Here is a 115,008-nt window from a genome sequence, read left to right as displayed (position 1 = left end):
GGTGATCCCTCAGGGAGTCCACTCGCTCTGGACCCCTGGGGCCTCCACCCCCCGAAGGGGATGATGCCACCCTGATCTCTAGACCGGAGTGACTCTCAGCCAGCGTAAAACAGGAGGGTTTACTGAGCGTTGAACCCAGCACAGGAAACTCTCAGGGCCTCAGGCCTTGCCTCCCTCAACACAGCACATCCCAGTCTCCCCTGCACCCAGGGGGGCTCTGCCTGCCCCCTCCCTCCAGCCCAGAGCCCCCCTGCTTCCCAACTGGGCCTCTGATATCACCGGCCCCAAGCCCCCCTCCCCCCATTGTCTTCTCTGCAGGTAAACAGGGTTGTAAACAGGGTTGCCTGGGCCTCCTCTCCTCTCCTCTCCTCCCATTGTCCTCCCACTGGCCAGACCCGGCTGGGCCTCCCGAGCTGGGCCACCAGGTCACCAGCTGGGGTCTCCATTCTCCACGCCAGTGGTTGGGCTCCCAAGTTCGGTCCTGTGTCCCAACAAACTCCCTCTCCCCTCACCTCGTTAAACCCGTAGCACCCAGGGAAACTGAGTCCCACCCCCTCTGCATGCAAACCATAGGAAAAACAAGAAAATCCCCCATAGGAAACAAGGGAAAACAAGAAACTCCCCCACTTCATCACTCCCCCTCCCTGCTGTAAGAAAAGGAGGACTTGTGGCACCTTAGAGACTAACCAATTTATTTGAGCATGAGCTTTCGTGAGCTACAGCTCACTTCATCAGATGTTTACCGTGGAAACTGCAGCAGACTTTATATACACACAGAGATCATGAAACAATACCTCCTCCCACCCCACTGTCCTGCTGGTAATAGCTTATCTAAAGTGATCATCAGGTGGGCCATTTCCAGCACAAATCCAGGTTTTCTCACCCTCCACCCCCCCACACAAATTCACTCTCCTGCTGGTGTGGTCTCTGGCTGTCCCCTGCCCGCAGCTGCAGCCACCTTCTGCCGTGCACCTGTGCAAGCACCTGCCCCCGCCCCTGCTGCCACCCCCAGGGCATCTCGGCCACCTCCGTGAGACACGGAAAATGTCTCCTCCTTGGCGTGGCCCCCAGGCCCCGCATGGAGCCTCGAAGCAGGAGCTGCTGGCTTGGGCCGTGTGCGACGCCCTCACCCCATGTGGAGCCAAACCCCCTGGCCCTCAGCGTCAGCTACAGGGGGCCACCGTGCACATCCCCCCAGTGGGGTCAGGTGCACAGAGCCCTGGGCCGTGGGGCTGGCACTGGCTGCCCTGCAGGTGGGGGGATGGGGCAATGGGCCGGGCCACTCTCAGCCCTGTATGTGGAGTGTCGGCATGGGGCACGGATGGGGTGATGGCTGCTCCCCCCCAGCCTGCTTCTCATGAGGGTGGGGATGGGTTCAGGCTGCCCAGGGACTCGGGCAGGGCTGAACCGTGCCCCAGCAAGAAGGCTCCAGCCCTGCGGGGACCAGGCATGGGGCACTAAGGGAGCGTTCCTGGGGCCGGCAGTCTCCGGCCCCGCTGCAGGAGCAAGCATGGGGAGCGTCTCAGCCAAGCTGGCTCTGCCCTGCTGCTCTCTGGGGACCCAGGCTGGATGTGGCCTTCGGGGTCACAAGGGAGAGGAGTTGGCTGTTCTCAGCTTGCTCCCTGCTGGGGGCTTGGCTGCGTCACCGGACACTGAGCTGTTCTGGCAGTGTGGTGCCTGTGAATGGATACGGGGGGCTCTGTGGGGCGGGAGGCAGTGGCTCCCCGGGGGCTGGGGTGACACTTTCAGGTGACTCGGCTGATGACTCCTGGTCTCTAAGTGGCCCGGGAACCCACCGGCTCGTTCCCGGAGCAGCAGGCGGAGTGCGGCGTCAGTCATGCCCCCCCCCGGGCTGCGCTGCCTGGAGGACCCGAGTGCTCTGCTCACAGGGGAGGGGTCCTGTGCCCACCACTGCACAGGCCTGGCTCCCCTGCTCGGCGGGTGAAGGTGCCAGGCGGAGCAGGAGCTGGGGCGGCCTCGCTGCTGGCCGCGGGTGGTGCAGGGAGGGGCTGGTCAGTTTCTGGCCAGGCAGAGTTGGGCACCCAAGCCCTGGGGCATGGCAGAGGCACCATGTGCCCTGGACAGCAGCACTGACCGATCACCACTCGCCACTCCCGCTCTGCCCATCTCTGCCTGCCTGGGGATTCCTGGCAGGCAGCAGGTGCCCTCGAGCCAGTGCCCAGGTCAGGGGGTCGGCCAGGCCTGCGCTGAGCTCTTCTTCCCAGCCTGGTGCTCTGCCCTGCCCCATCCCCACTGGCGGGGTGGGTTCATTCTGCACCCGCAGCCCCTCCATGGGGCTAGAGAGCATTAGCATCCCCTCCTGCCCTGCCCCCCAGGGTCTCTGTGGGGAGGCTGTCGAGCCCCCAGCCCCTCCCGCCCCATAGCATGTGCAGCACTGCCTGCACGGAAGGGGAGGCCCCTGGGTGCCGAGCTGGGGGCTCCGGCTCCATCAGTGAATGGCTAACACTGTGCGTGGAGCAGGGGAGGGAGCAGGGCAGCTCAGCTTCCTCTGGGGCTGTGTCTCGGGCTGCTCAGCCCCAGGTTGTAGGTCCCCAGGCCATGGTGCTGAGGACATGGCCCTGCTGCGTTAATGCAGGCAGCTGGTTCAGTAACAAGAAGTTGCCATGAAGTGCCAGGGCCGGCCCAGTGGGAGGGGGTAGCTGGACAAAGGGAACTGTTATTATGGGCCCCTATGTGTGCCTCAGTTTCCCCGTGATGTTGCATTGCTATGAGGGAAGGGGGCTAAGTCCCCTCCCGGTCTGGGGTTGGACAGGCTCACTAAGGAACTGGCTGAAACTGACCCAGATCAGCAGAGGCCAGAGAGACAAGGCCCTGGATCAAGGCCCCCAGCGAGGGAGCAAAGGCCTGGGAGGTGTGGGGGGTCCGCGCCGGCTTGTGCAGGAACTGGGAGCTCTCCGCAGGGGCTGGCGAAGGGCAGGGCCTGCAAATGGATGGAGCTCTCGCCAGCTCGGCTTCGGGCGTTGCTCTGGGCTGGCCAGGCTGGGCCGTGCTTTGACCTTCCTTTTCGGGGCTCTTCTCAGGACTCCTGCTCTGTGCCTGCTGCTGGGCGACCCCCGGCTCTGCCCACGCTCCCCGGCTGCAGGGAGAAGGGACGTTCCCTAACTTGCCAGCACTTGACTGCGGGACCGACTTTCCCTTGCCCTCGTGCGGCGGGTCGGTATTTACTGACAGCTGGGCAGGCCCGGCCGGCTCGGGCACTGGGTGGGCGCAGTGCCGTGCAGGGGCAGATGCGGGGTCTCCTGCAGCACCGCGGGATGGGGTGGGGGGCAGGGAGCAGCCCAGCCTGTGCTGAGTGACGCGCCAGCCCGCGTTGCAGCTAATCCCGTCCGCAGGGAGAGTTTCCGCAGCTCTTTTCAGTGCCCGGCGCCCGGGCCACGTCTCGGCGTCTGTTTTGTTCAGGAGTAAACACGCGGCTGCCTCTCCTCTGCTCAAAGGCCCCTTGGTGCAGGGGCGAGGGCCATCAGCCACTCTCCGCTCGCCGCCTGCAAACGGTGCGGCCACACAGCACTTCCCACTCGCTGCGCTTCGCCCGCATGGGGCTCACGGCCGCACAGGGCAGCGCCGCCAGCCCCAGGACTCGCCCTGCCCCATGCTCCCCCAACACCTGTGAGCCTGGGGAGCCTCCTGCACGGAGCCCCCTTGGCTGCATCCCCGGAGGGACAGGCCCTGGCCACCCCCCACCCCGGGGGCCCTCCCCACCCGGTGCCGTTCTAGGCTAAGCAGCCCCTGGAGAGAGAGGCCCTGGACTAAGCGAGCTGCCCCCCTCCAGCGGGCGCTCCAGGGACAGGCCCAGCGAGGTGGGGGCAGAGTCCAGCTGCGGGCTGCAAAGTGCCTTGCGGTGGCTGGTCGGGGGTTCAGGAGATGTTGCCATAACCCCACTGGCCGGCACCGCAGCGCCGCTCCCAAGGCAGGCAGCTCACCCCGGGCCCATTAATGGCAGCGTTCCTGCCTGCCAGAGCCATCGGGCAGCTCTCACTGGACCCTGCTTGGGGTGTCGCACTGCAGGGCGGGCATGGACACTCGCTGGGCTCCTCTCTTGTAACCTGCCGCCGTCCGGGGCGAGGGGTCCCCAGCTCTGGGCGCTGCCCTGGTGGGTGATTCCCGCTGGGCCTGTCTCCCCTGGAGCCCCTGTGCCTCTCACTCCGGGGCTGGGCACTGGACCCCGGGGGGAGTTGGAACGGGGCGACCTCGGCCCCCCAGCCCCGAGCGCTGGGGCCCGGCTGCCCCCTTGTGCTGGGCATGTGCTAGGTGAGCCCCCAGCCCAGCCCCACTCAGCCCAGCAGGGCCCCTGTCCGGCGTGGGGCTGCCCCACGCCCCGTCTCTGGGGAGGAGAGAGAGCCAGTGCAGGGCACCGGCTCACAGGGCATCCAGTGAGATGGCAGCAGAGCTGGCTAGAGAGCCTGGGGTCCTGCTCGCAGGCCTGGGCCTTCCCTGCCCGCCAGAGATGTGTGGCAGTCAGAGGGGCAGGTGCCAGCCCGGCTGCAGTAATGGGCTGTGGCAGCACCGGAGAGCACCGCGGCAGAGAAACCTGCTCGGGCCCCTTGCAGTTGGCAGCTTTCCCCTTCTCTGGACGCATCTCTCTCTTCTTACTGTGTGTTGCACTCCACGCATCCGATGAAGCCCACCAAAGCTTATGCTCTAATCCGTGTGTTAGTCTCTAAGGTGCCACAAGTCCTCCTGTTCGTTTTATGAATACTCAGTTTCGCTGTCCAGGCAAGGTCCGTGTCATCACAAGTGATAAATTCCATAAACAATGGCTCCTGACTGTCTGTAATAGGAGTCAACCCTCTGAGTGCTTTGGGGTGGCAAAGAGCTGCAAAAGTCCATATTTTGCATTTATTGCACTGTGTGTGTCTGGCTGGACATGCATCATCTCTTGGGATATGACTTTTTCCACGGCTGGAACTTGTCACTCTCAGCCTGGGAGTTCTCCCTCCTTGCCTCAGGGGTTTTCTGACAATGACTTTAACTCTCAAGTGTCTGTTTATAGCTTCAAGCTAGTTTCAGGTTTTTCAGGTTGCTCCTGCCTTTTGTTCTGGAGTGTGACTAATGCTGGGTGCTTTGCTAGCTGGATAGCTGGGGCTAGGGTTAAATCTCTCTTCAACTGTAGCTGCTGTGAAAGGTTTTTATCTGTTAACCCAACAACCAACCTGTCTATTTTTGTGTTTTGCATCTCCAAACTCATAGTTTTCAGCCAGTGCAGACAGAGCCCTTATAAAACATTCAACATTCTCCCTGGTTCTTGGATTCTCTGCTGAAAACATGCTTCTTTCATAAACCACATTTCTCTGGGGTATAAAGTAGGCATCAAACATAGCAGGGGCCCTTTCATAGTCCTCTTTGTGACTGTCTTCAGAAAAGTCAAAGGTGCTAAAGATATCCTCTGCCTGCTTCCCCATAGCATCAATTAAGGATGATACCTGTATATCTTCAGTGTCTCTGTGGAGTTTGTTTGCAATGTGAAATCTTGCAAAATCCTGTGAGGGTTGGTCAGTGCTGAAGTTCTCTGGGGCACTGATGACGGGATATTGATGAGACCCTGCAGCCGCTCTTGCTTTGTTCTTTCTGTCTCTGCTCTTAGTTTACTCTGGACTCCATGTCATGTCCTGATCTGGCCTGGTCACAGAGCTGACAGGCACCCGCTGTGTTCGTCACAAGGGCCTTCAATGCTCCCCCAGGTATGGCTGAGGGTGGTTCAAAGAAGGTATTTCTCTCACAGTGCCCCCTAGTGGTGGAGCAGGATGACACAGCTTAGCATTGCATTATGGGGTGTCCCGGGGTTCCCTGTCCTTCCCCACACCACAGACAGGCCCCTGGCCTTGTTCTTCTCCCTGGTTAATTTCACCTGCTAAAAGGAATCAACCTGCTTTCTCCCCTTGATATAAACTAGTCTGAACTGCCAGGGGCAGGGGTGCCAGGAGCACTCGCGCTCAGCTCTCTCTCCCAGGATGTGGGCTGCAGGTGGGACCAGGCAGGAGCGCAGCATGAGGCCCCCTGGGCTGGCAGTGAGCCAGAGGGCCAGAGCGGGCTGCCCAGAGCTGTGGGGAGGATGGGAGCAGGTGCGCGGGTGGGGCTAGGGGCAGGAGGGGAGCCCCCCTCATTACAGGTTCCCCCTGGGGTGAGTATGCTGTGTCCAGAGCTGCACCGTAACCGTGCCAGGGCCTGGGGGGGCACTGTCCTGTTGCTGGCTCCCACACAGCCCGAGGGCCTGTCCCTGGCAGTCACAGAGCCTGTCCCTGCAGACGGAGCCAGGTCCCGGGCAGGGCTGCAAGCTGGGTCTGGTGTCTGACCGAGGGCCCAAAGCATCATGGCATCCTGCCGCCTCTCGAGGTGCCAACCCTGTCCATATAGCATTGTTAGACTGTAATTAGCCAGCAGCAAATCCCAGCCCTGGCACTTCTGAGCTGATTGCGCTTCCCCACGAGGCAGCTCGGGGCTTGTGCCACTGGTAGAACCTGATGCTCGCTGCCACCTAACATCTGCATTGGGACGTGAACCCAGGGCGAACGCCCAGCCGGAGCCCGCCCCGGGTCAGGGGAGCGCCAGGCCCAGGGCGAACGCCCAGCCGGAGCCCGCCCCGGGTCAGGGGAGCGCCAGGCCCAGGGCGAACGCCCAGCCGGAGCCCGCCCCGGGTCAGGGGAGCGCCAGGCCCAGGGCGAACGCCCAGCCGGAGCCCGCCCCGGGTCAGGGGAGCGCCAGGCCCAGGGCGAACGCCCAGCCGGAGCCCGCCCCGGGTCAGGGGAGCGCCAGGCCCAGGGCGAACGCCCAGCCGGAGCCCGCCCCGGGTCAGGGGAGCGCCAGGCCCAGGGCGAACGCCCAGCCGGAGCCCGCCCCGGGTCAGGGGAGCGCCAGGCCCAGGGCGAACGCCCAGCCGGAGCCCGCCCCGGGTCAGGGGAGCGCCAGGCCCAGGGCGAACGCCCAGCCGGAGCCCGCCCCGGGTCAGGGGAGCGCCAGGCCCAGGGCGAACGCCCAGCCGGAGCCCGCCCCGGGTCAGGGGAGCGCCAGGCCCAGGGCGAACGCCCAGCCGGAGCCCGCCCCGGGTCAGGGGAGCGCCAGGCCCAGGGCGAACGCCCAGCCGGAGCCCGCCCCGGGTCAGGGGAGCGCCAGGCCCAGGGCGAACGCCCAGCCGGAGCCCGCCCCGGGTCAGGGGAGCGCCAGGCCCAGGGCGAACGCCCAGCCGGAGCCCGCCCCGGGTCAGGGGAGCGCCAGGCCCAGGGCGAACGCCCAGCCGGAGCCCGCCCCGGGTCAGGGGAGCGCCAGGCCCAGGGCGAACGCCCAGCCGGAGCCCGCCCCGGGTCAGGGGAGCGCCAGGCCCAGGGCGAACGCCCAGCCGGAGCCCGCCCCGGGTCAGGGGAGCGCCAGGCCCAGGGCGAACGCCCAGCCGGAGCCCGCCCCGGGTCAGGGAGCGCCAGGCCCAGGGCGAACGCCCAGCCGGAGCCCGCCCCGGGTCAGGGGAGCGCCAGGCCCAGGGCGAACGCCCAGCCGGAGCCCGCCCCGGGTCAGGGGAGCGCCAGGCCCAGGGCGAACGCCCAGCCGGCTCCCCACACCCCTGGGCCTGGAATCCGGGTGGCAGGAGCATGGGTGTGAATTCTGCAGCACTTGCAGGCTAGGCCCCCCGTAAGTCTGTACCGACCGGGCCACAGCAGGCTGTGGCTGACTAGAACAGTAGCGAGCGGGTTGTGTGTGGCGGTTGCAGGGGGGTGTGTGTGCAGTGGTTGCCCTTGGAGGGGGCCGTGGTTCCATGGGTGGGGGGGGTGCAGCAGTGTGCGGTGGTTTCCCTGGCAGGGTGGCTCAGATCCCAGCCTGTGAGATGGGCGATAAGAGTGGGCTACTGGAGGTACCTGGGGTCTGAACGAGGAGGTCAAACAGAGGGACAGACAGAGCTTGGACAAGGGGTTCCCACAGCTTGGCTGGGCTTTGGGCTGCCTGCCTCCCTCTGGGCTCCCCTAAGGACTCCCTGTGCTGTGCCCGCTGCCTGCCCAACCCCAGCGCTGGGTGAGTGTCGCTGCAAACGCTGGGCGAGGGGCATTGCCCCCGCGGAGGGGACACGTCTCTCCCGGCGGCGTCTGGCTCAGCTGGACTCGCTGGGCAGAGCTCCCGGGGGGAGCCGGGGGGCTGGAGCCCAGAGGAGGCGGTGAGGCCGCGGGGCCCACCCTGGAGGAAGCCTGAGCCCCCTCGGGGGTCTGGCCCACTGCAGAGGTCCTCCAGAGGCGTAGCACCCAGCCTGTGGATCTGTGAGCCCAGGTTGTTTCTGTGAGGGGGTGAAACGGATGCTACAAGCCAGGTTTGTCCCGGGTGCAAGCCTGTTTCTTTACAAGGAATGGACCCAAAGCCATGTGTCCCTGACCACAATAGCAACAAACACCAGCAGGCAGTTTCCATCCTGCCCCTGCAGCCAGCCTGGTGCTCCAGGGAGCTCTGTCTCCCTGCTCCCTCTCAGGGCTGCTTCTCTCTTTGGCGCTGTCTTTCCGCCACTCTCAGGAAATCCTCAGACCTCACAGCTTAGCTCTGATCAGATGTTGCAGGGCAGCCCAGTGCCTTGGGTGGTGGCTTGTGTTATTTTCAGTTACCATGACAGAAAGGGGCATTTAATTGCTCCTTCTATTTGGCCTGCTTGAAGGGTGCTTAGCCCACTCCTTGGATTTAACGAGGTCTGAGATGATCCAAAGACCAAAGACCCACTGGATGGCAGTGGCTAACCTTCCAGCCATGAACCCTTGACCCTAGCTCGAAACCTGCTGCCATCTCCATGTAAGAATTTGCCAGGGAGCGGGAGAGGAACCGCGCTGCATTCGGGCTGTGGGCAGGTTTCGGCCAGGTGTAAGGCTGGGACTGGGGTCGGGGGGCTACAGAAGGGCAGGATGGAACAGCCTCATCCCTGGCGCCTTTGCACGCTGGGTGGCTGCTTGGTGCCCCTGAACTCCTCCCCCGCTGCTCTTCACCTGCACCAGCCTCTCCTTCCCCCGTACCAGCCCTGCGCTCCAGAGACAGGCCTTTGTGCTCAGCTGTAATGAGATTTCTGCTTGGCTGGCTGGAGAGAAAATCCAAGGCAGAAGCTTGAAAAGCCTCAGAGACCTCGCGGCTGGGGCCCCTTCCTGCTCCGGCCATGTGCTCCCAGCCAGCACGTCCGACCGCTGCCATGCCCCTGGCACCTGGAAGACCAGCTCCTGGCCTCTGCAATGCATCTGGCCCCCGCCCTGTGCCTGGCCCCTGCCACGCCCCTGGCACCTGCAATCCCAGCCCTCGCCATGTGCCCAGCCCCTGCCATGCCCCTGCCCCCCCAGCTCCTGCCATGCCCCCAGTCCCTGCCACGCGCCCGGCCCCTGGCCCCCACCATGACCCTGGCACCTGCAAGACCAGCACCCGGCCCCTGCCACGCCCCAGCACCTGCAAGACCAGCCCCCACCACATGTCCAGCCTCCAGCCCCCGCCACACGCCCAGCCCCGGCCATGCACCCCAGGTCCAAAGGGGCCAGCGTGGCGTAGCTGGGCTGGGGGGTTTGGGGCTGACCGTCTCTTCCTCCTGCTCTGCCTTGCTAGTGCCCTGATGCTGTGGGCTGGCGAAGGCCTCTACGTCAGGCCCAAGTCTAGTGGCTGGCACTGCCTGTGTGGATGTGCCAGTCGGTGTCAGCGGGGGCACCCTGTGGTCATTGTCTGGCTGGTGGCAGTGCCCAGGAGCCCCAGAGCCAATAGTGAGAGTCCTGCCCCTCTGGGCTTAGCCCCTGGGCATACCCCCACCCTATGGTGGCAGGAGGACCCAGCCTGCGCCCCTGCCCCCCAGAGGCCAGAGGGGGAGCCCTGCTCTGCATGCCTGGCGCCCGCCCGGCTCTGGGCTCACCGTGTGCGGCGGGGCAGGGAGATGCCGACCTGATGGCAGGCTACCAAGGTCTGTGCTGCAAAGCTTTCTGGGACACAGCCTCGCCATGCAGCATCCAGATGGCTGGGACGTGTCAGCAGGAACGAACGAGAGACGACGCCAACGCACCGTTCGCTGCGCTCGCTCTGGGGCTGGCGTCCCCCCCAGCCCCAGCCAGCGCCCCGGAGCGCACGGGGCCTCCGCTCCTACCAGGCCGCCTCTGGCTCTGGCCCCTGGCTCCTGGCCCGAGAACAGCCTGGCACAGAGCCCGTGTGTGCAGAGGGCAGGGCTGCCAAGCGCCTCCCCCAGCCTGACAGGATTGAATCAACTCCTGCCAATGGCTCATTTCATCCCCTTAGTGGCATTAGCCCGATTTCTGTACTTCTCACTTTCCCAACCTTCCTCTGCCGTGTGCACCTCCCTCAGCTGCATTCCCCAGAGCCCCGGGCAGAGCCAGGGCCTTTCCGATACCCAGCGAGGAGGCCACGGCCAGAGGAGACTCCAGCCCTCTAAGTCACCTCTACTAGGCCGGACAAAGACCCTGCGACACAGCTGGATCTGGGGGGCGGAGGTGAGCATGTGTGTTCCTCCCTGCTCCCTTATACATGAGCTTGGTTCACCCCTGCATGAAGAGGGACCCAGGATTATCCAGCACTTTCTTGCAGCCTAGTTTTGGTTGTCTCAATGCCCAGAAATCCTGCAGCAGGGAGTTCCATGGGTCTGAAGCATTGCCTTTCACTAGTTCTACAGCTCAGCTGGCCAGCCCCCAGGGGCCCTGCTGTTTGTACAGTGGGGCAGTGGGGTAAGGAAGGATGTGTCCCCGGACTCCTGTGCCGTCCCTCCAGCCATGCCCAGCTCTCTCCTTTCCTTCCACGCTTCCAATCTCATGCCGCCAGTGCACCTAGCAGATAACTTCCCACCTGAGCCCCTCCCTGCTGCTGCCTGTCTGTGGGGAGGGGCCACGGGGACGCTCCCACACCCCATCACCACAGCAAACCTTGCCCTGGGTGCAGGCCATTGGAGCCTCTCCCCAGCACAGAGGAGAATTAAATTCAAAATTCCAGCCCGTCTTCCTGGAGCCCCAGGTGCAGCATGGGCCAGGTCTGAGCAGCCAGCCCAGGGTGTGTGGTGGGGTTTTCACCTCCCCTGAAGCGCCTGCCAGCCCCTTGCCAGGGACAGGATGCTGGGCACGGGGGACTCCCAGTCTGAACTGCTGCTGCTGAGGCAGAGGGGACACGGGAGCTGGTGGCCCTCTCTGGAGTGTACGGCTGCTCCCTGGCTCCTGCCTCCGGGGCACAGGCTGCACCAGGGCCCCCGTCCAGCTGACGGTGCTGGGGAGAGCCCAGGCAGCTGGCGAGGGGCTGCAGGGGGCACATGGAGAGGCTGGAGGGGCGAGGGGCTGGGCTGGTTCAGCCAGGCATCTGTGCGAGACGAGGCATCTGTGTGAGATTTGTCCATCGGCGCAGGTCTTCCTCTGCCACACCCTGACGAGCCAGGCCCCACCCTCCTCCCACCTGCCTGCAGCAGGGCTCCTGGCAGCCCCCAGCCCCTCCCGGCCTGCAGTGTGGGCAGAGGCAGCTCAGAGTCGTGCCAGGGCAGCTGTGGTAGCTCCCGTGGCTGGACAGAACCCCACCAAGAGTTGCTAATGCCACAGAGAGAACATGCCCTCCGTGCCCGCCCAGGAGCTCTGAGCGGGTTCCCCTGGCCCCCGGGCCCTGGGAGGAAGAAGCTGAGCTGGATTCCTGCTCCCTCCGGAAGGGTCTAGTCCTGGAGCAGGGGGGCTGCAAATGCGCCAGGCCGAGACCCTCGCGTGTCGGACAAGGATGGGCCCCGTCAAAGAGAGACATCTCAGTCCCCGCTTATTCCTCCTGCCCGGCGCTTCACAGCCTCCCACCTCCCCCTCTGTCCCAATCCGATTTAACTCACACAAAGGCTGCAACATGCCGCTTATCCTGTACTGCAATCGCTCTGGAGAAAGGAATTAACTTTTAATTCCATCTTAATTACTCCAGCAATAATCCACGGGCAGCCCGCCGCGCTCAGCCGCGCTCATGACATCAGCACGGCGGTCACATGATGAACGCCCTTGTCCGATGGCTAGCTGGGTGATCAATCACAAGTGATGATTGTGCCCAGGGTCCTGGGAGAGTGCTGAGCCCCTCGATCAGTGCGCTGGACTGCGCATGCGGTTCCCGCTTTTCCCATTTAGTCCATTGTCGTTTCAGCACAAAGAACTGCGCGAGTGAAACGCCAGTGGCCCTGCAGCGGCCTCTTTGGAGGGCTTGTGGACTGGGGCCAATATGGTGCAGCCCCCGGGATCCAAGCCCTGGCTCCCCATTACACACAGCTCAGCGGGTGCCCCAGGTCCTGACCTACACCGCTTTGCTATCCCAGCCTTGAGCAGACCTTGCCATGCAGCCCAGTGCCTTGGGTGGTGACCCACTATTTCTAGCTCTCGCAGCATAAAGGCGCTTAATTGTTCCTTCCATTCACCCTGACTGAAGGGGGCTCAGCAGTTTTAGCCAGGTCTGTGACTGGCTTGTTGGCAGCCATTAGCCCTTACAGGTTAACAATATTGCACAGAAACACGCCCCCCACCCCCGCCTGGTGCAGACAGAGCCACCTGCAGTGGGGCAAGGCTGGTCACTCATTACTGGGGACGGGGCTCTGAGGCCAGGCCCCTGGCTGGTGGGAATCGGCAGGAGGCACTGTACTTGCCCAGGATCAGGCCCTCCTTTGCCAAAGCAATCTGGCCTTTGACTTTTAATCCCTTCCAGCCTCTCCCTAGAGTGAGCCCCTCCCCCGCCGGCCCAGCTGCTCACGGGGACACTGTCCTGGGGCTGACCTATGTGTGCAGCCCCACGTCGTGTGGGGGAGCCAGTGCCCCTGGTTCAGGTCCCAGCGATCCACCCGCCTGCAGCCCATCAGCATCCCACCGTCCCAGCCAGAGGGCTGCAGCCCAGGGAGGCTGTGCCGAAGTGGGGGGGTTTTCTTGTTATTTTCACTGGTTTGCATGCCGAGGGGTGGGACTCAGTTTCCCTGGGTGTTACTGGTTTAACGAGGTGGTGGGAGAGGGAGGTGGTTGTTACAGAAGGCCAGGGACTGGCCTGGAGAATGGGCTCAGGAGTCCCAGCCGGGTCTGGCCAGTGGGAGGCCAATGGGTGCGGAGAGAGGACCCCGGTAACCTGACCAGCCAGATGGAGGAGAGGCTGAGAGGAGAGGAGTCCAGGTGGCTTGATTACCTGGGACAGAATACAAAGGAGAGAGGCGGGACTGCGGGCTGGTGATATCAGATGCCCAGGTGCATCGGGGTCTGTGCCTGGCATGACAGGGCCCCAATCAGCATTGGGGTCTGGGCGGCGCCCGGCGCGACAGGGCCCCGATCTCGGCCGGGGTCTGGGCGGCGCCCGGCGCGACGGGGCCCCGATCTCGGCCGGGGTCTGGGCGGCGCCCGGCGCGACGGGGCCCCGATCTCGGCCGGGGTCTGGGCGGCGCCCGGCGCGACGGGGCCCCGATCTCGGCCGGGGTCTGGGCGGCGCCCGGCGCGACGGGGCCCCGATCTCGGCCGGGGTCTGGGCGGCGCCCGGCGCGACGGGGCCCCGATCTCGGCCGGGGTCTGGGCGGCGCCCGGCGCGACGGGGCCCCGATCTCGGTTGGGGTCTGGGCGGCGCCCGGCGCGACGGGGCCCCAATCTCGGCCGGGGTCTGGGCGGCGCCCGGCGCGACGGGGCCCCGATCTCGGCTGGGGTCTGGGCGGCGCCCGGCGCGACGGGGCCCCGATCTCGGCCGGGGTCTGGTGCTGCCGGGATACACTAGCTAAACGCTAACACCAGCTGGCAGCGCACAGTGCTTAGCAGGGCTCAGGAGGGATCAGGCAGCTCTCAGTGCCGGGTGGTGAGAACATCCAGGCTGACACAGCGAGAGGATCAGACGAATCCGGGCTGTAAGCCGGGCGCTGCCTCGGGCGGGGAGCCCCACGGGGCAGCATGGCTGCTCCAGGCCTTGGGCCTGCCTCTGCTGGCCCCGTTCGGAGACAGCCCAGGCCTGCCCCTTCTTCCTCTGTCCCTGGTGCGCAGTGCCGGGGGGCAGGCTGGGGTCAGAGGGGGGCTCAGCCACGGTGCTGCATGGCAAGTTCATGGCTAGTGTCACGGTCTTGCTCAGCCCAAGACCTAGGGTCCCCCTGGGCCGGTGGAGTAGAGGGGGCAAAGTGCCCAGGCGAAGAGCCAGCACCGGCCTGTTAAGCCCAGGGAGCAGCCTGGGCACCTGGAAAGGGGCAGGGCTGGCGGCCGGGCGAGGGCCTACAGGGGAGGAACTGAGCCCTGCGCCATGAGGGCCAAAGCCCGGCCTGGGGGCTGCCCTGGGCTGGGGGGCATTCGTGGGTATTGAGGGCCCATGGCTGGTGCTTCTGAGAGGGGCAGGAGCCCCCGCACCATCCTGCCCAGAGGGAATGTTACCCAGGCCCTTCTCCCCACAGCCCATGGGCAGGCCAGGAGCTCAGCCCCCGGCCCCCGCGGTCCCTGCCTCACTGAGCTGTTCTCCAGTTCCTTGCCTCCAGCCCAGGCAGAGCGGCCCCAGCCGGGTGTGCCCAGTGCTGGCGGGAGCCTGGCAGTGCCCGCGGGGCCATGCGCCAGCTGCTGCAGGAGTGGAGCCAGCTCCCCCTCCCCCGCGGCTCCACAGCAAGAGGAAGAGGGAGCGAAATTGAAAGTGATCTCCCCAATCTGTATTAATTAGGCTCTATTAACTCGTCAGCGCGCCGGCCACGCCATGGGCCATTTCCCGGTGAAGGCACCTGCCAGCGTGGGGCTGCAGGGCACAGCGAGCAGGGTGGGCACGATGCTGCACTGGCTGGGGGATGCAACCCTTCAGAATGTGCCCCTGGCCCTGCCCAGGCCTGGCATTGCAGCGTGCAGGGGTTGGCAGCTCTTCCCGCCCCGCCCTGTGGGGCTGGCAGCCCACCACCCCCGGCTCCCCTCTCCCTCCCATCAGGGACATGGAGCTTGGGGCTGGGGGAAAACCTGGGGGCCGTGAGGGTGAGCAGCCAGTAAGCCTGGCACGGAGGTTTGAGGGGCAGGAGCTGCTCCCTAGGGCTGCAGGGTGGGACTGGGCAGAGCCTGGCATGGGGACTGTGTGGGGTACAGAAGCTGCTCTTTTGGCGCTGTGGGATAGTGCTGGTCAGAACCTGGCATGGGGTGTGTAGACCATGGTGCATGAGGGGCCGCTTGGCCCTTTCTGCCCACGTGGGCATTGGCGCTTGGCAGGGGTGGAGAGGGACCTGCCCAGACTGCGGGGCACGGGCCCCCACTCCAGCTGTCTCCGCCCCACCTGGACTAGAGGGTGCCCTGCCAATGGCCCGTGCCTTGAGGGGGGGTGATTCCCCCTTCCCTCCCAGCAACTGCACTTGGAGCCCTTGTGCCCAGGCTGAGCCAGACCCGGGCACCACCCATCCTTGTGGTGCTCTGTTCTCAGGGAGCTGGGGGCCCTTCTGCTCTCCATCCCCTCCCCGCGCCCGAGGGGCCCCAGCCCGGTGCCGCCACGCTGCCTGGCAAATAGCAAACGCTCCCTAGGCGCCAGCTCCATCTGCATCCCTGAGCGCCTGGTGGGGGCTGGGCAGTGCCGCCGAGGGGAGGGGAGAGGGGAAGTAGCACCACAGGGAGTCAGCCAGCCCCCTAGAGAGGAAAGGCCCCATGTCCCCTTCCCTGCCCCCCTGAGCCAGCCTGCAACTGCCTTGGGGCCCGTTCAGAGCCAGTGCACCCTAGGAGGGAAAAGCCCGGTCCCGTCCCCACCCCCTGAGCCTGCCCCCCGTGGTTCTGGTACCGAGGGCGGACTGGCCTTGCTGTGCGGTTCGGCTCAGCAGGAGGAGCTGGACCTGGGGCACGCTGGGGGCAGGGTCCTCGCCGCCCGCGGGCTCTGCGGGCAGGGGCAGGGCGGTGGCCTGGCTCGGAGGGACAGGAAGGTCCTGGGGCCCCGAGGGGGGCAGTGGGGGACGCTGTGCCTGGTACCAGCCCAGTGGCTGGTATGCCTCTCAGAGCGGGGGCTTTGCAGGGGCCAGCAGCATCCCAGCTCCCCCGCCCGGTGCCAGCCAGCGGGTGGGTTCTTGCTGGTATTGGAATCGCAGCAGCAGAAGCTGGGGCTGGAACCTGTCCCTGGAGGAGAGAAAATAACAACAGCGCAGGGAGCAGATGGAGTGTGCAAAGCACCGGCCCCTCGCACCAGCGTCGCTTTGCAGGGCCCTGCCAGCTCCCAGGGCACATGCGTGTGCAGGGCTGAGTGTGCGCAGGGCCATGTGCTCTTTCCATCAGGGCTGGGGCCATGGCAGGGGGCTGGGGCCACCTCCCACCGGGCTCTCTCTGGGCTGGGAGGAAATGGGATGTGGATTCGAAGAGGCTTCACCCCACCCCACCCCCTAGCTTTGCTCATATGAGCCAGGCGTGCCCCCCAAGGGGCGGGGCCCTGAACGGGATGTACGGGCACCAGGACCCAATGGGGAGTGAGCGGTCTGGGGAAGCAGGACCATCCCGCCCCCCCCCCCGGCGCCCCCATTCTCCCACTAGGGCAGCTCCGTGGGCAGGGAGCAGGAAGGGAGGGGGCCCCGGGCCAGGTCCCCCTTTGTCACTAAAGCCAAGCAGGAGGGAAGCAAGCCTGGGGGAGGGGCCCTGAGAGAGTGGGAGCCGAGCAGGCTCACTGGGGCGGCAAGGTCCCCAAAATGCTCCTGCAGATGAGTGAGGGTACGGGTGTGTGCACCTGTGTAACCCGGCACCCATGTGCACTGCTTGTGGGGCCTAGCCATGTGCGTGTACATGTGTGCGGGTGCGCACAGGCGTGCCCACATGTTCACACCCGTGTGTGCACATGCCCCTGTGCTTACGCCTGCCTGCACCCGGACCTGCCAGGCCACCCGCCCCCCAGGTCTGTCCTGGCCTCTCCAGGAATCAAAGATCACGTTGTGTGATGGAACCTCCAGGAATACGGCCAACCCAAACTGGCAGCCTGAGTGTGTGTGTGCGGGCGAGCGGGCGCCTGCTGCCAGCCGTGAGCACGCTCGAGCAGCCTCCTGTCTGTGCCATGTGGGCGCTGGGGAGCTGAGCTTCCCCCGAGCAGCCGGGACGAGTCTCGCGAGCCCCCCCAAACCCTGAACAGCTGGGGCCACACCTGCCAGCCCCCCCAAACAGCTGGGGCCATGCCTGCCAACCCCCTCCCCCAAACCCCGAACAGCTGGGACCACACCTGCTAGCCCCCGAAACCCCGAACAGCTGGGCCCACGCCTGCCAGCCCCTCCCACAACACTTTGATGTGGCTCCATCTCAAAGGCTGCTCTCCTAGAGCCAGGTCCCTCAGCTCCTGCCCACCCCAGGAGCCCCTGCAAGGGGCAGAGGGGCTCAGCGGCCTGTCACCCTGGCATCCCAGCTCCCGAATCCCAGCTGGGCACACATGGCGCGCTGCCCACAGGGACCAGGCAGCCACCCCTGGGCCTGAGGGCCCTGTGCAGGTTTCCTATGCCTGCGCATCCCCGGGGGCTGGCGAGGGGGCACCGCAGGGCCAGGGCAGAGGCGAACTCTGCCGGAGGGGGGACTGGGGAGGGTAGAGCCCCACGGTGCGGGGGGCTCTGGGTCACTTCCCCTGAGGGAAGGTGGGTCCGTTGGGGTTGGGCGACATCTCATGTTTGCTGCCTGGTCTCCAGCCCTTGGCTGGCCCTTTCTATCCAGGCTAGATGCAGAGGGAGTGAGCCGGGGGCCAGGGCCAGGCTGGCTGGGCCAGGCACCCCTGCCCCTTGCTGTGTGGACGCCCAGGCCTGGCTCCCCTGGACACAGGCTCTCGGTGGCTCCTCCGTCAGACTCCTCACCGGTGAGCTCACTGGTGTCTCCACAGCAACCCCGGTGAGCTCATGCACGGCGCTGGTGACTTCAGCAGGAGCAGATGGATCTGAGAGGAGCAAAAACATCCTGTTTTTGTGAAAATGCTGACAAGTAAGGCTGGGAACCCACAGGGGATATGGCGGTGCCAGCCTGGTGGCACTGGGCGCTGCTGCCCACACAGGGACCGGAGACTGAACTGCCCCCCATTCTCAGCGATGCCCTGGCCTCCAATGCAGGGCCAGGGCTTTGCAGCAGGAGTGGCTGTGATCCCGGGGTTCCTGCGGGTGTGGGGCAGTGGGAGGGCGCTGCCCAGGGGTCGCAGCTCCAGTCCAGGATCCAGCGCCCAGCCCCACCACCGCCCGGCACCTCATTTGCTTTCGAGGGCTCGTGGCAGCCGAGACGCCGGCTGGTTCCATGGGTTTTCAATCAGATCCCGATTTTATTCCAATCAGATACAAACAGCCTGCCCGGCTCCCACAGCACCCCAGGACCCGGGCTCTCTGCAGCCGGCGCCGCCCTCGCTCTGCTGCAGGCAGCGTCCCGGTGGCTCCAGCGAGGGCCAGAGGGCAAGGGGGACGTACTGGCCCCCGCCCGCTGCCCCTGCGACGCGGCTGGAGCAGGGCCGGCGCGTCTCTCCACCGGCGCTGGGAAGCACGGGCCCCGCTGCAGGGCAGACGTACCCTGGGGGGAACATGGGAGGTCCCTCTGCAGCTGGGGTTTTCCCCGCTCTCCTGGGAGCTGGGCTGGGCCATGCCGTGGCCTCCCCACCAGACGCCATGTTGCCAGCCCTGGCAGCGTCTCCCTGACAGGTGTTGGGAGCAGAGGTGGGAGCAGGCCTCGCGCTCACGCTCCCTGCCCTGGCTGGGAGCCTGGGCCCAGGCCCCGTCTGGGAGGGGGTCCCGAGGGTGGTGGGCCAGGCTGCCCGGGCTGGGCCTGCTCCGGCTCCTGGGCCTGCCACCAGGATCAGAGCCAGGCCAGCGGCCGAAGGCTGGCGCAGCCGGAGCCCGGGCCCAGCTGTGCATGGAGGGGGCTGCACAGGGCCTGTCTCTGGGGGCTCAGTGGGGCAGCTGCATTGCCCCGGCGGGGGGCCGGGGGGGCCTGGGGAGAGGGAGGGAGGCAGCACCGCAGCTGGCCTCGCCCAGGAGAGCAGAGTTGACTTCTCCCACTTCAGCTCTTCAAGGCAGCAGAGCAGCTCGTTAATTGTTCATCCCCTGGCGCCACTAATGAAATTAACTCTGCCCAGCGCACAGCAGGCTCCGCTGGTCGCACGCCACAGCCCCGCCCCTCCCCCACAGTGCCCTCCCACATGCCCCCTTTCCTACCCCGCAGTGCCCCTCCCCTCCCCCACAGTGCCCTCCCACATGTCCCCCTCCTACCCCGCAGTACCCCCTCCTGCTCCCACTTCACCCACCCCCCCATGCTCCCTCTCCCACCCTGTGCCCCTCCCCTCCCCTCCCCCACAGTGCCCCCACCACGTGCCCCCTCTCCTACCCCGCAGTGCCCCTCCCCTCCCCCACAGTGCCCCCACCACGTGCCCCCTTTCCTACCCCGCAGTGCCCCTCCCCTCCCCCACAGTGGCCCCCCACATGTCCCCCTCCTACCCCGCAGTACCCCCTCCTGCTCCCACTTCACCCACCCCCCCATGCTCCCTCTCCCACCCTGTGCCCCTCCCCTCCCCCACAGTGCCCCCACCACGTGCCCCCTTTCCTACCCCGCAGTGCCCCTCCCCTCCCCCACAGTGCCCCCCCCACGTGCCCCCTCTCCTACCCCGCAGTGCCCCTCCCCTCCCCCACAGTGCCCTCCCCACGTGCCCCCTTTCCTACCCCGCAGTGCCCCTCCCCTCCCCCACAGTGGCACCCCACATGTCCCCCTCCTACCCCGCAGTACCCCCTCCTGCTCCCACTTCACCCACCCCCCCATGCTCCCTCTCCCACCCTGTGCCCCTCCCCTCCCCCACAGTGCCCCCACCACGTGCCCCCTTTCCTACCCCGCAGTGCCCCTCCCCTCCCCCACAGTGCCCCCCCCACGTGCCCCCTCTCCTACCCCGGCAGAGCTGGGGTGCAGGGAGAGGGGCTGGCACAGCACCTGCCGGCCGTTTGCTGGTTCTGGCTGTTTACGGTCTTTGCCTTCCGGAGTGCCACCCACTGCTCCTCTTGCTGGGGACTCTGGGGACCTGCCAGAGGGGCCCAAGTGCTGGGCCGGGAGGGGGCTGAGGCTAGGGAGGGGCCACGCCCAGGTGTGGGGAGCGGAGGGGCCATTCCCCAGCTTCACCCTCGGTGGCTGCGGCTGAACTGCGGGGCGGCGTCCTTGTTCCTGCTGCCCAGGGCCAGTGCAGCGCTGGGTGGGCTCCCCGCCCGCCACCCCTCCTGGGGTTGGGAGACGCTCCTCCCCGTGGGCGATGGCATCCCTGGGGCGGAGCCGCCCACTGGGCCTGCCCATGCCCAGAGCTGAGTGTGAGGGGTGGAGAGGGGAGCCTGGCTGCAACGCTGGCAGCATCGTGGCTGGCAGGTGTCCAAGGAAGTGCCCCCACCTCTTAGAAAGAAACAGCCCCCAATCTTCTCCTGTGTCAGATGCCTGGGGGGTGTCGGCCCGTGACCTGGGACCCCAGCAGAGAATGTACTCCAGCCCAGCGCTGCCCAAGCGTCTGCCCCAGCCATTAGCCATCTCGCAGCTCAGGCTGGAGCTGGCAGCCAGAGGCTCCCCGCAAGCCAATGCCAGGGCGCAGGGGTCCCATCCCAGCCGGCGCTAGCCCTGTGCAAGGCACAGCCGTGGGGAGCCATGCGTGGGGCTGCACCTGCTCCCGGGAGACCAGCCCAGGGCTCCAGCACCCGCCCCAGGGAGCAGCGAGCTGAGATGGTGCCCGCCTGCCTTGGCCTGCACTGTCCCAGTTCTGGTGCGTCCCTTCCCATGCGGGGAGGGGCCCTGCTGCCCCCCATCAGTGACCCGTGCAAGGCAGCGCAGGTCAGCGTGCTCTGGAACACCGGGCCAGGAAATGCGGGTTTCTATGGAAACCCCGACTCGGCCTGGCATCGGTGCTGCCCGACGGCGTGCCCTGCAGCCGGGCGAAGGGGCAGCCTGCGGGGGGCAGGAGAGGGGAGCGCAGGGAGCGGGAGTGCGGTTCCCTTCCCCACAATGGCCCAGTTTCCATGACATTTAAAGTGCAACATGCCGCAGCATTTGCTCTTTAACGCTGCTCCAGCAGGGCAGAGGGAGGCGCCCGCCGGAGGCCGGTTCCCTGCCCAGCTGCCCGGCTCAGGCCTGCTCCACGGGAGAGCTGCAGCAGGGTCCTTCCCTGCCGGGGCTGTGCACGGCTGGGCCCAGGGGGCTGTGCACTCAGCCATCACTGCCCAGTGTGGCCTGGCTGGGGGCCAAGAGGTGTCCCTGGGGGCTCTGAGAGCAGCAGCACCTGCAGCCCAAAGGCCAGAGTCCAGGGAGAGCAGAGCCCCCAGCCAAGGCCTGCAGCCCAGGGGAAGGGTGTACTTGGGTGGGTGGGGGGGTCTGTGTGTGTGTGCAGCCTCAGGGGGGGCTCTACAGGTGGCATGGGGGTCTCTGCACCCATCTGTGAGCACCCCCCGTTGGACCCCATCATTGCCTGTGTCGTTAGCCATGGATAGCAGCACATGGGCGCCCGGTGCGTTTATTATCAGGCTCCCCCCCACCCCCCGGCATGTGTCTGGGGTGCCCAGGCTGCTCCCTGGCATGGGTGATTGGCAGCCTCTGCTCTAGAGAAGCCCAGCCCTGGAGCCGGACCGAGACCCGATGGCCGGGGTCAAGGGGAGGGCCCGGGCGGGCAGCTCCAGCTTCATCGCTCCCAGGCCGGAGAAGTCAGCTCCATGGCCCCAGGCTTCCTCCCTGCCTGGACTGGCTGGGGCACAGAGCCGATCCCAGTGCGACTCCCCACTGCAGGTCTCTGCTGTCCCTCTGAGTCCGACGGCCTGGCCCAGGGGTCTCGGCCCAGGATGGGAGCCAGGTGCTGGAGCTCAGACCTTGCTCTGACATTGACTTGCTCTATGACCCTGGGATCACTTGCCCTTAACTGCCTCAGTTTCCCCACCTTCACAATGGGTGCAATGGGCCTGACAGCCCACCTAGGCAGCCAGGAAGGGGTGTCTGTGAAACGGGAGATGGCTCGTACCTGGTACTGGGAATGAGTGTGGATGGGCCCAGTGCCCTGATCCAGACAGAACCGAGCAGGATGTGGGGTCGGGACGGTTGTCCAGATCTGGGCGGTACCGGGGGGATGGGTGGTTGCCCCGATCCAGGCAGTACTGGGGGGGGGAGATGGGCTGGTTGCCCTGATCTGGTCGATATGGGGGGGCGGATTCCCCGATTTGGGCTGTCCTGGGGTGTCTAGGCCGGTTGCCCCGATTTGGGCCTACCGAGGGGGTCGGTTTCCCCGATCTGGGCGGTACGGGGGGACGGGCCGGTTTCCCGGCCTGGGGGGGGGCTCGCCCCGCACCAGCTGTTGCTCGCTGCGCTCCGCTCCGCGGCGGATCCAGTCCGCGTTTTGCAGCCCTGCCGGGCTCGCCCCCTCCGCAGCGCCGGCACCGGGCTGGGCCAGTCGCTCCCCGGCAGCTGCGGGCTCGGGACCCGCCGCCCGCTCCCCGCGAGCCCGGCCATGGGCTGCCGCGCGCCGCGAGCCCCGCGCCGGCTGGGGCGCTGAGCGGGGCGGGGATGGCCGCGGCCGCTGCGCTCTGGCGGGTCCTGCTGGCCGGATCCCTGCTCGCCGCCCGCCCGCCCGCCGGTGAGTGGGGCCGGGGGGGTCGGGGGGGCCGGGCACGGACCCCACCTGTGCAGCCCCCGCATCGGAGAGCGCAGCCCCCGGCCAGCTCTGCGCCCCCCCCCACCGCGCAGCCCCCGGCCAGCCCTGCGCCCCCCCCCCCACCGCGCAGCTCCGGGCCAGCCCTGCGCCCCCCCCCACCGCGCAGCCCCCGGCCAGCTCTGCGCCCCCCCCCCCACCGCGCAGGCCAGCCCTGCGGCCCCCCCCCCCACCGCGCAGCCCCCGGCCAGCTCTGCGCCCCCCCCCACCGCGCAGCCCCCGGCCAGCCCTGCGCCCCCCCCCACCGCGCAGCCCCCCGGCCAGCCCTGCGCCCCCCCGCCACCGCGCAGCCCCCGGCCAGCCCTGCGCCCCCCCCGCCACCGCGCAGCCCCCGGCCAGCCCTGCGCCCCCCCCGCCACCGCGCAGCCCCCGGCCAGCCCTGCGCCCCCCCCCGCCACCGCGCAGCCCCCGGCCAGCCCTGCGCCCCCCCCCGCCACCGCGCAGCTCCGGGCCAGCCCTGCGCCCCCCCCCGCCACCGCGCAGCCCCCGGCCAGCCCTGCGCCCCCCCCCCCACCGCGCAGCTCCGGGCCAGCCCTGCGCCCCCCCCCCCCACCGCGCAGCTCCGGGCCAGCCCTGCGCCCCCCCCCCCCCACCGCGCAGCTCCGGGCCAGCCCTGCGCCCCCCCCCCCACCGCGCAGCTCCGGGCCAGCCCTGCGCCCCCCCCCCCCCCACCGCGCAGCTCCGGGCCAGCCCTGCGCCCCCCCCCCCCCACCGCGCAGCTCCGGCCCAGCCCTGCGCCCCCCCGCCACCGCGCAGCCCCCGGCCAGCCCTGCGCCCTCCCCCCCGCCACCGCGCAGCCCCCGGCCAGCCCTGCGCCCTCCCCCCCGCGCCGCTCAGCCCCCGGCCAGCTCTGCACGCCCCCTCCCCCCCGCGCCGCTCAGCCCCCGGCCAGCTCTGCGCGCCCCCTCCCCCCCGCGCCGCTCAGCCCCCGGCCAGCTCTGCGCGCCCCCCCCTGCGCCGCGCAGCCCCCGGCCACCTCTGCACCCTCCCCCGTCAGGTCTTTCTCCCGCCCCCCGCCACCCTCCCTGCCAGCTGTGTGCGCCCCCCCCCCCGCGAAGCCCCCCGTCAGCTCTGCGCACCCCCTCCCCTCACTGCAGCCCCCAGCCAGCTCCGCTTGTGCGCCCCCCACAGTCGCCGGCCATCCAGGGGCTCTGGACTCTCCCTGGGGCCGCGCTTTGGCAGTTGCTCCCCTGTTTCTGGTCAGTTGTGGTGCCCGGTTCTGGGTCGGGCACAAGCTGTTCGTGTCCTTAGACGCCGCAGCCTGCAGCTCTGCCCGTGGCTGGCGCAGGGCAACAGGAGCCTGTGCCCTGGGCACCCGGTGCCATGTGCCTGCCCTGCACCCTGCCAGGGCGCCTGTCCGCTGGCACTGGGTCTGTGCAGCAGCGGGGTCTGCGGGGTCGCCCCCCGGGGGCTGGGCTAGGATCCCGGCTGGCGCTGCTGCTGGCATGGGGGTGCAGGGCCCTGGCTGGGGGGGGTGTCCTGCGGGGTCCCACGTCCGGGGGCGCCAGCGGGTAGCTGAACCCAGGGGCTCCTGGCCCCACACCTGAGACTGGCTCTGGCTGGGCACAGAGGAGGGGCACTGATGCTGTTTGACTTGGAGGCTTTGCCCTGGCCCCCACGGCGGGTCCCTCGGCCCCTGAGCCCCGTGGGGTAGGGCAGGCTCAGCTCCTGGGAGGTCGCGGGGCCTGTGGCGCAGCAGTATTAACCCCCGTCTCTGGAGCCCCAGACCCCCATGCAGGGCCCCACACGTCTGAGCCAATGGTGACATTCCCACGGCAGAGCCCTCCAGAGCCCCAGCTCCCCTGGCACATGGCCCAGCCCCTCGCCTGCTCTGCCCCATCGCTGGGCCTGTCCCCTGCCCAGCCAGACCGATGGCACAAGGCCCCCGGCTCGCAGCCTCCTGCGCCGGCAGGACCCAGGGAGCTGAGCCCCATCCAGCCGCCTCCCTGCTCCTCAGCAGCCGTGGCTCACCCAGGCTCCTGGATCGGCTTGGACCCCTGCTATCCCGGCCCTGGGCTCCCCCCACTGCTCCGCTGGTGCCCCTCACTCCCGACCCGCAGCCCCTGCTGTCCCGGCCCTGGGCTCCCCCCACTGCTCCGCTGGTGCCCCTCACTCCCGACCCGCAGTCCCTGCTGTCCCGGCCCTGGGCTCCCCCCACTGCTCTGCTGGTGCCCCTCACTCCCGACCCGCAGCCCCTGCTGTCCCGGCCCTGGCTCCCCCCACTGCTCCGCTGGTGCCCCTCACTCCCGACCCACAGCCCCTGCTATCCCGGCCCATGGCTCCTCCCACTGCTCCGCTGGTGCCCCTCACTCCCAACCCGCAGCCCCTGCTGTCCCGGCCCTGGGCTCCCCCCACTACTCTGCTGGTGCCCCTCACTCCCGACCCGCAGCCCCTGCTGTCCCGGCCCTGGGCTCCCCCCACTGCTCTGCTGGTGCCCCTCACTCCCGACCCGCAGCCCCTGCTGTCCCGGCCCTGGGCTCCCCCCACTGCTCCGCTGGTGCCCCTCACTCCCGACCCGCAGCCCCTGCTATCCCGGTCCTGGCTCCCCCCACTGCTCCGCTGGTGCCCCTCACTCCCGACCCGCAGCCCCTGCTATCCCGGTCCTGGCTCCCCCCACTGCTCCGCTGGTGCCCCTCACTCCCGACCCGCAGCCCCTGCTGTCCCGGCCCTGGGCTCCCCCCACTGCTCCGCTGGTGCCCCTCACTCCCGACCCGCAGCCCCTGCTGTCCCGGCCCTGGGCTCCCCCCACTGCTCCGCTGGTGCCCCTCACTCCCGACCCGCAGCCCCTGCTATCCCGGCCCTGGGCTGTCCACACCCCCGTACATGCACACGCACCCAGAGCTTTGCTGGTAGTCCCCTGGAGTGGGGGTCGTTGGGCCGGGGTCCGTGTCACCGGCGGGTGCCGGGGCGCACCTTGCAGTGCAGAGCCCGGTGTGCGTGGGCAGCAGGATCTGGGCAGGGAAGGGGCCCCGGGCTGGGTCCTGGCAGCCCACACCTGGCAGCTGCAGACAAAGGTCTGAGCTGCCTGTGTCTGGCAGCTGCGCCTTCCTTCCCATTGCGAGCTCCGGGTGGGTCGTGGCCCTGCTGCCTGCGTCCCCGCGCACCCCTTGGGGCAGGTCCCGCAGGCAGGGGCCGTTCTCCCTCTGCCTGTCCACTGGCAGCCAGGCTGGGTGAGGGGACAGGGTTGCGCCAGGACCCCAAGTGGCTGCTGCCCTGTGCCTGGGGGGAAGGGATCTGACCCTGGGCCCTTCTGAACCCTGCAGGTGCCCCATCCTCCCCAGGTCCACCGCTGGGGGGGAGCCTGCCCATGGCAACCCTGACACCTAGAGCGGGTGCTGCAGAGCAGGGCCCTTTCCCTTCTCTCCGGAGCCATGGCCAGGGCGATCCCCGAGTTTCTCTACCGCAGCTGGCCCCAGTGGGGATGCTGGAGCCCCAGGTGCAGGTGGGCATTGCTGGGGCACCCTGGAGCCCAGTGTGGGGTGATGGCAGCAGGGCACCCTGGGGGCATTGGCATCTGGAGCTGGGCAGGGGGCCGGGGAGCTGGGGCTCACACCCAGCGGTGGGGGAGTCTCAAGCGTGGGGCCTCCGAAATCCCCTCACTCATTCTCGGAGGGCGGAGATGGCCCTGGGAATGGAGGTTGCAGATGCCTTTGCTTGGCCTGTTCTGGTTCTGCCCGGGTCTGTGTGGTGAGCGGGTCCCTGGCTGCTCACTCTGCTGGGTGCGACTGACCCGTTCACCTGCCTGGCGCTGAGCTGGAGGCCGCGGCTCCGCTCCGTGCTCCGGCTCTGCAGCCCCTGGCCTAGCGGCCTGCAGCGATGGAGGAGCCGGTGCAGCCAGGAGCCCAGCCCAAGAGCGGTAGCTGGGTGTAAGGATTCCCTTGCTGCTTGGCTGCACTGCAGGTGGACTTGGCACGGGGCGTGCTCGGGTTGAGTTTTCCCCACTCTGGGCGCCCTACCGACATTGATCTAACTTAACACGGTGCACCTGAGCCTGGCACCTGGCACACGGCCCTCCGTTCTCCCAGCCCCTCGGCCAGGGGGAAACTGAGGCACTGACCAGCCTTGCCAAGGCCACCCAGTGAGTCAATGGTGTGACAGAGTGGGGACTGAGTGGGGCGGATTGACCTAGGAATGTCGTCTGGTTTTACTGGGACTGTCTGCATGGGCGATGGGAGATTAGGAAGTGACTTTACTTGAGGAACTATACCTGAGCCTAAAAGAAAAGGAGTACTTGTGGCACCTTAGAGACTAACCAATTTATTTGAGCATGAGCTTTCGTGAGCTACAGCTCACTTCATCAGATGCATACCGTGGAAACTGCAGCAGACTTTAACCTGAGCCAGGAGGGGGGTTGGGGCCAGGTGACACCTTTGCCCAGGAAACTGGACAAAGGCTGGAGGAGGAGCTGAGGGGAGGGGGAGAGAGATGGCTGGAGGGGGTTGTTTTCAGTTTGGGCTGGCTGGTGAAACGCAGGGAACCCCAAGCTTCCTGCCCCCCACAAGGACTTGACTGAGGGGTCCTCATTGTACCCACAAGCTCTGTTTGGGACTGTGTTCCTGTCGTCCAATAAACCTTCCATTTTACTGGCTGGCTGAGAGTCCCGGGGAATCCCAGGAAGAGGGGTGCAGGGCCCGGACTCTCCCACACTCTGTGACAAACGGGAACAGAACCCAGGAGTCCTGGCTCCTAGAGCCCTTCACAGCCCTTCCAGCCAAAGCTCCTTGATGGCACCCACAGGAGGCTGCAGGCTGGCCTAGCTGGCACGGCCCCAGGGCAGGCTTAGCCGAACTGCCAGCCTGGCTCAGGCCTGCCTGCCGACAGCGGGCGGTGCCAGGTGCTTCCGAGGGAATGAGCAGACCAGGCCAATGCGAGTGATCCGTCCCTGGCACCCAGCCCCGGCTGCTGGCGGTCGGGCCACCCGGAGCATGTTCGCCCCTCGGAGCAGGCGCTGATCTCTGCACTGCTGTGGGGCTCTGGGCAGGGCTGGGGCGGGCGGTGACTGGTTACAGGCTTGGAGGGAGGCAGCCCACAGCGAGCTGGGGATCAGGCCTGGAGGTGGGAGTGGAGTCTGGCTCCCCATGGCAGCTCCTGGGTCTGGGGGGGGCCTGTGGGCACTTCCAAGTTGGCTGCTGGGGAAGGGGCCAGGGCTGGGATTAGGATGGGGGAAAAGCAGCAGCCCCCGGCCTCCGCCTGCCCATCCCCAGCGCTCTGCCTGTCTGCCCCGTCCAGGACTCCAGAGCCAGGGCGCTGCCCACTGACCATCCTGCTTCCTGGGCCCTTGTGGCTCCGCAGGCCCGGCCTGCCAGGCACTCGGGTCCCAGCCCCCGGGGCGTTACGCTCCCCTGCTGGGATGCGAGCCAAGCGCTGATGTGCCCCCCCTCCAGCTGCCGGTGCCACCTGAGGGGCTGACGGTAACTTGCAAAGGTGGCCTCTTGCAGGGGGTCTCCAGGCCCCCCCGGGTGTGGTCCTGGGGCAGACACCGCCCTGCAGAAGCTGAGCTGTCCTGGAGGTGCCAGGGGGGCTCAGATCCCAGGAGATCTTTCAGTGACTCTCAGTTCAGGTGCTCTGCGGGGCGCAGGCTGGGCAGGCTCCAGGGCACTGGGGCAGGCAGCGGGCACGGGTGGCTCCCCTGGGCTAGTCTTACGCCGACTTGCAGAGCAGGGCGGGGTGGCCTTGGGGCCGAGCCGGCCCCGTGGCAGGTGATTGCTGCTGCCCAGCAGCGTGGCTCTCGCCAGGCGGGGGAAGGTGCTGCGCCAGTCTGTCGGTGCACGGTAGACACAGGCTGCCCAAGGGCTGTTTGTTCTGGCTCTGTGCCACGTGGAGCTGGCTCTGAATCAAACCTCCCGGAGCCTGACAGGTGCTTGCGGGGGTTTGGGGGGGGTCTGGGCTCTGGTAACTGCCTTAGCCGCTCCCAGGGCCAGGGCTGCTCTGGGCACAGCCACTTCCGCCCCGTGCCCAGTCCGGTGGCTCCTTGGTGCCGCTGTCCGGGGAGCGGGCTTGGTTCTGATCCTGGCTGCTCGGTCTGTCTGACGCCTCCTGTCGCCCCCTTACTCAGCCCCCATCCACTGGGGTCCAGCCAGGCCCTTCGCCCCATATGGGGATCGGTGCCCGCCCCCCCCAGCCACCCAGAGCGGAGCTCTGGGCTCGGCGCTGGGGGCCCCGCAGCTGGGAGGCGAGAGCTCCCCCTGCCCCGCTCCACTGAGCTGCAGATCCAGCGGGGAGCCTTTGAGGTGCTAAGTCCTGTCTCTGTCTGAGCTTCAGTCGCCCCTGGGTCCCTGGCTGCCAGCGGCTGGGCCTGGCGCAGCGGGAGGCGGACGTGGGCTGGTGTCTCCTGCTGGGCTGAGGCATTGGGCCATCCGACGGGCGTGGTGCTGGCTGGGGTCCCTGCCGCTCTCTGCGGGTCCGTCAGAGCCCTGGGGCATGGGATCGGGGGTGTTGCCAAGGGGGCGGTGGGGCAGGAATGCGGGTGAAGGGGAGTGGGTAGTGAGGGGGGAGGGGCCCTGCGCTCTCCCCTCCCCTCTTCTCCCTGAGCCCTGCTGGGCCCTTGCCGAGGATGCTGTTAACAGGTGCCTCCCCCCACCCCGAGGTGGCTGCATTTTGGTGGCAGGGCGCTGGTGCTGCCCGGGTGGCTCCATGGCTCCCTGTGAGTGCAGCTCCTGCAGCCCCGAGGCACGCTGGGAGGGGCCAGCCCCCTGCACTGCCCCATCTGCCCCCTCTGGGTGTCAACAGCAAAGGGGAAGGGGGGGCTCAGTGCGGGTGCTGTCACTCTGCATGGCCCAGCTCGAGTCAGCACAATGGCACATGGCCCCGTCCGCGGCCAGGCCCCCAGCTTATCTGGGGCCCCCGCTGGGGCAGCTGTGCGGGGGAGGGGCAGCTGTGAGGGTGGGGGCAGTTTTGTTTCTTCCTTTTGTCCTTTAAAGTAGAACTCCAGGAAATCCCCCCCAGGGCTTTGGGGGCCTGGCGCCCGCCCCGCCTGGGTGGCGGCAGGCTCCCCTGGTGCCCTTCTCTGGCTGGGTGAGGGGGGAGCGGCCCAGGCGGGCCGCAGCCGGAGAGTGGTGGGCTCTGTGGTGTAGGCGCGAGGGGACGCTCCGAGGTGAGGCAGGGGGGTGAAAGCCCCAGGCTGCACCCTGCCCCCAGCAGTGCCCCAGCGCCGGGCCAGGGGCTCCAGGCTGGCCCCACCGTGCAGGCTCTGTCCAGAGCCGAGATGGGCCCCAGCTCGCCAGGTAACCAGGGTCTGCCCCAGCCCTGGCTAGGCCACAGGCGTGATGTGCCCCCGTGCATTACGCGGGTGCCCGTGCAGCGTGGGGGAGCGTGGCGTGAGCGTGCTGGGCCACTCAGCTCCCAGTGGGGGGCCTGGGGGCTGCACAGCTCCCCGCCCCCACGCGCAGCCGGGGCCAGAGATGTCTCCTGGCTCGGGGCCGCCCAGTCCCCAGGAGCTCAGCCCCCCTGCTCCTGCCTACCCCTTGCAGGTCAGCACTGGGAATGCATCCCCCCCCGCCCCCCGGGCTGCTGTCCCCCAGCACCCTGCAGCCTCCGAGCTGGGCACAGGGGTGTCCCGTGGCAGGGCGCTTCAGAGAGCGGCCCAAGGGCAGGCCCTGCGGCTGAGGGCGGGCAGGCAGTGCCTGGGGACAGTGGGCAGGAGCCACAGACACTGTCTGCCAGGCCCAGGGCTGGGGCTGGCTGTGCCCAGCAGAGTTGGACGCTGAGGGCTGCAGGCTGGGAGGGGGTGGGCCTGGCCCAGGGGCAGGAGCCCCCCCACCCCGTGGCATGAGGGAGTCATCCCCAGCCTGGCGAGCCCCAGCACAGAGGGCCTGAGGGGGTCCCCAGCTGGGCTGCCTGCCTGCCCCACGGGTCTCCTTGCGGCAGCTCCCACCGGCTCCCCTGCCCCAGGGCTCCTCCCCGCTCCACAGCCAAAGGCCCCGGGGCTCAGGGTGACCTTGAGGCTCCTGGCAGGAGTGAAGCCCACACGAGAGCATGATCTTCGCTGTGAGTTACAGGAGCCAGAGAATTCGCTCGGCTTCCCAAAGAGCCACAGCCGAGCGCCAGGCCTGGATCGCAGGGGCTGTGGGTCGGGACTGAGGGGCACCGGCTGTGCGAGGGGGGTGCCCTGCGCTGGGATCGCAGGGGCTGCGGGTCGGGACTGAGGGGCACCGGCTGTGCGAGGGGGGTGCCCTGCGCTGGGATCGCAGGGGCTGCGGGTCGGGACTGAGGGGCACCGGCTGTGCGAGGGGGGTGCCCTGCGCTGGGATCGGGACTGAGGGGCACCGGCTGTGCGAGGTTTCGGTCAGTATTCGTCTCTCTGCTCCCTGATGGGGGGAGGGGTTAGCTGGCTGCTCACCAGGCAGATGAGGGGAGCCCCATGTGGCTGGGCCCAGGGGAGCTTTTGGGGGGGGATACCTGGGGCAGCCGGGGGGGCTGAGCTCTGAGGGGGGGTGCAGCTGGTTGGCACGTGGGGACCGGTGGGGGGCACACAGCGGGGACTCGCTGGCAGGGAAGCCAGTGATGGTAATCAGACTGGGCAGTGTTTGGCAATTAGCAGGTGCAGCCTCCTGCTAATGACCCCGAGTCCATTAACGAGGCCTGGGTGGAGGTGGCTTGTGGGGGTCACAGTGGGGCTGGCAGCGAGTCTCCCGCCCCACAGTGACCATGGTTCAAAGCGTGCTGTGCCAACACTCTGGCCTGGTGCTGCCCGGCCGGGGGGCATGCAGGAGCCCCCCCTGCATTGCTCACGGCTTTGCTAGGAGCTGTTAGCCAAAGCTGCCTGGTGCCCAGAGGGGGAGCCCCCCCGGCTCTCCCCTCAGAGCCCCCGGCTCCAGCTCGGTGCCCCTGGCAAGCCAGTGCCTGAGGAGGGTCCTGCTCTGCCCCTCAATGCCCCCATTGTCGTCGTTTTCAGGTTGTGGGGCCCAGGGCCCCACTGGAGCCGGCCCTGGGAGCACCCGGGCCCAGACGCGCTGGGGGCTCGGGACCGGCCTGACCCACGGGCGCTGCTCCCTGGGCGACCCAGCACGCTCCAGTGGGTGCTGGTCCAGCCCCCTGCGGAGACAGAGCCCTGCCGGCACATGCTAATTGGGTGTAATGGGGAGGCGTTATCAGCTGAAATACTTAATTAGAGCCGCTCCATTGTGATGCAAAACAACCGCGGAGAAATTCACTCATCACAGTCCCTGACTGAATCAGCGCCCAGCTCCTGCGCTGGCTGCTCAGCCCCCTCCCGCCTCGCCCAGCAGGGGGCGCCCAACGACTCCACTTCTGCCGGCCCCAGCAGGGGCGCTGTGGGGAGTGGGGTGGGGAGCCGGACACCGGCTGGGGGTGCTGGCTCTGGGGGTGCTGTGGGAAGCAGGGTGGGGTGCTGGCTCTGGGGGTGCTGTGGGGAGCCGGGGGTGCTGGCTGTGGGGAGCAGGGTGGGGTGCTGGCTCTGGGGGTGCTGTGGGGAGCCGGGGGTGCTGGCTGTGGGGAGCAGGGTGGGGTGCTGGCTCTGGGGGTGCTGTGGGGAGCTGAGGGTGCTGGCTCTGGGGGTGCTGTGGGGAGCGGGGGGTGCTGGCTCTGGGGGTGCTGTGGGGAGCGGGGGGTGTGACGAAGTGGGACAGTTCTTAATGTTTCCTCTGAATATTGTGGGGGTGCCTCAGTTTCCCCTATGCAGTTCTTAAGTCTCTAGGGGGTGGGGTAAGGGTGTATGATCGTTGCAGAGCCCTAGAGGGCAGGTGTGTGCAGGGTTCTGGACACAGAGAATGGCCGACACCCTGTGTGTCCTGCAGACAGGCTGCTCACAGAAAGGAGACTTCCCCAGAGTTCTGACTGGCTTCATGGGGAGCAGTTCCAGAGCATCGCCCAGGGACTCCATGACAACTGGTGGCAGCGGTGGGATGTACTGCACCCCGTGGATGGCGCTTCCTGCAGTAAGTGACTGGGGAGCAGTAAACCAAGGGGGATTGACGAGGACCAGACGTGCTGAAGGCTCAGAGAGGAGCAGTTTCGGGGGGCGGTTAACCCCTGGGAGTGTGTGACGAGAGAGAAGGACTTTTGCAGTAACAGGGTTCCCCTGGGGATTGCAGTGAGCAGTCCAAGGGGCGGAGGAGTCTGCAGCTCGACCCTGGCAAGAGGTGGGGACCTCGAGAAGGGCTGGCACACTAGGGGTTCTCCCTGGAAACCGTGGGGAGCTGAGAGCACACAGGCCTGTGAGTCCACAACAACTTGGGAAGAGCGGAGTGACGGCCTGTCACCGTCTCCTGAAGAAGGACATTGTAACCCTGTGCAAAAAGAGAGGGTTGAGCATTGGAAAGTTCACCAAAGCACAGTTCATCCTGCAGCTGGAGGAGGATGACCGCTCTAAGGAACAGATTCCTGACTCAAATGGGGCTATAGCAGGATCTGGGAGCAGCTGGAGTGGGAGCCAGGCATCGCCAAGACTCCTGTCCCCGACCAGACGGGGGTCTTCACGATCGGGTTCCCCATCCGGGGATTGGAGACGGACGGGATTGGAGCTGAGTCCGAGAGAGCAAGAGGACCGTGGGAGACAGCGAGAGCCCGAGAAAGAGCTGCAGAAGCAGCAGCAGCATGAACTGGCGGTGGGGGAGCGGAGAGGCCTAGGGGACCTCCCAGGGGCGAGTGGGGATAGACCCCGGGGGGCCAGTTCCGCAGGGAACCTCGAGACTAAATTGCTGCCCCTGGTTAAGGAGGGGCGGGGGGATGTGGATGCCACCTCACTGCCTTTGAGCAGGCTGGAGATTTGAACCAGGGGAACCCTGCGGAAAAGCCCCGGTGTCTAGCTCCCTTGCTGGGTCCAAAGACTCCGTCAGCCAGATGGGTGGGGAGGTGGACAGGCTCCCACTCCTGACCCCAACCTCTATGTCTGTGTGGAGTTTTCTGAGGCCAGGCCCCTCGGACCCCCAGTGGGAGGGGAAGGTGATGGTCAATGGGGAGACATTCCTGGGGTGGCGAGATCCTGGGACGGAGAGAACTGTTGTCAGGCCCTGGGTGGTGCAGCCTCAGATGCTGAGGGGCTGTGTGAGCTGGGTGAGGGTCCCAGGGACGAAGCCCCTCGCCCTGCCTATGGCCCAAATCCCTGTGCAGACCCAGGAGGGGTGGGGCTGGCTGGTCGTTGGGGTTCTCCAGGATACCAGCTGCAAGACCCTGTTGTGGGGCGACTGTGTCTCTTTGGGACAGGATCCAGGCCCTGCTCCTGTAACTGCCGAGGGTTTGAATTTGAATCCAGGGAACCAATCGGCGGAGAGGGAAATGGTCAGTGAAAATGCAGATGACCTGGCTGGCAGCAGGGAGGAGCTGCTAGGCTCAGGCTACCTGCCTGCCTGGAACCAGGCCCCTGGGGCTCCCCGCCCCCCTTGCACATCGGAGGGGGGGCTCACGCTGACTCTGATGCAGTGAGGAAAGCAGCGAGCTCGCTGCCTACCCCCACTGGGACAGCAAGGGGAGCGCTGAGCACGGTGGGAGCTGAGACCCCAGCTGAGGGGGGGAGACACAGGCAGGGCAGGGGATCTGTGGGGAGTAGCAAGGTGCTGGGTAAGGAAAGTCTGGATGAGCCTAGGCAGCCTTGTGAGCTGATGGCTGTGTCTAGTCAGCAGAGTGGGAAGGAGAGGAGAGTGGAAGATGAGTGTCCCTGGACCTTACCTGTTAGCTGGGTGGAGAAGTGTGACAGTGAAGGAAACGTTTCAGAGGAACAGCCGTGTTAGTCTGTATTCGCAAAAAGAAAAGGAGTACTTAGTCTCTAAGGTGCCACAAGTACTTCTTTTCTTTTTAGTGAAGGAAACGTGTCTGTGTTTGTCAGGGGTATTGACTTGCCTGTGGAGGGAGCTACCCCGGTCTCCAAGCAGTTGTCTGTGACCAGCCCTGTGTAATGGAACAAGGGGAATGAGATCCCAAGCTGTGTGTCTGGGAAAGGAGAAAGTGTCTCTGGCTCTTCTTTGTCTGTGGAGCAGACAGAAGGGACCTTTCAGCCTGTGATGGTTGAGGGTCGTGCAGTTGTCTCAGAGCTGGTTCTGGATTCAGCTAAAGCCCAGGAAGGGAAGGGTCCTAAGTTTGTGTCTGCTCGGGAGAATGGCCCTGTAACTAGGTCGTATCCAATTAGTGTCTATGTAAAATCCCAGAGACCAGACAATTCTGGTGCTTGTATTTTGCCTGTTGGTCATGTGTGGCTGGGAAAGAGTGCAGCAACTGTGTCTAATCAGGGTGAGATCCTAGCCAGGGCACAAGGAGAGCATGGAGGTGATGTGATTGTGTTACCTACTGAGGGTGTGGAAACCTGCAGCAAGACGGAAAAGATTCCTGAACTTGTGTCAGAGTAACAGCCGTGTTAGTCTGTATTCGCAAAAAGAAAAGGAGGACTTGTGGCACCTTAGAGACTAACCAATTTATTTGAGCATAAGCTTTCGTGAGCTACAGCTCACTTCACTTGTGTGTGGCAAAGGGAAGGAGAATGCTTCTCACCTTTTATCTAGGAAGTCTGTGAGTTTGCCTGAAAGGGGATTGTGTAGGAATCCGCCGGATGGGCCAGAGGTGATTCTGGATGTAAGGGAGACCCGGAAAGGGTCTGTTGTTGCTCAGCAAAGTGTTCCTCTAGAGCAAGCCCTAGGTGAAGAGGGTAAGAGCAGAATTTCCAGACTGCTGCGCTGGGCATCACAAAATGGGGAAGAGATGGCCAGCCCTCTGTGGAGATAGAGGTGGTTAGGGACTATTTAGAAAAGCTGGACGTGCACAAGTCCATGGGGCCGGACGAGTTGCATCCGAGAGTGCTGAAGGAATTGGCGGCTGTGATTGCAGAGCCATTGGCCATTATCTTTGAAAACTCGTGGCGAACCGGGGAAGTCCCGGATGACTGGAAAAAGGCTAATGTAGTGCCAATCTTTAAAAAAGGGAAGAAGAAGGATCCTGGGAACTACAGGCCAGTCAGCCTCACCTCAGTCCCTGGAAAAATCATGGAGCAGGTCCTCAAAGAATCAATCCTGATGCACTTGCATGAGAGGAAAGTGATCAGGAACAGCCAGCATGGATTCACCAAGGGAAGGTCATGCCTGACTAATCTAATCGCCTTTTATGATGAGATTACTGGTTCTGTGGATGAAGGGAAAGCAGTGGATGTATTGTTTCTTGACTTTAGCAAAGCTTTTGACACGGTCTCCCACAGTATTCTTGTCAGCAAGTTAAGGAAGTAAGGGCTGGATGAATGCACTACAAGGTGGGTAGAAAGCTGGCTAGATTGTCGGGCTCAACGGGTAATGATCAATGGCTCCATGTCTAGTTGGCAGCCGGTATCAAGTGGAGTGCCCCAAGGGTCGGTCCTGGGGCCGGTTTTGTTCAATATCTTCATAAATGATCTGGAGGATGGTGTGGATTGCACTCTCAGCAAATTTGCGGATGATACTAAACTGGGAGGAGTGGTAGATACGCTGGAGGGGAGGGATAGAATACAGAAGGACCTAGACAAATTGGAGGATTGGGCCAAAAGAAATCTGATGAGGTTCAATAAGGATAAGTGCAGAGTCCTGCACTTAGGACGGAAGAACCCAATGCACCGCTACAGACTAGGGGCCGAATGGCTAGGCAGCAGTTCTGCAGAAAAGGACCTAGGGGTGACAGTAGACGAGAAGCTGGATATGAGCCAGCAGTGTGCCCTTGTTGCCAAGAAGGCCAATGGCATTTTGGGATGTATAAGTAGGGGCATAGCGAGCAGATCGAGGGACGTGATCGTTCCCCTCTGTTCGACATTGGTGAGGCCTCATCTGGAGTACTGTGTCCAGTTTTGGGCCCCTCACTACAAGAAGGATGTGGATAAATTGGAGAGAGTCCAGCGAAGGGCAACAAAAATGATTAGGGGTCTGGAACACATGACTTATGAGGAGAGGCTGAGGGAGCTGGGATTGTTTAGCCTGCAGAAGAGAAGAATGAGGGGGGATTTGATAGCTGCTTTCAACTACCTGAGAGGTGGTTCCAAAGAGGATGGCTCTAGACTGTTCTCAATGGTAGCAGATGACAGAACGAGGAGTAATGGTCTCAAGCTGCAGTGGGGGAGGTTTAGATTGGATATTAGGAAAAACTTTTTCACTAAGAGGGTGGTGAAACACTGGAATGCGTTACCTAGGGAGGTGGTAGAATCTCCTTCCTTAGAGGTTTTTAAGGTCAGGCTTGACAAAGCCCTGGCTGGGATGATTTAACTGGGAATTGGTCCTGCTTCGAGCAGGGGGTTGGACTAGATGACCTTCAGGGGTCCCTTCCAACCCTGATATTCTATGATTCTGTGAGGGGTGAATTGTTGCATAGAAAAGCCCTCGGGAAAGGAATCCTCATGGAGTCTTTGCAAGCAGTTTACTGCAACTGAAGGGTGTGAAAGTGATTTAATCAAGAAAGTTTCAGTTCCTAACAGCCAGAAATTTTCTGTTGTGAATGGATCCACTGACTTTCCTGTTGAAGGATCCAGTGTGGAGAGCTTTGAGAAGGCCTCAGATGGAGTGAGAGCTGTTAAGAAAGTTAAACAGTCCTCTAACCCAGTGGCTGTGTTTGGCCAGCTTGTTGGGGAGACAAGGTTGTGGAGAAAGGGATGTCTCCATGCTAGTTCTGTAAGTGATCAGTATGTGGCCCAGGTCAAGATGGGGGCTCTTAACCAAGAGAGCCCAAACTGCAACCCTCCAGACTGGAGCGCTGGGAGAAGACCCGATCCCAGTTTGACCCCGGGGGTTTTGGGGTGGCCAAAGGGCAGGGGCCGCATAAACTTTCCCACATGCGGCATGCGAGTGCTATCGACCACCCCTGACCTAAGGGAGGGCGTGAAACTGGAAGGGCCTGGTGTAACTCCTACCAAGGAATGGGAGAGATGCTGGGGCATCCATGGGAACGCTGGTGGCTTCGAACTTCCCCAGGTCACCAGCTAAAGTGACCCTGCTCAGTTCGATCTTGAAGGGGGGAGAGATGTGATGAAGTGGGACTGTTCTTAATGTTTCCTCTGAATACTGTAGGGGTGCCTCAGTTTCCCCTATGCAGTTCTTAAGTCTTTAGGTGGTGGGATAAGGGTGTATGATCACTGCAGAGCCCTAGAGGGCAGGTGTGTGCAGGGGTCTGGACACAGAGAATGGCCGACACCCTGTTTCCTGGCAACTGATGGCCTGGGCCCTTCCCCCCTGCAAGGTGAGAGCTAAAGGGTTGGAGAACAAAGGAACCAGGTGACCTCCTGGCCTGGGAAAGGGGAAAGCCCAGAGGAGGGGGGGCTGGAGGGAGTTTCAGTTTGGGGCTGGCTGGGACATGGAGTGAAGGGCAGACGGGGTTGTCTGGCTCACTGCCCCCCAAAATGGACCCAGATGAGGGGTCCTGTTCTCTGCACCTACAAGCTCTGTGTTAGACCATATCCCTGTCATCTAATAAACCTTCTGTTTTACTGGCTGGCTGAGAGTCCCGTCTGATTGTGGAGTTGGGGGGCAGGACCCTCTGGCTCCCCCAGGACCCCACCTGGGTGGACTCGCTGTGGGAAGCGCAGGGAGGGGCAGAGGAGGCTGAATGCTCCGAGGTCAGGCCCAGGAAGGTGGAGCCGGGTGAGCTGTGTGTCCTGCAGACAGGCTGCGCCCAGAGTCCTGCCTGACTTCGTGGGGAGCAGCTCCAGAGCATCGCCCAGGGACTCCGTGACAGGGGCCGCTGGCTGTGGGGGTGCTGTGGGTAGCAGGGCACTGGTTGGGGGGGTGCAGTAGGGAGCCAGGCAGGGGTGCTGGCTCATGGGGAGCAGGGTGCTGGCTGGGGGGGTGCAGTGGGGAGCGGGGGGCACTGGTTGTGGGGGGCAGGGCAGGGGTGCTGGCTCATGGGGAGTGGGGGCCACTGGCTGGGGGGGTGCTGTGGGGAGCAGGGCAGGGGTGCTGGCTCATGGGGAGCGGGGGTTGCTGGCTCTGGGGGTGCAGTGGGGAGCGGGGGTTGCTGGCTCTGGGGGTGCAGTGGGGAGCGGGGGGCACTGGCTGTGGGGGTGCTGTGGGGAGCGGGGCACTGGCTGGGGAGGTGCAGTGGGGAGCCAGGCAGGGGTGCTGGCTCATGGGGAGCGGGGGTTGCTGGCTCTGGGGGTGCAGTGGGGAGCGGGGGTTGCTGGCTCTGGGGGTGCAGTGGGGAGCGGGGGGCACTGGCTGTGGGGGTGCTGTGGGGAGCGGGGCACTGGCTGGGGAGGTGCAGTGGGGAGCCGGGCAGGGGTGCTGGCTCATGGGGAGCGGGGGTTGCTGGCTCTGGGGGTGCAGTGGGGAGCGGGGGTTGCTGGCTCTCGGTGCAGTGGGGAGTGGGGGGCACTGGCTGTGGGGGTGCTGTGGGGAGCGGGGCACTGGCTGGGGAGGTGCAGTGGGGAGCCGGGCAGGGGTGCTGGCTCATGGGGAGCGGGGGTTGCTGGCTCTGGGGGTGCAGTGGGGAGCGGGGGTTGCTGGCTCTGGGGGCGCAGTGGGGAGCGGGGGGCACTGGCTGTGGGGGTGCTGTGGGGAGCGGGGCACTGGCTGGGGAGGTGCAGTGGGGAGCCGGGCAGGGGTGCTGGCTCATGGGGAGCGGGGGTTGCTGGCTGTGGGGGTGCTGTGGGCAGTGGTGCATGGGCTGTGTGGGGAGTTCAGATGCCCACGTCCCAGCACTGGCAGCCCTGAGTGGTGCCCGTCACAGCCGGGTGCCGGCGGGCTCATGGGTGGAGTGATGTCCGGCCAAGGAGACGCCTGCCGCCAGCCTTCACCAGGGAGCCCCTGGGGTGGGGACCCCGGCATCGGCCTGGCGTCACCGGCATCGGCCTGGCGTCACATCAAGAGCCAAGTGGGCCACTCTCCTGGGCAACTCCCCTGCTCCTCCGGCAAACCCACAGTGGGCTTGGCCGTCCTGGGGCAGCAGCCCAGCTCCTGGCCTGGGTCCTGCTGGCTGGCACGTGGCGGGGGCGCAGGAGCGGTGAGTACCTGCCCATTGCCACATGCCCAGGATTGTTTGTGGGTTCATGGCAGTGCCAGGGTACGGTGCCATGGGGCATGAGAGAGTAGCCAACACTCCTGCCTGGCCCTGGGCTCCCTGCCCCAGACCAAACCCAGCCTCCCTGCTCCAGAGGGGCCCATCCTTACGTGGGTCTGGTATGGCCCCCGTGTTTCCCTGGCCCGGCGCTGCCCCTAGAGCCCAGCCTCTCCCCACGGCTCATGAATCTGGCCTGCGCCCGCTGCCGAGTAGCCCTCTCCTGCACTTACGTAGGGGAGGGAGCAGGGGGCTGGGCGTCAGGACTCCTGGGTTCTGGTTGTGGCTCTGGGAGGGGAGATCTTGTGAGCCTGGACTGTGGTAATGTCCCATCCCCGCTGGGCCGCCTGCTCTGTGATGTGCAGCCCCCTGGAGCGCTGCCCTCCTGCCCTGTGGGGGGGCTCCTGCTCCTGCCAGTGCCCTGCCCCCATTTGCTGCCAGCCCCGGAGCAGCGCAGCCGGGCAGCTTGCAGAGCCGGGGGGGGCAATGCAGTTGGGAAGCTGCCCTGGCACAAGCCCTGTTGGAGCTGGGCCAGCAGGCCAGGGGAGCTCCCTGGCCTTGGCTGGTGCCTGGCCCCCAGCCCTGCCAGCGGCCTGCCTGCCAAGCCCTGGCTCGCCAAGGCCTGCCAGCCCCCTCAAAAGGCCGCCCTTGGCAGCTGCCTGTCTTGGAGCTCGGCCTGGGTGGGATTGGCACTGAGCAGCTCAGCCTGGCATGTCCCTGCCCTCTCGTGTGACACCTGAGTGGCAAACTGGGTGCCAGCCTCCCTGGCATGCTGCGTGCGGGCCGAGTGCCCGCAGCTGGAGCAGAGAGCGGGTCCCGTCGCGGCCTGGCAGACGCTGCCTGAGATGCCGGGGGGGGAGGGGGCTGCCCCATGTGGTTGTTTCCAAGGGGTGCCTCTGATCCGGCTGCGGGCGTCCGTGGGGGGACACGGGGGGCAGCGCGGTGCCCCGCTGCAGGAGGTCACGGCCCGGCCCTCGCCCCCAGCCTGCCCTGTGCCCGGCCGGCTCCAGGCGGCTCCCGGTCGTGGCGCAGGTGCCGGGAGGCGGCAGGAGCGTGTGGCTCCGTGCTCCAGAGGGAGGCGCTGCGGGGCGGGAGGCTCTGGGAAGGAGGCGTCGGGGCGGGGGCTGGGCGGTGCCAGGCCGCAGCACCCCGAGCGGGCCGGACTAGGAGGGCAGGCGGGCGGGGCATGGCCCTGCGGAGACGTGGAGTGGGGGGGAGGGGGCTCCGTGGTACCCGCTTGTTGGGAAGAGGGGAGGTCCGCATGTGCCCACCCGATGGCTTGGCCTTGGCGGGTGGATCCCCTGGCCAGACAGAGTGGAGCAGGGCACTGGGGGTGGGCAGAGGCGCTGGCTGTGGGGGAGCTCCCAGCAGGGCACGGTGGGGGCGCTGGCTGTGGGTGAGGGGATCCTCTGCCCGCGGCGGGCGCTGGGACCCCTCTGGACAGTGTCTGTGCCCGGCGGGTCCCAGCTGGGAGGAGGCAAGGTGTGGGGCACGGTCCTGGCACCAGGCTCCTGAACCTGGAGACAAAGACCCCCGGGGTGTCTGGGGTGGCAGGAGGCCTGTGGCTGGCGCTGGCTGCTCTGTGTTCTCCCTGGGGGCTGGGCATGAGGGGGCAGCCAACCCCCCCCCCGGTAAGGATGGTGCCATCAGCTGCAATTAGGGCTTTGATTACCTGCTGGCGGGGCACGGGCCACATGCTGGTAAAGTGGGACCCGTCGTGCCTTGCGGCGGAGTGCCAGGCGGGCGCTGCCGGATTTATGGGGCTCCAGCTGGCAACTTCATTCACCCGCTGGGAAACCCGCTGCGACTCGAAAGGGTGCCTGGGGAGTATGGGGGGAGGGGTGGCGTGGCCCGGGCGGGAGGGTTGGCACGGCCCCGCCATGTCTGTGGAGAGGTGGCTGCGTGTCCCTCCCAGTGGCCCCATTGCCCTCGGGCTCCCAGCTCTGCATCCCGCCCCCAGCCGGTCTGGAGCTCAGGGAGCCCCTCCTGGGCTTGTCCCTGTGGCTGGGGAGTGAGGCCGGGGGGGGCAGACGGGAGATAGAGCTCAGGGGCTGGAGTCCCAGGCCATGCCCCAGGACAGAGGTGCTGCTCCCCCCAGCTGCCCCCCCACTCCCATTTTGCGCGGCGTCTGGCTGAGTGGTGCCCAGCCCGTGCCCAGGCCTGGGGCAGGCGTGTTGCAGCCAGGCCCTTCATGCTGGGCCCGCGATGGCGTCTGCAGGCTCCCTGCCCGGCACAGCGGTTGGTGGGGCCGGGTGTCGGCTGGGTCACTGGGCCCTGCGGAGCTGAGCTGACTGACCCGGCCAGTCTGGCAGAAAGCGAGAAAAGCCACGTCTCCGAGAGCCGCCCCAGCGCAGGGCCCTGCAGGGCCCCGGGGGACAGGGCACCGGCTCTCGTCTCCGCCGACAGCTGCTGCCGAGCAGGGACCGTGGGAGGTTCCAGGCCCAGGCCCTGCCCGCGTCAGCGCCGCGGAGAGACGGCGCCTGTTCCCTCCGGTGTCCGCGCTCGCACGCGGTGTGTAACTCACGTGCACACGCCACCCGGCACCCACGCTGTGTAACACGCACGTGCCCTGCGTAGGGCGTCTAATGTGCACGTACACACCATCTGTGCAAGCCTGCGTCCATGTTGTGTAATGCACACGCGCTGTATGTGCAACCCGGCACACACACAGGCTGTCTAACACTTGTGCCATCTGTGCAACCCGGCACCCACGCTGTGTAACACGCACGCTGCACTAGCATGCACATACACACTGTCTGTAAAAGCCTACACACACATGCCTGGCCACACACCCGGACACACATGCCTGGACACACACACGGACTGTCTGTATAAGCATAGACACACCCGGACACACATGCCTGGACACACACACGGACACACATGCCTGGACACACACACGGACTGTCTGTATAAGCATAGACGCACCCGGACACACATGCCTGGACACACACACGGACACACATGCCTGGACACACACACGGACTGTCTGTATAAGCATAGACGCACCCGGACACACATGCCTGGACACACACACGGACTGTCTGTATAAGCATAGACGCACCCGGACACACATGCATGGACACACACATGGACTGTCTGTATAAGCATAGACGCACCCGGACACACATGCATGGACACACACACGGACTGTCTGTATAAGCATAGACACACCCGGACACACACCTACAAGCCTGCGTGCAGACGGACCTGCACCCAGACACACACACGCACTGTTTGTACAAGCGTGTATGCACAAGGACACACAGACACACACTCTGTGTAAGGCACACACCCACCCACCCCCTGCTTTGCATGGTGCAGCCCTGCCCCGGAGAGCTGGTCGCCCCATCTAGGCTCCCCCACGGGGCCCGCTGTGCTCCTGGCGCTGACCCCTGGTCTGCCCCCACCCCCTTGCTCCTGCTCCCCGGGCTAGTTTATTTTCTACTGGAAGTGGCCTCGTGAGCCAGGGTGGGGGCTGCCCCCCCCACATAGCCCATCCCCTGTCTGTCTGTCTGTCTGACAACTTGTGCATCTGTCTGCTCTACCCACGTCCTTCCCTGACCCTTCTGCCCACCCCCGTCTCTTTGCTCTCCCTCCCGAGAGCCCAACTGAGCTGCGGGGGACTGGCCCATCCCACACACAGTGACGCCCTTGGCCACGGGTAGGAATGCTGGGGGACCCTGGGGAAGGCTGGGCTGGGGTGCTGCACTCCCTGCCCTGCCTGCAGCCCCCAGGGTTCTCTCTGAGAGGGGGAGCCCTAGGCCCACCGCCTCCCCTTAGTGATCCAACGTTATCTACTGGGGTGGGGCAGCCCTTCTTCCCCCCCCAGGCCTGGATCCCCAGTGTGGTGCTGCGGTGCCAAGGAGCAGCTCCCACCGGTCCCACACTGCGCCTCACCCAGGGCCCGTTCCCCCAGCCCCTCCTGCCTGCTGCCCTGCCGGTGTCTGCCTGTCCCCGGGAGGTTGTTGCAGGGAGCGTGTGTGCGTGAGGACCCCGTCCCGCCGGAGCTCCCAGTGCCTGGCGGCTTGTTCCTCCCCGGGCTTCGGAGATGAGCTGCAGAGCCGGGGAGCCCCGTCCCTGGTGCTCAGCCAGCGCGCCTAGGCCGGAGCCTGGGGCAGCCCCACTTGTCCCTGGAGCCCTGGCGGGTGGGAGCTTGGGGGGCCACGTGGTGCCAGCAGCCAGACTGCAGAGGATACGCACTCGCCGCCTGGCACGGCTGCCTCCAACGAGCCTCCGCTTGGCTCTGGCCATGTGCCCACCTCCAGCTGGCTGGACAGGGGCAGGTCTGGCAGCTCCCAGGGCTCCTTCCCCCCAGCCTCAGCACCATGGACAGTGCCCGGCCCTTGCTGCCATCCTGGGCTGAGTCCTCCCACCCAGAGCTCAGCCCTGGCCCCGGGCACCAGGGGCCAGGCGGAAGCCAGGCGGGGGGGGGGGGGGGGCAGGTGGGAGCAGTGCCCTGGGCAGTTCTGGCACCAGGAGCTTTGTGGGCTCCTGGAAGTGACCTGCCCCCGAGGCATCCCCTTGGCGTTGTGCGTAGCTGCCCCCCCCTTGGGGGTGGGGGGCAGGGGGGGCGCACCGGTCATGGCTCCCATGTCAGCCAGCAGGGGGCCTCCTCCCCCGTCCGTGCTGCCTGCCCCGCTGCCCCACGGAGCAGCCTGGCCATGCGTAACGCTGACCCCCTGCAGCACCAGCCTTTCACCCGCCCCCTTTGCTGCCAGCCCGTCTCCCGCGGGCCCCATTCCCAGGGCCAGGAGGGTCAGTGTGGGGCCAGCCCCACCCAGGGAAATGCTGGAGCCGAGCTCTGGGGCCTGTCTGTGCGGAGGGCCGTGGGGCGCCGGCAGCGATGCTGGCCCTGGCCGTGGCCTGCGGGGGAGGCCGTGGGGGTTGCAGGCAGCGCTGGGCCAGCTCCATGGCAGCTGCTCACCAGGGAGGCGGCCAAGGCCGGCTGAGGACACGCAGCCACGTGCTCCGGCGCTAGCCGCTAGGCAGCCTGGCTGGGAGCACGAGGGACTGACCGATGGGCAGGCGGGGGCCAGCCGGCCCCTGCCACATGCTGCGGGCAGAGGGGCAGGGGCAGGCTGGGCTGGGATCCCCCAGCGTGTGAGCCAGGAGGTGACGCAGGCTGGAGCGAGCTGTAGACACCAGAGCCCGGCACTGGAGAGGGGGTGGCTGGAGCCAGAGCAGGCTGGGGCACGAGCTGGCCCTGTCCTACCGGCCTCAGGCCCTGCTGGGGGCTGAATCTCTCCCCCACGGGGCTGCAGCCCCAGGCCCCTGCCCCACAGTGGGGCCTCTGCCCGGCCCCCACTGCAGGCACAAAGGAGGGTGGAGCAGCAGCTGGCGGGACCAGGCAGGGGAGGGGGCAGCAGCCATGGGCAGGGGGAGCAGGGTCTGGGGTCCCATCCCCCTCCTGCCCTCAGGCTGCCTGGCCCCTGGGAGAGGGAAGTGGGGCTGGGCTGGGCTGGGCCAGGGTGCAGGGTCCTGGGCCCAGCTCCTGGGCTGCGTCTAGGCTGGCGGGTGCCTGTTCCCAGGGCCAAGGGATAATTAGGTTTCTGTGCAGTGAGGAGCACAGGGGACCCCCCCGCCGCCCGGTGAGGCCGCTGGTGCTGTGTGTGGCTGGGCACTCACCGCATGCTGGGGGCAGTGCATGAATGGGAAATGGGGAGGTCTTGCCATCTCCCCCTGGCAAAGGGAGCCAGTGGGTCCAGCCCAGCACCATGGGCCCTGCCTTGTGCTCGTGGGCAGCATTGCCAGCTCAGTGCAGATCTTCAAAGGAGCAGCAGCTCCGGATGGGGGCGGGCACCCCATGCGGGTGGGCATGGAGATGCCCGTTCAGAGGGGAGCCTGTGGGGCAGCAAGGGGGCAGGGCCGGGGGAGTGACTGGGGCAAGTTTGCAAGGGTTAAGGAGGGGGCTGGGAATGGGATATGGTGGGGGGTCTTTTGCTGCACTGGGGAGGGCAGATCCTCATAGACTGGCATGCATTGGTCCCTCCTGCCCCATCTGGCTCCAGCACTCAGTGGGCAGGGAGCTGGGCTCTGCGGGGTACTCTCTTCCTCTCACTTCGTTAAGGCTGGAGCTGCCCTCGTTAGCCCTGGCAGGGGCTGAGAGTGGCTCCCACCCCCCGTTACCCATTTAGCTGCCAGTGCTAGACTGCTCCACCTGCCTGAGCCTGGCATGGAAGAGATCAGCAGCGGGCAGTGCACACGCCAGGCTCTGGAGCCAGCCCCGCCGCCCTCTCCATCCCCACACACCCGCGCGCCTCTCAGCAGGGAACCCGGCTCACATTTATCGCCAAGGTGACATCAAAAGCATCTAGCCTGTTCCCATGGCGACTCAGAGGCAGGTGAGCTGGGAGGAAGAGCCAATCAGAGCTGGGGCCCAACGCCAGGGCGAGCGAGGACCACGTGGGGCAGTGCCCAGCATGGGGCACCCTCCCTGTCACCCCACAGCAGGGGGCAGCGGCTTTCCCTCGCGGGGCCCTTGAGCTTGGCGCTAGCCGCCCGGGTTAGAGCCGCCTCCGCTCTCCGCCCGAATCAGGGCCCCGTCGTGCCAGGCACGGCTGGAGGTTTCTTGTGGTGACTAGAGGGTTGTTGGTAGGGTGGTCGTGGCTGTGGTGGTCCTGGGGGGGCGGGCATATCTGTCCCACCTGGCCGTTAGCTGGCCTGCTGGGAGTACCTTGCCCAGCCCTGCGGGGAGCCTTGTGGCCCTGGCTCTCCCCCCAGCAGAAGATGGTCCCACACGAGGTCCCACCCCCAGCCCCCGTCTGTGGACTGGAGCGAGGGACCCGGAGCGCTGCTGGAGGGCGGTGCAGGATGTTGCAGGGATCTTGCAGCGCCCCTGGGATTTGGGCTTGTTCTGCCACCAGGTGTGTCAGCTCCAGAGACAATCCCAGGCCTCATTAAGTCAGTGGGAGCCCAGCCCCCTCCTGCGGGCTCAGGGAAGGGTGATCAAGCTCCTTTATGTAGTGAGAACAGCTGGGGGAGGGAGCGGAGCCTGCGGGCAGAGGGGTTCCCTGGGTGCCAGGGCAGGGGCCAGGACTGGGCTGCAGCCGGGCGGGGTGAGCTAAGCAGGGGTGAGAGTGCAGCTCTTTGGGCACAGAGCCTGCCGGAGGGGCGGGTGTGGGGATAGCGAGGGGGCGGCTGTTTGGTCCCAGGGAACGGGGTCTGAGTGCCTGTTCCTCGTGGCTACACAGTATCCCCTGGAGCAGGCAGACTCCTTGCACTGACTTGTCCCAATGGGAACAGCCCCGCCAGGCTGCCACTCTTGGCTAAGCACTGGGGCCGAAGGGGGGCCAACGGGGCAGCGTGAGGAGGGTTGTTATTGGAGGGTCTCTTGGGAGTGCTGGGCCGCTGGCACAGCCATTCATCTGTTTCTGGGCAAAGCCCTCTCCAGTGCCAGCCCCACGCGAGCCTGGAACCCCACATGGGGGAGCAGCTCTGGCCTGATGAGGCCAGGTCCTCTGCCAGCTGCACATCCTGAGACTGGCGCCTCCCACACTGGGCGCGTGTCCCACCTGAGTCCGTTCCCCTGGGCAGCAACCAGGTGCCCCCCTGCACCCCCCTGCCTGGGGCTGCTGCCAGGAGCCATGTCTCCAGGGAGCAGCAAGGACAGAGCCTGGGAGATGCCGACAAGCTGGTCTGGGAGCCATGGGGCTCCCCTGACTGGCACTGCCCGCAGGAATGTGTGTGCCTGTGAGCTGTGGGTGGCTGGCTGAGCCCTGTGTGGGTGGGGTCCATGTGCCCAGCACTGCCATCCTGCTGCCCTGCCACTGGTAGCTGAGCCCACCCCGTGACGGCTGCGTGCAGTGTAAGTGCCATGAGAAGGTAGCTGTGGAAGCCCAGCCCCCGTGCTGAGCTAGGGCCAAGGTCCCAGCACCAGCCGGTGAGAGACCCACGTTACTGGGTCCATGACCACCAGAGCCACTGACCGGGCACGTGGGAGCCTCTGCCGCTGGCAATCTGCAAATCCAACCCGGAGGTTTTCTGGCAGGTTGGCTCTGGGAGGGATTTGGGGCAGTTCCTTGGCTTGAGCCCTGGGCTCCCCCCAGCAGCTCCACTGGTCCCCTCAGCCCCCTGCCTGCCCAGCCTGGGTTTCTCCTGAGCTACGTTGGGGGACTGGTCTAAGTGATGTGGCTGGATGTCCAGTGGGGACTTAGAGCAGAGACCGCTAAACTCATGTCACATGTGAGCAAAGCCCCACTCCCTGGAGAACAACTGGCCCGTTAGCCTGGGGAGCCAGGCACAGCCCGGCGGGGCTGAGGTTCTTTTACGGCTGTGCTGACTGAAACCTTTGTGACTGGGTTTGCACCTGGCTGTAACTCGCCAGCTGCTTGGCCCGAGCAGGAGAACGTCTGGGGCTCTGGCTGGGCAGTGCTGGGCGCATGGGTGTGCACACGTGTTTAATGTGTAGTGTGTGCTTTGCAACTGGTGGCTGCAGGGTGCGTGTTTTCTGGTCACTTGACATGCAGTGCGGCCTGCGTGCAGTGTGCGTGTGTGAGACCACACCACCGTGTGTGTGCAGGTGTCCCGGCGTCCCCGGCCGATGCTCGGGAACTGCTCCCCAGGAAGCCAGGCAGGACTCTGGGGCAGTCGCCTTCCTGTGAGCAGCCTGTCTGCAGGACACACAGCTCACCCTGCTTCCACCTTCCTGGGTCTGACCTCGGAGCATTCAGCCTCCTCTGCCCCTCCCTGCGCTTCCCCCAGCGAGTCCACCCAGGTGGGGTCCTGGGGGGGCCAGAGGGTCCTGCCCCCCAACTCCGCAGTCAGACGGGACTCTCAGCCAGCCAGTAAAACAGAAGGTTTATTAGATGACAGGGACATGGTCTAACACAGAGCTTGTAGGTGCAGAGAACAGGACCCCTCAGCTGGGTCCATTTTGGGGGGCAGTGAGCCAGACAACCACGTCTGCCCTTCACTCCATGTCTCCAGCCAGCCCCAAACTGAAACTCTCTCCTACTGCTCCTCCTCTGGGCTTTGTCCCTTTCCTGGGCCAGGAGGTCACCGGGTTCCTTTGTTCTCCAGCCCTTTAGCTCTCACCTTGCAGGGGGGAAGGGCCTAGGCCATTAGTGGCCAGGAAACAGGGTGTCGGCCATTCTCTGTGTCCAGACCCCTGCACACACCTGCCCTCTAGGGCTCTGCAATGATCAGACACCCTTACCCCACCCCCTAGAGTCTTAAGAACTGCCTAGGGGAAACTGAGGCACCCCCACACTATTCAGAGGAAACATCAAGAACAGTCCCACTCCGTCACAGCATGTGTGAGACTGCAGTGCATGTGAGACAGCAGTGTGTGTACGTATGGGTGAAACTGCAGTGTGTGTGCATGTGAGATCATTGTGTGTGCGTGCGTGTGAGATCGTAGAGTGTGTGTGTGTGTGAGAGAGATCACAGTGGGCGTGCGTGTGAGATTGCAGTGGGCGTGCGTGTGTGTGCGTGTAAGCCAGCAGTGTGTGTACATGTGGGTGAAACCGCAGTGGGCGTGCGTGTGAGATCGCAGTGGGCGTGCGTGTGTGTGCGTGTAAGCCAGCAGTGTGTGTACATGTGGGTGAAACCGCAGTGCGTGCGTGCGGCTGAGTCCCCGGCTTCCCAGGCTGCAGCTGGGGGTCGTTAAATCTGTGACTGGGAAATGCCTTTCTCCCCAGAACAGGGGGGTTAATTGAATGAATTGCCGGTGAGGCTGTGGAGTGCTGATGGGGATTACCGCGCGGTAGGGCTGCTGCTTATGTCTCCGTGGAAATTAGCTGCAGCGACTTGCCTGGCCTGGTGGCTGACATGCGTGGGTGGCAGGGCCGGGGCTTGCAGCTGGGAGCGGGGAGCTGCTGGTTCTGCTCCAGCAGCGTCCCCTCCCTGGGGGGCCGGCTGGCGGAGCGGGCAGGGCTGTGGGCAGCAGGCTCAGCGCAGGCCTCCCGTGGCCGGCCGGTCGGGGAGCAGCCTGAGGAGAGCTCTCCTGCAGGGCCAGGTGCCCGGCTCCCCCCACCCGGGCTGCCTCGGCAGAGCCCTTTCCAGAGGGACGCGAGATCCCAGAGCAGGCGCCCCACCAGGCTGGGTGTTCCTGGGGGGCTTGGGGATGTCCCCGGCTGCCCCTGCTGGGCCTGGCTCAGCCCAAACTGGAGCAGGGTCCTTGGGCCACAGGGTGCATCTGGACTTGCCTCTGCCCCCGCTGGGCCGACCCCTTGGGCCGGGCTGCTGTTGGCTCAGTGTGAGGAAGTGGGGTTTATTCATCTTGTTATGTTGCATGTGTCACGAAGTGTGGGGGAGTCCAGGCCCTGCCCCCCTCTTCCTGGGATTCACTGAGACTCTCAGCCAGCCAGTAAAACAGAAGGTTTATTGGACAACAGGAACACAGTCCACAACAGAGCTTGTGGGTACCCCCAGGACCCCTCAGTCAAGTCCTTCTGGGGGAGCAGGGAGCTTAGACCCCAGCCCTGGGGTTCCCTGCGTTCCTCCACCCAGCCCCAAACTGAAACTAAACCCCCCCATCAGGTTCCCTTCTGCAGCCTCTGTTCACATTCCTGGGCAGAGGTGTTACCTCCCCCTCCCCCTCCTGGCTCAGGTGACAGGCTCTCAGGTATCCCATCCCCAGGGCACATTCCCAGGTCAACACTCCCCCCTCCCTGCTGCCTCACATCCTCACCGACTGTTCTTAATGGTTCCTCTGAATCGTGTGGGGGTGCCTCAGTTTCCCCTAGGCAAAAAGAAAAGGAGTACTTGTGGCACCTTAGAGACTAACCAATTTATTTGAGCATGAGCTTTCCTGAGCTACAGCTCACTTCATCAGATGTGAACACAGAGACCATGAAACAATACCTCTTCCCACTCCACTGTCCTGCTGGTAATAGCTTATCTAAAGTGATCATCAAGTTGGGCCATTTCCAGCACAAATCCAGGTTTTCTCACCCTCCACCCCCCCACCACACACAAACTCACTCTCCTGCTGGTAATAGCCCATCCAAAGTGACAACTCTCTTCACAATAAGAAAAGGAGTACTTGTGGCACCTTAGAGACTAACCAATTTATTTGAGCATGAGCTTTCGTGAGCTACAGCTCACTTCATCAGATGTTTACCGTGGAAACTGCAGCAGACATTATATACACACAGAGAATATGAAACAATACCTCCTCCCACCCCACTGTCCTGCTGGTAATAGCTTATCTAAAGTGATCAACAGGTGGGCCATTTCCAGCACAAATCCAGGTTTTCTCACCCTCCACCCCCCCACACAAATTCACTCTCCTGCTGGTGCTAGCCCATCCAAAGTGACAACTCTTTACATAATCAAGTCGGGCTATTTCCTGCATAGATCCAGGTTTTCTCACATCCCCCCCACCCCCATACACACACAAACTCACTCTCCTGCTGGTAATAGCTCATCTAAACTGACCACTCTCCAAGTTTAAATCCAAGTTAAACCAGAACATTGGGGGGGGGGGGGGGGAGGAAAAAACAAGAGGAAACAGGCTACCTTGCATAATGACTTAGCCACTCCCAGTCTCTATTTAAGCCTAAATTAATAGTATCCAATTTGCAAATGAATTCCAATTCAGCAGTTTCTCGCTGGAGTCTGGATTTGAAGTTTTTTTGTTTTAAGATAGCGACCTTCATGTCTGTGACTGCGTGACCAGAGAGATTGAAGTGTTCTCCAACTGGTTTATGAATGTTATAATTCTTGACATCTGATTTGTGTCCATTTATTCTTTTACGTAGAGACTGTCCAGTTTGACCAATGTACATGGCAGAGGGGCATTGCTGGCACATGATGGCATATATCACATTGGTGGATGTGCAGGTGAACGAGCCTCTGATAGTGTGGCTGATGTTATTAGGCCCTGTGATGGTGTCCCCTGAATAGATATGTGGGCACAATTGGCAACGGGCTTTGTTGCAAGGATAAGTTCCTGGGTTAGTGGTTCTGTTGTGTGGTATGTGGTTGTTGGTGAGTATTTGCTTCAGGTTGCGGGGCTGTCTGTAGGCAAGGACTGGCCTGTCTCCCAAGACTTGTGAGAGTGTTGGGTCATCCTTTAGGATAGGTTGTAGATCCTTAATAATGCGTTGGAGGGGTTTTAGTTGGGGGCTGAAGGTGACCGCTAGTGGCGTTCTGTTATTTTCTTTGTTAGGCCTGTCCTGTAGTAGGTAACTTCTGGGAACTCTTCTGGCTCTATCAATCTGTTTCTTTACTTCTGCAGGTGGGTATTGTAGTTGTAAGAATGCTTGACAGAGATCTTGTAGGTGTTTGTCTCTGTCTGAGGGGTTGGAGCAAATGCGGTTGTATCGCAGAGCTTGGCTGTAGACGATGGATCGTGTGGTGTGGTCAGGGTGAAAGCTGGAGGCATGTAGGTAGGAATAGCGGTCAGTAGGTTTCCGGTATAGGGTGGTGTTTATGTGGCCATTGTTTATTAGCACTGTAGTGTCCAGGAAGTGGATCTCTTGTGTGGACTGGACCAGGCTGAGGTTGATGGTGGGATGGAAGTTGTTGAAATCATGGTGGAATTCCTCAATTCTTTTCCATGGGTCCAGATGATGAAGATATCGTCAATATAGCGCAAGCAGAGTAGGGGCTTTAGGGGACGAGAGCTGAGGAAGCGTTGTTCTAAATCAGCCATAAAAATGTTGGCATCCCGTGGGGCCATGCGGGTACCCATAGCAGTGCCGCTGATCTGAAGGTATACATTGTCCCCAAATGTGAAATAGTTATGGGTAAGGACAAAGTCACAAAGTTCAGCCACCAGGTTAGCTGTGACATTATCGGGGATAGTGTTCTTGACGGCTTGTAGTCCATCTTTGTGTGGAATGTTGGTGTAGAGGGCTTCTACATCCATAGTGGCCAGGATGGTGTTATCAGGAAGATCACCGATGGATTGAAGTTTCCTCAGGAAGTCGGTGGTGTCTCGAAGGTAGCTGGGAGTGCTGGTAGCGTAGGGCCTGAGGAGGGAGTCTACATAGCCAGACAATCCTGCTGTCAGGGGGCGCCCAGGATTTCCAGGTTTATGGATCTTGGGTAGTAGATAGAATATCCCAGGTCGGGGTTCCAGGGGTGTGTCTGTGCGGATTTGATCTTGTGCTTTTTCAGGAAGTTTCTTGAGCAAATGCTGTAGTTGCTTTTGGTAACTCTCAGTGGGATCATAGGGTAATGGCTTGTAGAAAGTGGTGCTGGAGAGCTGCCGAGCAGCCTCTTGTTCATATTCCGACCTATTCATGATGACAACAGCACCTCCTTTGTCAGCCTTTTTGATTATGATGTCAGAGTTGTTTCTGAGGCTGTGGATGGCATTGCGTTCCGCATGCCATCCCCTAGGCAGTTCTTAAGTCTCTAGGGGGTGGGATAAGGGGGTATGATCATTGCAGAGCCCTAGAGGGCAGGTGTGTGCAGGGGTCTGGACACAGACAATGGCCGACATCCTGTTTCCTGGCCACTGATGGCCTGGGCCCTTCCCCCCTGCAAGGTGAGAGCTAAAGGGTTGGAGAACAAAGGAATCTGGTGACCTCCTGGCCCGGGAAAGGGACAAAGCCCAGAGGAGGAGGGGCTGGAGGGAGTTTCAGTTTGGGGCTGGCTGGGACATGGAGTGAAGGAAAGACGGGGTTGTCTGGCTCACGCCCCCCCAAAATGGACCCAGCTGAGGGGTCCTGTTCTCTGCACCTACAAGCTCTGTGTTAGACCATGTTCCTGTCATCTAATAAACCTTCTGTTTCACTGGCTGACTGAGAGTCCCGTCTGACTGCGGAGTTGGGGGGCAGGACCCTCTGGCTTCCCCAGGACCCCGCCTGGGCGGACTCGCTGTGGGAAGCGCAGGGAGGGGCAGAGGAGGCTGAATGCTCCGAGGTCAGGCCTGGGAAGGTGGAAGCCGGGTGAGCTGTGTGTCCTGCAGACAGGCTGCGCCCAGAGAGGAGACTCCCCAGAGTCCTGCCTGGCTTCGTGGGGAGCAGTTCCAGAGCATCGCCCGGGGACCCCGTGGCATTCAGGCTTGGCCCAGGGGCCACAGGGGGGGAGTTGAGCGTTCCCACCGTGCACAGCTGTCCCTGGCACTGCCCATGCTGTCCGCCCTCCCGCCTCCCCCCAGCCAGCACAGACTGTTATGAGGCTGGGGGGCTCGGGCAGCATCAGGATCGATAACGGGCCTTGCCCGCCAATGCACCCCGCTCGACGTCGCCCTGTGGCTGGGCCCTGCCACGTGGCTCATGCTGCCCGTTTCCATTCAGCGCCTGGGGTAGCAGGGGGCAGCGCCGCCCACACAGCCCAGCCCAGCCCACCAGCCCCACGAGCAACGTGTCCGAGGGGCAGGGACAGGCCCCTTGCTGCTTCAGAGCCCTCCCCATGGCCTGCCGCCCCATGGGGAGCTGGGGGCAAATGCAGCAAAGGGGCAAAGACAAATATACTGCAGGGAAGCCTCCCCTTCCTGCCCCCTATGTGCATGCCCACTTTGCCCCCTCCCCATCTGTGCACCCCCGTCCTGCCCCCAACCTGTCTCTGTGCCCCCTTCCATGCCCCCACCCCATCTGTGCACCCCTGGCCTGCCCCTGTCTGTGTGCCCCCCTCTATGCTCCCTCCCCATCTGCCTAGGGGAAACTGAGGCACCCCCACATTATTCAGAGGAAACATTAAGAAGAGTCCCACTTCGTCACACCCTGCTGGGCTTTGCGCTGATGAATTAGCCAGGGTGGGGGCAGCTGATGGAGCCAGGTGACCCCCCCACGCCGGCTGGGGCAGCAGGAGGCAGCTACTCAGGACTGTGACCCAGCCCTGGGGGGGCTTGTTCCAGGCTCTGCCCGGAGCCTGCTCCTGGAGGAGTCTGTGAACCCTCCTGTCCTGGCACTGTGCTCTCTGCCTGTCTGTGTGCCCCTTCCATGCCCCCACCCCATCTGTGCACCCCTGTCCTGCCTCCAACCTGTCTGTGTGCCCCTTCCATGCCCCCTCCCCATCTGTGCACCCCTGTCCTGCCCCCAACCTGTCTGTGTGCCCCTTCCATGTCCCCTCCCCATCTGTGCACCCCTGTCCTGCCTCCAACCTGTCTGTGTGCCCCTTCCATGCCCCCTCCCCATCTGTGCACCCCTGTCCTGCCCCCAACCTGTCTGTGTGCCCCTTCCATGCCCCCTCCCCATCTGTGCACCCCCGTCCTTCCCCCAACCTGTCTGTGTGCCCCTTCCATGCCCCCTCCCCATCTGTGCACCCCTGTCCTGCCCCCAACCTGTCTGTGTGCCCCTTCCATGTCCCCTCCCCATCTGTGCACCCCTGTCCTGCCCCCAACCTGTCTGTGTGCCCCCCTCTATGCCCCTCCCCATCTGTGCACCCCTGTCCTGCCCCCAACCTGTCTGTGTGCCCCTTCCATGCCCCCTCCCCATCTGTGCACCCCTGTCCTGCCCCCAACCTGTCTGTGTGCCCTCCTCTATGCCCCCTCCCCATCTGTGCACCCCTGTCCTGCCCCCAACCTGTCTGTGTGCCCCTTCCATGCCCCTTCCCCATCTGTGCATCCCTGTCCTGACCCCCCATTTGTGCATCCCCACCCTGTCCCCAGCCTGTCTGTGCTCCCCCACCCTGTCCCTGCCCCCTCCCCCGGCTCTCTGTGTACCCTCCTGTATCCCAACTCTAGGCCCCCATCATCTGTGTGTGCAGCCCCCAGGCCTCTCTGAGCGACTGTGCGTGATTTGGGAGAACGGGGGCTGGATCCAGGGCCTGTGCAAGGAGGCATCTAATTACTGCCCTGCACTCCATGTAATTGCTGATTAAATCCTAACCAGCCAATTAGCAGCAGCAATTACAGCTCGGAGCCACAATCGCTAGTTTATCATTTGTTAATCAACCGCTTAGGGCAGTTTTAGTAACTCTTTCCGGGGCAGGGGGCTGGCTGGAGGGGAGGCAACCAGATGGGGGGGTCCTGGGTACTGGATCCCCCCCCGGTCACCCATTCTTAGCCCCGTGGTAGAGCCCAGCTCCATCTCTCGGCCCGACTCCCCCATCCCCCCAGGGACCCCCCGGCCCAGGCATTGCTTTCAGGGTGAGGCAGACGGCTTCCCCTCACTAGGGACAGACGGCGCGCTCTGCCCCATAGGCACCTGCCCGTGCTCCGTGCCCAGCCTGCCCCCTGCCCAGGCACCCCCCGGACAGGAGCCCAGAGCCCGGCCCCAGTGCCGGGCCCCAGGCTGGTGGCTGTGTGGGGCACTGTGCTCCCCCGTGCCCTCCGCACCACCCACGCTGGCAATGCTGGCTGGGGCATTTTCTCCGGCACCGGAGGGAAGGGCTCTGTCCCCACGGCACCCGGCTCCCCGCAGGCCTGCCCGCAGCAGGGCTGTTTTTAGGGAGTCTGAGCTAGGGCCTGGCGCTGACAGCCAGCTGGGGCTGAGAACGCCGGGCTGGGCTGGGCCGCGGGACTCCCTTGCAGCCAAGGACCCTGCGGGGTGGCCTGGTGAGTGCAGGGGGGGCTGGGCTGGGCTGTGGGGACAGACAGACGGATGCCCCCCTGGCTGGGGCAGCACCAGACTCCTGTTCCCTGGGGTCAGGCCAAGGGGGAGAGGTAATGTGCTGTGCGGGGGGGTGGGAAGTGTCCAGGTGCAGGCATGGGCTGACTGGGGGTGTCCAGGAACAGATGTTTGCTGCGTGAGGGTCAGGGGAGGGGCCGGGTGCAGGTCTCTTAGCGATGGGCATCCCATGCCCCACTCCAGCCCTGTCACCCAGGGGCTCTCAGACATTCCTGAGCCCCCTCCCTAGGCTGGTGGGGCCAGTTCCCTGCTGGGGTGGGAAGGAGCTGCCCAGTGAAGGAACAGCTCCTCCCTGTGGGCTCCGGGGGGTCCAGCTACGCAGCCCCCATGTTGGGATCCCCGATGCTGCTCCAGGCTCAGCACAGCCCGGCTCCCCCACGGCTCCAGCGCCCAGGCATGGGCATTGACCTCTCCCTGTGGTGGCATGAGCAGGTGCCTGCCCAGCGCTGTGGGTGCCAGAGAAGTGAGTCGCGGACCCTGCAGCTCACACGACGTTAAGTGCAGCCTGGGGGTGACACCGGGTTCAGCGAGTGCCCTGTGTCCCGGCGTCCCCGGCCGATGCTCTGGGACTGCTCCCCAGGAAGCCAGGCAGGACTCTGGGGAAGTCTCCTCTCTGGGAGCAGCCTGTCTGCAGGACACACAGCTCCCCTGGCTCCACCTTCCTGGGTCTGACCTCGGAGCATTCAGCATCCTCTGCCCCTCCATGTGCTTCCCACAGCGAGTCCGCCCAGGCGGGGTCCTGGGGGGGCCAGAGGGTCCTGCCCCCCAACTCTGCAGTCAGACGGGACTCTCAGCCAGCCAGTAAAACAGAAGGTTTATTAGACGACAGGAACATGGTCTAACACAGAGCTTGTAGGTGCAGAGAACGGGACCCCTCAGCTGGGTCCATTTTGGGGGGCAGTGAGCCAGACAACCACGTCTGCCCTTCACTCCATGTCCCAGCCAGCCCCAAACTGAAACTCCCTCCAGCCCCTCCTCCTCTGGGCTTTGTCCCTTTCCCGGGCCAGGAGGTCACCGGATTCCTTTGTTCTCCAACCCTTTAGCTCTCACCTTGCAGGGGGGAAGGGCCCAGGCCATCAGTGGCCAGGAAACAGGGTGTCGGCCATTCTCTGTGTCCAGACTCCTGCACACACCTCACCTGTAGGGCTCTGTAATGATCATACACCCTTATCCCACCTCCTAGATAATTAAGAACTGCCTAGGGGAAACTTGAGGCACCCCCACATTATTCAGAGGAAACATTAAGAAGAGTCCCACTTCGTCACACCCTGCTGGGCTTTGCGCTGATGAATTAGCCAGGGTGGGGGCAGCTGATGGAGCCAGGTGACCCCCCCACGCCGGCTGGGGCAGCAGGAGGCAGCTACTCAGGACTGTGACCCAGCCCTGGGGGGGCTTGTTCCAGGCTCTGCCCAGAGCCTGCTCCTGGAGGAGTCTGTGAACCCCCCTGTCCTGGCACTGTGCTCTCTGCCTGTCACCCGCATCTGCGCTCGGTAACTGCCGGCTTTGCTGTCCTGGGGGGGCGGTCACGTTGTCACCCCGCCTCTCGGCCCCGGGAACCTCGCCGTAGCTGGGCTGCACAGATGAAACTGAGGAAGGGTGGCAGAGCCCGCAGTGGTGACAGGTGTAAAACAGCGAGAACGTGCAGCCTCGCGTCCACACTGAGCTCTGCCAGGCGAAAATCCTGGGCTAAAGCAAACGCCGTGTCCCCAACCAGTGTGGGATAGCAGGGGGCTGCGTGTTGGGATTGAGGGGCACGGCGGAGCTGGGGCAGCAGGTTGGGTTGGATTGGCACTGGCAGAGCTGCATGTGTCTCTGGGCAGGGCAGACGGCGTTCCACGTGAGGGGCTGGCGGAGAGGCCAGCCCCAGCGAGGGAATGTAATGATTGCAAATCAGCATGTGGTTATGGAAACCAGACCCTGCCAAAGTCCCTTCGTGTCTTTGCTCAGGAGATTCCAGGGGCCGTTCCCAGAGGGGGTCCTGTTGACATCAGAGACTGGGTGCCACACGACGTCCTGATTAGAAAACGACAATGAGAGAAAATGAAAGTGGCCACATTAGGTGGCTTAAAGCCTGGCCATGCACTGGGTCTCCAAAAGTAACTGTAACGGGGATTGTCACGGCACAGGGGCATGCTAGTGGGGTCCTGCGGGGTCAGTTCTTGGCCCTGCCCATGGAACGTCTTCATCAATGACCTGGGAGAAGACATAAAATCACCCCTGAAAAAGCTGGCAGTTGGCATCCAACCTAGGGCATGGGAAGTAGTGAAGAGCCCAGGTCAGTGATACAGAGCCCCCAGATCCCTCATGAACGCTGCACGGCACACGGCTGAACGTAACTGTGTACACCAGGGGCCAGGAACGGCGGCCATACATTCCGGGGGGTGGGGGCGGGGCTCTGAAAAAGGTCGGGGGCCATGGTGGAGAATCACCTGAACGTGAGTGCCCAGAGCACTGCTGGGGACAGGATCAAGAGTAGGCGCAGAGAGGTGATTTTCCCTGGTGCGACCGCGGCTGGAATCCGGTGCCCAGTTCTGGTGCCCGCAGTTCAAGAAAGATGTTGGCAAAGCTGGGGGGGTCAGAGATGAGCCCCAGGAATGATGAAAGGGTTAGAAACCCGCCTTAGCATGACAGACTCCAGGGGATTCATCGATCTAGCTTACCAAAGAGAAAGTTGTGGGGTGAGTTGGTCTCAGTCTGTCAGGACCTACATGGGCAACAAATACTCACTAATGGGCCCCTCATCCCACAGGGAAAGGGCTGAGCAGGCCCAGGGGCCAGAAGCTGAAGGCAGATGAGTTCAGACTGGCAGTAGCGGCCCATTTTTAACAGGGAGGGGATTTCCTGAGGTCCTGGTGGATTCTCCATCATTTGAGGAGTTTTTCTAGGAGTGATTCTGGGTTGTCCCTGGCCTGTGACTTCTCCAGTCAGATGGGGTGAGCCCAGGGTCCCTGCTGGCCCTGGACTTGGTGACTCCAAAGGCTGGGTGCTGCCCCAGATGCTCTCCTTGGGGCTACTCTAGGGCGCAGCCTGGCTCCCTGCCCCATCTCCCTGTCCCTGGGGGGCTCTGAGCCTCTCTCCTCTCCTGCCAGGTGCCCAGCAGAGCGCCACAGTGGCCAACCCCATGCCAGGGGCCTCTTCGGACCTGCTGCCCCGCTTCCTGCTGGAACCCCAAGATGTCTACATTGTAAAGAACAAGCCCGTGAGCCTGGCCTGCAGGGCGACGCCCGCCACCCAGATCTACTTCAAGTGCAACGGGGAGTGGGTGCACCAGGGCGAGCACGTCACGCAGCGCAGCACGGATCAGGGCACTGGTAAGGGCAGCACCAGCCAGGCTGGGCTGGGGCCTGGGCATCGGGGCTGGATCAGCAAGGGCAGCGAAACCCCTTCAGCTGGCCATGCCCAGGGCCGGAAGCAGAGAGAGCTGGTGCCCTGCACCCCTTGTGCCCGATCGGAGACCTTGTGAGCTGGCCAGGGCTGGGCTGATCTGATACTGGCTCCAGGCACCCCCAGGTCTGGGGTGAATCTGACACAAGTGAGATGAGTTTGCTGGTCCCTGCGTGACACGTGCCCCCAGTGCAGGGTGGCCAGGCTGTAACATCGGGACATGCCTGCCTCGGTCAGGCTGGAGGAGCAGTGGGGGCCGGGTGAGGGAGATTGGGGGTGGCTGAGCTGGGGTTGGAAGGAGGAGCCCTAAGGGGAGAGGAGTCCCAGGAGTTGCTGTCCCAGAGCCTTGGAGAGGCCCAGGGCAGCAGAGCCGGGGTGTGTGTGCCATGTCGTGAGGAGGCTGGGCTGGGAGTGCGGCATGCGTGGGTGTCTGGGCTCGTCCCATGGCTACATGGGGAAGGCAGCGGGTCAAGCCCATGCTCCAGCTCTGGGCCCGACATGGCCGGACCCTGCGTTCGCTGGCAGAATGAGGCCTGTCCCGTGGCACAGGGAACCTGCCGGCAGCCAGGCCATGCTCCAGCTCCTTGCAGCACTGCGGGGCATCACACCCTAGCGCAGAGCCTGCTGTCGGCTCACTGGCCTGACGCTGCCCAGGCCTGGAGGACGGCACAGCTGGGTGGGCTCTGTCCCCTGCCCCATCACTGCACAGCCTGGGGGGCGCCGTGTCCTGGCATGCAGGGCTGGGCTGGTTTGTGGGGGGTATGAAGCCTGCACTGTGAATGCGTAAGTGCCCAGGAGTGGGAGCCCCCCGGGGCAGTGAGTCAGAGGGTCTCCTTAAATGGCAGCGCTGTGCTTCTCCCCTGTGAACCGGGCCATGCCAGCCTGGCCGGTCCCACTCAGAGCTGCCCGGGGAAAAAGGCCCCGCCCCAGCCATGGCATCTCTCAGTGCCCACGATCCAAGGTGCCATCAGCCCCTGCACAACCGGGGCTGGGCCTGGGAACCGGGAAATCGGCCTTTCCGCACCAAAGTGCCGCGCTGCCCCCTGCTGGCGCTAGGGCGGAGCACGGGGGTCCCTGGAGTGGAAGGGCTGCTCTGTGCAGAGCCGCGCCGTGCACGGCCCACTGGGGCAGGACACAGGCAGCGGCAGGGGGTCCCTGGCCTGCAAACTGCGGGGCTCCCATCTGCCCCCCTCCCGCTCGCTCTTCCAAGTCCGTGGGGGTGGCTACACTGTGCCCACTCCGGGGTGTGGATGGCTTGTTCTGGAGCCCCCTGCTCGGGGGTGTCCTTGTGACGCCCTCCCATGCAGGCTCCTGGGTGGCTGCGCCCAGGCCAGGCTGCACAGAGCAGCTGGGGGAAGCCCTGCTCCACGTTGCACCGTCCTCCTGGGCTTGTCCCTCCTCCCCGCTGGAGGCTCCATCTGCTCCTGCAGCTGCTGGCTCTCCCGGGGCTGAGGGCAGGTGTCTCTGCAGCCTGGCGGGGACAGCAGCTGAGCTAGGCGGGGGGGGGGGGGGGGGGGGGGGGGGGGGGCTGCCACAGCCAGCCTGTGTCAGAGGGAGCGGCTGTGACAATGTGACAGGGGAGGGGGGAGTGTTGACCTGGGAATGTGCCCTGGGGATGGGAGACCTGAGAGCCTGTCACCTGAGCCAGGAGGGAAGGGGGAGGTGACACCTCTGCCCAGGAATGTGAACAGAGGCTACAGGAGAGAGCCTGCTGGGGGGGGTTATTTTCAGTTTGGGGCTGGGTGGAGGAACGCAGGGAACCCCAGGGCTGGGGTCTAAGCTCCCTGCTCCCCCAGAAGGACTTGACTGAGCGGTCCTGGGTGTACCCAGAAGCTCTGTTTTGGACTGTGTTCCTGTTGTCCAATAAACCTTCTGTTTTACTGGCTGGCTGAGAGTCTCAGTGAATCCCAGGAAGAGGGGTGCAGGGCCTGGACTCCCCCACACTCCGTGACAACTGGTGGCAGCGGTGGGATGTACTGCACCCCGTGAACGGCGCTTCCTGCAGTAAGTGACTGGGGAACAGTAAAATGAAGGGGGATTGACGGGGACCAGGCATGCTGAAGATTCAGAGAGAGAGGGTTCCGGGGGTGGTTAACCCCTGGGAGTGTGTGACCAGAGAGAAGGACTTTTGCAGTAACAGGGTCCCCCGGGGGATTGCAGCGAGCGGTCCCAGGGGCGGAGGAGTCTGCAGCTCGACCCTGGCAAAGAGGTGGTGACCTCAAGAAGGACTGGCACACAAGGGGCTTTTCCTGGAAATCGTAGAAAGCTGCCGAGCCTGCGAGTGGCCAGCAGGGAGATGTACGCTAAACGCCTGAAGAGTGACCTGGTGGAGCTGTGCAGGCAGAGGGGGCTGCGCATCGGGAGGTCCACCAAGGAACAGCTGATTGCCCAGCTGGAGGAGAGGGATCGCTTGGATGACCCGATCCCTGTCCCTGAGGGAAGCCGCCCGGCAGACGCAGTGTGGGTCCTGGGGCCTGACCGCGCTGGGAGGGGTCAGACTGCTGCTGAGGACATCCCGAGACCCTTCCTACCTAGGCCTGGGGGAGGGGTTGGGGGAAGCCCAGCGAATACCGAGGGCACCCTGACCCCGGCACCCAGCAGGGGATCCTCCCGGCGGAGCTCCCCATCCCTGGAGCGGAGGCGGCTGGAATGAGAGAGGGAGATGAAAATGAGGGAGCTGGAGGATCATGAAAAACAACGTCAACATGAGGAGAAACAACATCAGCATGAGCGGGAGGAGAAGGAGAGGGAACGTCAGGAGAAGGAGAAACAAAGACAGCATGAACTGGAGCTGGCCAGGCTGAGGAGCAGTGGGGCCCTGGCTGCGCTGAGTGAGGGGGGACCCAAGACTGCAAGGAACTTTGATAAGTGCTTCCTGGCCCAGCGTAAGGAGGGGGAGGACATAGATAGCTTCCTGACGGCCTTTGAGAATGCCTGCGAGATGCACAGGGTTGACCCTGCAGACAGGCTCCAGTTCCTCACCCCCTTACTGGACCCCAAAGCCGTGGAGGTGTACAGCCGAATGACAGGGGCATAGGCAGGGGACTATGAACTGTTCAAACAGGCCCTGCTCCGTGAGTTTGGGCTGACCCCCCGAGATGTACCAGAGAAGGTTCCGGAGTCAGCGTAAAACACCTGAGGTCACCTACCTACAACTGGTCAACGGATGCAGGGGTATGCCCGCAAGTGGACAGCTGGGGCCCGAGCTAAAGAGGACCTGCTTGACCTAATTGTACTGGAGCAACTGTATGAACAGTGCCCTTCCGCCCTGAGACTGTGGTTGGTGGACAAAAAGCTCGAGAACCCCCAGCACGCAGGGCAGCTGGCCGACGAGTTTGTGAACAGTCGGTCAGGGGGTAGCCGGGAGGAGTCCCAAAAGGACAGGCCCCCCCCGATGCAGAGAGAGAGTCACCAGGGGGCCTCCCAGCGGGGAAATAGGGAAAACCTCCTCCAAAGGGGAACGCCTGGCGTCGGGCCCCTCCGACCCGCTCGAGGGGACCAACGTGACCTGAGCTGCTATCACTGTGGCCAGAGAGGCCACGTATGGTCCCAGTGCCCCGGGCTCAGGGACAAACTGAGCAGACCCAACCTAGGGATAGCTCAGTGGTTTGAGCATTGGCCTGCTAAACCCAAGGTTGTGAGTTCAATCCTTGAGGGGGCCATTTAGGGATCTGGGGCAAAAATTGGGGATTGGTCCTGCTTTGAGCAAGAGGTTGGACTAGATGACCTCCTGAGGTCCCTTCCAACCCTGATATTCTATGATCCTATGATCTACCCAGGGTTAACTGGGTAGGGACTCAGCTGGACGAGGGGCAGACGACCCAGGAAAGGGGGGCTACCAGTTTACCACCTGCGCAGGAGGGAAGAGTACCCCAGGCCAGCTCCGCCAGAGGGCTGGAGGCTCTGGACTCAGGGTGCTCGGTTTACAGGGTGGGCGCGGGGTTGTCTCTCTGGAGAAAGTGCCTTGTTCCCCTGGAGGTGGATGGGAGGAAGGTCAATGGATACTGGGATACGGGTGCGGAGGTGACGCTGGCCCGGCCTGAGGTGGTGGCCCCAGATCGGGTGGTGCCCAACACCTACCTGACCCTGACAGGGGTGGGCGGGACCCAATTTAAGGTGCCCGTGGCAAGGGTACACCTGAAATGGGGGGCCAAGGAGGGCCCCAAGGATGTGGGGGTGCACCACCATTTGCCCACTGAAGTTTTGATGGGGGGAGACCTAGAGGACTGGCCAAGCAAGCCCCAGACCGCCCTGGTTGTGACCCGTAGCCAGAGCCGGCGATGGGCATTACGCCCTGACCTTGGGGAGGGTACCACACCGGAGGCTCAGGACCCTACCCTGGTGGGGAGGGAGCGCCGAGGGGCACGGCTCAGAGAGGCGGAGGCCTCAGACCTGGCCACTGAGGGGGAACCGGTCCCCATCCCTTCCCCAGCCGCTGAGTTCCAGGCCGAGTTGAGGAAAGATCCCTCCTTGCGGAAGCTCAGGGACCTGGCCGACCTCAGTGTGGGACGGACCATGAGGAGAGGCTGCCAGGAGAGGTTCCTGTGGGAGAAGGGGTTCCTGTACCGAGAATGGGCTCCCACAAGGGAAGTAGAGTCCTGTGGGATCAGGAGGCAGCTGGTGGTCCCCCAGAAGTATCGCCGCAAGCTCCTGTCCCTGGCCCATGACATCCCCCTCGCAGGGCACCAGGGAATCCGGCGCACCCGGCAGAGGTTGCTACAGAACTTTTACTGGCCCGGGGTCTTTACCACGGTCCGGCAGTATTGCCGATCCTGTGACCCCTGTCAGAGGGTGGGGAAGGCCCGGGACAAGGGGAAAGCGTCTTTGAGACCTTTGCCCATCATAGAGGAGCCTTTCCAGAAGGTGGCCATGGACATCGTGGGGCCTCTCAGCAGGACGACCCGGTCGGGGAAGAAATACATTCTGGTGGTGGTAGATTTTGCCACCCGCTACCCCGAGGCAGTGCCCTTAGCTTCCATTGAAGCAGACACCGTGGCCGATGCGCTCCTGACCATTTTCAGCCGAGTGGGGTTCCCCAAGGAAGTCTTGACAGACCAAGGCTCCAACTTCATGTCGGCCCTGCTCCGGTGCTTGTGGGAGAAATTTGGGGTCCGGCATGACTGGGCCTCAGCTTATCACCCCCAGTCCAATGGGCTGGTGGAGAGGTTTAATGGGACGCGAAAGATGATGCTGAAAACCTTTATGAACCAGCACCCACAGGACTGGGACAAGTACTTGCCTCACCTGCTGTTCGCGTACAGTGAGGTGCCCCAGGAGTCGACTGGATTTTCGCCTTTCGAACTGTTATATGGCAGGAGGGTGAGGGGCCTGCTGGACCTGATGAGAGACGAGTGGGAGGGGGAGGCCTCTCCCGATGGAGAGTCAGTGGTGGAGTATGTCCTGATCTTCCGAGAGAGACTGGCTGAACTCATGGGCCTGGCTAGGGAGAATCTGGCCAGAGCCCAGAGGAAGCAGAAGGCCTGGTATGACCGCACGGCGCAGGCCCGTGCCTACGCCACCGGGGATCAGGTGATGGTTCTCATCCCTGTGAGAAAGAACAAACTACAGGCCGCCTGGGAGGGCCCTTTCAAGGTCGTCAAGCAGCTCAATGAGGTAAACGATGTGGTGGAGCTGTCGAACCGGGCGCACCACCGCCGGGTGTACCATGTGAATATGATGAAGGCATATTATGCCAGGGGGAATGTGGTGTGGGCCGTGTGTGGACAGTGGGAGGAGCAGGGAGATGACCCTTTAGTAGATCTATTCCCTGGGACCGGAGCTGATTCCCCCCTGGAAACAATTCCCCTCTCGGATCAGCTAACCCCTGCCCAGCAAGCTGAGGTCAGGGGGGTGCTGCATCCGTACCGACAGCTGTTTTCCAACCAGCCTGGACGCACTAATCTGATGGTCCACCGGGTGCAGACAGGGTCGCACCCGCCGATAAGATGCTCCCCCTTCCGAGTCACAGGGAAAACTGCTCAGGACCTGGAAAGAGAGGTCCGGGACATGCTGGCTTTGGGGGTGATCCAGCCATCGGCCAGCCCTTGGGCCTCGCCGGTGGTGCTGGTCCCCAAAAAGGACGGGTCGGTCCGGTTCTGCGTGGACTATCGGAAGCTCAATGCCATCACTGTATCTGATGCCTACCCCATGCCCAGGCCGGACGAGCTCCTAGACAAGCTGGGAGGAGCTCGGTACCTCACCACCATGGACCTTACAAAGGGCTACTGGCAAGTGCCGCTGGATGCAGATGCCCGGCTGAAATCGGCCTTTATCACCCCTCTGGGGCTCCATGAGTTCCTGACCCTGCCTTTCGGCCTCAAGGGAGAGCCTGTCACCTTCCAGCGCCTGGTGGACCAGCTCCTGAGGGGGATGGAGAGTTTTGCCGTGGCGTATATTGATGACATCTGTGTCTTTAGCCAGACCTGGGAGGACCACGTGTCCCAGGTTAGACAAGTGCTGGACCGACTCCAGGGGGCTGGGCTGACTGTAAAAGCGGAGAAGTGCAAGGTGGGGATGGCGGAAGTGTCTTACCTGGGCCATCGGGTGGGGAGCGGCCGCCTAAAGCCGGAACCAGCCAAGGTGGAGGTGATCAGAGACTGGCCCGCTCCCCACACCAAAAAGCAGGTCCAAGCCTTTATTGGGATGGCAGGATACTACCGAAGATTTGTGCCTCACTTTAGCGCCATAGCCACCCCCATCACTGAGCTATGCAAGAAGGGGAAGCCAGACAAGGTGGTCTGGTCCGAGCAGTGCCAGGAGGCTTTCCGGGCGCTGAAGGAGGCTCTGGTCAGTGGCCCAGTTCTGGCAAACCCAGACTTTGACAAGCCCTTTGTGGTGTTCACCGACGCCTCAGACACGGGACTGGGGGCTGTGTTAATGTAGGAGGATGAAAAGGGGGAGAGACACCCCATCATGTACCTGAGCAAGAAGTTGCTACCCCGGGAGCAACACTACGCGGCCATCGAGAAGGAGTGCCTGGCCATGGTGTGGGCCCTCAAGAAACTAGAGCCCTATCTCTTCGGGCGGCACTTCACCGTCTACACCGACCACTCTCCCCTGACCTGGCTGCACCAGATGAGAGGAGCCAATGCCAAGCTCCTGAGATGGAGCCTGCTCCTGCAGGATTACGACATGGACGTGGTCCACGTGAAGGAAAGTGCCAACCTGATAGCGGATGCGCTGTCCCGGAGAGGGGGCCCTGAACATCCCCAGGTCACTGGTCACAGTGACCCCGCTCAGTTCAGTCTCGAAGGGGGGAGAGATGTGACGATGTGACTCAGCAGGGAGGGGGGAGTGTTGACCTGGGAATGTGCCCTGGGGATGGGAGACCTGAGAGCCTGTCACCTGAGCCAGGAGGCGGAGGGGGAGGTAACACCTCTGCCCAGGAATGTGAAGACAGACTGCAGCAGGGAACCTGCTGGGTGGGTTTAGTTTTCAGTTTGGAGCTGGGTGGAGGAACACAGGGAACCCCAGAGCTGGGGTCTAAGCTCCCTGCTCCCCCAGAAGGAGTTGACTGAGGGGTCCTGCTTGTACCCACAAGCTCTGTCTTGGACTGTGTTCCTGTTGTCCAATAAACCTTCTGTTTTACTGGCTGGCTGAGAGACTCAGTGAATCCCAGGAAGAGGGGTGCAGGGCCTGGACTCCTGCACACTCCATGACACCGGTGAGTGGGTTGTGTATGCAGCACTCTGCGCGGGGGGAGAGGAGCCGGGGAACAAGGGGGAGAGGTCTGAGCTCCCCTCAGTCACTGAGATACAGCAGCATAGCTGGCCAGCTGTGCCCAGGCCTGGGGTAGCGGGGGCTGCAGGTCGGGCCTGAGGGGCACTGACAGAGCTGGGGGGAGGTGCCAGGGGTCCACTGGATGGTGCTACGTCCCAGCTTTGGAACAGCCTCTGGAGGACCCCTAGGTTCACTGGGGGAAGGAGACCAAAGCCCTGAGGTAAGTGGGAAAGTGGGATACCGGGAGAAGTACGAGCAGGAGAGCGCAAGAGGGGAGGGCTCCTGCCTCATACTGAGAAAGCCGGAGGATCAGCGAGTTATCTCAAGTGTCTATACACAAAGGCAAGAAGCCTGGGAAACAAGTAGGGAGAACTGGAAGTCCTGGCACAGTCAAGGAATTATGATGTGATTGGAATAACAGAGACTTGGGGGATAACTCACATGACTGGAGTACTGTCATGGATGGATATAAACTGTTCAGGAAGGACAGGCAGGGCAGAAAAGGTGGGGGAGTTGCATTGTATGTAAGGGAGCAGTAAGACTGCTCAGAGCTCAAGTATGAAACTGCAGCAAAACCTGAGAGTCTCTGGATTAAGTTTAGAAGTGTGAGCAACAAGGGTGATGTACAAGGGTGATGTCGTGGTGGGAGTCTGCTATAGACCACTGGACTAGGGGGATGAGGCTTTCTTCTGGCAACTCACGGAAGTGACTAGATCGCAGGCCCTGGTTCTCATGGGAGACTTCAATCACCCTGATATCTGCTGGGAGAGCAATACAGCGGTGCACAGACAATCCAGGAAGTTTTTGGAAAATGTAGGGGACAATTTCCTGGTGCAAGTGCTGGAGGAACCAACTAGGGGCAGAGCTCTTCTTGACCTGCTGCTCACACACCGGGAAGAATTAGTGGGGGAAGCAAAAGTAGATGGGAACCTGGGAGGCAGTGACCATGAGATGGTCGAGTTCAGGATCCTGACACAAGGAAGAAAGGAGAGCTGCAGAATATGGACCCTGGACTTCAGATAAGCAGACTTTGACTCCCTCAGGGAATGGATGGGCAGGATCCCCTGGGAGAATAACATGAGGGGGAAAGGAGTCCAGGAGAGCTGGCTGTATTTTAAAGAATCCTTATTGAGGTTGCAGGAACAAACCATCCCAATGTGTAGAGAGAATAGTAAATATGCCAGGCGACCAGCTTGGCTTAACAGTGAAATTCTTGCTGATCTTCAACACAAAAAGGAAGCTTACAAGAAGTGGAAGATTGGACGAATGACCAGAGAAGAGTATAAAAATATTGCTCGGGCATGCAGGAGTGAAATCAGGAAGGCCAAATCACATCTGGAGTTGCAGCTAGCAAGAGATGTCAAGAGTAACAAGAAGGGTTTCTTCGGGTATGTTAGCAACAAGAAGAAAGTCAAGGAAAGCGTGGGCCCCTTACTGAATGAGGGAGGCAACCTAGTGACAGAGGATGTGGAAAAAGCTAATGTACTCAATGCTTTTTTTGCCTCTGTCTTCACGAACAAGGTCAGCTCCCAGACTGCTGCACTGGGCAGCACAGCATGGGGAGGAGGTGACCAGCCCTCTGTGGAGAAAGAAGTGGTTCGGGACTATTTAGAAAAGCTGGACGTGCACAAGTCCATGGGGCCGGACGAGTTGCATCCGAGGGTGCTAAAGGAGTTGGCGGCTGTGATTGCAGAGCCATTGGCCATTATCTTTGAAAACTCTTGGTGATCGGGGGAAGTCCCAGATGACTGGAAAAGGCTAATGTAGTGCCCATCTTTAAAAAAGGGAAGAAGGAGGATCCTGGGAACTACAGGCCAGTCAGCCTCACCTCAGTCCCTGGAAAAATCATGGAGCAGGTCCTCAAGGAATCAATTCTGAAGCACTTAGAGGAGAGGAAAGTGATTAGGAACAGTCAGCATGGATTCACCAAGGGCAAGTCATGCCTGATGTGGCAAATTGCCAGTACAATTGTGATGGGTCCCCGCGCTTCCTCTTCTTGGGGGGGGGGTTTCAGGGTGCAGTTTCCTGCCCCTGAACTAGGGTATCTACTGTCCCACTAGTAACCCAGAGAAGGGGAGTGGAGAGGGAGGGACCTGGGCCTGCCCTCTACTCCGGTCCCAGCCCGGGGGCCCTAAGGATAGTGGTGAACCACTTGAACTAGTGCTTCCTTCCCCTGGGCTACTTCCCTCTTCTGCTCTTCAGCTTGTGGGGCTTCCTGCCCCCTCTCTCTGCACAAGCCGGGTGTCTCTTTACCTAGGGTCTTGGTCTTCTAGCCAGCCACAGCACTTCTCCAAACTCTCCTCTGCTCAAACTGCTCCTGCTCCTTCCCCTGGCTGATTGAAGCAGGGGGATTTTATTAGGTGACTAGGTTCAGGTGCTCTAATTGGCTTCAGGTGCTTTTAATTAATCTATAGAAATCTTTCTTCCCTCTACAGGGAATGAGGCTTCTCCTCATCCTGGGATTTACGTCTCTCTCCTAGATCACTCTCCTGCTGCCTTTTGGCCATGCTGTATCACACTGACTAATCTAATTGCCTTCTATGACGAGAAAACTGGTTCTGTGGATGAAGGGAAAGCAGTGGACGTGTTGTTCCTTGACTTTAGCAAAGCTTTTGACACGGTCTCCCACAGTATTCTTGCCAGCAAGTTAAAGAAGTATGGGCTGGATGAATGGACTATAAGGTGGATAGAAAGCTGGCTAGATTGTCGGGCTCAACGGGTAGTGATCAATGGCTCCATGTCTAGTTGGCAGCCGGTATCAAGCGGAGTGCCCCAAGGGTCCGTCCTGGGGCCGGTTTTGTTCAATATCGGCGCAAAAGAAATCTGATGAGGTTCCACAAGGACAAGTGCAGAGTCCTGCACTTAGGATGGAAGAATCCCATGCACCGCTACAGACTAGGGACCGAATGGCTCGGCAGCAGTTCTGCAGAAAAGGACCTGGGCGTTACAGTGGACGAGAAGCTGGATATGAGTCAACAGTGTGCCCTTGTTGCCAAGAAGGCTAATGGCATTTTGGGCTGTATAATTAGGGGCATAGCGAGCAGATCGAGGGACGTGATCGTTCCCCTCCGTTCGACATTGGTGAGGCCTCATCTGGAGTACTGTGTCCAGTTTTGGGCCCTATACTACAAGAAGGATGTGGATAAATTGGAGAGAGTCCAGCGAAGGGCAACAAAAATGATTAGGGGTCTGGAACACATGACTTATGAGGAGAGGCTGAGGGAACTGGGATTGTTTAGTCTACGGAAGAGAAGAATGAGGGGGGATTTGATAGCTGCTTTCAACTACCTGAGAGGTGGTTCCAAAGAGGATGGCTCTAGACAGTTCTCAGTGGTAGCTGATGACAGAACAAGGAGTAATGGTCTCAAGTTGCAGTGGGGGAGGTTTAGGTTGGATATTAGGAAAAATTTTTTCACTAGGAGGGTGGTGAAGCACTGGAATGCGTTACCTAGGGAGGTGGTGGAATCTCCTTCCTTAGAGGTTTTTAAGGTCAGGCTTGACAAAGCCCTGGCTGGGATGATTTAATTGGGGATTGGTCCTGCTTTGAGCAGGGGGTTGGACTAGATGACCTCCTGAGGTCCCTTCCAACCCTGATATTCGATGATTCCCAGGGAGCCAGACCCCCTGAGGAAAAAAGCCCCGCCCCAGCCATGGCATCTTTCAGTGCCCACGATCTGAGGTGCCATCAGCCCCTGCACAACCGGGGCTGGGCCTGGGAACCGGGAAATCGGCCTTTCCGCTCCAAAATGCCGCGCTGCCTCCTGCTGGCACTTCCTCCAGGGTGGGACCGGCGGCCTCACCGCCTCCTTGGACTCCACCGCTCCTCCCACCAGCCAGCTCTTATCTCCCTCCTCCCCACAACCCCGTAGCCATGCACAATATAGGGGAAACTGAGGCACACACAGGATTCATAAAACATGACAGACAGTTCTCCCTGGTCTCGGGGGCCCAGCTTGGAGATGGGATGACAGCTCTGCACCCACCTCGCCATGAACGCCGTGGATCCGGGGGAGCCCCCGGGCCGAGCTACCTTGGGACCTCAGGGGGCCCGTCTGGGCATGTGCTCGGTAATGGGCTGGCCCTGTGAGGTCTGGGGGGCAGGGGCAGTGCCACCCCAGCGTGTCACCCTCCTGCCCTGCCGCGGCGGATCCCTGACACGCTGCTCTCTCCTCGGCCTGCACCCAGGGCTGCCCCTCCTGGACGTCCGGATCGATATCTCCAGGCAGCAGGTGGAGCGGATCTTTGGGCTGGAGGAATACTGGTGCCAGTGCGTTGCCTGGAGCTCCTCGGGGACCACCAAGAGCCAGAAGGCCTACGTGCGCATTGCCTGTGAGTGCCCTGGCCCGCCCCTCCTCCCCCTGGGCATGGGGCATGGCGTTCCCTGGCTCCAGATCCCCAGCGGGCTGAGCCCTCCTGAGGAGCCCTGCCAGCACCTGTCTGGCATCCCCGCACCCGGGCAGCCGTCCCGGGCTGCACAGGGTTACTGGGCTCTGTGCCAGCAGCGGGGGGTCCGGGTGTTCCTGGCCGGTGGGCAGAACCACCTGGCCTGGGGGCGCGTCTCATGTCAGCCGCCTCGGCTCTCTCGCCCTGTTCTCCAGACCTGAGGAAGAACTTTGAGGAGGAGCCGATGGGCAGGGAGGTCTCCATCGAGCAGGAGATCGTGCTAGCATGCCGGCCCCCGGAAGGGATCCCACCGGCCGAGGTGAGTGCAGGATCCACACCTCCCATGGCTGGTAAGGGCCAGGCCTCACTCTGAAACTCAATGGGAACAAGCCGCAGCCGGGGCCGCCAGCGGGGTCCTGGGCCCCGTGCTCCATAACCACGTCACCTGCAAGGACACTGAATCCTCCCGGATCCAGCTGGCAGGTGACACAAAGGTGGTGGGAGTGGGGACCAGCGGGGAGCCAGGTCCTGACCTGGGGCGACCTGGGTCACTAGGAAAGCCGGGCGCAAGCAGGCATTGGAAACTGTCTGCATGGAGCGCTCTGGGCTGGGCCGAGGGAATGCAGGCTGGGCGGACAGGGTGGGGACTGGCCTGGGAAGTCCCTCTACTGCAACGCCCCCGTGTCTTCCCCTCCCCCCTGCTGCAGGACCCCCGTGTCCTCCCCTCCCCCGTCTGCTGCAGCGCCCCCGTGTCCTCCCCTCCCCCTCTACTGCAGCGCCCCCGTGTCCTCCCCTCCTCTGTCCGCTGCAGCACCCCGTGTCCTCCCCTCCCCCCTGCTGCAGCGCCCCCGTGTGCTCCTTTCCCCCATCTCTTGCAGCGCCCCTGTGTCCTTCCCTCCCCCTCTACTGCAGCAGCCCCCGTGTCTTCCCCTCCCCCCTGCTGCAGGACCCCTGTGTCCTCCCCTCCCCCATATGCTGCAGCACCCCCGTACCCTCCCCTCCCCCCTGCTGTAGGACCCCCGTGTCCTCCCCTCCCCCCTGCTGCAGCGCCCTCGTGTCCTGTCCTCCCCCTCTACTGCAGCGCCCCCGTGTCCTCCTCTCCCCCATCTCTTGCAGTGCCCCCGTGTCCTCCCCTCCCCCTCTACTGCAGCAGCCCAGTGTCCTCCCCTCCCCCTCTACTGCAGCGCCCCCGTGTCCTCCCCTCCCCCCTGCTGCAGGACCCCCGTGTCCTCCCCTCCCCCCTGCTGCAGCAGCCCCGTGTCCTCCCCTCCCCCCTGCTGCAGCGCCCCCGTGTCCTCCCCTCCCCCCTGCTGCAGCAGCCCCGTGTCCTCCCCTCCCCCCTGCTGCAGCGCCCCCGTGTCCTCCCCTCCCCCCTGCTGCAGCAGCCCCGTGTCCTCCCCTCCCCCCTGCTGCAGCGCCCCCGTGTCCTCCCCTCCCCCCTGCTGCAGGACCCCCGTCTCCTCCCCTCCCCCTCTACTGCAGCGCCCCCGTGTCCTCCCCTCCCCCCTGCTGCAGCACCCCCATGTCCTCCCCTCCCCCTCTACTGCAGCGCCCCCGTGTCCTCCCCTCCCCCCTGCTGCAGCGCCCCCGTGTCCTCCCCTCCCCCGTGGGCCCCAGCGCCCCATGTCCGCCCCGGCCTGACGCCCGCTGCCCGCAGGTGGAGTGGCTACGCAACGAGGAGCCGGTGGACCCGGCGCTGGACGCCAGCGTGTACGTGACGCCGGAGCACAGCCTGGTGGTGCCGCGGGCGCGCCTGGCCGACACGGCCAACTACACCTGCGTGGCCAAGAACATGGTGGCCCGTCGCCGTAGCTCCTCTGCCCCCGTCACCGTGTACGGTGAGGAGCCGCAGGGGGGCAGCGTGGGGCGGGGGCTGCAGCCAGCTGTGACGCAGGGAAATCCCAGCAAAGCAGGACCCCCCAGCTGTGTCTCCCCCCCCGTGTCTCCCTGTCTATCTCCCCACAGCCAGGCACCTCCCTGCAGCCCCGAAGCTTCCCCTGGAGCCAGCGAATCCCCCTGGAGCAGGGCACCCCCGGGCGCCGCCTTCCCCAGCGAGGGCAGCCCCGGCCGGGAGCGCAGCCCGCCGTCCCAGGGCGCCCGGGGCTCGCTCTGACTCTGTCCCTTTCCCACCCCAGTGAACGGCGGCTGGTCGACTTGGGCAGGTTGGTCGGCCTGCAGCGCCGGCTGTGGACGGGGCTGGCAGAAGCGGAGTCGGAGCTGCACCAACCCCGCGCCCCTCAACGGGGGGACGTTCTGTGAGGGCCAGAACGTGCAGAAAAACGCCTGCACCACCCTGTGCCCAGGTACCCCCTCGGCCACCGCCATGCCCCCGCGCCCATGGCTCTGCAGCTCACACCAGGGAGAGCCATGCTCCGAAACGAATGGGGGACGGGGCAAGCTCCCCACCAGTTCTGCTGGTGCCCCTCAGTCCCGACCCGCAGCCCCTGCTGTCCCAGGCGTGCTGCGGGGTGTGGTGGCTGGAGGGAGGGTGGCAGGCTGAGAGCAGCAGCTTCCTTTCCTTTGTGAGTCCCCCCCACTCTGTGCCCAGCCCCTCCCCTCCCGGCTGTGTCATCTCCACCCCCACGTGTCCGTGTTCCGTCCCTTGTCAGTGGTCCCGGCCCCGCTAGAAACCCGGGCAAGGAGCCAGGGGCTGGTGCTTGCCCCGCTGGGCAGAGCCATGGAGGGTGGGATTCCCGCTCGCAAGCTCAGGGCCTCCTTCCACATGGGTGCCCCCTGGCCTGCCCCACGGTGGGGCCTTTTCTGCGCCATGCTGGGGACAGGAAGCGGGTCTGTGCATGCAGAGGAGAGGTGCCCACTCAGGCTGGCACATGGGGCAGGGCTGGGGCCATGGGGATGTTGTTGGGGTTCACTAAAAGATAGGAGAAGTGCAGATGGAGCGTGAATGGGGGGAGAGCATGGGACAGTGGGGGTGCAGGGGGTGTTATTGGGAGGTCAAGAGGAGAAGGAGTGCAGTGGGCATGGAGGCACTGGGGTGGAGAGGGATGGGGTGCAATGGGCAGGGGGGCAGTAGGGAGGGGAGGTGGGGGGCAGTGGGGCAGGGCAGTGGGTGGGGTGCAGTGGGGCAGAGGTCTGGCCGAGGTCCCCGCACGCTCACCGGCTGCTGTGTGCAGTGGACGGCGGCTGGTCGGGCTGGAGCCGGTGGTCGTTGTGCGCTCTGGACTGCACGCACTGGCGGAGCCGCGAGTGTTCGGAGCCGGCGCCTCGCAACGGGGGCCAGGAGTGCCAAGGAGCCGAGCTGGAGACCCGCAACTGCACCACCGAGCTCTGCAGCCACCGTGAGTGTCTCCTCCCTGGGGCCCTGCCTGTCCCCCGCCCTGGCCCCCCCAGTCACAGAGCCCCAGGGGCTGAATCCCTCCCCCTCCCTGCACAGAGCCCCAGGGCTGGACCCCCCTCTGCACACACACAGCCCGGGGGGGGGGGTGCTCTGTGGCGAGCAGGGTTCCTGGCAGGGGCCGCCCCTGCTGAGCGGGGCTCAGCCGCCCGCCATGGGGACGGAAAAGCTGCAGCTCCTGGAGCTGGGGGTGGCTGGGCAGAGCCGGCCCGGGCTGCCCCACAGTGCTCAGGCTCGGTGCCCTGGAGCCGCTGGGAATGAGGTTCCAACACCCCCAGGGCACCCGCTCACTGGGGCGCCTCTCGGAGCAATCGGCCCCCTGTTCCCACCGAGAGCTCCCCACCGGGGGGCCACCTGATGGGCACGTGGGGGAGCCTCACGCCCCCAAAGGGCCCTGCCCCCAGCTCTGCAGCCGGTTGTGACTCCCAGCCGGCGTGTGGCACAGACGGGTTACTAGTCGCCTGCAGCATGGCTAGGACAGGCCATGTGAGCACAGGGAGATTCAGCAAAGTCTCCCCCGCCCCCCAAGTCCCGCCCAGGAGACTGAGCAGCCTCCAGCAGCCCAGCCTAAGCCGCTCCCGGGCGCCTCCCCATCCTCTGGCTCGTTCCGGGGCCAGCCGGTCACCTGGCCGCCACCCCTCGCTTTGTTCTCCAGCTCCAATGGCAGGCTCCTTGCAGAGGATGGGCCCCAGCCCTCAGTTGCCAGGATACAGAGGATCGGCCATTGTCTGGGCCCAGGCAGCCTGACCCCTGCCCTCTGGGGTTTCTGCAAGGGTCATGCACCCTTGTCCCAGCACCAAGATACTTGTGCAACATGTGGGGGAAACTGAGGTACACACCGTGTTCATGCAAAACATTAAGAAAATTCCCCCTTAGTCACAGCTGCCTGGTGCCATGGCCCTGGGGGGTGGCATGTGCCAGCTGCCAGGCCAGCAAGTGGGGCTGGGTCTGTCAGTCCTGGCTCATCAGTTAGCAGGATTGCCAGCGTCTGCGCCCAGTAGGAGCCCCTAGCTGACCCCTTGGCCACCCCACCCCATTCCCTGCATCCTCTGCACCCCAGGCCCATGTCTGACAGAGGGGATCCCCCGCCAGGTGTAGCCTGGGGCCTGAGAGGGAGCAGCAGGGCCCATCAGTGCTCAGCTCGTTAGCTTTGCCATTTACATCAAATCACAAATTCTCCCAGCGCCGTCCCATCCCCCGGAACCAGCTGGTGGGTGGGTGGGTGGGTGACTAGGGAGTGCCAGGAGTTGGGCTGCAAATGCATGCACACATACCACGTGAACTGGCAGCCTGGCGTGCAATCACCAGGCCGATAGGCACGCACACCCCACTCTCAGGGGCACGCTGCCCTGCTCCCCACCCCATGGGAAGCAAGTCTAAGGGGAAGAACAAGTGAAGACAGTTGGCAGTTTTTCAAAGAGACGTTATTAAGGGCAGCAGAGCAAACTATCCCGCTGCGTAGGAAAGATGGGAAGTCTGGCAAGAGACCAGACTGGCTTAACCAGGAGATCATCAATGATCTAAAAATCAAAAAAGAGTCCTGCAAAAAGTGGAAACTTGGTCAAATGACAAAGGATGAGTATAAATAAATAACAGAAGTATGTAGGGACAAAATTGGAAAAGCCAAGGCACAAAATGAGATCAAACTAGCTAGACACATAAAAGGAAACAAGAAAACATTCTAGAAATACATTAGAAGCAAGAGGAAGACCAAGGACAGAGTAGGCCCTGTGACAAAGCGGGACTGTTCTTAATGTTTCCTCTGAATACTATGGGGGTGCCTCAGTTTCCCCTAGGCAGTTCTTAAGTTTCTAGGTGGTAGGGTAAGGGTGTGTGATCGTTGCAGAGCCCTACAGGGGAGGTGTGTGCAGGGGTCTGGACACAGAGAATGGCCGACACCCTGTTTTCTGGCCACTGACGGCCTGGGCCCTTCCCCCCTGCAAGGTGAGAGCTAAAGGGTTGGAGAACAAAGGAATCCGGTGACCTCCTGGCCCGGGAAAGGGACAAAACCCAGAGGAAGAGGGGCTGGAGAGAGTTTCAGTTTGGGGCTGGCTAGGACATGAAGTGAAGGGCAGACGTGGTTGTCTGGCTCACTGCCCCCCAAAATGGACCCAGCTGAGGGGTCCTGTTCTCTGCACCTACAAGCTCTGTGTTAGACCATGTTCCTGTCATCTGATAAACCTTCTGTTTTACTGGCTGGCTGAGAGTCCCGTCTGACTGCAGAGTTGGGGGGCAGGACCCTCTGGCTTCCCCAGGACCGCGCCTGGGCGGACTCGCTGGGGGAACCGCAGGGAGGGGCAGAGGAGGCTGAATGCTCCGAGGTCAGACCCGGGAAGGTGGAAGCAGGGTGAGCTGTGTGTCCTGCAGACAGGCTGCTCACAGAAAGGAGACTTCCCCAGAGTCCTGACTGACTTTGTAGGGAGCAGTTCCAGAGCATCGGCCGGGGACTCCGTGACAGGCCTGTCGCGGAGTGTGGGGGAGTCCAGGCCCTGCACCCCTCTTCCTGGGATCCACTGAGACTCTCAGCCAGCCAGTAAAACAGAAGGTTTATTGGACAACAGGAACACAGTCCACAACAGAGCTTGTGGGTACAACCAGGACCCCTCAATCACGCCCTTCTGGGGGAGCAGGGAGCTTAGACCCCAGCCCTGGGGTTCCCTGTGTTCCTCTCCCCAGCCTCCCAAACTGCCAACTAAACCCACCCAGCAGGTTCCCTTCTGCAGCCTCTGTTCACATTCCTGGGCAGAGGTGTTACCTCCCCCTCCCCCTCCTGGCTCAGGTGACAGGCTCTCAGGTCTCCCATCCCCAGGGCACATTCCCAGGTCAACACTCCCCCCTCCCTGCTGAGTCACATCGTCACATCTCTCCCCCCTTCGAGACTGAACTGAGCGGGGTCACTGTGACCAGTGACCTGGGGAAGTTCGGGGCCCCCTCTCCGGGACAGCGCATCCGCTATCAGGTTGGCACTTCCCTTCACGTGGACCACGTCCATGTCGTAATCCTGCAGGAGCAGGCTCCATCTCAGGAGTTTGGCGTTGGCTCCTCTCATCTGGTGCAGCCAGGTCAGGGGAGAGTGGTCGGTGTACACGGTGAAGTGCCGCCCGAAGAGATAGGGCTCTAGTTTCTTGAGGGCCCACACCATGGCCAGGCACTCCTTCTCGATGGCCGCGTAGTGTTGCTCCCGGGGTAGCAACTTCTTGCTCAGGTACACGATGGGGTGTCTCTCCCCCTTTTCATCCTCCTGCATTAACACCACCCCCAGTCCCGTGTCTGAGGCGTCGGTGAACACCACAAAGGGCTTGTCAAAGTCTGGGTTTGCCAGAACTGGGCCACTGACCAGAGCCTCCTTCAGCGCCCGGAAAGCCACCTGGCACTGCTCGGTCCAGACCACCTTGTCTGGCTTCCCCTTCTTGCCTAGCTCAGTGATGGGGGTGGCTATGGCGCTAAAGTGGGGCACAAATCTTCGGTAGTATCCTGCCATCCCAATAAAGGCTTGGACCTGCTTTTTGGTGTGGGGAGCGGGCCAGTCTCTGATCACCTCCACCTTGGCTGGTTCCGGCTTTAGGCGGCCGCTCCCCACCCGATGGCCCAGGTAAGACACTTCCGCCATCCCCACCTTGCACTTCTCCGCTTTTACAGTCAGCCCAGCCCCCTGGAGTCGGTCCAGCACTTGTCTAACCTGGGACACGTGGTCCTCCCAGGTCTGGCTAAAGACACAGATGTCATCAATATACGCCACGGCAAAACTCTCCATCCCCCTCAGGAGCTGGTCCACCAGGCGCTGGAAGGTGGCCGGCGCTCCCTTGAGGCCGAAAGGCAGGGTCAGGAACTCATAGAGCCCCAGAGGGGTGATAAAGGCCGATTTCAGCCGGGCATCTGCATCCAGCGGCACTTGCCAGTAGCCCTTTGTAAGGTCCATGGTGGTGAGGTACCGAGCTCCTCCCAGCTTGTCTAGGAGCTCGTCCGGCCTGGGCATGGGGTAGGCATCAGATACAGTGATGGCATTGAGCTTCCGATAGTCCACACAGAACCGGACCGACCCGTCCTTTTTGGGGACCAGCACCACCGGCGAGGCCCAAGGGCTGGCCGATGGCTGGATCACCCCCAAAGCCAGCATGTCCCGGACCTCTCTTTCCAGGTCCTGAGCAGTTTTCCCTGTGACTCGGAAGGGGGAGCATCTTATCGGCGGGTGCGACCCTGTCTGCACCCGGTGGACAGTCAGATTAGTGCGTCCCGGCTGGTTGGAAAACAGCTGTCGGTACGGATGCAGCACCTCCCTGACCTCAGCTTGCTGGGCAGGGGTTAGCTGATCCGAGAGGGGGATTGTTTCCAGGGGGGAACCAGCTCTGGTCCCAGGGAATAGATCTACTAAAGGGTCATCTCCCTGCTCTTCCCACTGTCCACACACGGCCAACACCACATTCCCCCTGGCATAATATGGCTTCATCATATTCACATGGTACACCCGGCGGTGGTGCGCCCGGTTCGACAGCTCCACCACATAGTTTACCTCATTGAGCTGCTTGACGACCTTGAAATGGCCCTCCCAGGCAGCCTGTAGTTTGTTCTTTCTCACTGGGATGAGAACCATCACCGGATCCCCGGTGGCGTAGGCACGGGCCCTTGCCGTGCGGTCATACCAGACCTTCTGCTTCTTCTGGGCTCTGGCCAGATTCTCCCTGGCCAGGCCCATGAGTTCAGCCAGTCTCTCTCGGAAGATCAGGACATACTCCACCACTGACTCCCCATCGGGAGTGGCCTTCCCCTCCCACTCGTCTCTCATCAGGTCCAGGGGGCCCCTCACCCTCCTTCCATATAACAGTTCGAAAGGCGAAAATCCGGTAGACTCCTGTGGCACCTCCCTGTACGCGAACAGCAGGTGAGGTAAGTACTTGTCCCAATCCTGCGGGTGCTGGTTCATAAAGGTTTTCAGCATCATCTTTAGCGTCCCGTTAAACCTCTCCACCAGCCCGTTGGACTGGGGGTGATAAGCTGAGGCCCAGTCGTGCCGGACCCCACATTTCTCCCACAAGCACCGGAGCAGGGCCGACATGAAGTTGGAGCCTTGGTCTGTCAAGACTTCCTTGGGGAACCCCACTCGGCTGAAAATGGTCAGGAGCGCATCGGCCACGGTGTCTGCTTCAATGGAAGCTAAGGGCACTGCCTCGGGGTAGCGGGTGGCAAAATCTACCACGACCAGAATGTATTTCTTCCCCGACCGGGTCGTCTTGCTGAGAGGCCCCACGATGTCCATGGCCACCTTCTGGAAAGGCTCCTCTATGATGGGCAAAGGTCTCAAAGACGCTTTCCCCTTGTCCCGGGCCTTCCCCACCCTCTGACAGGGGTCACAGGATCGGCAATACTGCCGGACCGTGGTAAAGACCCCGGGCCAGTAAAAGTTCTGTAGCAACCTCTGCCGGGTGCGCCGGATTCCCTGGTGCCCTGCGAGGGGGATGTCATGGGCCAGGTACAGGAGCTTGCGGCGATACTTCTGGGGGATCCCCAGCTGCCTCCTGATCCCACAGGACTCCACTTCCCTTGTGGGAGCCCATTCTCGGTATAGGAACCCCTTCTCCCACAGGAACCTCTCCTGGCAGCCTCTCCTCATGGTCCGTACCACCCTGAGGTCGGCCAGGTCCCTGAGCTTCCGCAAGGAGGGATCTTTCCTCAACTCGGCCTGGAACTCAGCGGCTGGGGAAGGGATGGGGACCGGTTCCCCCTCAGTGGCCAGGTCTGAGGCCTCAAACTCTCTGAGTCGTGCCCCTCGGCCCTCCCTTCCCACCAGGGTAGGGTCCTGCGCCTCCGGTGTGGTACCCTCCCCGAGGTCAGGGAGCAGTGGCCCTCGCCGGCTCTGGCTACGGGTCACAACCAGGGCGGTCTGGGGCTTGCTTGGCCAGTCCTCTAGGTCTCCCCCCATCAAAACTTCAGTGGGCAAATGGTGGTGTACCCCCACATCCTTGGGGCCCTCCTTGGCCCCCCATTTCAGGTGTACCCTTGCCACGGGCACCTTAAATGGGGTCCCGCCCACCCCTGTCAGGGTCAGGTAGGTGTTGGGCACCACCCGATCTGGGGCCACCACCTCGGGCCGGGCCAGCGTCACCTCCGCGCCCGTATCCCAGTATCCATTGACCTTCCTCCCATCCACCTCCAGGGGAACAAGGCACTCTCTCCGGAGGGACAGCCCCGCGCCCACCCTGTAAACTGAGCACCCTGAGTCCAGAGCCTCCAGCCCTCTGGTGGAGCTGGCCTGGGGTACTCTTCCCTCCTGAGCAGGTGGTAAACTGGTAGGCCCCCTTTCCTGGGTCATCTGCCCCTCGTCCAGCTGGGTCCCTACCCAGTTAACCCTGGGTAGGTTGGGTCTGCTCAGTTTGTCCCTGAGCCCAGGGCACTGGGACCGTACGTGGCCTCTCTGGCCACAGTGATAGCAGCTCAGGTCACGTTGGTCCCCTCAAGCAGGTCGGAGGGGCCCGACGCCAGGCGTTCCCCTTGGGAGGGGGTTCTCCCTATTTCCCCGCTGGGAGGCCCCCTGGTGACTCTCTCTCTGCATCGGGGGGGGGCCTGTTCTTTTGGGACTCCTCCCGGCTACCCCCTGACCGACTGTTCACAAACTCGTCGGCCAGCTGCCCTGCGTGCTGGGGGTTCTCGAGCTTTTTGTCCACCAACCACAGCCTCAGGTCGGAAGGGCACTGTTCATACAGTTGCTCCAGTACAATTAGGTCAAGCAGGTCCTCTTTAGCTCGGGCCCCAGTTGTCCACTTGCGGGCATACCCCTGCATCCGGTTGGCCAGTTGTAGGTAGGTGACCTCAGGCGTTTTACGCTGACTCCGGAACCTTCTCCGGTACATCTCGGGGGTCAGCCCAAACTCACGGAGCAGGGCCTGTTTGAACAGTTCATAGTCCCCTGCCTCCGGCCCTGTCATCCGGCTGTACACCTCCACGGCTTTGGGATCCAGTAAGGGGGTGAGGAACTGGAGCCTGTCTGCAGGGTCAACCCTGTGCATCTCGCAGGCATTCTCAAAGGCCGTCAGGAAGCTATCTATGTCCTCCCCCTCCTTCCGCTGGGCCAGGAAGCACTTATCAAAGTTCCTTGCAGTCTTGGGTCCCCCCTCACGCACCGCAGCCGGGGCCCCACTGCTCTTCAGCCTGGCCAGCTCCAGTTCGTGCTGTCTTTGTTTCTCCTTCTCCTGACATTCCCTCTCCTTCTCCTCCTGCTCATGTTGACGTTGTTTCTCCTTCTCCTCCTGCTCATGTTGACGTTGTTTCTCCTCATGTTGACGTTGTTTTTCATGATCCTCCAGCTCCCTCATTTTCATCTCCCTCTCCCATTCCAGCCGCCTCTGCTCCAGGGATGGGGAGCTCCGCCGGGAGGATCCCCTGCTGGGTGCTGGGGTCAGGGTGCCCTCGGTATTCGCTGGGCTTCCCCCAACCCCTCCCCCAGGCATAGGTAGGAAGGGTCTCGGGATGTCCTCGGCAGCAGTCTGACCCCTCCCAGCCCGGTCAGGCCCCAGGGCCCCCGCTGCATCTGCCGGGCGGCTCCCCTCAGGGGCAGGGATCGGGTCATCCAAGCGATCCCTCTCCTCCAACTGGGCAATCAGTTGTTCCTTGGTGGACCTCCCGATGCGCAGCCCCCTCTGCCTGCACAGCTCCACCAGGTCACTCTTAAGGCGTTTAGCGTACATCTCCCTGCTGGCCACTCGCAGGCCGGGCAGCTTCCCACGGTTTCCAGGAAAAGCCCTTAGTGTGCCAGTCCTTCTTGAGGTCACCACCTCTTTGCCAGGGTCGAGCTGCAGACTCCTCCGCCCCTGGGACCGCTCGCTGCAATCCCCCGGGGGACCCTGTTACTGCAAAAGTCTTTCTCTCTGGTCACACATTCCCAGGGGTTAGCCACCCCCCGAAACCGTCTCTCTCTGAATCTTCAGCACGCCTGGTCCCCGTCAATTCCCCTTCGTTTTACTGTTCCCCAGTCACTTACTGCAGGAAGCGCTGTTCACGGGGTGCAGTAGATCCCACCGCTGCCACCAGTTGTCGCGGAGTGTGGGGGAGTCCAGGCCCTGCACCCCTCTTCCTGGGATCCACTGAGACTCTCAGCCAGCCAGTAAAACAGAAGGTTTATTGGACAACAGGAACACAGTCCACAACAGAGCTTGTGGGTACAACCAGGACCCCTCAATCACGCCCTTCTGGGGGAGCAGGGAGCTTAGACCCCAGCCCTGGGGTTCCCTGTGTTCCTCTCCCCAGCCTCCAAACTGCCAACTAAACCCACCCAGCAGGTTCCCTGCTGCAGCCTCTGTTCACATTCCTGGGCAGAGGTGTTACCTCCCCCTCCCCCTCCTGGCTCAGGTGACAGGCTCTCAGGTCTCCCATCCCCAGGGCACATTCCCAGGTCAACACTCCCCCCTCCCTGCTGAGTCACATCGTCACAAGGCCCCTTACTCAATGAGGCAGGAAAGACGATAACAGAAAATGTGGAAATGGCAGATGTGCTTAATGACTTCTTTGCTTTGGTTTTCTCCAAGAAGGTTGGTGGTGATTGGACATCTAACATAGTGAATGATGTAGGATCAGAAGAGGCTAAAATAGGGAAAGAACAAATTAAAATTACTTAGACGAGTTAGATGTTTTCCAGTCACCAGGGTCTGATGAAACACATCCTAGAATACTCAAGGAGCTGACTGAGGAGATTTCTGAGCCATTAGCAATTCTCTTTGAAAAGTCATGGAAGACAGGAGAGATTCTAGAAGACTGGAAAAGGGCAAATCTAGTGCCCATCTATAAAAAGGGGAACAAGGCGAAAGATAATGGAGCAAATAATTAAGCAATCAGTTTGCAAACATCTAGAAGATACTAAGGTGATAAGTAACAGTCAGTGTGGATTTGTCAAGAACAAATCCTGTCAGACCAACCTAATAGCTTTCTTTGACAGGGTAACAGGTTTTGCGGATGGGGGGAAGCGGTAGACGTGGTCGATCTTGACTTTAGTAAGGCTTTGATGCAGTCTTGCATGACTTTCTCATAAACAAACTAGGGAAATACAACCTAGATGGAGCTACTACAAGGTGGGTGCAAAAGTGGTTGGAAAATCATTCCTGGCGAGTAGTTATCAGTGGTTCACAGTCATGCTGGAAGGGCGTAACGAGTGGGGTCCTGCAGGGATCAGTTCTGGGTCTGGGCCTGTTCAATATCTTCATCAATGATTTCAATAATGGCATAGAGAGAACACTTCTAAAGTTTGCGGACGATACCAAGCTGGGAGGGGTTGCAAGTGCTTTGGAGGATAGGATTAAAATTCAAAATCATCTGGACAAACTGCAGAAATGGTCTGAAGTAAATAGGATGAAATTCAATAAGGACAAATGCAAAGTACTCCACTTAGGAAGGAACAATCCGTTGCACACACACAATGGGAAATGACTGCCTAGGAAGGAGTCCTGTGGAAAGGGATCTGGGGGTCATAGTGGACCACAAGCTAAATATAAGTCAACTGTGTAATGCTGTTGTAAGCAAGACACGAGAACATAAGAACATACTGCGTCAGACCAAGAGTCCATCTAGCCCAGTATCCTGTCTGCCAACAGTGGCCAATGCCAGGTGCCCAGAGGGAATGAACAGAACAGGGAATCATCAAGTGATCCATCCCCTGTCACCCATTCCCAGCTTCTGGCAAACAGAGGCTAGGGACACCCTCCCTGCCCATCCTGGCTAGTAGCCATTGATGGACCTATCCTCCATGAATTTATCTAGTTCTTTTTTTAACCCTGTTATCGTCTTGGCCTTCACAACATCCTCTGGCAAAGAGTTCCACAGGTTGACTGTGCTTTGTGTGAAGAAATACTTCCTTTGGTTTGTTTTAAATCTGTTGCCTTCATTGGGTGGCCCCTAGTTCTTGTGTTATGAGAAGGAATAAATAACACTTCCTTATTTATGTCTCCACACCAGTCTTGATTTTATAGACCTCTATCATATCCCCCCGTAGTTGTCTTTTTTCCAAGCTGAAAAGTCCCAGTCTTATTAATCTCTCCTCATATGGCAGACGCTCCATCCCCCTAATCATTTTTGTTGCCCTTTTCTGAACCTTTTCCAATTCCAATAGATCTTTTTTGAGATGGGGCGACCACATCTGCACGCAGTATTCAAGATGTGGGTGTACCAGGGATTTATGTAGAGGCAACATGGTATTTTCCGTTTTATTATCTCTCTCTTTCTTAATGATTCCCAATGTTGTTTTTTTGATGGCCGGTGCACACTGAGTGGATGTTTTCAGAGAACTCTCTACAATGACTCCCAAGCTCTCTTTCTTGAGTGGTAACAGCTAATTTAGACCCCATCATTTTATAGGTATAGTTAGGATGATGTTTTCCAATGTGCATTACTTTGCATTTATCAACGTTGAATTTCATCAGCCATTTTGTAGCCCAGTCACCCAGTTCTAACAGATCCTTTTGTAGGTCTTCGCAGTCTGCCAGGACTTAACTGTCTTGAGTAGTTTTGTATCATCTGCAAATTTTGCCACCTCACTGTTTACCCCTTTTTCCAGATCATTTATGAATATGTTGAATCGGACTGGGCCCAGTACAGACCCATGGGGGACACCACTCTTTACCTCTCTCCATTCTCAAAACTGACCATTTATTCCTACCCTTCGTTTCCTGTCTTTTAACCGGTTACCAATCCATGAGAGGACCTTCCCTCTTATTCCATGACTGCTTACTTTGCTTAAGAGACTTTGGTGAGGGAACTTATCAACGGCTTTCTGAAAATCTAAGTACACTATGTCCACTGGATCACCCTTGTTCACATGCTTGTTGACCCCCTCAAAGCGTTCTAGTAGATTGGTGAGGCATGATTTCCCTTTACAAACACCATGTTGACTCTTCCCCAACACGTTATGTTTATCTGCATGCCTGACAATGTTCATCTCTGTGTCTGACAATTTTGTTCTTTACTATAGTTTCAACCAGTTTGCCCAGTACTGAAGTCAGGCTTACTGGCCTGTAATTGCCAGGGTCACCTCTGGATACCTTTTTAAAAATTGGCATCACATTAGCTAACCTTCAGTCATCTGGCACAAAAGCGGATTTAAATGATAGGTTACAGACTACAGTTAGTAGTTCTGCAATTTCACATTTGAGTTCGAGAAGTAATTCTTTCGCTCTACTCTGTGCTGATTAGGCCTCCACTGGAATATTGTGTCCAGGTCTGGGCGCCACATTTCAGGAAAGATGTGGAGAAATTGGAGAAAGTCCAGAGAGGAGCAACACAAATGATGAAAGGTCCAGAAAACAGGACCTATGAGGGAAGATTAAAAAATCTGGGTTTGTTTTCTCTGGAGAAGAGAAGACTGAGAGGGGACATGGTAACAGTTTTCAAGTACATAAAAGTTTGTTACAAGGAAGAGGGAGAAGAATTGTTCTCCTTAACCTCTGAGGACAGGACAAGAAGCAATGGGCTTCAATTGCAGCAAGGGTGGTTTAGGTTGGACATTAGGAAAAGCTTCCTGTCAGGATGGTTAAGCACTGGAATAAATTGCCCAGGGAGGTGGTGGAATCTCCATCACTGGGGATGTTTAAGAGCAGGTTGGACAAACACCTGTCAGGGATGGTCTAGATAATACTGAGTCCTGCCAAAAGTGCAGGGGTCTGGACTAGATGACCTCGCGAGGTCCATTCCAGTCCTGTGATTCTATGTCAGGCCAATGCTCACACGGCCTCAGCTGCGCTTCCCATGTGGACAGAGCCGCTCTGCGAACGCAGGTCCCAGGGGTGGGGCTGTGACAATGGTGCCTGTGGGAGCCAGCTGAGGTCACTCAATTAGGGTGAACTGCAAACAGAACGGGGCAGACAAACCCCAAAGGCTGGTGGATAGTCCAACACTTAGATTTACCCAGCCAGCCCAAAACAGCTTCTATAGTACTCCCTGGTTATTCAGACGTCCAAATAATGCAGTTCCCTTAATGTGCCCAGCCTCAGGCCTCCATCCAGACACACCTGTCAGATGTGATGATGATCACTGAAAATCTTATCTTGTCATATAAAAGAAAAGGTTCTTCCAGCCCCAAAGGATCAGCCCCACATGCAGGTCCAGCTATAACTTCGATCTTACCCCGAATACACGCTTACAGTCAATTCCTATTAACTAAACTAACATTTATTAAAAAAGAAAAGAGAGAGAGTTAGTTGAAAGAGCAATATACAGACAGACTTGAGTTCAATTCTTGAGGTCCAGATACAGAGCAGAGATGAGCTTGTAGTTGCCAAAAGTCCTTTTAGAAATAGTCCAGAGGTTACAGTCCAATGTCGATCTTCAGGGTGGCTTCAGTCAGTGACTGGGGATCTCAATTCTTGTGGCTTAAGGTTTCCCCCTCTTGAAACCCAAAGCCGATCGGAGATGAAGAAGGTTCGTGTCCCAGGGTTTTTATACATTTTGAGCAGCCTTTTGGCCTGAGAAAACAATCGGCTCAAGCTTCCTTCTCCCAAACATCCTGGCAATTAGCACAGGGTCATTCATCCATTGAGCAGTTCAGACACCGGTTACCACAACCTTCAAAGAGACATATTTACAATAATACTATGGCCCTCCAGTGTCTTCCTAAATGTTAATATTCCTCCTTTTTTCTTTTGATCTTCGAATCAAAGCCACAGCCATAGACAAGACTCGTTTGCTGACATCACAAGCCCTGAGCCAGCGTCTCCCCTTCTCTCTCTCACCATGCTGGCTGCATTTCACAGCTCTGTTCATTTCCATCTCTCCCTAATCAGTCTTTAAAGCTCAGCCCTGGGTCAGGGCAGTCTGGGAGGTAATTAACTCTTTTTGGCCCTGTCACCTCTCAGTGAGATATTATATTACACTCATAACGTCACAGGGGCCCAGTGGGGAGCCTGGCCCTGGCACAAGCCCCACAGAAGGCCTGAGCCTTGATCGGGCACTTGCGCAAGGATACACCCTCACGCCGAGCCCCAGCCTCCTTGGGCACCTGCCTGTCCCCTCCTGTGGGGGGCGCTGCAGTACAGGCCCCCGCAGCTCCGGCCGGAGCAAAGCCTGGCTCAGTGCAGTTCTCCCCCCAGCTGCCTCTGGCCCCGAGGACGTGGCGCTGTACGTGGGGCTCGTGGCCGTGGCCGTCTGCCTGGTGCTGCTGCTTCTCGTGGTGGTCCTGGTCTGCTGCCGCAAGAAGGGGGGCCTGGACCCCGACGTGGCCGACTCATCCATCCTCACCGCCGGCTTCCAGCCCGTCAGCAGCAAGCCAGCCAAGGCAGGTGCGTGCGGCATGGGGGGCATGGGCAGCGCTGGGCGGGGTGCAGCTGCCACGGGAATGGGCAGCACGGTCCCGGAGGGCTCGTCCCTGCCAGCCTGCTGGCACAGAGCCGGGCCCAGGACCCTTCCCATTGGCCTGGGCAAGGGGCAGGACCTCCCTGCCCTGGGGGTGGGGCTCTCTGCCCCTCGGGAGCCCCCTGACCATGTGGGGGCAGCACTGACCTGCTCACCCTCTGCCCACTCACAGGGACATCCCACCTGCTCACCATCCAGCCCGACCTCAGCACCACCACCATGACCTACCAGGGCTCCCTCTGCTCGCGCCAGGACAGGCACAGCAAGTTCCAGCTCAGCAACGGGCACCTGCTGAGCCCCCTGGGCACCGGGCGCCACACCCTGCACCACAGCTCGCCCGCCGCTGAGGGCGTGGATTTCGTCTCGCGCTTCGCCGCCCAGAGCTGCTTCCGCTCCCTGCCCCGGGGCGCTGCCAACATGGCCTACGGCACCTTCAATTTCCTGGGGGGGCGGCTCCTGATCCCCAACACAGGTGCGGCTGGCGCGGGGGTGGGGCAGCACCCTGGGGAGTCCGTCCCCCTGCCCACCAGGCAGTGGGTGCCGTGGGGTGTCGGGGCTAGCCATGGGCGGCACGGGGCAGGGCTGGAGCCAGAAAGACTGGCGGGCCCCATGGGTGGTGCTGGGATCAGGGCAGCACCCGCTGACCCGCGCCATCTGCCCTGCTGCAGGGATCAGCCTGCTCATCCCGCCTGATGCCATCCCGCGGGGGAAGATCTACGAGGTCTACCTGACGCTGCACAAGCAGGAGGACGCGAGGTAGGCGTTTTAAACCTGCAGCTCTGCCAGCCCCTGCGCCACGGGCATGGAGCTCCCTGCAGCTGGCGCCAGCCCTGTGCCCTGGCAGTGCCCCCGTCTCACCCCTCTCCCATCCTCTCTCCTCTCCCTGTGGAGGTTGCCCCTCGCCGGCTGCCAGACCCTGCTGAGCCCCATCGTCAGCTGCGGGCCCCCGGGGGTGCTGCTCACGCGCCCCGCCATCCTGGCCCTGGGGCACTGCGTGGAGGCCAACGCCGCCGACTGGAGCATCCGCCTGAAGAAGCAGTCGTGTGAGGGCACCTGGGAGGTGAGTGCCCAGGACGGGGCCCACAAGGGGGGGCTGACATTGGTGGTGCTGAAGGGACCCCGAAGGCACTCACAGGGGTGAACATCCCCTCCCCTCCCCCGACACAGTCTGGGAAAGAAACCTGGGGTCCCTGCTCAGAGCCTCCCAGGGCACGGGAAAGGTGAGCCCAGCTGGGGGAGGGTCCTGACTGAGCCCCCCAGGGCAAACCCTGCTCGGAGTCCCCCAGGGCAGGGACAGGTCCCCACTTGGAGCTCCCCAGGGCAGGGGGTGGGTGAGCCCAGCTCGGGGCAGGTCCCCACTCGGAGACCCCCCAGGGCAGGGGCAGGTCCCTGCTTGGAGCCCCCCAGGGCAGGGGCAGGTCCCCCCTTGGAGCCCCCCGGGGCAGGGGGAGGGGGAGGGTCCCCGCTTGGAGCCCCCCAGAGCAGGAGGAGGGTCCCTGCTCGGAGCCCCCTGGGGCAGGGGGAGGGGGAGGGTCCCCGCTCGGAGCCCCCCAGGGCAGGGGGAGGGTACCTTCTCGGAGCCCCCCGGGAAGGGGCAGGTCCCTGGTCGGAGCCCCCCAGGCAGGGGGAGCGGGAGGGTCCCCGCTCGGAGCCCCCCAGCAGGGCTGAGGGGCCGGGCGGGCGCGTACCCAGCGGTGGGTCTCTGCCGCAGGACGTGCTGCAGGTCGGGGAGCAGCCGGCCTCGGGGCTCTACTTCTGCCAGCTGGAGGGCCAGGCCGCCTACGTCTTCACGGAGCAGCTGGGGCGCTTCGCCCTGGTCGGGGAGTCGCTCAGCATGGCGGCCGCCAAGCGCCTCAAGCTCCTACTCTTCGCGCCGGCCTCCTGCAGCTCCCTGGAGTACAGCGTCCGCGTGTACTGCCTGCGCGACACCCCCGACGTGCTGCAGGTACCGCCCCCCGCCTGCCCCACGGCCTGCCCCATGGCCTGCCCCACGGCCTGCCCCCCGCCCGCCTCCTGCAGCTCCCTGGAGCACAGCGTCCGCGTGTACTGCCTGCGCGACACCCCCGACGTGCTGCAGGTACCGCCCCCTGCCTGCCCCACGGCCTGCCCCACGGCCTGCCCCACGCCTGCCCCACGGCCTGCCCCTCGCCCGGCCTCCTGCAGCTCCCTGGAGCACAGCGTCCGCGTGTACTGCCTGCGCGACACCCCCGACGTGCTGCAGGTACAGCCCCCCGCCTGCCCCACGGCCTGCCCCATAGCCTGGCCCACGGCCTGCCCCATGGCCTGCCCCCCGCCCGCCTCCTGCAGCTCCCTGGAGTACAGCGTCCGCGTGTACTGCCTGCGCGACACCCCCGACGTGCTGCAGGTACCGCCCCCCGCCTGCCCCACGGCCTGCCCCATAGCCTGGCCCACGGCCCTGCCTCTTGCGCTGCCCCCCAGCCTGACCCCCACCCTTCCCTGCCCCACAGCCTGACCCCCGGCCTGACCCCAGCCCTGCCTGTCAGCCCTGCCCTGACCCCTGCTCTGACCCCAGCCTTGCCCCCAGCCCTGTCCCCGACTCACTTTTGCCAAAGAGGAGCCGGTGCCCCCAGCCCAGCTGAGAGAGGTCTGTGCCAGACCCGGGGGGGCACATGGAGAGCGGGGGGGAGCTCTGGCACTGGGGGGACTCCCGGCCACTCCAGCCCCAGCCTCTCCCACCAGGGGGTGCTGTAGGGAGCAGGGTGGGAGTGCTGTCATGGGGGGAGCTCCCTGCTATTCCAGTCCTGGCAGGGTTCTGGCCCTTAGTCATGTTCCTAGCCCCCCAGCCAGTTCCCGTCCCATCTACGTGAGAACGGCCACACGGGGTCAGCCCAATGGCCCGTCCAGCCCCATGTCCTGTCTGCTGCCAGCTGCTACTGCCAGGTGCTTCAGAGGGAGTGAACAGAACAGGGCAAGGGCAAGGGCGAGTGATTCGTACCCTGGCATCCAGCGAGTCCTTTTACACCTGACTCGCCAGAGTTTATGCTCCTTGCTATTTTCCTCAGCAGGAGTTGACTTCAAATTTTTAAAGGGTGCCTCTTTGCTTCTAACAACCTCTGAGACTCTGCTGTTTGCCACGCTGACATTTTTTTGGACTTCTTACTGGTTTTTTATTTGGGGTGTGCAGGTAGTTTGAGCCTCTGTTACGGGTTCCTGCGTGCAGCTTGAGGCATTTCACTCTTGGGCTCCTTTCAATTTCCGTTTCCCTGGCCGCCGCATTCTTGTGGCGTTCCCCCTTGTGAAGTTAAATGCTGCTGCGGTGGGTTCCTTTGGTGTCCCCTCCCTCCCCCCCAGATGTTAAATGTAGTTACATTATGGTCACTATCACCGAGCGGTCCAGCTCTAGTCACCTCTTGGACCAGATCCCGTGCTCCACTTAGGACTAAATCAAGAATTGCCTCTCCTCTGGTGGGTTCCAGTCATGGATCGTGTGTGAAAATGTGATCTCTGCATCCCGTCCTGAGGGGACATGGACGCAGTCAATGTGGGGACAGTTTAAATCCCCCGTTATTATTCTGTTTTCTGTTTTTATCGTCTCTCTACTCTCCCGGCGCATTTCACAATCATCGTCACCACCCTGGTCAGTAGTATATCCTTGCTGCTATACTCTTGTCAGTCAAGCCTGGAATTTCTATCCAGAGAGATTCTATGGGACAGTTTGATTCATTTAAGAGTTGTTCTATATTTGACTCCACGCTTTCTTTCACAGACAGTGCCACTTCCCCCACCAGCGCGATCTACTGTCATTCCTATATAGTTTGTACCCTGGTATTACCGTGCCCCACTGATTATCATCATTTCACCAAGTTTCTGTGATGCCGACTATGTCAATGTCCTCATTTAATACCAAGCACTCGAGTTCACGCATCTTAGTATTTACCTCACTTCTAGCATGTCTATAGTTGTCAGTATTGAGTTGTCTGCTTCATGTGAGATAACTGAATGGGACTCTTTCATTTGACGGGTTCTCCTCAGTTCCTACCTGCACTTTATCAGCGTCTATCCTCTCCCCTTTACTAGGTAGCAGTTCCAGAGCATCGCCCGGGGACTCCGTGACAAGACCCCCCCTTATAAATTAAAAACACTTCTTTATATATTTGACACCATTATAAATGCTGGATGAAAAGCAGGGTTTGTGCAGGCTGATAACTTGTGACCCCCCATGTAATAACCTCACAGCCCCCTGAGGGGTCCCGACCCCCAATTTGAGAACCCCTGGTTTAAGGCCTTCGTTTGCAGCCAGATTAAAAGAGCAGCCAAGCGGCAGCCATTAGCTAAGAAGCAGGAGTCACATCCTCACTTTCTATCTAAATTACATTAAAGCAATGTCGTATCAGGCTGTTAAAAGGGAGATCCTGGCCTAATAGTACCCCCATCACCAGATAAAGAAACAGATCTTAAGATGGTTAAAGAAAACTTAGTTTGATGGCGTCTGCCTGGCAAGAAATCACTTCTCAATAGTTGGGATTGTGAAATCCTCATTTCTTTATTGTTTTGTTTTTATGGTCCCCACTTCCCTATTGTTTGTCTGTATGATCTCTGTCTGGTTCTTTAATTGTTTCTGTCTGCTATGTAATTAATTTTTCTAGGTGTAAATTAATTTAGGTGGTGGGATATAATTGGTTAGAGAATTTTGTTACATAATGTAAGAATTGCAAAAAGAAAAGGAGGACTTGTGGCACCTTAGAGACTAACTGATTTCTTTGAGCATAAACTTTCATGAGCTGTAGCTCACTTCATCGGATGCATGCAGTGGAAAATACAGTGGGGAGATTTATATACACAGAGAACATGAAACGATGGGTGTTACCATACACACTGTAAGGAGAGTGATCAGGTAAGGTGAGCTATTACCAGCAGGAAAGCGGGGTGGGGTGTGAGGGGGGAACCTATCACTACAAAAGGTCCCCCCCCCCCCCGCTCTCCTGCTGGTAATAGCTCACCTTACCTGATCACTCTCCTTACAGTGTGTATGGTAACACCCATTGTTTCATGTTCTCTGTGTATATAAATCTACCCCATCTTCTCATCCACGCATTGAGACCCTGCAGTTCTGCCAATCTCCCCTCCCTCCTGGCACCGTTATGGCAGCAGGGCCGTGCTGGTCAGTGCCCAGCTGCCCCCTGACCTGGCAGGGCTGGGCCCTAGATGGGTTGAGTTGAGCCCTGCAGAGAAAGGCAACGGGCTCCCCCCATGCCATGAGGCCCCCAGAGCTGCATTGCTCAGCCCACCCCTGTCACTGGGGCGGGGGTGGGGTGGTCAGCCAGGAGGCACCTGAGGGGTGAGGGGTACTCTGTTCCCCCCGCTAGCTGCTGGGCACAGCCGGATCCAGGACCCATGCTGAGAGGGCACTGGCCCGGGCTGGCTGCCCGGCTGGGGCTGGGGGCTGGCCCAGGCTGGGGCTCGTTCCCTGGCTGAGCGTCCGTCTCCCAACAGGAGGTGATGCAGCTGGAGAAGCAGCTGGGGGGGCAGCTGATCGGAGCCCCCCGTGTCCTGCACTTCAAGGACAGTTACCACAACCTGCGCCTCTCCATCCACGACATGCCCAGCTCGCTGTGGAAGAGCAAACTCCTCGCCAGCTACCAGGTAGGCGAGCCAGCCGTGCCTACGGCACCCACTCTGCCCCCGCCAGCCTCCAGGGCAAGGCCCAGCTCTGCCCACGCCAGGACAGGCGAGCCCTGCAGCAGCGCCATGGCCGAGCAGGCTCCGAGCCCCAGGGGCGGGCAGGGATGCCCTGCTCTTCCCTGCCCCCCATCCTGCCCCGAGCTCCTGCTCTCGGCCAGGGTAGGGGCCGGTCTCTGGTGCTTCCTGGGGAGGCTGGGGGGATTCCTGCCCCTCCCCTGAAGCCCGAGAGCCCTGTAGCAGACCCAGGGCAGGCGGGAGTGACCCTCGGCTTCCCTCCGCCGCAGGAGATCCCCTTCTACCACCTGTGGAGCGGGCTGCAGCCCTTCCTGCACTGCACCTTCACGCTGGAGCGTCTCAGCCCCAGCACCTGCCAGCTGGCCTGCAAGGTCTGGGTCTGGCAGGTGGAGGGCGACGGGCAGAGCTTCAGCATCAACCTCAATATCGCCAAGGTGAGCGGGCCGGGATTGGGGGGCTGCCTGCGGGCGTGCTCCAGGCCCCAGTGTGGGGGCGGAGGGCTGCCTGCGGGCATGTGCCAGGCCCCAGTGTGGGGGCAGGGGGCTGCCTGCGGGCATGTGCCAGGCCCCAGTGTGGGGGCAGGGGGCTGCCTGCGGGCATGTGCCAGGCCCCAGAGCCAGTGTGGGGGCAGGGGACTGCCAAAGGGCGTGCTCCAGGCCCCAGTGTGGGGGCGGGGGGGCTGCCCCGTAGCCAGTGCGGGGGTGGGGGGCTGCCCTGGAGCCAGTGTGGGGGTGGGGGGCTGCCTGAGGGCGCGCGCCAGGCCCCAGTGCCAGGGAAGCCGGGATCCCGGACCATGGCCATGGCACTGGATGGCCCCCCGCCGGTCACGGGGCACAGCGGACGAGAGGGCAGCAGCTCCCCAAGGGCCAGGCTGCCGCAATGCAGGCGGGTGCCAGCCCCCCCGAAGGCCCCGCAGGAGCTGGCAGCAGAGGTGAGATCTGCAGGGGGTGCTGCCGCCCAGCCCCACCTCCAGGCCTGGGGCCCTGCCGCTCGGGGCTGTGGGTCCCCTCCCTGCTCACCCCTCTCCCTGCTGGACACCTAGGACACGAGCTTCTCGGACTGGCTGGTGCCCGACAGCGAGGCCGGCTGCCCAGCCCTGGTGGGCCCCAGTGCCTTCAAGATCCCCTTCCTCATCCGCCAGAAGATCATCAGCAGCCTGGACACGCCCTGCGCCCGTGGGGCTGACTGGAGAACGCTGGCCCAGAAACTCCACCTGGACAGGTACAGGGGCAGGCAGCGTCTCCCCGCCAGGGCACCAGGGGCAGGGAGCGATCCCAGGGGCAGGACACTGGGGGCAGGGAGCGATCCCATGGGCAGGGCACCGGGGGCAGGGAGCAATCCTGGGAGCAGGGCACTGGGGGCAGGGAGTGATCCCAGGGGCAGGGCACCGGGGGCAGGGAGCATCCCCCCGCCAGGACACTGGGGGCAGGGTGCGATCCCAGGGCAGGACACAGGGAGCGATCCCAGGGGCAGGGCACTGGGGGCAGGGAGCGATCCCAGGGGCAGGGCATTGGGGGCAGGGAGCGATCCCCCTGCCAGGAGACTGTGGCAGGGTGCGATCCCAGGGCAGGACACGGGGAGCGATCCCAGGGGTAGGGCACTGGGGGCAGGGAGCGATCCTGGGAGCAGGGAGCATCCCGCCTGCCAGGGCACTGGGAGGCAGGGGGTGATCCCAGGGGCAGGGCACTGGAGGCAGGGAGCGATCCCAGGGGGCAGCCTGTCTGCAGGACACACAGCTCACCCGGCTTCCACCTTCCTGGGTCTGACCTCGGAGCATTCAGCATCCTCTGCCCCTCCGTGCGCTTCCCACAGCCAGTCTGCCCAGACGGGGCTCCTGGGGAAGCCAGAGGGTCCTGCCCCCCAACTCTGCAGTCAGACGTGACTCTCAGCCAGCCAGTAACACAGAAGGTTTATTAGATGACAGGAACAGGGTCTAACACAGAGCTTGTAGGTGCAGAGAACAGGACCCCTCAGCTGGGTCCATTTTGGGGGGCAGTGAGCCAGACAGTGAAGCCCCGTGTGCCCTTCATTCCATGTCCCAGCCAGCCCCAAACTGAAACTCCCTCCAGCCCCCCCTCCTCTGGACTTTGTCCCTTTCCCGGGCCAAGAGGTCACCGGATTCCTTTGTTCTCCAACCCTTTAGCTCTCACCTTGCAGGGGGGAAGGACCCAGGCCATCAGTGGCCAGGAAACAGGGTGTCGGCCATTCTCTGTGTCCAGACCCCTGCCCACACCTGCCCCCTAGGGCTCTGCAATGATCATACACCCTCATCCCACCCCCTAGAGACTTAAGAACTGCCTAGGGGAAACTGAGACACCCCCACACTATTCAGAGGAAACATTAAGAACAGTCCCACTTTGTCACATAGGGCACTGGGAGCAGGGAGTGATCCTGGGGGCAGGGAGCACCCCCCCGCCAGGGCACTGGGGACAGGGAGTGATCCCGGTGTAAGAGCACCAGGGGCAGGGAGCGTCCTCCAGCCAGGGCACCAGGTGCAGGGAGCAATCCTGGGGACAGGGCACTGGAGGCAGGGAGCAATCCCGGGGGCAGGGCACTGGGGGCAGGGAGCGATCCCAGCGCCAGACCTCTCACCCAGCCGCCACGGCCCCCAGGAGCCAGCGCAGAGCACAGGGAGCGGTGGTGGGGAGCAGGGCTGCTTGGCCACATTCTGCACCCCCTGAAGCTGGCAGGGCTCCTGGAACGGGCGGGCGGGCAGTGGCCCACCTGGGAGGAGACCCAGGCAGCACACCCCACTCGGTGAAGTGGGCCCCACCTGGGCCTGTGGACCCAACCCCCCCGGCCGACCAGCCCGTGAGAGCAGAGGGTGCCCTGGGCGGGGATGGAGCTCCCGGCTAACGCCCCCTCCCCTCTCCTCTGCAGCCATCTTAGCTTCTTTGCCTCGAAGGCCAGCCCGACCGCCATGATCCTGAACCTGTGGGAGGCGCGGCACTTCCCCAGCGGGAACCTGGCACAGCTGGCCGCAGCCGTGGCCGAGGTGGGCAAACAGGACAGTGCCCTCTTCGCCGTCTCGGAGGCCGAGTGCTGAGGGGCCAGGGCGGGGTGGGGCTGGGGCCCTGCGGAGCGGGGAGCACAGGCCCCGGGGCAGCAGTGTGGGTGTTGCTGCCCCAGAGGTGCCAGCTCCGACCCCCGGGGGCCTGTGCTGGGCTCCTGCCCCTGCTGCTCCGCCCGGGTCTCTGGTGCCCCTGCTGCCTGTGCAGGGGGCAGGGAGCTGGCTGCCCCTCAGCTGCAGCCCCCACCTCTGGGTGGGCACCAGCTCCCCAGTGCTGGCACTGACTGAGTGTGGGGGGCTGTGCCCCTTGCTGCCCCAGGGCCCCTTGAGGACTCCCCTGCCGCCCCCTCCGCCCCCCGCATGCCAAGGGGCTGCCCGACACCAGAGCCAGTCCCCACGGGGGGCATCTTGGAGCCAAAGAACAGGCCATGGCAGGGGCTGTGGGTGGGAGGCTCTGGCGGGTGCTGGGATGGGCAGCGTGGCTCCAGCCCAGCCCATCCGGGTGCTGTGTGTGCAGCGGGCATTGTGCGTCGTGCGTGCTGTAACCGTGTGGGGCCAGGCGGTGCCAGGCCCCGTCCCATGTTGTGTAAAGATCGGTTTTTAATTCTGTATTCAAGTGCATTCGCGTATTTACACTTGGCCTTATGTACATAGCGGGCACCGTGCGGGGGGGGCTAGCGGGCACCATGTAAATAAATCGGATCTATATTGCTAGCTGGGGCTCGCGCCGGCCGCCAGGCACAGGGGACGGGGAGGGGTGTGTCACGGAGTCCCCGGGCGATGCTCTGGAACTGCTCCCCATGAAGCCAGTCAGGACTCTGGGGCAGTCGCCTTTCTGGGAGCAGCCTGTCTGCAGGACACACAGCTCACCCAGCTTCCCCCTTCCTGGGTCTGACCTTGGAGCATTCAGCCTCCTCTGCCCCTCTGTGCGCTTCCCACAGCGAGTCCGCCCAGGCGGGGTCCTGGGGGAGCCAGAGGGTCCTGCCCCCCAACTCCACAGTCAGACGGGACTCTCAGCCAGCCAGTAAAACAGAAGGTTTATTAGACGACAGGAACATGGTCTAACACAGAGCTTGTAGGTGCAGAGAACAGGACCCCTCAGCTGGGTCCATTTTGGGGGGCAGGGAGCCAGACAACCCCATCTGCCCTTCACTCCATGTCCCCAGCCAGCCCCAAACTGAAACTCCCTCCAGCCCCTCCTCCTCTGGGCTTTGTCCCTTTCCCGGGCCAGGAGGTCACCGGATTCCTTTGTTCTCCAACCCTTTAGCTCTCACCTTGCAGGGGGGAAGGGCCCAGGCCATCAGTTGCCAGGAAACAGGGTGTCGGCCATTCTCTGTGTCCAGACCCCTGCACACACATGCCCCCTAGGGCTCTGCAATGATCATACACCCTTACCCCACCACCTAGAGACTTAAGAACTGTATAGGGGAAACTGAGGCACCCCCACACTATTCAGAGGAAACATTAAGAACAGTCCCACTTCGTCACAGGGTGCTGCCCCATGTGGGGGGTGTTCCGGTCCCTGCCCACCCAGCAGCCTCGGCGGGGGGTGGGGGAGGGTGTGTGTGCAAATGGCCTGCAGAGACCCCGAGCTCCTCCCTACACCGGGCAGGCTCAGGCCCGTTGGTGGCGGGCGACACGACAGGCAACAGCTGCGATGAGCGCGGCCCCTTTCCCCGAGCCGTCTTCTGACTGCAGGAAGGTGATGCTGCAGCGTGGGGCGAGGCGCTGCACAGTCCCCTGCACCTCCTGCGCGAAGCTGCAGAGAGAGGGGGGAGTGAGGCCATAAGCCCTGCAACCAGCCCCCTTCAGTGCCCGCTGCGCCCTGAAACCCGCCCCCCTTCACTGCCCACCCTACCCTCTGTGATCCCCCGTGTGCCAGCAAGGCCCAGCTGCCCCTCCTGCCCCCACTCACTGTGGGTGCAGCTTGTAGAGTGTCCCGTCCACGCCCACCGTCACCGAAAGCTGTTCCAGGCCCCGGTTCTCCCGGATCTTCTCCACCACAGCAGCCACGCCTGCCCCGCAGAGCTGGGCCGCGCGTCGGGCCACCACCTGGCACACCTCCCGTACCAGCACGCTGTCCTCGCAGGTGACGTGCAGCCCCAGCTGCTCCAGGATGGCACACACCTGCCGCAGGGCCAGGCCATCGCTGTGGGGACACCAGGGGCACGGTCAGCGCGGCCTCGGGCCCTCGCCCCCACCCCCCATGCTGCCATCCCAGGAACACCTCCGCAGCTAGGGCTGGAGCCCTTTGCCCTGCCTGGCAGTCGGCGTCCCAGGAGCCATCGGCACCCACAGCGCCTGCCCCGCTCCCCCTCCTGCGCCCGCCCCGCGCTCACCTCTCGATGGACGACAGGAACTTGGTCTGGAAGATGTCCCGGGTCTGAAGCTTGGGGGACGGGCGGCCCTGGAACAGGAGCCCCTTGGCCGTGAGCTCCAGCAGGATGTACCGGACGATCTCGCCCAGATACATGCCACTGATGAGCTTCTCGAACCTGCCCCAGAAGGAGAGGCCGTCAGCACAGCTGCAGGGGCCCCGACCAGCCCTGCCCTGGTACAGCCCCTTGCCCAGCCCCCTCCCCAGGCCTGCCCCGGTACAGCCCCTGGCCAGCCCTGCCCTGGTACAGCCCCCACCCCAGGCCTGCCCCGGTATACCCCCTGGCCAGCTCTGCCCTGCCCCACGATGGCCCCAGCCAGCCCCTTCCCCACCCCAGTCCAGCTCCCTGCCCAGGCCTGCCCCGGTGCGGCCTCTGCCCAGGCCTGGCATGGAACCCTGCCCGGCGTGGCATGGCCACTGTTCCCCCCACCCCAGTATGGCCCCAGCGCAGCCCCTGCTTTGTCCCTCTGCCCCCAGTGCCCCACCCCTGCCACCCGGCCCAGCCCTGGTGTGGCCCCGGCCCTGCCCACCTCTGCCTGCCGGGGTTCAGCGAGGCCTCGTCCACCTGTCTGTCGAAGGGGGTGAAGAACGGGTCCAGGCAGCCGTTGTCGCCGAACGCCCCCCACTCCGTGTTGACGCACATCCGCCCTTCCCCCCCCGCCAGGGTGCCCACGTTCCGCAGCTCCTCCATGTAGCAGGCATTGGTGCCCGTGCCTGGGGGGGCGGGGGGCATCAGCTCAGGGCTCTTCCTGGCCAGGCTGATGCGGCTGGGGCAGCCCCACCCCAGGGCTGAGACCCCTCCCCTGCTGCACTAGCCCTGGAGTGGGGCAATGCCAAGGGGCCAGCACTGCTGGGGGGCAGGCGTGGGGCGGGCTGAACACTGTCCTAGCTCCTGTACACACACACGTACCCCGGCTGCTGGGGGGGTCACTGCCCGCTGGGCATTGGGGGGGGGTGACTGCCCACTGGGCACTGGGGGGGTCACTGCTCGCTGGGCATTGGGGGGGGGGTGACTGCTCGCTGGGCATTGGGGGGGTGCCCCTGCCCGCTGGGCACTGGGGGGGGTGACTGCTCGCTGGGCACTGGGGGGGTGCGCCTGCTCGCTGGGCAATGGGGGGGTCACTGCCCGCTGGGCACTGGGGGGGGTGACTGCTCGCTGGGCACTGGGGGGGTCACTGCCCGCTGGGCACTGGGGGGGGGTGACTGCTCGCTGGGCACTGGGGGGGGGTGCCCCTTACCCACAATGAGGCCGACCTCACAGCTGGGGTCGTCGTAGCCGCACGACATCATGGTTCCCACGGTGTCGTTCACTATGGCAACCACGTCCAGCGCAAAATGCTAGGAAGAATGAGACCCGTTACTCGGTAACACAATTCCCCATCACCAGGGCAACGGCACGGGCACGCTGCCCTCCCCGTCTCCTGGGAAACGGCCCCTCCCTCTGCTCCCCACCTGCTGACTGGGGCGAGGGCCACAGGGCTCCAGCCCTGCCCCCGTCACGCCAGCGTCCTGTGCGAGGCCATCGCCGGGCACCGTCAGGCTGAGACAGAGCATCACACAGCCCTGAGCCCCGCCGGCAACCTAACCCCCTGCCCGATGCTCCTGGCGCGATGCCCGGCCTCGCACAACGCCCCTATTGACCCCCCCACCCGGGAACCTAACGCCCTGCCTGGCCCGATGCCCGGCCGGGCGCTACGATGCCTCCCCCCACCCCTGCCCACCTGCCCAGTACAACGCCCCGCCCGGCTCACGGGCCCCCTGCCCAGGCCCCCGTGCCATACATTTTTGCGCTTCACCGCCTCCCGGAGCAGCTTCACCACGTCCTGCCCCACACAGCCCGAGGCGTTGAATCCTTTGGTCCAGCTCAGCAGGATGCCCTGGGGACCAGTCATTAGTGTTCAGAGTTAACAAGCGACAGAACACTCCACTTAGAAGCAACCTGGCTAGTCCCACCTGTCTGCCGGGCACCCCCCAGCCCGCACGGGTTCGCATCAGGCTGCTGCACGGGGCAGCGGCGCTGGGAAGACAGGCAGGGACAGAAACGCTGCCTTCCCTGGCCGCAGCCCCCGCAGCTTCCCCCGGGCACGTCCCGGCCTCCTCCTGGGGCCACAGCCCCCCCAGCCACCCCCCGGCACGTCCCGGCCTCCTCCTGGGGCCACAGCCCCCCCCCCAGCCTCCCCCCCGGCACGTCCCAGCCAACTCCTGGGGCCACAGCCCCCCCCCAGCCTCCCCCCCGGCACGTCCCGGCCAACTCCTGGGGCCACAGCCCCCCCCCCAGCCTCCCCCCGGCACGTCCCAGCCTCCTCCTGGGGCCACAGCCCCCCCCCCAGGCACGTCCCGGCACGTCCCGGCCTCCTCCTGGGGCCACAGCCCCCCCCCCAGCCTCCCCCCCGCACGTCCCGGCCTCCTCCTGGGGCCACAGCATCCCCCAGCCTCCCCCCCGCACGTCCCGGCCTCCTCCTGGGGCCACAGCCCCCCCCAGCCACCCCCTGGCACGTCCCGGCCTCCTCCTGGGGCCACAGCCCCCCCCCCAGCCTCCCCCCCGCACGTCCCGGCCTCCTCCTGGGGCCACAGCCCCCCCCCAGCCCCCTCCCGGCACGTCCCGGCCTCCTCCTGGGGCTGCAGCCCGAACGTTTCCCCTGCCTAGCCCCCCAAGGGGGAAGCTCGGGGCAGCGGCTGAACTGCCCCGGGCAGGGTGTCTGTGCAACGTCCCCTCAGCCAGCGCAGTGCCGGATGCCCCGGCCCCTCACCTGGTCCAGGCTGGTCTGCTGGCAGGGGAAGGAGAAGGTGAAGCCGAGCGGCAGCGTCTGGCCCATCATGCCCTGCTTGGTCTGGAAGTCCGCGATGCACTCCACGATGTGGTCAAAGAGCTGCAGAGATTTGGCGGGGGCGGGGTCAGTGGGGGGCAGCCTGCCCAGGACACTGGCACCCACCTGGGGGCACTGGACGCTGGGGGCTCAGGCCCTGCCTAGGGGCTGGGAAGTGAGAGGGGGAGACTCATTTCTCTGGGAGCAGGGTGGCGCTCACCCCAGGCAGCCCCAGCCCACCCAGCGGCAGGGGCAGCATTTCCAGCCCCCCCGGAGCGGGAAGGAAGCCCCCCCAGCTGGCGCCCGCACCCCAGGACCCGTGTGCCCGCAGTACCTGGCTGCCCGGGCCCTGGGCCACCTGGGGCGGGATGGAGTACAGCTCGCTGACGATCCGCACGCCGCCCTGCTCCCGGGCGCCCACCTGCACCAGCAGCACCCGGAAGTTGGTCCCGCCCAGGTCCAGAGCCAAGAAGTCGCCTCTCTCTGCAACGGGCACGGGGGGGGGGGGTCAGAGCCAGGCAGGCGCTGGGCTGGGCCATGGCACCAGCTCCCTGCTCCCGGCACCCAGAGCCTGCCAGCCCGGCGCACCCCCGGCCCCGTGCCTAGCCCTGCAGGCCCCCACCCTTCGCCCCGCGGAGGCCACAGACTGGCCAGGCCCAGGTGCCCCCATCTGCCCGCAGGGACCCCAGGCTGGGATGAAGCACTGGGGGGAGCTGGTGCTGCGGCTGCCCAGGCTGTGCCCACCCTTGGGCTGCCAGTCAAGGCCCCAGCCACACCAAGGCAGGAACGCCCCCCGCAGCCTCCCCCTGCCAGTGCCCCCCGCAGATCCCCAGCCCGCCGGCTCCTCACCCGAGCCGTCGGGCGTGGCACAGATGTAGGTGGGCAGCATGCGGACGGAGGACGTGGCCTGCGTCTCCTTCTTCAGCCCCAGCTCCATCTCCCGTCTCAGCAAGGCCTGCACCTTGCCCAGGGCATCGGGCGAGAGCTTCAGCAGCGCCAGGGTTTGGTTCACCTGGAAGCGCTGGGCTGCCAGCCTAGATGCCACTGCGGTCACCATGGCAATCCCCTTGCCGCTGCCATCCTCCGCCTGCACCAAGGTGACGTCGCACTCGGGGGCCAGCTTCTTCACCAGCTGCTGCAGCGTCTGGCTGAACCTGGGGAGCCAAGGGAGAGCCTGGTACAGGGCTGGCAGGACTGGCTGAGCAGCCAGCTGCCCACAGGGCCCGCCCTGAGCACCGGCAGCCGAGGGGCAGGGAGAGGCGAGGAGCCAGGCCCAGCCTCGCAGGAGTGTCTGGAGGGGCTAAGGGGCCAGGCCAGGCGAGGGGCCAGGCCTAGAGCAGGAGGCAGCAGGGGGGAGAGTCGGGGAGCCAGGCCTCCAGCCAGCTGGAGCGTAGCCCCCACTAGGGTGCTGGGCCCACAGCTCCCTCCTGTCGCCATGGGGCCCAGCTGGGGCCACGGAGCCCAGGGCACGGCACCAGCCCCACTACCCGAGACCCCACAGCTCCGCCCCTCGGAGGAGCGGCCGGCACGGCTGGGAGCAGGCCCCGTGTTCCCTGGGGCCCTTACTTGGCGTGGTCCCGGAACACGGCTCCGTCCACGGCCACGCTGGTCTTCAGGCGGGTCAGCTCCCGGTTCCTGCGCATGTGGCTGAGGATGGCGGCCAGGCCGGCGGCACACAGGCTGGCGGCACGAATGCAGACGGCGCTGCACACCTGCTGCATGATGAAGCAGTCCTGGTCGCTCGCCTCCAGCCCCAGCCGCCGCAGGACACACTGCGCCCTGGCCAGTCCCACCTGCTCGCTGCGAAGGAGAGCACAGGGGCAGAGCCCTGCCATGAACCTCCAGGCCTGGGGCCCTTGGGGCAGGGGAGGGCACGGGGCAGAGCCCTGCCATCGGCCTCCAGGCCTGGGGCCCTTGGGGCACGGGGCAGAGCCCTGCCATGAGCCTCCAGGCCTGGTGCCCCTGGGGCAGGGGAGGGCACGGGGCAGAGCCCTGCCATCAGCCTCCAGGCCTGGTGCCCCTGGGGCAGGGGAGGGCACAGCGGTCACAGAGACTTCCATCTGGCTGTGTGCCTAGCACCCCTAGGGTGCAGGGAGGGCGCAGGGGCAGAGCCCTGACATTGGGGTGTGGGGATGGGGGCACTTGCTCTCCACTTGCACAGGTGGGCTCATGTGTCACTCGGTCACAAGTGGAATGAGGTTGCAGGTCTCAGCAGTTATTGGCTGCCAGGCTCTGTGCACAGGGCAGGCCAGGTCTGGCCAGCAGGGGGTGCTGCTGGTGTATCCCACGCCTCGGGGACCCACTTACTCTGTGATCTCCAGGATGTCCCGGATCTGGACCGACCCCTTGGTCAGGAGGGCAGGGGTCGTGCGCCCGCTGAAGAGCCCGCCCTGAGTGGCCAGCTCGGCCAGAATGTGCCGGACGATCTCGACCAAGTACAAGCCACTGATCATCTTCTCGAACCTGAGCTGGGGCGAAGGGGCGTGAGCAGCGCGCTGGGCAGGCAGGGCCATGCGCCAGCCACTCAGCATGGCCACAGGGCCACTGCTCCCTGGGCATGGCCACAACCCAGCACAGCACAGCCCGGGGCATGGGCGGCCATGGGGCTCAGCCCGGCACACCCGGAGAGCCCGGGGCATGGGTGGCCGTAGGGCTCGGCCCGGCACACCCGGAGAGCCCGGGGCATGGGCGGCCGTGGGGCTGGGCCCGGCAGGCCCGGAGAGCCCGGGGCATGGGCGGCCGTGGGGCTGGGCCCGGCAGGCCCGGAGAGCCCGGGGCATGGGCGGCCGTGGGGCTGGGCCCGGCAGGCCCGGAGAGCCCGGGGCATGGGCGGCCGTGGGGCTGGGCCCGGCAGGCCCGGAGAGCCCGGGGCATGGGCGGCCGTGGGGCTGGGCCCGGCAGGCCCGGAGAGCCCGGGGCATGGGCGGCCGTGGGGCTGGGCCCGGCACGCCCGGAGAGCCCGGGGCATGGGCGGCCGTGGGGCTGGGCCTGGCACGCCCGGAGAGCCCGGGGCATGGGCGGCCGTGGGGCTGGGCCCGGCACGCCCGGAGAGCCCGGGGCATGGGCGGCCGTGGGGCTGGGCCCGGCACGCCCGGAGAGCCCGGGGCATGGGCGGCCATGGGGCTGGGTGTGGCATACCCGGAGAGCCCGGAGCATGGGCGGCCATGGGGCTGGGCCCGGCAGGCCCAGAGAGCCCGGGGCATGGGCGGCCTGGCTCAGGCACTGGGGAGCAGATGCCACCGATGGGGAACCAGAGGAAGCCAATGCTCTGTGCCCTTCCCCTGCCAGGGATGCCCCCGGCCCCGGCCCCTGACCCCACCTCTGCTTCCCTGGGTTCAGGGAGGTCTCGTCCACCAGCCGGTCGTAGGGGCTCAGCATGTCGTTCAAGGTGCCGTCGTCCCCGAAGGAGCCCCACTCGGTGACCACGCCCATCCGGCCCAGGTTCTCCTCCACCACCTCCACGCGCCGCGCCTCCGCCATGAAGCAGCTGTTGGTGCCAGCGTCTGCCGGGTACAGGGGAGCAGTGAGGGGCTGGGGTGCACGGCCAGCCTGTGCCAGCCAATGCCGGAGCCAGCCCCGGCCCCGTCTGGCCCCGTCTGGCTCCGCCAGGCCCTGCCAGGCTCCCGGGGCGTCCCGGCCGGGACGGGGCCACTCACCGACAATCAGGCCGACCTCGCACGGCTCTGCACTGGCCTCGCAGCTCATCATGGTACCAGTGGTGTCGTTCACCACAGCGATGACCTTGATGCAGTAGCGCTGGCCGGCAGAGAGAGGGGGCACGATCAGCAGCCCCCCCGTAATCGTCCACGGAGCCCCCGCCCCACCCTGCCCCACCCCACCCAGGGGGCCCCCACCCCGCCCCACATTGCCCCGCTCATGGGACCTCCACCCCACCCCACACTGCCCCACCCAGGGGGCCCCGCCCCACCCTGCCCCACTCAGGGGACCCCCACCCCGCCCCACACTGCCCCACCCCCACCCAGGGAGCCCCCCACCCCACACTGCCCCACCCAGGGGGCCCTGCCCCACACTGCCCCACCCCACCCAGGGGGTCCCCACCCCGCCCCACATTGCCCCGCTCATGGGACCTCCACCCTGCCCCACCCCACACTGCCCCACCCCCACCCAGGGGGCGCCCCACCCAGGAGGCCCCACCCCACACTGCCCCACCCCACCCAGGGGGTCCCCACCCTGTACTCCCCCTCGCCCTGGGACTCCCCCTTACATCTTGCTTGTTGATGGCATTTTGCAGTAACTCCACCACGTCTCTCCCCTCCACACCAGGGCACTTGAAGCGTTTGGCCCAGGAGATCAGGTAGCTCTGCAGGGAAAGAGCCCAGGCACTGCGGTCAGGCAGCCCTGCCCCACGCCCCGCAGCGCCCCCTGCTGGGAGCCCCCAGCCGACGCTCCTGGCCAACCCCCCCTTCAGCGCCCCCTGCTGGGAGCCCCCAACCGACGCTCCCAGACACCCACCCTTCAGCGCCCCCTGCTGGGAGCCCCCAGTGCTCCCGGCCAACCCCCCTACCGCGCTCGCCGCAGGCCCGGAGCGATGGGCTCACCTGGTCCAGCCGCGTCTGCCTGCAGGAGAAGGGGAAGGAGAAGCCCAGCTGGAAGGCCCTCTGGGGCAAGCGGAGCCCGTCCAGGAACTCACACAGGCATGTCGCCATGAAGGCAAAGAGCTGGGGAGCAAGGCTGGGAATTAGCAGAGCAGAGGCCGCCCCGCACCCGTGGCCAGGCCTGCCCCTCTGCCGGCTCCCGGCTCTGCTCCCAGCTCCCACCAGCCCCAGGCTGCCCACTCCTGGCGCACCCTCTGGGTGGGGCCCGGAGACCTGGCTGGCATGGAGCCAGCCGCAGTCCCACCTCCTGCTCCCCCACTTGCCAGGTGGGTCACCCCGTGTCCAGGAGGTGTGAGGGGGCCCTGCCCCCGTACCTTCTCGCCAGGGCCCTGGGCGATTGCGTCTGACATAGGAAAGCGCCGGTCCTTCACCGTCACCGTCTGGCGCGTGTCCCCCGACAGCTCCACCAGCAGCACCCGCAAATCGGTGTCTCCCAGCTCCAGCACCAGGAATTCGCCTCTCTCTGCCCGACAAGCAGACGTGGTGTCAGGGCCCGGGCACCCCAGCCCGGCATACAGGGGGCACCCCCAGGTCGCTGGTGCTCTGCGCCCTGCCTGGCTTCTGCAGGAGCTGCTCAGCCCGGCAGATCCAGGGACCCAGTCGCTCAGCGGTACCATCCCTGATGGGCTCCAATCGCCGGCTTGTGCCGCCGGGGTCTCTTGGGCGTAGCTCACTGACCAGGCTGCAGCGCTGGGCTTGCAGGTCCCCAGGGCAGGCCTGATGCCAGGGGCGGCGTGCTCAGCGACGGGGACAAAGGTGCCCATGGGCATGCAAGCAGGCAGGAGTGCAGGCCCCCAGCAGCTGCACACGATGGGATGGGCCCTGCCTCTGGGCTGCAGCACTAAGCCCCTGTTCTTAGTGTGGGGCCCAGCATGGCTCCCCTCCCCCAGCCACAGCCCAGCTGGAATGGGGGGGCAGGTGCTGACACCCAAGCTCTGGAGCACCCCAGAGCACTGGCCCTGGACGGGGAGCCTGGGGCTGGTACCAGGAGGGCCCCCACAGCCGGTCCCTTACCGGTGCCGTCCGGGGTGGAGCGGATGAAGGTGGGCAGCATGCGCACTGTGGCTTGGGCGTGTGTCCGGCGGCTCAGCCCCCGGTCCATGGCCTCCAGCATGCTGTCCTTGACCCGATGGAGCTTCTCCAGGGACAGGCACAGGGGCTGCAGGGAGCTCTGCATCTGGGAGGGGAGGCAGGGCTGGTCAGGGAGCGCCTCCACCAGAGCCCGCGGGCAGCAGGGCAGCGAGTGGGGGGCAGCGAGTGGGGGTTTACCTTTGTGGTGAGGTGCCAGCTCTGGACCTGGGGGCTGCTGCTCTCGCTGACACCAGCCAGCCCATGGCCAGGGCACGTGGGGCTCAGCTGGTTCCCGGGGGGCTTCCCCACCAAGGGCTTCTCCTGGCCGGAACTCATCTGGGGCCTGAGGGGCAGAGAGCAGGGTGAGCTCCCTGTGCCAAGGGGCAGCTGCAGAGCCAGCCTATGGCCCCCAGCCCCCACCCTGCAGGCCAGGCACCCGGCATGCTCTGGGAAGATCAGGCCCCTGCAAGTGCCCTGCCCTAGAGCCCAGAGCCCCTCCGCAATCAGGGGGCCACGGGGGCTCCCCAGCTGCCAGCCCCTGCCAGCGGCCCCAGAGCTCAGCAGCTGCAATAATTCATGTGGAGCGGCCCCAGCATGAGCCCCCACACCTCACCCCAGTGCCTCAGCCCCAGCAGGGTGCGAATCCTCAGCTTCACCCCTGTGAGTGCAGAGGGCGACAGATCCCTGAGCACTGATTAACCAGAGAGCATAAAGCCTGGCACACGCCCAGCCCAGCACATGCCCAGGTGGATGGTGCGGAGACTGGCCAGGCCCCAGGGCCCTCAGAGCTGCCTGGGCTGGGTTCAGATGTTCAAAAACCTCCTGTTTGATGCTGGCTGAGAGTCACTGCAGGCTGGAGATTGGCGTGGGCATTATTCCCTCTGGGGGTGGAGGCCCCGGGGCCCCAGAGCGAGTGGACTCCCTGAGGGGGCCCATGTCAGAGCCCAGGCATGCTGCAGGCTCAGAGGGGTGCAGTGCTGGGAGCCGGAGGGGCCTACAGGTTAACCCCCGAGAGAGAGCGGACCCCCGAGAAGGGCTGTCGCTCTGAAGGGGGTTCCTCCCAAGGGCCGTACGGAGCCGAGAGCCTGGGGCCTGGGAGGCCATGAGACAGGCACACGCTGCCCGGGTGTCCCAGAGCCACCCACAGAAACGCAGCCCCCGTGGCACTGTGCGCCCACCTGGGCACCAACAGCCACCTGAGGAAAGCAGGTGCCTGACCCAGAATGGCCGCTTGACGGGCACACCAGCCGGAGCTTTGCCTCGGCAACCCCCCCAGTACCACTGAGGAAGGCCACAGGACATGGGCCGGGGGAATTTGGGTCCTATAGGACAACTCACCCCAGGCACTGCCCTCCGGGCCGCGGGAACTCAACCCGGAGCTGGTGACAATCTGCCCCAGTGGCAGGAGCCCAGAGGTGAGCCTGGCGAGCCGAGGCAAACCCCTGAACCCTGCCTGGTGCTGTCACCTCCTGGCTGCCCCCAAGCGATAACCCAGCCCGGGGCTGCGGCTTTGGGGAGCTAAGGCTTGAGGACGCTGCACCCCCTGCACCAAGCGATAGACCCACTCACAGCCTGGGGGCACACAGCACCCCCGGCCAGCGCCACCCCCAGGCCACCCACTGGTGCCCAGCATGGACCTGGCCCTGCTGATGTGTGAACAGGGCGAGCTGCCGGCCGCTGGCAGTGCCCGATGCTAGGAGACCAGCTCCCCTGCCACGGCGCAGCAGCTGCACTCCAGGGCTTGGCTGTGGGGATGGCACTAGGCTCACCCCACAGCTTCCTCCCCTACCCACGCGGCCCAGGAAGGGTCAGGCCCAGCCCTTTCTGGGAACAGGGCGAGCTGGCAGGGAACAGGAAACTGCTTGTCACTGTGTTCTTGTGTAACAGCCCGTTGCCTCGCCCTGCCCCTCCCCACCTCGCCGTGCCCCTTCCCCCCACCCTCGCCCAGGCCTGATTTCAGCCCTAACCTGGGGGCAGCCAGGGGTCAGTCCTCGCCTGGCCACTGTCTGCCTTGCACCCCCTCCCCGGCCCCTGAAAGCAGCTGCCATCCCCCCTCCCCAGGGTCCCTGCAGGGGGCCCAGCCCCAGCCAGAGCCCCACGTGCACCAGCAGGCAGGAGGGGCAAAGCCCAGGTGGGCACCTGCCTACCTGGCCCAGGGTCTCTCGCCAGCTCTGACAGCAGGCTCCAGTCCCACCCCAGTGCAGGGCACCAGGGAGAGACATGCCCTGACTGGGGTTGCCAGAGCCCTCCTCTCCTGGTTCTGCCATGCGGCCCAGGGCCGAGGCCACACCAGCCCCAGCCCTCACGCTGCCATGGCCCAGGGGGCTGCAGGACTGTGTGGCCAGGCAGAGCAAGTGGGGGCAGCCTGGGAGCCAGTTTGCAGGCTGAGGTGGCGAAGTGACGCTGTTCTGTGACGAAGTGGGACTGTTCTTAATGTTTCCTCTGAATATTGTGGGGGTGCCTCAGTTTCCCCTAGGCAGTTCTTAAGTATCTAGGTGGTGGGATGGGGGTGTATGATCGTTGCAGAGCCCTAGAGGGCAGGTGTGTGCAGGGGTCTGGACACAGAGAATGGCCGACACCCTGTTTCCTGGCAACTGACGGCCTGGGCCCTTCCCCCCTGCAAGGTGAGAGCTAAAGAGTTGGAGAACAAAGGAATCCGGTGACCTCCTGGCCCGGGAAAGGGACAAAGCCCAGAGGAGGAGGGGCTGGAGAGAGTTTCAGTTTGGGGCTGGCTGGGGCCATGGAGTGAAGGGCAGACATGGTTGTCTGGCTCACTGCCCCCCAAAATGGACCCAGCTGAGGGGTCCTGTTCTCTGCACCTACAAGCTCTGTGTTAGACCATGTTCCTGTCGTCTAATAAACCTTCTGTTTTACTGGCTGGCTGAGAGTCACGTCTGACTGCGGAGTTGGGGGGCAGGACCCTCTGGGCCCCCCAGGACCCCGCTTGGGTGGACTCGCTGGGGGAAGCGCACGGAGGGGCAGAGGAGGCTGAATGCTCCAAGGTCAGACCCAGGAAGGTGGAGCCGGGTGAGCTGTGTGTCCTGCAGACAGGCTGCTCACAGAAAGGCGACTGCCCCAGAGTCCTGCCTGGCTTCGTGGGGAGCAGTTCCAGAGCATCCCCCAGGGACTCCGGGACACCAGCCCCAGCCGCTCCTCGGGCGCTGCAGCCGTGGAGCCAGGCCTGTCCTGAAGCAGTGGCTGGGGGCCACGGGGCGAGAGGGCCGTGGTCACTGAGGGGGCCAGGCGCCCGCAGGCAGCCCGAGCACCCGGTCCTGGCGCTGCTCTCCCAGTGTCCCGGCAGAGGAGAGGGCGGCAGAACCGTGGCTCCTTGGCGGGGCGTCTGGTACACGGGGCCAGCTCAGACTGCGGGGGAGGAGGCGGAGTGTGGGGCTGCCCCCTGCCGAGCCGGGACAGACTATTTCCAGGCCAATTTGCATTTACCTTCACTTCCAATTAGCACTTGTAGATTTGAGCCCAATGTTTTAATTAGCTCAGCGATTATTTGTGTCATTAATTAGGCAGCCTCATTAATGAGCCCTCCCCCTCCCAACTGGCAGTTGGTAGCAGCGGGCGGTTCGGCAGGGGGAGCAGGGTTTGAACCCAGGGCCTGGGCTTTGGGACCTGACCGTAGTCACGTACCAGGGCTCAGTGCCAGCCTGGCAAAGCCCTGCCCAGGGGTTCGGGGAGCCAGCGGGGCTGCCCCAGATCACCCCTTTGTGAGGAGCTGCCGGGTAAATCGGTGGGTGCTGATCCGGCTCTACAGGCTCGGAGCATCCCGGCCCCGCCCTGAGGAACCTGGCACTTGCGCCCCTGCTCACCGGCCTGCAACACGGCCCGACAGCTCCTCACACCGGGCCTGTGGGAGGGTGCCCTCGTGGGGCCTGTGGGAGGGTGCCCTCATGAATTCGTGTCTGAGCCGGCACCTCCCCACAGGCCAGAGCAGCAGCTGGGACCGTTAGGGTCAGACGTGAAAGCGGCCCCCCGACCAAGCCGACGCCAGAGCCCAGCATCTCCCTCCTCACTCCCCCTACGGCTGCAGCCTGCCCAGGTGACAATCACCAGCCCTGCCATAACGTGCTGGCACCTTGCTTGGTGCCCAGCCTGGACTCACCGGGGCTGGGGTGGGCGCTCGGGGCTGCGGGCGCTCCTGGCACTGCTGCGTGTGCTCGCTCCACTCTCTCTCCCAGCTGTTGCCTAATATCAAAAGTGAAAGTAGCCTGCGACAAGCTATAAAGTTTTACCACATGTACTCCCTTCCTGCACGTACTCCACCCTTTCGTCTGCCTGCTGCTCCACGCAGCCCCCGTGGACAGCGCGGGCCTTGCCCTCCCAGCCACACACCTCGCTTCCTGGGGTAGGGGCATCACCCCTTGGCTCATTGAATCCACCAGAGACAGCCGTGCCCAGCCCTGCACATGCACCCCCTGGATGCCTGGGTTCTCCTCCCAGCTCCCATGCACGCCTGCTTAGGAAAGACTGGAGCAGCCCAGGGCCCGGGGCCATGCACAGGACCCCCCTCTGCCGCAGGAACTCACACCTGCCCAGCCCAGGTTAATCACAGGTGCCTGCAGGTGTAACCACACACCTGATGGATGTGGAGTTCTGGCCCATCTAGTGGCACCGGGACCACGTAGAGAGGGTTGAATGAGTCCATTCTACAGCCTCAGCTTGCTCCTGCACTGAGCTCCAGGGGTCCCAGGTTCGATCCTGCCTGCCGACGACCAGGGTCTGTCAGTGTCACGCATGTTCCAGACGCACGGACGTGCTCCAGTAAAGATGTGTCATGGCATGAGGGGGAGCCAGGGCCCTGCACCTCCACTTCCTGCGATTCACCGTGACTCTCAGCCAGCCAGGAGAACAGAAGGTTTATTAGAGGTGACAGGAACACAGTTCAACCCAGAGCTTGCAGGCATAAACAGGATCCCTTAGTCAGGCCCTTCTGGGGGGCAGGGAGATTAGACCCCAGCCTTGGGGCTCCCTCCTCTTCCCCAGCCAACTCCCCAAAACTGGAAACCCCTCCAGTCGTCTCCCCCAGCCTCCCCCCAGCTCCTCCTCCCACCTTTGTCCAGTTTCTCTGGCAAAGGTGTCACCTGGCCCCAACCCCCCTCCTGGCTCAGGTTCCAGGCTCTCGGGTCTCCCATCCCCAATTAAACTCCCCTGCCACATTCCCAGGTCAACACAACCCCCTCCCTGCTGCGTCTCATCTCTCCCCACTTCGAGACTGAACTGAGCGGGGTCACTGTGACCAGTGACCTGGGGAAGTTCGGGGCCCCCTCTCCGGGACAGCGCATCCGCTATCATGTTGGCCCTTCCCTTCACGTGGACCACGTCCATGTCGTAATCCTGCAGGAACAGGCTCCACCTCAGGAGTTTGGCGTTGGCTCCTTTCATCTGGTGCAGCCAGGTCAGGGGAGAGTGGTCGGTGTACACGGTGAAGTGTCGCCCGAAGAGATAGGGCTCTAGTTTCTTGAGGGCCCACACCATGGCCAGGCACTCCTTCTCGATGGCCGCGTAGTGTTGCTCCCGGGGTAGCAACTTCTTGCTCAGGTACACGATGGGGTGTCTCTCCCCCTTTTCATCCTCCTGCATTAACACCGCCCCCAGTCCCGTGTCGGAGGCGTCGGTGAACACCACAAAGGGTTTGTCAAAGTCCAGATTCGCCAGAACTGGGCCACTGACCAGAGCCTCCTTCAGCGCCCGGAAAGCCTCCTGGCACTGCTCGGTCCAGACCACCTTGTCTGGCTTCCCCTTCTTGCATAGCTCGGTGATGGGGGTGGCGATGGCGCTAAAGTGGGGCACAAATCTTCGGTAGTATCCTGCCATCCCAATAAAGGCTTGGACCTGCTTTTTGGTGTGGGGAGCGGGCCAGTCTCTGATCACCTCCACCTTGGCTGGTTCCGGCTTTAGGCGGCCGCTCCCCACCCGATGGCCCAGGTAAGATACTTCCGCCATCCCCACCTTGCACTTCTCCGCTTTTACAGTCAGCCCAGCCCCCTGGAGTCGGTCCAGCACTTGTCTAACCTGGGACACGTGGTCCTCCCAGGTCTGGCTAAAGACACAGATGTCATCAATATACGCCACGGCAAAACTCTCCATCCCCCTCAGGAGCTGGTCCACCAGGCGCTGGAAGGTGGCCGGCGCTCCCTTGAGGCCGAAAGGCAGGGTCAGGAACTCATAGAGCCCCAGAGGGGTGATAAAGGCTGATTTCAGTCGGGCATCTGCATCCAGCGGCACTTGCCAGTAGCCCTTTGTAAGGTCCATGGTGGTGAGGTACCGAGCTCCTCCCAGCTTGTCTAGGAGCTCGTCCGGCCTGGGCATGGGGTAGGCATCAGATACAGTGATGGCATTGAGCTTCCGATAGTCCACACAGAACCGGACCGACCCGTCCTTTTTGGGGACCAGCACCACCGGCGAGGCCCAAGGGCTGGCAGATGGCTGGATCACCCCCAAAGCCAGCATGTCCCAGACCTCTCTTTCCAGGTCCTGAGCAGTTTTCCCTGTGACTCGGAACGGGGAGCATCTTATCGGCGGGTGTGACCCTGTCTGCACCCAGTGGACAGTCAGATTAGTGCGTCCAGGCTGGTTGGAAAATAGCTGTCGGTACGGATGCAGCACCCCCCTGACCTCAGCTTACTGGGCAGGGGTTAGCTGATCCGAGAGGGGAATTGTTTCCAGGGGGGAACCAGCTCTGGTCCCAGGGAATAGATCTACTAAAGGGTCATCTCCCTGCTCAGCAAGTCTCTCTCGGAAGATCAGGACATACTCCACCACTGACTCTCCATCGGGAGTGGCCTCCCCCTCCCACTCGTCTCTCATCAGGTCCAGGGGGCCCCTCACCCTCCTTCCATATAACAGTTCGAAAGGTGAAAATCGGGTAGACTCCTGGGGCACCTCCCTGTACGCGAACAGCAGGTGAGGTAAGTACTTGTCCCAGTCCTGTGGGTGCTGGTTCATAAAGGTTTTCAGCATCATCTTTAGCGTCCCTTTGAACCTCTCCACCAGCCCATTGGACTGGGGGTGATAAGCTGAGGCCCAGTCGTGCCGGACCCCACATTTCTCCCACAAGCACCGGAGCAGGGCCGACATGAAGTTGGAGCCTTGGTCTGTCAAGACTTCCTTGGGGAACCCCACTCGGCTGAAAATGGTCAGGAGCGCATCGGCCACGGTGTCTGCTTCAATGGAAGCTAAGGGCACTGCCTCGGGGTAGCGGGTGGCAAAATCTACCACCACCAGAATGTATTTCTTCCCCGACTGGGTCGTCTTGCTGAGAGGCCCCACGATGTCCATGGCCACCTTCTGGAAAGGCTCCTCTATGATGGGCAAAGGTCTCAAAGCCGCTTTCCCCTT

General features: G+C 63.5%; 2 protein-coding genes across 8 annotated transcripts; one reads left to right on the top strand and one right to left on the bottom strand.

Annotated features, from left to right (window-relative positions):
• The first annotated feature begins 22,182 nt into the window (after positions 1 to 22,182).
• UNC5A (unc-5 netrin receptor A) lies at positions 22,183 to 97,504 on the top strand. 2 transcript variants are annotated; one of them, XM_048860895.2, is made up of 16 exons: positions 22,366 to 22,473; positions 59,051 to 59,272; positions 71,250 to 71,393; positions 71,663 to 71,766; positions 73,105 to 73,285; positions 73,583 to 73,750; positions 74,579 to 74,743; positions 87,861 to 88,049; positions 88,295 to 88,594; positions 88,791 to 88,878; positions 89,014 to 89,182; positions 89,834 to 90,067; positions 93,577 to 93,726; positions 94,050 to 94,214; positions 94,823 to 95,001; positions 96,661 to 97,504. In XM_048860895.2, exons 1-16 carry the CDS (start codon positions 22,404 to 22,406, stop codon positions 96,824 to 96,826), a joined length of 2,694 nt encoding a protein of 897 aa, XP_048716852.1. In that variant the 5' UTR covers positions 22,366 to 22,403; the 3' UTR covers positions 96,827 to 97,504. The 2 variants fall into 2 exon arrangements, with proteins under 2 accessions (XP_048716853.1, XP_048716852.1); XM_048860896.2 differs by lacking the exon at positions 73,583 to 73,750 and having other exon boundaries at positions 22,183 to 22,473.
• Positions 97,505 to 97,873: 369 nt separating this feature from the next.
• HK3 (hexokinase 3) lies at positions 97,874 to 111,879 on the bottom strand. Of its 6 annotated transcripts, none has more exons than XM_075131214.1 (19): positions 108,275 to 108,325; positions 107,860 to 108,004; positions 107,605 to 107,785; positions 106,905 to 107,053; positions 106,534 to 106,653; positions 106,200 to 106,295; positions 105,631 to 105,730; positions 105,294 to 105,477; positions 104,282 to 104,437; positions 103,541 to 103,774; positions 102,824 to 103,128; positions 102,309 to 102,457; positions 101,918 to 102,037; positions 100,949 to 101,044; positions 100,406 to 100,505; positions 99,698 to 99,881; positions 99,130 to 99,285; positions 98,706 to 98,939; positions 97,874 to 98,549 (listed from the first exon to the last, which is right to left on the bottom strand). In XM_075131214.1, the coding sequence occupies exons 2-19, from the start codon at positions 107,995 to 107,997 to the stop codon at positions 98,405 to 98,407; spliced, it is 2,847 nt and encodes a 948-aa protein (XP_074987315.1). In that variant the 5' UTR covers positions 107,998 to 108,004; positions 108,275 to 108,325; the 3' UTR covers positions 97,874 to 98,404. The 6 variants fall into 6 exon arrangements, with proteins under 6 accessions (XP_074987315.1, XP_048716840.2, XP_048716842.2 ...); XM_048860883.2 differs by lacking the exon at positions 108,275 to 108,325 and adding an exon at positions 111,773 to 111,879 and having other exon boundaries at positions 97,875 to 98,549; XM_048860885.2 differs by lacking the exon at positions 108,275 to 108,325 and adding an exon at positions 111,773 to 111,879 and having other exon boundaries at positions 97,876 to 98,549; positions 107,605 to 107,767.
• Positions 111,880 to 115,008: the final 3,129 nt, after the last annotated feature.

This window comes from Caretta caretta, chromosome 8, assembly GCF_965140235.1.
Source record: "Caretta caretta isolate rCarCar2 chromosome 8, rCarCar1.hap1, whole genome shotgun sequence".
Lineage (NCBI taxonomy): Eukaryota > Metazoa > Chordata > Testudines > Cheloniidae > Caretta > Caretta caretta.
Note: the sequence above shows the minus strand (reverse complement) of the source record. Positions and strands in the feature narration are given on the sequence as shown.

Bases quoted from the DNA above. Each gene is read 5' to 3' on its own strand.
- UNC5A (XM_048860895.2), top strand. From the start codon at position 22,404: ATGGCCGCGGCCGCTGCGCTCTGGCGGGTCCTGCTGGCCGGATCCCTG. The intron at 73,286-73,582 runs GTGAGGAGCCGC...TTCCCACCCCAG, and splicing joins TGCCCCCGTCACCGTGTACG to TGAACGGCGGCTGGTCGACT. The intron at 88,050-88,294 runs GTGCGTGCGGCA...GCCCACTCACAG, and splicing joins CAGCAAGCCAGCCAAGGCAG to GGACATCCCACCTGCTCACC.
- HK3 (XM_048860883.2), bottom strand. From the start codon at position 107,997: ATGAGTTCCGGCCAGGAGAAGCCCTTGGTGGGGAAGCCCCCCGGGAAC. The intron at 102,038-102,308 runs GTACTGCGGGCA...AAATCTCTGCAG, and splicing joins CCCAGGGCCCGGGCAGCCAG to CTCTTTGACCACATCGTGGA. The intron at 100,506-100,948 runs GTATGGCACGGG...CATTCTTCCTAG, and splicing joins AGGCGGTGAAGCGCAAAAAT to CATTTTGCGCTGGACGTGGT.